Below are 118,487 nucleotides of genomic sequence, written 5' to 3'. Positions count from 1 at the left end.
GCTTTTGGGTGGAAATGTTGCAGGGTTCAAATTAAAGCCTTTCCTAATGTACCAATTAGAGAATCCTAGAGCATTCAAGAATGTGAGGAAGCATACACTTCCCATTTGTTATTACCATAATAAGAAAGCCTGGAAACAGTAGCATTGTTTGGAGACCTTTAACTGTCACAGGCAAGAGAATATTGTAGGCAAAACAACATCCCATTCCAGCTGATCTTGGACAAAGCTCCAGGGCATCCACAGCATGTCTGTGACATGCATCCTGATGTAAAGGTTGTGTATTCGCTTCCAAACACAACCATGCTCTAAATGTGAACCATCACTGCAGCATGGGAAGAAGTCACACAGCAATGCATGAATGGCATTTGGAAGAAAGTTCTGAAGACCTACATGGACGCACTGAACGGCTTTTAACAAAGATTCTACTGTTGCCGAAATAGTAAAGGAACAAGATGCTAGTGCTTGGGAAGCAGCTAGAATTGGACGTTGATAAAGAGGATGTTCATGAGCTTCTCGGCATCGAGGCTGAAGAGCCTTCCAATGAAGAGCTGATTGAACTGGAGGAAGAAAGAAGTAAAGAAGTTGAGGCAGAGGAAGAAGAAGTTATACCCGAGGCACCAAGAAAGTTCACAGCAAAGAAACTGGCAGAGGCGTTTGCTGCTATCACCAGTGGTGTATGGAAGTTAGAAGACATGGATGTTAATTACAAGAGATTGGCAAGACCTGGCAGGCAGATACAGGAAGCTCTTGCTTACCATAGAGAAGAAAAACTGTGCACTCAAAACTGGTTATCTTCCTGAAGAACAAACACTATGCCTGCTAAACCAAGTGTCAGTGCCCCAGGTCTTTCTACCGGCTGTTCTCAAGCCTCATCAGAAGAGAGACTGACGACCCTGCGGCTGTAGCATCCCCATCATCCAGCAGTTAACTGCAGTTCAGTCCTTCAAAATTCTTCAAATCCAGTGTGCTTTCAGCTGGGTACAGTAATGGTGAGTACCCATACAGCCATTCTGTTTTTCACTTTCAAGCACAGTATTCAATAAATTACATGAGATATTCAACACTTTATTATAAAATAGGCTTGTGTTAGATGATTTTGCCCAACTATGGGCTAATGTAAGTGTTCTGAGCACATTTAAGGTAGGCTAGGCTAAACTAGTAGGTTAAGTGTATTAAATAAAAAAATTTTTTTAACATCTTTATTGGAGTATAATTGCTTTACAATGGTGTGTTGGTTTCTGCTTTATAACAAAGTGAGTCAGCTATACATACACATATGTCCCCATATCTCCTCCCTCTTGTATCTCCCTCCCGCACTCCCTATCCCACCCCTCCAGGTGGTCACAAAGCACCGAGCTGATCTCCCTGTGCTATGCGGCTGCTTCCCACTAGCTACCTATTTTGGTAGTATATATAAGTCCATGCCACTCTCACTTCGTCCCAGCTTACCCTTCCCCCTCCCTGTGTCCTCAAATCCATTCTCTACATCTGCATCTTTATTCCTGTCCTGCCCCTAGGTTCTTCAGAACCATTTTTTTTCTTTAGAGTCCACATATATGTGTTACCATATGGTATTTGTTTTTCTCTGACTTACTTCACTCTGTATGACACAGTCTAGGTCCATCCACCTCACTACAAATAACTCAATTTCGTTTCTTTTTATGGCTAATATTCCATTGTATATATGTGCCACATCTTCTTTATCCATTCATCTGTCAATGGACACTTAGTTTGCTTCCATGTCCTGGCTATTGTAAATAGAGCTGCAGTGAACATTGTGGTACATGACTCTTTTTGAATTACGGTTTTCTCAGGGTATATGCCCAGTAGTGGGATTGCTGGGTTGTATGGTAGTTCTAGTTTTAGTTTTTTAAGGAACCTCCATACTGTTCTCCACAGTGGCTGTATCAGTTTACATTCCCACCAACAGCGCAAGAGGGTTCCCTTTTCTCCACACCCTCTCCAGCATTTATTGTTTGTAGATTTTTTGATGATGGCCATTCTGACCGGTGTGAGGTGATACCTCATTGTAGTTTTTTTTTTTTTTTTTTTTTTTAAATTATTAGCACCTTTAATAATTATTTATTTATTTATTTGGCTGTGTTGGGTCTTCGTTTCTGCGCGAGGGCTTCCTCTAGTTGCGGCAAGCGGGGGCCACTCTTCATCGCGGTGCGCCGGCCTCTCACTATCGTGGCCTCTCTTGTTGCGGAGCACAGGCTCCAGACGCGCAGGCTCAGTAGTTGTGGCTCACGGGCCTAGTTGCTCCGCAGCATGTGGGATCTTCCCAGACCAGGGCTCGAACCCATGTCCCCTGCATTAGCAGGCAGACTCTCAACCACTGCGCCACCAGGGAAGCCCCTCATTGTAGTTTTGATTTGCATTTCTCTAATGATTAGTGATGTTGAGCATCCTTTCATGTGTTTGTTGGCCATCTGTATGTCTTCTTTGGAGAAATGTCTATTTAGGTCTTCTGTCCATTTTTTGATTGGGTTGCTTTTTTGATTTTGAGCTGCATGACCTGTTTGTGTATTTTGGAGATTAATCCCTTGTCAGTTTCTTCATTTGCAAATATTTTCTCCCATTCTGAGGGTTGTCTTTTCGTCTTGTTTATGGTTTCCTTTGCTGTGTAAAAGCTTTTAAGTTTAATTGGGTCCCATTTGTTTATTATTTTGTTTTTTCATTACTCTAGGAGGTGGGTCAAAAAAGATCTTGCTGCGATTTATGTCAGAGTGTTCTGCCTATGTTTTCTCTAGTTGCATCGAGCAGGGGCTACTCTTCGTTGTGGTGCTCGTGCTTCTCATTGTGGTGGCTTCTCTTGTTGCAGAGCACAGGCTCTAGGCATGTGGGCTGCAGTAGTTGCGGCTCACGGGCTCTAGAGCGCAGGCTCAGTAGTTGTGGCGCTCAGGCTTAGTTGCTCCATGGCATCTGGGATCCTCCTGGACCAGGGATCGAACCTGTGTCCCCTGCATTGGCAGGTGGATTCTTAACCACTGCACCACCAGGGAAGTCCCTCTCCTTCATTCTTGAAGGATAGTTTTGCTGGATGTAGAATTCTTCATTGAAAGTTTTTTCTTTCAGCACCTTAAATACGTCACCCCACTGCCTCTGGCTTCTATGGTTTCCGATGAGAAATTAGATGTTAATCTTATTGAGGATCCCTTGTACATGAGGAGTTGCTTCTCTTTTGCTGCTTTCAAGAGTCTGTCTCTTTTCAACAATTGGACTATAATGTGTCTTAGCGTGGATTGCTTTGATTTTATCTTGCTTGGAATTTGTTGAGCTATTTGCATGTATAGGTTAGTATCTTTCAGATATGGGAGGTTTTCAGTCATTATTTCTTCAAATATTCTTTTTGCTCCTTTTTCTCTCTCTCTTATCCTTCTGGTCCTCCCATAATGCACATGTTGGTGAGCTTGATGGTCTCCCACAAGTCCCTTGGGCAGTGTTCATTTTTCTTTCTGCTTCTCAGACTGGATCATTTCAGTTGTTCTGTCTTCAAGTTTACCTATTTTTTTCTTCTTCCTCCTCAAATATGCTGTTGAATCCCTTTAGTGTATTTTTTTTTCATTTCAGTTATTGTACTTTCCAGCTCCAGAATTTCTATGTGGTTCCTTTTTATTATTTCTCTTTATTGATATTCTCATTTTGTTCATATATTATTTTCCTGGTTTTCTTTACCTCTTAAGCATATCTGAGACAGCTGGCTTAAAGTCTTTGTCTAGCAAGTGTGGTATCTGGGCTTCCTCAGGGATGGTTTCTGTAAATTTAATTTTTTTCCTTTGAATGGGCTGTACTTTCCGTTTTCTTTGTATGCTTTGTGATTTTGTTGTTGTTGAAAACTGGACATTCCAATATTCCAGAATAATTCTGGAAATCAGAATCTCCCCCTTCCCAGGGATTTTTCTGTTCTGAATTATTGAAGGCTTAGCTGTGTTCAGCCAGTGTTTTGACAGAGATTTCCTTGAATTTCAGAACCTTAAAAAACAAACAAAAACACCTCTCCCAGTCTTCTATGGATTGGCTCTGTGCTGGGACACTCTTAACACTTAGCCAGACCATTTATGATTCTGCCTCAGCCTTCACTTTCTGAATGCACCAAGCCTATAGGTCAAGCAGTGGTGAAAACTGAGGTCTTCTCAGGTCTTCTCTGAGCATAATTCCTGTCCTGCTTTTCTAAATTCCCCAGTATACACAATTGCTTTTGAATGCACTAATATCCCAAAGAAATCCTTTCCCTGGCTTTTCCTCCCAGGTTTTGAGCAGTCTCTTGTAATCTTTTGCCCCAGGTGGCTCTGCACATTAAAAAAAAAAAAAAAAAAAAATCCTTAACATGTTTTCAAGCAAAACTTGCTGCTTTTCCACCCTGAATAAATTCCAAGATAGGCAAACCAGAGATGAGCACCTTGTGTTAGTCTTTCAGGATGGCCCTTAGATTGGGACAAACATGACAATTTAGGAATAAGGTCTTCTCTCTTTCCCTGGGACTAGGGACCAGGGTCTCACATTTGAGAATGTGGGCTGCCGTCTTCAAGATCGCTGCAAGCTGGGAGAGAGGTTTGTCCAGGGCAAGTAAAAATGCCACAAAGCTTTCTTTCTGTTTTTAAGTTTCTTTTTTCTTAATACAGCATCTTCTTGGTTGCTGTAAACCTTTGTTTTCCAGAGTTCTGACAAAGTTGGTTCTGACAGTTTCTGGTACTTTTTTCACTGTTTCTTTGGAAGGATGGGTGTTTGGAGCTGTCTACTCCTCCATTTTGCTGACAACTCTATAAATATATTACAAAACTATAATTAGTAACTGACTGTACTGCTGAACTGAATGAATAAACATTTTCAGAACTCTAATGAAAAACTGATGAACTCATAGAAGTGCTAACAAAAGATCAAGATGAAAAAAAAATTAATTACATGGGACTGAGTGAACTGATGAGGAAGATTATAATTTTTGTGACTTTGTTTGAATTAAAAAAAAAAAATCCCACAAGGACTCAGAGGCAAAGAATATACATATCAATTTTCACTGCAAAGTAAAGGAGCTGTTACAGTGGAGGATTACTGGACTGAATGTCAATATTGTGAGTGTATTTCATGTTTGGTAATTGCAATCATTGTTGCTTTTGTTGTGGTCATCCATTTACAATGATTGGTGTCAGTCTATTTATCTCTTGTAAAAATAAAATACAGTGTGTGTGTGTGAAAAAAAAAAACCAAAAAACCCAAAAAACTATAATTAATTATATGTAAATGAGAACTTCCTTAAGAAAAAGTATTTCCCTACTGTGGTTTAGACTTGGATTTCTGAAATGGCTCAGTGGCTAGGGAATGTTCATTCTGGTATCTCAAAAGGAAACTGCTTGGTTAAATAAATTGGTAAAAGCATATGAAAGGCTGTGAAAAGTTTAAAAAAACCTGCTTTATGTTTATTTCAACCAAACATTTCCCAAGTTTATTTTCACTTATGAGCCTTTCTTATTGGTAATACAGAATACCATTTGAAGAGCATCTGTCACTAGGGTAGGACAAGGAAAACTGTCCAGTTTTTCAAAGCTTTGATTTTTCACAGTTGTTTCCATAAATACAGTTATGGGGTTGGATTTTAGGGAGAGGTGCAGAGGCAGGCATGACTAGTACTATTTTGGAACAAATATGAGTCACAACCCCTTCTCTCCAGGAGTTCTGAGACACACCTTTAAGTATATGACACGCAAAAGGGCCTAAGGCCAGGTGAGCTGTACAATTGGCAAGGGCTCAGGAAGGTGTCTTTGATAGACAACATGGGGAGAATGGGGAGGGACAGAGAAAGTGAAGTTATCATCTGCCTAGAACGAACTGCTGGGTGATCAACACAAGCTGCACAGTGATTTTTAAAGAGTACGCTGTGTCTGAAGACAAAACAAATGAGTTGGCAGTGTGGAATGCTATTCTGGAATGCAACCCTTTAAATTGGGTTTTTTTGGGCACCAAGTAGATTCATCTGTGGATGGGGTGGGGAGAGTGGGAGCTGGTGTTGCTAGTGCTGGACCTAAATCAAGGGCCTGAGGTTTAGAGGAAAACTTTTATTGCAGGCGTTGACACCATGGTTTCCCTTTCCGGATTGCAGACCTTTCCAGGGCCAGAAGAGTATCTGACTCACCTTGTTTCCAATGATACCCAACAGAGTATTGAGGAAAAATGGAATATGCGGCCTGATAACGAGCCAAGAATGCTCTTTCCTTAGCCTGAAAACAGGAATGGAAAAATCAGGACCAATTCAAACGATTAAAACAAACCAACCCTACATTTACATCATTTTATTTGAATGGTGGAAAGAGTGCTTGTCATTATTCTGTCCATCCATGCACCTGGATAAACTTTGATTATCCACATAAGGACAAAAACGCTCAGGGATTTATGAGCATTCCTTAATTCCAAAATCATTCTGTGAATACATTAGCCAGATAAATGGGATCATAAAACTATGTCCTGTCAATACGTCAGTTCCTCTCAACTTGACTTACAGATTCAAAGCAGTCCCAATCAAAATCCCAGCAAGTTTTGTGGATATTGGCAGATGAATTCTGAAGTTTATATAGAGAGGCAAGAGACGCAGAGTAGACAACACTATTGAAGAAGAACAAAGTTGGAGGACTGATGCTACCTGACTTCAAGACTTACTATTAAGCTACAGTAATCAAGACAATTTGGTATTGGCAAAAAAATAAGCAAATACATCAATGGAACAGAATAGAGAGCCCCAAAATAGGCCCACATAAATATAGTCAACTGATCTTTGATGAAGCAGCAAGGGCAGTATACTGCAGCAAAGATAGTCTTTTCAACAAATGGTGCTCGAATAACTGGACATCCACATGCAAAGAAATAAATCTAGACACAGACGTTACATGCTTTACAAGAATTAATACAGATCACAGACCTAAATGTAAAATGCAAAACTATAAGACTACTAACAAAATAACATAGAAACTCTAGGTGACCTTGGGTATGGCAATGACTTTTAAATTTTTTTTTTATTTATTTATTTTACTTTATTAATTATTATTATTATTATTTTTTGGTTGTGTTGGGTCTTCGTTTCTGTGCGAGGGCTTTCTCTAGTTGCGGCAAGCGGGGGCCACTCTTCATCGCGGTGCGCGGGCCTCTCACTATCGCGGCCTCTCTTGTTGCGGAGCACAGGCTCCAGACGCGCAGGCTCAGTAGTTGTGGCTCACGGGCCCAGTTGCTCCGCGGCATGTGGGATCTTCCCAGACCAGGGCTCGAACCCGTGTCCCCTGCATTGGCAGGCAGATTCTCAACCACTGCACCACCAGGGAAGCCCGGCAATGACTTTTAAGATCCAATATCAAAGGCACTATCATGAAATAAATAATTGGTAAGATGGACTTCATTAATATTAAAAACTGCTCTGTGAAAAACAATGTGAAGAGAGTAAGAAAACAAGCCACAGATTGGGAGAAAATGTTTGCAAAATGTATTTCTGATAAAGCACTATTATCCACAGTATACAAAGAAGTCTTAAAACTCAGCAATAAGAAACAACCCAATTAAAAACGGGCAAAAGTTCTAAACAGATACCTCACCAAAGAATATATACATATGGCAAAAAAGCACATAAAGAGATGTTCAACATCATATATCATCAGGGAAATGCAAATTAAGACGAGATACCGTTACACACTTATTAGGATAGTCAAAATCCAAAACACACCACCAAATGCTGGTGAGGATGTGGAGCAATAGGAACTCGCGTCATTGCTGGCGGGAATGCAAAACGATACAGCCACTTGGAAGACTGTCAGTTTTTTACAAAACTAGACATACTCTTACCATAAGATCCAGCAACTGTGCTCCTTGGTATTCACCTAAATAGTTGAAATGAATGTCTACACAAAGACCTGCACACAGACATTTATGGCTTTATTCATAATTGCCAAAACTTTGAAGCAACCAAGATGTCCTTCCGTAGGTGAATGGATAGTGTGGTGCATGCGGACAATGTAATATTATTTAGCACTAAAAAGAAATGGCCTGTCAAGCCATGAAAAGACATGGAGGAAACTTATATGCATATTACTAAGTGTAAGAAGCCAATGTGAAAGGGCTACGTACTGTATGATTCCAGGAGTAAGTGTACTTGTGGGGTGCGAGATGTCAGTACATACAAGGGGGAGACGGTGCCTGTGTCAGGGCCAGAGGTGTACATGAGAACTCTATTTTCTGCTCAACTGTGCTCTGACCCTAAAACTTCTCTGAAAAATAATGTTTACTTAAACAACAAACTGTATCCTAAAGATGAGATCAAGAGCAATAGGACGGCCCCCTGGATTGAAGATTCCCATTTTGCAGGATGAGACTCAAAGGCCCTCGCTGCGGCACATCTGATACACTTGGATTTCTCCATACAATCTACAAAGCCAACCTGGGAGACAGTGGTTGGGTTTTTTTTCCTACCTGTTTAGGGCACACAAGACTTGGACCAGAGAGACCTGGGTTGAGCCCCAGTTCTGCCACTTCGTGACTGTGATTTAGCATACGTCACTTCAGCAAGCTGAGCTGTTTTCCTAACTTGTGAAGACTGAATGATTACATATGTTAAACAGCTTTGTAAACTGTCAAGCCCACACAAATATAAATTGCTACTGCTGAATTATTTCAAAATACAGCTTAGAAATGTGTGAGTTGTTTATAATGCATGACCACACCATGCCTCTATCACCGGTCGGCTCCTGGCTTTGAGAAAGCACTGATATGTACGCCCATATCCCATGCGTCCAAGACAACCAGCTTAACGCACGGAAAGGCAATCAGAGGGTGAAAGAGTCCTAATCTCACAGCTGTCTGCAACTTGCAATGGGAAGGAAAGGGAGGAAAGCTACAGACACACACACACACCCCTCAGGACACACGTAATATAGTTACCCAGCCAACAAGACAAGGGGTCACAATTCCCAAGCATCCTTTTGCTTACACAGATGACAAAAAGCAGAAGAGTAGCTCACACAGCACATCTGTGAAGGCTGGGGAGCAGGGGCCACAGGGTAGAAGCCCTTTCAGCTGAGCTTCCGAATCCCATGTGCCCTGCTATAGCACCTCCTCTTTCCAAGGCCAACATATAAAATAATTTGGGACAGCAAACACCTTGAAAGTTCACTGCACCCAACAATCTACAATGAGACCAAGTGTTAAAGCAGAAATTTATTAAAATCCATTTATATAGTGTTTTACAGACAAAAAAAAATATAGAGTCCTCAACATTCAGGCAATTGACTCTATTCTCAGAAGTGCTTCATGAGAAGACAGACTTCTTTGCCCTCATCCCCCAAAAGATACTTCTGTTTATTCTCCTGAAATGATGCATTTATTACACCACCTCTTAAAACAATTCCATTGAGATCCCCAAACCTCTGCAGAGAGTGAAGAGAGATTAGCAGAGAACGTTCTCCAGAACGCAGTGCCTCACCCAGAGGTGTAGTGCAAGAGATACAGAAAACGGCGGAGGCTTCAAGGAGTGCGTGCCCGGTGGCAGGGCTGGAGGAGAGCCTGCGGGCCTGGCTGGGCAGCCCTAGCTGCGGAGTGTGGCCAGACGGGACTGCATGGCCTCCAGGGCCTCTTCCTCCTCCTCATCTTCTGATGCAGCCATCGCTCCTGGAAGTTCAGGCTCTGGGAGGGCGTCGGTCACCTTACTAGGTGCTTTGCCCAAGGCCCCTGTAAAGAAACAGCATGCAGGTCAACAAAACATCAGCTTAAGCAAGTGGTCCCTCATTTTCTCTGTCCTTCATACCTGGTTCAGTTTGACAAGAAACAGAAGAGGGGCAATAAAACAGCTGTTTTGGTGGGGTTTTGCTCACTATGACAAATGTGTGCAAACACCAACTTCTAATGATGTCAAAGTCATAATCACTAAGGATTTTGATTGTTAGAATTTTGGTTCTAATCTAAAATAAGAAATGTAGAAGGGAGTTATAATCTAAAGAAAAAGCTACTAGTTAATCTTGCGAATGCAAGAAGAATGGCCATAAAAGGAGAGGGGAAAGAGGAAGGATCTTGGGTCATACCTGTGGTGATTTCAAACAGAATTTTGTCAATTTCCATTTCTGCTGCTTCTTCCATTTCTTCTTGATCATCCATGCTTTCAAAAGTGTCCTCTAACATCTCTTCTATGATCCCAGCCTAAACACAGAATAAACCATGTCACTTCCTGCAACTGTTTTTTTTTTTTATAAATTTATTTATTTTTTGTTTATTTATTTTTGGCTGCGTTGGGTCTTCATTGCTGCACGTGGGCTTTCTCTAGTTGCAGCGAGTGGGGGCTACTCTTTGTTGCGGTGCGTGGGCTTCTCATGGCGGTGGCTTCTCTTGTTGCAGAGCACGGGCTCTAGGCATGCAGGCTCAGTAGTTGTGGCACACGGGCTCAGTAGTTGTGGCTCGTGGGCTCTAGAGCGCAGGCTCAGAAGTTGTGGTGCATGGGCTTAGTTGCTCCGTGGCATGTGGGATCTTCCCGGACCAGGGCTCGAACTCATGTCCCCTGCATTGGCAGGCGGATTCTTAACCACTGCGCCACCAGGGAAGCCCCCGCAACTGTTAAATCCACTCCCAGCAGGCGCCCTTATGGGCCCAGCATCAACCAAGCTCTGGTGTCTCCAAGTCCTGTCCACACTTTCAAGGGCTAAGCCACAGACAGCTGGCTGCAGGCAACACTGCATGCTGTCTGCCCTCTCTGGAGGAAGCAAAAAGCCAAAGGGAAATTGCTCTCCAAATTTAGTACCCAGGTTGGAGGAGGGGGCCTCTATCAGCAGAGCTTCACAAAGTAACTCAGACGATAACGCAGCACGTGGGGAACAACGTGCTGAGATGAGAGGGTGCTGTCTCGGGAAGCATTTGCCCTGACATCGCAAATCTATGCATGCAGGAGTTGAAACACAATATGAAAACTGGCTGGAGTCACAGCAGACACTATGATAACAAATACCAAGAGCGGGGTGGGGCCCCACGGAACCCCGAAAAGGCCTGTACTTCAGCACATCCAAGTTACAGCTGCTGGCCCAGGGTCTGCAGGGTCCTGGCAAGGATCAGTCAATTCACCAAAGCCTGAGAGAACTGATAAGACAGCATTTCGGGGCCCAAGAAGGCAGTGCCTTCCACAGTCCCTCCTGGAAGCCCCGTGCCTGGTAGCCTGAAGCTGGCCAGTCAGCCTCCTTCGCTCTCAAGAGCACAGCGCCACTGCGGGCACGAGAAAACTGCTCTCTAACACCAGCCAACACGAGCAGACCCTGCAGCCTTCCTGGCTGAGCAATGTCATGCGAGCGCAAGGTCACATGTGGCAGCTCCAGCCCTGGCTCCCCTGCACTCAGCCAGGGCACGACTCTCACCGACCGTGCTGATGGTATCAGATTTAGAGCAAGCCCTCTCTCCTGCCTGTCCTGCTGTCAGAGCACTCAGGTGACTCTTAATGGCACGAATCTAGCTAGTTCCATATTCTGCCCATTCTCAGACCTTTTGCTCCCAACCAAAAGGAACAAATTCACATTCAAGGATACAAGTGGAGCCCTGTGGCCTGGGTGAATGGATCGTAGTGCTGGAGGCTAGTGTAAAAGAGGCTCAATACATACTCACCATCCCAGTTAAAAGAGCCTAGGGCAGCCTGACTAACAGCCCTCCGCATCCTGGAGGGACAAGTGGCCACTCACTTCTACATTCATCCAACCAGCAAACATTTGTCAAATGTATGCTCTGTGCCACACGCCAGGCCAGGGTCTGGGGACAAATGGAACGACTGAGATCATGTCATCGCCCTCGACACGCTGGGACCCCGCCAGAGGCTTCAGTGTGCACCTGGAGATGCACCCTTGGATGAATTCAGGAAATATTTACCGTCTACTACATGCAGGCCCTCCTCCAAATCTATACTATGCTCAGTATTCAGAAACTTTTGTGGAAAAGATCCCAGATTCTAAAAAAAGACTCCGCCCCTCAGATCCTGGTGGCTACATAAGTCAGAGAGAGCAGGCGTGAAGTCAGTTCAGAATTACCTTGTCACCCAGTCCCACGTGGGACAGGCATCACAACTTGGGGGATGAGACATCCACGCACCACTTGTAAAGGACAGACCCCGCTGACCTGGTGCCCTCCTCATGACTGCCCAAGGATTTCTCACGCCAAAGACCTGGGCGCTGGGCTTTTTATGTTGCCTTTCTTTTCTATCAATTTTCTTCTCCAGTTCCTCTCTCCCATGCCCTAGAGCCCTGTTTATAACTCAAGTTCATACATGAAATTCCCGAGGAGGAAGGGAGGCAGCTTCTATGCACAAGCTGCAAACAAGAGTTTGAGGTGTACCGTCTGGGCTCAGGCCACAGGTTCAAAGTGTGAAACAGCACCTGATGAGGCACCTCTTATCACCATGTCCTCTGAGGCAGCTCAGGCATCTGTGCTCCAACCCCAGATCTGTCACCTCCTACCAAGGCCACTCAGATAAGTTACCTGGCAACTTGAAGACTCAGTTTCCTACTCCTGTAAAAAATGGGGAAAGAAATACCTACCTCCCAAGGTGGCTGGGAGGACTTTCTAGGACAGCGTGCGTGCTGCACCACTGGCAGGCGGGGGCTCAGTAACTACGCCCTCCTGGGCCCTGTCCCCCATCTGAAGGCCACCAGGACAGGTCCCTGCCAGGCCCTGATCCCGGGGCAGTAGGTGTTTACTGCTTTCTATTTGGTTCTCAGTTTCCTTTTCTAGTCTAAGGGGTCGGCCAACGACAGCCTGCAGGCCAAACCCAATCCACTGCCTACTTTCATAAATAAAGTTTTATAAGAACACAGTCATGACCATTTGTTTACACATGATCTACGGCTGCTTTCATGCTACAAGTAGAGCTGAGTAGTTACAACAGAGACGTATGGCCCACAAAGTAGAAAATACATTTACTATCCAGCCCTTTACAAAAAAAGTTTGCCCATCCCTGGTCTTGAAACATCTCCCTTGCCAGCTTTGCTAACACTCCCCTGAGACAAACGGAGGAACCTGGGTTTTTTTCTGTTTCCTTGTTCATGTCAGAACCCTTAAATCCTAGGTCCCCGAATCCCACGCAGTTGCTTCCTGGGTCTCCCACCTCCCCTAGAGCTCTGGGTATCCTATCGCTTCTTCTAAGGAACACCCTGGCAATCTGACCCAGCCTCTGCCACGCTCAGCTCAGACGGTTTCAACCAGTGTTAACAGCTGCTCCTCTGTCCTCAAAATCATTTCTGTCTGGCAACAGTGGCCTGTCTACTCCTGCCCAGCCCCAACCCTAGCCCCTGCCGCTTGCTGACTCTTAGTGCTTTGGAACAGGACATAGGGTGACCCCAGGGCACCTTCATCATCTCCTTGGACAGGTCCCGCATGGTGGCCTGGATTTCTGGGATCTTCACAAGACTCTGCATGGCCTTCATCACTTCTGTGCTCTTCTGCAGGGAACCAGCCACTCGCAAAACCGCTGAAAGGGAAAGATAACAGTCAGGATTGCTCAACAGAATGTGACGCAGGATGGAATAAAGAAAGACAGTCAAATCACAAGCTATTCTAATAAAAGTCAGCAATAGTGGGTGGACTTCCAAAGCTATTTATGTACCTGTAGACTACATTACTGTCCTGGGACCAAGACTGACTTTCCTAAATTGTGTGCTACTTTGGCTACAATAGGTACAAATTCTCCGAGCACCCACACCAACCAGCTGATCTGGAGAATGGCCTGAAAGCCTGCATCTGACCTTTAGGGAAGGAAGCCAGCTAGGAATGATGTCACCCCCAGGACAAGTCACACACAGGAGGAATGGCTCTAGGTAGGCCTTGCTGGGGCCACACTGGAAAAGAGGCTTTAAGCAACCCAAGCAGTGCTTCCCACACACCAGCCTACGTAGGGGGGCTGCCCGGGAGGGGCCTGTTGCTGGTCCACAGGAAAATGAGAGTCAGTATGTGTCAGTGTAAGACGGCTACAGTTCCTTGTTACAAAAAATGTTCTGTTGTCTGAGATCATACACATACTATATGTTCTGTATAAGAAATCGTGGTAGTAACAAATGATCATTTCTCCCCCCTAAAGTCTGTAGCATGTCAAAATAAAGAGCTGGCAACCCTTCAAATCAGTTTTGAAATTTCATGAGACTTAAAAGTTCTGAGAAATGCCTCATGTCCAGCTGTTCACCAAAACCGGTGCACAGGGCCCCCCAGCTACCCCAGGAATCACCACCAATCCACCTCTGTATGAATCCAGACTCCAGGAAGCTGTCACAGCTAAGGAAAACAAGGGGCAAGGAAAAAGAGGAACCAGAGAAATGCCTGTCTGACATACATAGCATTTCGTGATTTTTCTAAAGGAGTAAGGAAGTTTGCTAGTTGCAGAGAATACTTCATTTCCCTTGACATTGAAAAGGGAAAGTAAAATATTTATCTATTTATTAAGATTAGTCTAATTATAGAGAAGAAGTGTTAAGAATCTGTATGGCTGAAATAAGCAATAAATTATATATGCCATTATAATGATATAAGAAAGATAGAAATTCTACAATGTTAAAGTTACTATTGATCATTGTAAAAAGGTAAGTGATTGGAGGAAGAGAAGAAGGGTAAAAATAAAGCAAATTCCATATATTTCTGCTTGAATGATACAAGTTTGATGTCTACACAGGTATATATTTTATCCTAATTTGCATCCTGAGTCTGTATCCCAGAGAGAGTGGCTGAATATGACATGTGTTCAATAAACTTTTTTGAATTAGTAAAAATAAAAAGACAAAAAAAATGGCATGACGAGTGTTAAGTTAAATACTGAAACATTTGTATTTTGAAAACGGTATAAACTTCTGATTGTTAAAAGAAACAAGAAAAGGAAGAGTCAATATAGTGGGGAAAAGATGAAGCAAAAATGAACTTAGAAATATTAACTAATTCCAACAATATTAAATTTGATAACCAGTCAAAAAGGATTGGGGAGGTGGATTTTTAAAAGGACACAATAAATGTACATGTACCCTGGAAACTCAAAACCAAGAAGATACATATTGATACATGAGAAAAATAAAATACTGGACCAAAATGTATTTTCTATGTTCCACAAGGAAAAAAAGCACACGTGGCAGAAAAAATTATTTTATAAATAAAAATAGTGACCCCCACAAGAGAATGAGAAGACAAGCCAAAAGCTGGAAGAAAATATTTTCATTAGACATTTCTGATAAAGGACTGTTATCTAACGTATACAAAGAACTCTTAAAGCTCATCAATAAGAAAACGAACAACTCAATCAAAAACAGGCAGAAGACCTAAACAGACAGAAGACCTAAACAGACAATTCACCAAAGAAGATATACAGATGGCAAAAAAGCACATAAAAAGATGTTCAACATCCTATCTCATTAGGGAAATGAAAATTAAAACAATAAGATACTAGTATACACCTATTAGAATGGTCAAAATCCAAAACACTGACAACACCAAATGCTGGTGAGGATGTGGAGCAACAGGAACGCTCAATCATTGCTGATGGGAATGAAAAATGGTACAGCCACTTTGGAAGACAGTTTGTCAGTTCCTTACAAAACTTACTTTTTTTTTAACATCTTTATTGGAGTATAATTGCTTTACAATGGTGTGTTAGTTTCTGCTGTATAACAAAGTGAATCAGCTATACGTATACATATATCCCCATATCTCCTCCCTCTTGCATCTCCCTCCCACCCTCCCTATCCCACCCCTCTAGGTGGACACAAAGCACCAAGCTGATCTCCCTGTGCTATGCGGCTGCTTCCCACTAGGTATCTATTTTACATTTGGTGGTGTATATATGTCCATGACACTCCCTCACTTCGTCCCAGCTTACCCTTCCCCCTCCCCGTGTCCTCAAGTCCATTCTCTATGTCTGCGTCTTTATTCCTGTCCTGTCCCTAGGTTCTTCAGAACTTTTTTTTTTTTTAGATTCCATAAACATGTGTTAGCATACGGTATTTGTTTTTCTCTTTCTGACTTCACTCTGTATGACAGTCTCTAGGTCCATCCACCTCACTACAAATAACTCAATTTCATTTCTTTTTATGGCTGAGTAATATTCCATTGTATATATGTGCCACATCTTCTTCATCCATTCATCTGTCGATGGACACTTAGGTTGCTTCCATGTCCTGGCTACATACTCTTACCGTATGATCCAGCAATAGCCCTCCTCGGTATTTATTCAAAGGAGTTAAAAACTTATGTCCACACAAAAACTTGCACACGGACGTTTATGGCAGCTTTATTCGTAATTGCCAAAACTCGGAAGCAACCAAGATGTTGCTGTAAGTGAACAATAATAATGGATAAATGAAGTGTGGTACATCCACACAATGAATATTATTCAGCACTAAGAAGAAATGAGCTATCAAGCCATGAAAAGACCTGCAGAAATCTTACATGCATATTACTAAGTGAAAGAAGTCAATCTAAAAGGCAACATACTGCATGATTCCAACGACATGACATTCTGGAAAAGGGAAAATTATGGAGACAGTAAAAAGGTTGCCAGGGGTTAAGGGTGGGAGGGATGAATCGGCAGATCACAGAAAAATTTTAGCTGTATATATTTCACAATAAAATAAGAATCTCCAAAATAAAAAGGTTAAAATTCTACAGAAAACATTAATAAGTTAGCATTATAAAAACTAGCTGACATTTAAACTTAGAAAGACCAAAGTCGCACAGAGGGGGTTGTGAAACACAATGAGTAGCGCTTCATGGTTACGGCTCTTTGTGCTGAGCTCCTCCCCAGCAGCCCCGCCCGGGCCTCCTGCAGGCCCTCCAGTGTCCGAGGCTCCCTCCACCTTCAGGGCCTCCCTCTGCACAGTGCCGGGGCCCCCTGACATCTCTAGAGAGTGGGGACTTGGTGGGTGGATTTCTTTTTTGTTTGTTCTTCAAATACGGTACCCTTCATGAATTTGCACGTCATCCGTGTGCAGAGGCCATGTTGACCTTCTCAGTAAGGTTCCCATTTTGGTACATGTGCTGCCCAAGACAGCACTAGGTTTCTTTTTTATTTGGAGGTGGACTCACGATTTTATTCCCAGTGCCTAGCATTGTGCCCTCACACAGCTGACACTCAAATATTTGTTGAATAAACCAATGAATGGTTGAAAACAACAGAGAACTATAATATTCAAACTGGATAAAAAAAATTAAACATATTAGTGTCTTAATAGTAAACAGCACTGAGGTGGTTTTATAAAGACTCAAGTGCTCCTACATAAAATGACATATTTAGTATTAGGTCAGAAATTGGCTTTTCCTTTTTTGTACTGACCACAAAAATTCCAGAACATTTTTTTATAGAAATAAGTAAAACAGTAACCAATTTCAGATGGCAAAAGGAGGGTGAGAGATTTCACCCTAGCTCTCAAGTTTTCAATTACAGACACAGTATGACTGCATACTTGTGACAAAAACATCAGTAGATGTAGTAAAAGAAACTAAAACCAAAAACAACATAAACGGATTTAAAGAGATTAATCTTTTAGCATTTCATTGTGAAGAATTTCAAACATACACAAAAGTAGGCAAGTGTCATTTCACCAAAAGAGACACGATAGCAAATAAGCATATGAAAAAATGTTCCTAATCATCAACCATTAGGGAAATACAAATTAAAACAACAATCAGAGAGCTCTACACACCCATCAGAATGGCTAAAAGAAAATAGTGACACCACCCAATTTTTTTGTTTTGTTTTCAAATTTTTATTGCCAGAGATTTAGTCTGTTAGGCATGGTGTCCTTGACTTTCTTTTTTTTTTTTTAAACATCTTTATTGGAGTATAATTGCTTTACAATGGTGTGTTAGTTTCTGCTGTATAACAAAGTGGTTCAGCTATATGTATACATGTATCCCCCTATCCCCTCCTTCTTGCATCTGCCTCCCACCCTCCCTAGCCCACCCCTCTAGGTGGTCACAAAGCACCAAGCTGATCTCCCTGTGCTATGCGGCTGCTTCCCACTAGCTATTTTACATTTGGTAGTGTATACGTGTCCATGCCACTCTCCACTTCGTCCCAGCTTACCCTTCCCCCTCCCCGTGTCCTCAAGTCCATTCTCTACGTCTGCGTCTTTATTCCTGTCCTGCCCCTAGGTTCTTCAGAGCCACTTTTTATTTTTAGATTCCATATATATGTATTAGCACGTGGTATTTGTTTTTCTCTTACTGACTTATTTCACTCTGTATGACAGACTCTAGGTCCATCCACCTTACTACAAATAACTCAATTTCGTTTCTTTGTATGGCTGAGTAGTACTCCATTGCATATATGTGCTATATCTTCTTTATCCATTCATCTGTTGATGGACACTTAGGTTGCTTCCATGCCCTGGCTATTGTAAATAGTGCTGTAATGAACATTGTGGTACATGACCCTTTTTGAATTACGGTTTTCTCTGGGTATATGCCCAGTAGTGGGATTGCTGGGTCGTATGGTAGTTCTATTTTTAGTTTTTTAAGGAATCTCCATACTGTTCTCCATAGTGGTTGTATCAATTTACATTGCCACCAACAGTGCAAGAGGGTTTCCTTTTCTCCACACCCTCTACAGCATTTACTGTTTGTAGATTTTTTGATGATGGGCATTCTGACCAGTGTGAGGTGATACCTCATTGTAGTTTTGATTTGCATTTCTCTAATGATTAATGATGTTGAGCATCCTTTCATGTGTTTGTTGGCAATCTGTATGTCTTCTTTGGAGAAATGTCTATTTAGGTCTTTTGCCCATTTCTGGATTGTACTGTTTGTTTTTTTGATATTGAGCTGCTTGTATATTTTGGAGATTAATCCTTTGTCAGTTGCTTCATTTGCAAATATTTTCTCCCATTCTGAAGGTTGTCTTTTCGTCTTGTTTATGGTTTCCTTTGCTGTGCAAAAGCTTCTAAGTTTCATTAGGTCCCATTTGTTTATTTTTGTTTTTATTTCCATTTCGCTAGGAGGTGGGTCAAAAAGGATCTTGCTGTGATTTATGTCATAGAGTGTTCTGCCCATGTTTTCCTCTAAGAGTTTTATAGTGCCTGGCCTTACACTTAGGTCTTTAATCCATTTTGAGTTTATTTTTGCATATGGTGTTCGGGAGTGTTCTAATTCCATTCTTTTACATGTAGCTGTCCAGTTTTCCCAGCACCACTTAATGAAGAGGCTGTCTTTTCTCCACTGTATATTCTTGCCTCCTTTATCAAATATAAGGTGACCATAAGTGCGTGGGTTTATCTCTGGGCTTTCTATCCTGTTCCATTGATCTACATTTCTGTTTTTGTTGCCAGTACCATACTGTCTTGATTACTGTAGCTTTGTAGTACAGTCTGAAGTCAGCAAGCCTGATTCCTCCAGCTCCGTTTTTCTTTCTCAAGATTGCTTTGGCTATTCGGGGTCTTTTGTGTTTCCATACAAATTGTGCAATTTTTTGTTCTAGTTCTGTGAAAAATACCATTGGTAGTTTGATAGGGATTGCACTGAATCTGTAGATTGCTTTGGGTAGTATAGTCATTTTCCCAATGTTGGTTTTTCCAATCCAAGAACATAGTATATCTCTCCATCTGTTTGTGTCATCTTTGATTTCTTTCATCAGTGTCTTATAGTTTTCTGAGTACAGGTCTTGTGTCTCCTTAGGTAGGTTTATTCCTAAGTATTTTATTATTTTTGTTGCAGTGGTAAATGGGAGTGTTTCCTTAATTTCTCTTTCAGATTTTTCATCTTTAGTGTATAGGAATGAAAGAGATATCTGTGCATTAATTCTGTATCCTGCTACTTTACCAAATTCATTGATTAGCTCTAGCAGTTTTCTGGTAGCATCTTTAGAATACTCTATGTATAGTAGCATGTCATCTGCAAACAGTGACAGCTTTACTTCTTCTTTTCCAATTTGGATTCCATTTATTTCTTTTTCTTCTCTGACTGCTATGGCTAAAACTTCCAAAACTATGTTGGATACTAGTGGTGAGAGTGGGCAACCTTGTCTTGTTCCTGATCTTAGCGGGAATGGTTTCAGTTTTTCACCATTGAGAACAATGTTGGCTGAGGGTTTGTCATATATGGCCTTTATTATGTTGAGGTAAGTTCCCTTTATGCTTACTTTCTGGAGGGTTTTTATCATAAATGGGTGTTGAATTTTGTTGAAAGCTTTTTTTGCATCTATTGAGATTGTCATATGGTTTTTATCCTTCAATTTGTTAATATGGTGTATCACATGGATTGATTTGCGTATATTGAAGAATCTGTGCATTCCTGGGATAAAACCCACTTGATCACGGTGTATGATCCTTTTAATATGCTCTTGGATTCTGTTTGCTAGTATTTTGTTGAGGATTTTTGCATCTATGTTCTTCAGAGATACTGGTCTGTAGTTTTCTTTTTTTGTGACATCTTTGTCTGGTTTTGGTATCAGCGTGATGGTGGCCTCGTAGAATGAGTTTGGGAGTGTTCCTCCCTCTGCTATATTTTGGAAGAGTTTGAGAAGGATAGGTGTTAGCTCTTCTCTAAATGTTTAATAGAAATCGCCAGTGAAGCCATCCGATCCTGGGCTTTTGTTTGTTGGAAGATTTTTAATCACAGTTTCAATTTCAGTGCTTGTGATTGGTCTGTTTATATTTTCCATTTCTTCCTGGTTCAGTCTCAGAAGGTTGTGCTTTTCTAAGAATTTGTCCACTTCTTCCACGTTGTCCATTTTATTGGCATACAGTTGCTTGTAGTAATCTCTCATGATCCTTTGTATTTCTGCAGTGTCAGTTGTTACTTCTTTTTCATTTCTAATTTTATTGATTTGAGACTTCTCCCTCTTTTTCTTGATGAGTCTAGCTAATGGTTTATCAATTTTGTTTATCTCTCAAAGAACCAGGTTTTAGTTTTATTGATCTTTGCTATCATTTCCTTCATTCCTTTTTCATATAGTTCTGATCTGATCTTTATGATTTCTTTCCTTCTGCTAACTTTGGGGGTTTTTTCGTTCTTCTTTCTCTAATTGCTGTAGGTTTAAGGTTAGGTTGTTTATTTGAGATTTTTCTTGTTTCTTGAGGTAGGATTGTACTGCTATAAACTTCCCTCCTAGAACTGCTTTTACTACATCCCATAGGTTTTGGGTCACACTGTTTTCATTGTCATTTGTTTCTAGGTATTTTTTCACTTCTTCAGTGATCTCTTGGTTATTTAGTAGCGTACTGTTTAGCCTCCATGTGTTTGTATTTTTCACAGTTTTTTTCGTCTAATTGATATCTAGTCTCAAGAGCGCTGTGGTCGGAAAATATACTTGATACGATTTCAATTTTCTTAAATTTACCAAGGCTTGATTTGTGACCCAAGATATGATTTATCCTGGAGAATGTCCCATGAGCACTTGAGAAGAAAGTGTATTCTGTTGTTTTTGGATAGAATGTCCTATAAATATCAATTAAGTCCATCTTGTTTCATGTGTCATTTAAAAGCTTGTGTTTCCTTATTTATTTTCATTTTGGATGATCTGTGCATTGGTGAAAGTGGGGTGTTAAAATCCTCTACTATTACTGTGTTACTGTCGATTTCCCCTTTTATGGCTGTTAGCATTTGCCTTATGTATTGAGGTGCTCCTATGCTGGGTGCATAAATATTCACAGTTGTTATATCTCCTTCTTGGATTGATCCCTTGATCATTATGTAGTGTCTTTCTTTTTTTCTTGTAATAGTCTTTATTTTAAAGTCTATTTTGTCTGATATGAGAATTGCTACTCCAGCTTTCTTCTGATTTCCATTTGCATGAAATACCTTCTTCCATCCCCTCACTTTCAGTCTGTATGTGTCCCTAGGTCTGAAGTGAGTCTTTGTAGACAGCATATATACAGGTCTTGTTTTTGTATCCATTCAGCCAGTCTGTCTTTTGGTTAGAGCATTTAATCCATTTACATTTAAGGCAATTATCGTTATGTATGTTCCTATTACCATTTTCTGAATTGTTTTGGGGTTTTTTTTGTAGGTCTTTTCCTTCTCTTGTGTTTCCTGCCTAGAGAAGTTCCTTTAGCATTTGCTGTAAAGCTGGTTTGGTGGTGCTGAATTCTCTTAGCTTTTGCTTGTCTGTAAAGGTTTTAATTTCTCTGTCGAATATGAATGAGATCCTTGCTGGGTAGAGTAATCTCGGGTGTAGGTTTTTCCCGTTCATCACTTTAAATATGTCCTGCCACTCCCTTCTGGCTTGCAGAGTTTCTGCTGAAAGATCAGCTGTTAACCTTATGGGGAGTCCCTTGTATGTTATTTGTTGCTTTTCCCTTACTGCTTTTAATATTTTTTCTTTGTATTTAGTTTTTGATAGTTTGATTAATATGTGTCTTGGTGTGTTTCTCCTTGGATTTATCCTGTATGGGACTCTCTGCACTTCCTGGACTTGATTGACTATTTCCTGTTACATGTTAGGGAACTGTTTGACTATTATCTCTTCAAATATTTTCTCAGTCCCTTTCTTTTTCTCTTCTTCTTCTGGGACCCCTATAATTCAAATGTTGATGCAGTTAATGTTGTCCCAGAGGTCTCTGAGACTGTCCTCAATTCTTCTCATTCTTTTTTCTTTATTCTGCTCTGTGGTAGTTATTTCCACTATTTCATCTTCCAGGTCACTTATCCGTTCTTCTGCCTCAGTTATTCTTCTATTGATTCCTTCTAGAGAATTTTTAATTTCATTTATTGTGTTGTTCGTTTGTTTGCTCTTTAGTTCTTCTAGGTCCTTGTTAAACATTTCTTGTATTTTCTCCATTCTATTTCCAAGATTTTGGATCCTGTTCACTATCGTTACTCTGAATTCTTTTTCAGGTAGAATGCCTATTTCCTCTTCATTTGTTTGGTCTGGTGGTTTTTACTTTGCTCCTTCATCTGCTGCCTATTTCTCTGTCTTATCATTTTGCTTAACTTATTGTGTTTGGGGTCTCCTTTTCGCAGGCTGCAGGTTTGCAGTTCCCGCTGTTTTTGGTGTCTGCCCCAGTGGCTAAGGTTGGCTCAGTGGGTTCTGTAGGCTTCCTGGTGGAGGGAACTGGTGCCTGTATTCTGGTGGATGAGGCTGGATCTTGCCTTTCTGGTGGGCAGGACTGAGTCCGGTGGTGTGTTTTGGGGTGTCTGTGAAGTTATGATTTTAGGCAGCGTCTCTGCTAATGGGTGGAGTTGTGTTCCTGTCTTGCTAGTTGTTTGGCATGGGGTGTCCAGCACTGGAGCTGCTGGTCGTTGAGTGGAGCTGGGTCTTGGTGTTGAGTCGGAGATCTCTGGGAGAGCTCTCGCTGATTGCTATTACATGGTTTCAGGAGGTCTCTGGTGGTCCAATGTCCTGAACTCGGCTCTCTCACCTCAGAGGCTCAGGCCTGACACCCACCGGAGCACCAAGACCCTGTCTGCCACATGGCTCCAATCTGCGGAAACTGGAACCTGGTGCACAGGTGATGGGAATACAAAATGGTGCAGCTGCTGTAGAAAACAGTCTGGCAGTTCCCACCGCTCCTTGGGAGATGGGAGACCAGCCCGGGGCCCAAGTCCTGGGAGCAGCAGGCTCACCTCTCTCCTCGTCCGGCTCCAGCCCACCTCAGCCCACCCAATTTTGCGGATGCAGAAAAACTGCATCACTCATACACTGGCAGGTGGGAATTTTAAATGGTACCACCACTCTGGACAACAGCTTGACAGTTTCTGATATGCAGCCACAAAACCCAGCAATTGTTCTACTGGCCATTTATCCCAGAGAAGTGAAGACTTATGTTCAAGCAAAAATCTACACACATTTATAGCAGCTTTATTCATAGTAGCTGATAACTGGAAACAACCCAAATATCCTTCAGGTGAATGGTTAATCAAACTGTGGTACATCCGTACCATGGAATACTACTCAGCAAGAAAAAAAAAGGAATGAACTACTGATACATGCAAAAACCTGGGTTAACTGCCAGAGAATTACACTGAGTGAAAAAAAGTCAATCTAAGGGGGTGTTGGGCAAAATAGGTGAAGGTGATTAAGAGGTACAAACTTCCAGTTATAAAATAAATAAGTCATGGGGATATAATGTACAGCACAGGGAATTATAGTCAAAAATATTGCAACAACTTTGTAGGGTGACAGACAGTTACTAGATTTATCGAGGTGATCAAGTTGTAAAGTATATAAATGTCAAATCACTATGCTGTACATCTGAAACTAGTGTAATATTATATGCCGATTATACTTCAATTAAAAAAAAAGAAGAAAAAGAGGAAAAAAAGCCAATCCCAAGAGGTTACATCCAGTCTGATTCCTATATAACATTCTTAAAATTATAAAATGAAGAACAGATTAGTGATTGCCAGATATAAGGAGGGGGTGGGGATGGGAGGGAAGTGGGTTTGGTTACAGAAGCGCAGCATGAGAGATCCCTGTAGTGATGGAAACTGGAAGCATTCTAAAGCTTGACTATATCAGTGCTGACTGCCTGGTTGTGATACCTACTTTAACTCTGCAAGATGTTACCACTGGGGAAAATGGGTAAAGGGTATACACAGAATCTTTCTATTGTTTCTTACAACTGCATATATGTGAATCTATAACTCTCTAAAAACTTAATTTAAAAAAACCTCAGAAGAGTATATAAAAACAAACAACATTATGTTTCCATGCCTGCTAGAGATACAAATGAAAAAAAAATACACATAAAAATACAAGTTCTAAAACAAACAGCCCAAACAAAAAATGGGTGGAAGATCTAAATAGACATTTCTCCAAAGGAGACAGACGGCCAAAAAGCACATGAAAAGATGCTCAACATCACTAATTATTAGAGAAATGCAAATCAAAACTACAATGAGGTATCACCTCACACCAGTCAGAATGGCCATCATCAAAAAAATCTACAAACAATAAATGCTGGAGAGGGTGTGGAGAAAGGGGAACCCTCCTACACCATTGGTGGGAATGTAAATTGGTACAGCCACTATGGAGAACAGTATGGAGGTTCCGTAAGAAAACTAAAAACAGAGCTAACATATGATCCAGCAATCCCACTCCTGGGCATATGTCTGGAGAAAAGCATAATTTGAAAAGATACATGCACCCGTATGTTCCTAGCAGCACTTTCACAATAGCCAAGACATGGGAACAACCTACATGTCCATCAACAGATGCATGGATAAAGAAGATGTGGCACATATATACAATGGAATATTACTCAGCCATAAAAAGGAACGAAATTGTTATTTGTAATGAGGTAGATGGACCTAGAGTCTGTCATACAAAGTGAAGTAAGTCAGAAAGGGAAAAATAAATACTGTATGCTAATGCACGTATATGGAATCTAAAAAAACGGTACTGGAGCCTAGTGGCAGGGCAAGAATAAAGATGCAGATGTAGAGAATGGACTTGAGGACACAGTGGGGGAAGGGTAAGCTGGGACGAAGTGAGAGAGCAACACTGACATATATACACTACCAAATGTAAAATGGACGGGAAGCTGCTGCATAGTGCAGGGAGATCAGCTCGGTGCTTTGTGATGCCCTAGAGGGGTGGGATAGGAAGGATGGGAGGGAGGCTCAAGAGGGAGCGGATATGGGGATATATGTACACATATAGCTGATTCACTTTGGTGTACAACAGAAACTAACACAACATTGTAAAGCAATTATACTCCAATAAAGATATTAAAAAAAAAAGAACCAAAAACAAATTGTAAAAAAAAAGAAAAGAAACATGTATCCCATTGTTCATTACAGCACTATGTACAATAGCGAAGACATAGAAGCAACCTAAATGTCCATCGACAGAGGAATGGACAAAGAAGATGTGGTACATATATACAGTGGAATATTACTCAGCCATAAAAAAGAACAAAATAATGCAATTTGCAGCAACATGGATGGACCTAGAGATTGTCATACTGAGTGAAGTAAGTCAGAAAGAGAAAAACAAATACCGTATGCTAACACATATATATGGAATCTAAAAAAAAAAAAAAGTCATGAAGAACCTAGGGGCAAGATGGGAATAAAGATGCAGACCTACTAGAGAATGGACTTGAGGATACGGGGAGGGGGAAGGGTAAGCTGGGACAAAGTGAGAGAGTGGCATGGACCTATATACACTACCAAATGTAAAACAGATAGCTAGTGGGAAGCAGCCGCATAGCACAGGGAGATCAGCTCGGTGCTTTGTGACCACCTAGAGGGGTGGGATAGGGAGGGTGGGAGGGAGGGAGACACAAGAGGGAAGAGATATGGGGACATATGTATATGTATAACTGATTCACTTTGTTATAAAGCAGAAACTAACACACCATTGTAAAGCAATTATACTCCAATAAAGATGTTAAAAATAAATAAATAAATAAAATAGCAAAGGAAAAAAAAGATTATCAAGGGGATGCGGGAGAAATGCACTGGGAGTTCGGGGTTCTTAGATGCAAACTACTACGTAGAGAATGGATGGACAACAAGGTCCTACTGTAGAGCACAGGGAGCTATATTCAATGTCCCAAGATAAACCATAACGGAAAGAAATATAAATAAGAATGTATATTAAAAAAAAGACTATCGGGCTTCCCTGGTGGCGCAGCGGTTGAGAATCTGCCTGCCAATGCAGGGGACACGGGTTTGAGCCCTGGTCTGGGAAGATCCCACATGCCGCAGAGCAACTAGGCCCGTGAGCCACAATTACTGAGCCTGCGCGTCTGGAGCTTGTGCTCCGCAACAAGAGAGGCCACGACAGTGAGAGGCCCGCGCACCGCGATGAAGAGTGGCCCCCGCTTGCCGCAACTAGAGAAAGCCCTCGCACAGAAACAAAGACCCAACACAGCCAAAAATAAATATAAATAAATAAAAATTTAAAAAAAAAAAAGACTATCAATAATAAAGAACAAACTATATTCATGAAATAAGAACAAGATGATTTTTTTAAAAAAAGATCAGAGAACTCTTTCCTGAAAATTAAAATTAAGACAGCTAAAATAAAGAATTCAAGAGAAGAAACAGAAAATAAAGTTGAGCAAATTTCTCAGAAAGTAGAACACAAAGAGAAATTGATGATGATAATGACAATAACATTTAGAACCTACATATACAGCAGTTACCATGTGCCAGGCACTGAATTAAGTCTCACAACTATCCTATGAGGCAGGTACTATGATTATTTCCAAAGTGAAAACAGGAAAGATAAAAAAATTAAAGGATCAGTCTGGGAAATCTAACAACTGACTAAAATCTTTTCTAACAACTCACTAAAATCTTTTCCTTTCAGAAAGAAATAGAAAATATAGTGGAAACGAAATGAACACATCAACATACCCAAGAACTGAAGGACCAAGGAACAGAAGGAATAGAACCGTTGCTTTTTAGAAACCCATATCGAAATATCTGCAGATGAAATTATATGATGTCTTGGATTTCCAGGGGAAAATATAGGGAGAAGGCGGGGATACAGATGAAGTAAGACCAGCCAAGATTCTTGGATAGGCGTATTAATTTTGACGTATCCGTTAAGATATGAGTGGAAATGCCAACTATACACTGATAAAGTCAGGCCTGAAGATAAAGATTTGGAAATCAATGGCATTTAAAGGCACGAGGTTAGATGAGATCACCTATAGGGAGAGAGGAAAGATGGAAAAGAGCAGAGGATCTAGAACAGAGCCCTAGAGTATTTTAACATACAAGTATCAAATAGCAGATATTTTACTTTTCAGGTGTGATAAAGCCACAATATAATATATATTTGAAACAACATAATATATTATTATGGATGTATATTTAAAGGATAACAGGCTCTTGACATATGTTGTTTATGTTTACAGTTATGTTCATTACTGAAAGTACATGCTGTAGGAGAAGAGATATTTTTCATGTAGATTAATGAATATTTGTGAGCTATAACTCCTTGAAAAGATATTTTGGAATCAGTACACAGGAAGAAAAGGTGAACAGAAGAGACTGGTCAAGCCCAATAGTTCCCAGGGAAATGTTATAACATTTCTCAAAAATTAAAAAGTCTGACAAAGGTTGGTGGAAAGGTATGGAAAAAAGAACTCTTATCCGCTGCTGGTGGGAATACAAATTTGTCTCTTTGGAGAACAATTTTGCAATTCTAGCAAAATTTAAACACAGCTATTTTTAACCCAGCAGTTCTACTTCTGAGTATATAACTGTCCTAAAGAAACACATGTGTAAAAGTGAAAAGACATTCACAGCAGCACTGTTAGTAATAGCAAAAATTGAAAACAGCCTAAATGTCCATCAACAGGGAAGAGAAAAATAAAATGTGATACATTCACAGGATGGAATACCACCCAGGAGTTAAAAACATATTTATTTATCATATCAAACTATATTTATCATTATATCAATATATTTATCAAAATATATTTATCATCTTATCAAAATATATTTATCATTATATTTATGGGTATATTTCAACAGGACAATGATAAATGGGAAAAAACATGCAGAATGGTACACATAGTATAATACCATTTATACAGATTTTAATATTCATGATAGTGGTTACCTCTGAGGAGGCTGAAAGAGAAGGGAATGGAACTGCGAAGGTGTATTAAAGAAGCTTCAACTTTAGTAATACTGCTTTCTTTTACAATATAAAAACTGAGGCGGGGGGGAAGGGGGGGTGGGATGAATTGGGAGATTGGGATTGACATATATACAATCTTGATACTATGTATAAAATAGATAACTAATGTGAATCTACTGTATAGCACAGGGGACTCTACTCAATGCTGTGGTGTGGTGACCTAAATGGGAAGGCAATCTAAAAAACAGTGGATATATATATAGGTATGACTGATTCACTTTGCTGTACAGCAAGAAACTAACACAACATTGTAAAGCAATTATACTCTAATAAAAATTAATTTTAAAAAAACTGAGGCAAATATAACAAAAATGTCAAATTGTATTGGTTCTCAGCAACAGTGACGTGACTGGACAGTTATTTGCTGGTTTGGGCCTCTCCACATGATCTTTCATCCCAGGCCTCTTCATTTTAGTGTAAGGATCTAGAAATATTCAAAGACGATGAGACGTATCTTTATAGAATATTTATTTTCTCTGAAGCAAGGAGAAGTTAGAAAGGACTCCCCGCCTTGGGTCCCCAGTGAAGTCCTGGGTCCTAACTGAGGCTCTGTTAAGCTGTGTCTGGTCAACTCATTGATCCACCTTGGACTTCCCTTGATATAAATGTGTTTCAACTTTTCTGCCCCAGCCTACCTGACGGATAAGATAAATTCTCATTAGCAAATAAATCCAATTGATTAATTTAGTTTGTTTTTTAAGGTATTAAAAACTATATTATGAAAATAGCAGATGTTCATAGTAGAACAATGCAAGGGCAGGTTAAATGAAAAGTTAGTGTTCTTTCTCTACTCTCACTTCTTTGTTCTAGCTCCACAGATGTAACCACTATTAGCTTTTTGTATAGCCTTCTAGCAACTTTCTTAAAATATATCATTTAAAAATAAAAAAAATTAAATTGATAGTTCACATGTATGCTGAATACCCAATACAGGGCCTGCAGGTTCCTAAGATGTAAGAAAGCATTAGGTTGAGAGTCAGAGATGAGGCAGAAAAGGAGGTGAGTGAAAGCCAAAGACAAACTTAGACTATTTAAAATCCTGCCTGTGGCAACTCTGGGCCTAGGGCAGAAGAAACTCTTTCCTTCATCCTCCCTCTAAGGTGTGGGTGCACTTCTTATGCCTATGACTCAACCCTCAGGTCACTTTACAACACTTTTCACATGAGGAAATACAGTCTAAATTCTAAACAAGTACATTTAGATGGAGATTTTCCCGTTATTTCAACAACACTGGCAAAAGAAAATGAGTAACAATAAAATAAAAATCAGAGTAGTAAGTATATTTTGCTTTTGTACAACACCCCAATTAAGACAATGTAAAGAATAAAAGCCAATGCTAAGACTGTCCTTCCTATTCAAGGAAACCAGTGTTATAATAACGGCAAGAGCATCAGCTAATGATGTGGCTGTAAGGTACTGCTGTCTTACCCAGCTGGTTCTTCATCCCCATGAGCACGGAGTTCATGTGTGCTTTGGATGCATAGAGCTTGCTCACGGTCTTCCTTGACCTGATCATCTCCTTGGCCAGAACCACACAGACATCCTTCTGACCCTTCTTGGCAGCATCTTTCACAGATCGTTTCACTTTTTCTTCTTCTCTTTGGATATCTAAATTTAGAACATAAGACAGAACATCAAAAAATTAAGGGTAAACCAGGAGAGTTATTGGCAATGAAATCTGTACTTACTGTGATATAAATGTATCTATTAAACAGGAAAACAGATAGGAGGATATAAACTAAATAAGAATAATTAATGTGGTTGGTATACACTACTTCTGGAAACAACATTAAAGTAATGTAAGAGTAAACAGAAAAGTAAATCCTATTATACTAGACAAAATTTCAAAACTGCTTTTGCAAGCCCATTCTAACACCTGTTGGTACTGGTACTAAGGAACTTTAAAAATACTGTAAATGCGGGGAATTCCCTGGTGGTCCAGTGGTTGGACTCAGTGCTTCACTGCCATGGCCCTGGGTTCAATCCCTGGTTGGGGAACTCACATCCTGCAAGCCGCATGGCGTGGCCAAAAAAAAAAAAAAGAATACTGTAAATGAATTCCAGAGTTTGCTCTCATAATCAATAAGTAGTATTCCCACAATTACAGGAGTACAATCTCAGTACATTTATTAATGATTTATAAAAACCTACAACTAAAGGAAAGCCTGAACATACTAAAAGTATCACATCAGTATCAACTAGAGGTAAGATATGTCTATGTTACGTGCTTTATGATTAGTAGAGATTTTTTCCAATTCTGGTAAAATATACATAACATCAAATTTACCATCCTAACCATTTTTAAGTACACAGTTCAGTGGTATTAAGTACATTCATATTGTTGTGAACCATCACCACCACCCGTCTCCAGAACTCTTTACGGCTTTCAACACTGAAACTCAAAGCCTTTAAATAATAACTCCCTATTCCCTCCTCCCACCAGCCCCTGGCAAATACCATTCCATTTCCTGTCTTTATGAATCTGACTACTCTAGGTACCTTATGTAAGAGGAATCCTACAGTATTTTTTTTGTGTGTGTGTGACTGGCTTATTTAACTTAGCATAAAGTCTTCAAGGTTCAGCCATGTTGGAGCATGTATCAGACACCCTGCTTTTTAAAGGCCGAATATTCCATTGCATATATATACCAAATTTTGTTTATCCATTCAGCTATCGACAGACACTTGGGTTGCTTTCACAACCTTTAGCTATCATGAGTAATGCTGCTATGAACATGAGTGTACAAGTATCTTTTTGAGACCCTGCTTTCAAATCATTTGTGTATATACTTATATTACCATAGACCACGTGGCTTAAAAAATATGAATTTATTTCTCATAGTTCTGGAAGCTGCGAAGTCCAAGATCAGGGTTCCTAGTGAGAACCTACTTCCTGGTTTGCAGGTGAATGCCTTCTCGCTGTATCTTCACAGGGCAGAGTTCACCTCTTGTCTCTCCTCTTATAAGGGCACTAATACCATTCATAAGGGCTACACCCTCATGACCTAATTACCTCCCAAAGGCCCCACCTCCAAATACCATCACATTGGGATTAGGGCTTCGATGTATGAAATTTAGGGGCACACAAACATTCAGTCTATAGCATTCTGCCTCTGCCTACCCCCACCACAATTTATGTCCTTCTCATATGCAAAATGCGTTCATTCCATCCCAACAGCCTCAAAAGTCTTAACTCATTCCAGCATCAACTTTAATGTTTAAGTCCAAAGTCTCATCTAAATATTCTCTAAATCAGATATGGTTGGGACCTGAGGTATGATTCAACCTGAGGCAAAATTCTTCTCCAGCTATGAATCTATGACAGGCATAGAATAGTCATTCTTACTCCAAAAGAAAAAAACAGGAAAGAAGGAAGGGGTGACAGGTCCCAAGCAAGTCCAAAACCTAGCAAGGCAAACTCCATGAGCTCTTAAGACTCAAGAATAATCCACTGTGAGTAGAGTCACAGAGGTAGAAAACAAACTTATGGTTACCAGGGGATGGCGGGGCGGGGTGGGGAAGGGAGGATAAATTGGGAGATTGGGATGGACACACTACTATATATAAAGTAGATAACTAATAAGAACCTGCTGTATAGCACAGGTAACTCTACTCAATACTCTGTAATGGACTATATGGGAAAAGAATCTATAAAAAAAAGAGTGTACATATGTATATGTATAACTGATTCACTTTGCTGTACAGCAGAAACTAACACAACACTGTAAATCAACTATACTCCAATAAAAAACAAGCAAACAAACAAGAAAAATAAGAATAAACCTCTCTGGTTTGATATTCTGACTTTCAGACCCACAAGGGTGGCAATGTCACCACCATGGCTGGTGGGGTACCACCATGCTGCAGCTTTCTGTGGGGGCCCCACCCAAGCTGAGGCTCTGTCAGGTAAGGGGTCTTTGCTTGGAGGCAGCCTAGCATATATAGGAACTGAGGTAGTGGCCCTGATGACGTCTGAATCAGATTTGGGGACATTCTTTCCTTTCCCTGAAGAAAAGTGCAAGTTAAAAGCCTAAGTTTTACTGTCTTGTCCTGTAAAATCTAAGTCAGACAGCCTTCCTTTATTCTGACCTGGATCCATCTCCATCAGTTCAGACTGGCAGTGATCTCTCTGGAGTAGCTGATAAAATCCATAGGTCACACCCATACTAATCTTCTTATCAAATGGTCAGTCAGATAGGTCAGCCATACACTTGGTGTCTTCTGAACCAGCTTTCTCAGTTTTGCAATATGGACAAACAGAGATGATTCCAAATTTCTAAGTTCTGGTTCCACTTTGCTTAACAATTCCTTCTTCATTTCTCTCTCCTCACATTTTACTATAAGTAGTCAGGAAGAACCATGCCACTCCTCCTATATTTTGCTTAGAAATCTCCTCAGCTAAACACACAATTTCATTGTTTGCAAGTTCTAATTTCCACAAAACAGTAGACCCTGAACACACTTCAGCCAAGTTCTTTGCCACTTTATCAAGAATTGCCTTTTCGCCACTGTCCAATAACATGTTTCTCATTTCCGTTTGAGATCTCATCAGAACGGCCTTTACCATCCGTACTTCTGCTAACATTATGTACATGGTTATTTATGTGTTCTCTAAGAAGATGGAGGCTTTCTCTCCAGCTCTCTGTTTTTTTCCCTTAAGCCCTCACCAGAATCACCTTTAAAGGTCCACTCCTGGCAAACTAGGGTTTTGCTAGTATGCAACTCGAAATTCTTCTAGCCTCCACCTATTAACCTAGTTCCAAAGCTACTTCCACATTTTATGTGTTTGTTACAGTTTCTTGGTACCAATATCTGTATTAGATTAGTCAGGCTGTTGTAATAAAAATACCATAGATTAGGTGGCTTAAACAACAGAAATTTATTTCACAGTTCTGGAAGCTGGGAAGTCCAATATCAAGGTGCTGGCAAATTCAGTTGCTGATGGAAGCCCCCTTTTCCTGGTTTGCAGATGGATGCCTTTTTGCTGTGTCCTCTCACATGGAGGGCAAATATTATTTGTCTTGTGTCTCTTCTGGTAACAGCACTAATCTCGTTCATGAGGGCTCCACCTTCATGGCCTAATTACTTGCTAAAAGCACCCCCTGCCCCCCACCAAATGCTATCACATTGGAGATTAGGGCTTCAACACATGAACTTGGGAAGGACACAAATCTTCGGCCCACAGCAATACTCGAAACTGGAATTTCTGGATCACATGGTAATTCTATTTTTAACCTTTTGAGGAACAGCTATCTGTTTTCCACAGCTGCTGCACCATTTTACATTCCTGCCAGCAGTGATCAATGGTTCTAACTTCTCCACATCCTTTGCCAACATTTGTTACTTTATGTTTTGATTGATAGCAGCCATCCTAATGGGTATAAGGTGGTAGCACATCCTGATTTTGATTTATATTTCCCTAATGATTAGTGATGTTGAGTATCTTTTCATGTGCTTACTGACCACTGGTATGTTTTCTTCAAAAAATATTCTATAGACTTCAAAGTCTGTTCAAGTCCTTTGTCCATTTTTGAATAGGGCTTTTTTTTTTTTTTAATATTTATTTGGATGCACCAGGTCTTAGTTGTGGCACACGGGATCTTCATTGTGGTGTGCAGGATCTTTAGTTGCAGCACGTGGGGTCTTTAGTTGCAGCGTGTGGCATCTTTTAGTTGTGGCATGCAGGATCTTTTAGTTGCGGCATGTGGGATCTAGTTCCCTGACCAGGGATCGAACCCGGGCCCCCATTATTGGGAGTGTGCAATCTTAACCACTGGACCACCAGGAAAGTGCCTGAAGAGGGCTTTTTTAAGTTGAGTTTTACGAGGTCAGTTCTATGTATATTCTGCAAATATTTTCTCCCAATCTATGGGTTGCCCTTTTATTGTTTTCTCTTTTTACTGTGTCTTTTGATTCACAAACTTTTAAATTTTCATGAAGTCTATGTGGTCTGTTATACTTTTTTGTTGCCTGTGGCTTTCGGGTCATATCCAAGAAATCATTGCCAAACCCAATGTCATGAAGCTATGGCCCTAGTTTCTTCTAGGAGTTTTCTAGTTTTAGCTTTTACATTTAGGTCTCTGATCCATTTTTAATTAATTTCCATATATGGTTTTAGGTAAGGGTCCAAACTCATTCTTTTGCATGTGGAAATCCGGTTTACATAGCACCATTTGTCGAGAAGGCTGTCTTTTCCTCACTGAATGGTCCTCACATATATTTGACCATATACGTGAGGGTTGATTTCTGGGCTCTCTATTCTATTTCACTGGTCTTTATGACTGTCTTCATGCCAGTAGCATACTGGTTTTATTTAGACAGTTTTGTAGAAAGTTTTTTTCCTTACAGTTTTATTGAGATATAACTGACATACAGCACTGTATAAGTTTAAGGTACACAGCATGATGACTTACTGACATACATCATGAAATGATGATCACAGTAAGTTAACATCCATCATCATATAGATAGAAAATAAAACACAGAAAAAATATTTCTTCCTTGTGATGAGAACTCAGGATTTACTCTCTTAACAGCTTTCAAATATAACCTACAGCAGTGTTCATTATATTCATCCTGTCATACATTACATCCCTAGTACTTATCTATCTTATACTGCAAGTTTGTACCTTTTGACCACCTTCATCCAATTCTCACTCTCCCCAAACCCCAACTCTGGTGACCACAAATCTGATCTCTTTTTCTATGAGTTTGTTTGTGTTTTTTTGAACTATAATTGACCTACATGACTATGATAGTTCCTGGTGTACAGCACAGTGATTTGGTATTTTTGTATATTACAAAATGATCACCACAATAAGTCTAGTTACCATCCATCATCATATAATGATACTATATTATTATTGACTATATTCCCCACTCTGTACATTTCACCTCTGTGACTCATTTATTTTGTAACTGGAAGTCTGTACCTCTCAATCCCCCTCACCTATTTCACTCATTTACCTGCGCCCCTCCCCTCTGGCAACCACCCGTTTGTTCTCTGTATCAATAAAGGTTTCTGTTTTGCTATGTTTGTTCATTTGTTTTGTTTTTTAGATTCCAAGTACAAGTGAAATCATATGGTATTTTCTTTCTGTCTTAATTTCCCTTAGCATAATACCCTCTAGGTCCATCCAGGTTGTCACAAACAAGATTTCATTCCTTTTTATGGTTGAGTAGTATTCTAGCTAATATATGTATATACACACACATCTTTATCCATTCATCTATCAGGGGCACTTAGGTTGCTTCCATATCTTGGCTACTGTGAGTAATGCTGCAATAATCATAGGAGTGAATATATCTTTTCAAATTAGTGTTTTTGTTTTCTTTGGAAAAATACCTAGAAGTATAACTGCTGGATCATATGGTAGTTCTAATTTTTTGAAGAACCTCCATGCTGTTTTCTGCAGTTGTTGCACCAATTTACATTCCCACCAATGCTGCACAAGGGCTCCCTATTCTCCACATCCTAATCCAACACTTGTTTGTTGTCTTTTTAATAATAGCCATTCTCACAGGTGTGAGATGGTATCTCACTCTGGTTTTGATTTGCATTTCCCTGATGATTAGTGATGCTGAGCATCTTTTCTTGTGTCTGTTGGCCATCTGTATGTCTTCTTTGGAAAAATGCCTATTCAGGTTCTCTGCCCATTTTTAAATCAGTTTTATTGCCTATTTGAGGTCTTCTGTGTTTCCATATAAATTTTAGAATTATTTGTTCAGTGAAAAATGCCACTGGAATTCTGCTACGTACTGAAATGAATCTATAGATGGCTTTGAGTAGTATGGCTATTTTAATAACATTAATTCTTCAAATCCATGAGCATGGTATATCTTTCCATTTGTTTCTGTCATCTTCAGTTTATTTCATCAGTGTCTTATAGTTTTCTGAGTACAAGTTTTTTACCTCCTTGGTTAGATTTACTCCTAGGTATTTTATTCTTTCTGATGCAATTGTAAATGGAACTGTTTTCTTAATTTCTCTTTCTGACAGTTTGTTGTTAGTGTAAGAAACACAACAGATTTCTCTGCATTAATTTTGTATCCTACAACTTTACTGAATTCATTTATTATTTCTAATAGTTATTTGGTGGCATCTTCAGGATTTTCTACACATAGTATCATGTCATCTTCAAATAGTAACAGTTTTACTTCTTCGTTTCTAATTTGGATTCCTTTTATTTCTTTTTCTGGTCTGACTGCATGGCTAGGACTTCCAATGCTATGTTAAATAAACAGGGCAAGAGTGGGCATCTTTGTCTTGTTCCTGATCTTAGAGGAAATGCTTTCAGCTTTTCAACCTTGAGTATGATGTTGGCTATAGGTTTGTCATACATGGCCTTTATTATGTTGAGTGATGCTCCCTCTTTTCTCACTTTGTTGAGAGTTTTAATCATAAACAGATGTTGAATTTTGTCAGAAGCTTTTTCTGTATCTATTGAGATGGTTGTATGATTTTTATTCTTCAGTTTATTAATGTGGTATATCACAATGTCTAATTTGCATAAACGGAACCATCCTTCCATCCTTGGATAAATGCCACTTGATCATGGAGTATGATCCTTTTAAATGTACTGTTGAATTTGTTTGCTAATATTTTGTTGAGAATTTTTGCATCTATGTTCATCAGTGATATTGGCCTGTACTTTTCTATTTTGTGTGTGATATCTTTGTCTGGTTTTGATATCAGGGTGATGCTGGCCTCTTAGAATGAGTATGGAAGTGTTCCTTCCTATTCACATTTTTGGAATAGTTTGGTTTTTTTTATTTTGTTGATGTGGTGTATTACATTGATTGATTTTCATAGGTGAACCATCCTTGCATTCCAGGAATAAATCCCAGTTGGTCATGGTGTATAATCCTTTTTTTTTTTTAGACATCTTTATTGTAGTATAATTGCTTTACAATGTATAATCCTTTTGAATCCTGTTTGCTTGTATTTTGTTGAGGACTTTTGCATCAGTGTTCATAAGGAGTATTGGTCTGTAGTTTTCTCTTCCCATAGTGTCTTTGTCTGGCTTTGCTATGGGAAATGCTGTCCTTAGAGAACAAGTTAGATAGTGTTCCCTTTTCTTCAATTTTCTGAAGAAGTATGAGAAAGACTGGTGTTAGTTCTTTAGATGTTTAGTAGAAATCACCAGTGAATACATCAGGTCTAGGACTTTTCTTTGTTGGGAGAGATTTTTGATTACTAATTTAATCCCAAGAGTTATAAGTCTATTCAGATTTTCTATTGGTGTTTCAGTATTGGTAGATTTTGTAATTCTATGAATTTGTCCATTTCATCTAAATTATCCAATTTTTTTAGTGTACAATTGTTCATAGTACTCTCTTACATTTTTTATTTCTGTAGAATCATAGTAGTGCTCCAACTGTCATTTCTGATTTTAGGAATTTGATTCCCTCTCCCTCTCCCTCCTCCTCCCTTCTTCCCTCCCTGCCACCATCAATCTAGCTAAAGTTTTATCAGTTTTGTTGCTTTTTTGAAGAACTCACTTTAGGTTTCTTTGATTTTTCTCTCCTGCTTTTCTAGTCTTTATTTCTTTTTCTCTGATCTAATCTTTCTTATTTCCTTCTTTTTGTTAGCTTTAGGTTGAGTTTTTTCTTTTTTCTAATTCTGTAAGTTGTAAAGTTAGGTTGTTGATTGATATCTTTCTTCTTTTTTAATGTAAAGCATCTTTATAGCTATAATTTCCCTATGAGCTTTTGCTGCATCCCTAAAGTTTTGATATATAGTGCTGTGGTTTTCACTCATCTCTAAGTATTTTCTCATTTTCCTTCTTATTTTTTAAAAACTGATTGAGACTTGGTTTTTGGCCCAACATGTGGTCTATCCTGGAGAATGTACCATGTGCACTTAAGAATGTGTATTCTGTTGCTGTTGCATTGAGTATTCTGCATATGTCTATTCTGTATATGTCTATTAGTATTCTGTATATGTCTATTAGTTCATTATAGTGTTGTTCAAGTCCTCTTATCTTTATTTATTTTCTGTCTGGTTGTTATATCCAATTTTGGGAATGGGTTATTAAAATCTTCAACTATTGTTATAGATCTACTTCCCTTCATATATTTTGACCATCTATTATTAGATGCATAGATTACATCTTACTGTATTAAAACTTGTATTAACATATAATGTCCTTCTTTGACTCTTGGAATCTTTTCTAATTTTAAGTTTATTTTGTGTTATATCAATACAGCAATCTCCACTCTTTTGGTTACTATTTCCATGGAATATCTTTTTCCTTCCTTTCACTTTCAACCTATTTGTATCTTAGTATACATTAGGGTCATTTTGCCCCCATTCTGCCAAACTCTGTCTTTCAATTGGAGAGTTTAATTCATTTACATTTAAAGTAATTACTGATGAGGAGGAGCTTAATTCTGCCATGTTGCAATTTTTTTCTGTAGGTCTTACAGCTTTTTTGTCCTTCATTTCCTGCATTAATGTCTTCTTTTGTGTTTATCTGTTTCTTTTCTTTTCTTTTTTTTTTTTAAAGGGAACGCTATTTATTTATTTATTTATTTTGGCTGTGTTAGGTCTTCATTTCTGTGCAAGGGCTTTCTCTAGTTGTGGCGAGCAGGGGCCACTCTTCATCGCAGTGCACGGGCCTCTCACTGTCACGGCCTCTCTTGTTGCGAAGCACAAGCTCCAGACGCACAGGCTCAGCAGTTGTGGCTCACGGGCCTAATTGCTCTGCGGCATGTGGGATCTTTCCAGATCAGGGCTCGAACCCGTGTCCCCTGCGTTGGCAGGCAGATTCTCAACCACTGTGCCACCAGGGAAGCCCTGTTTCTTTTCTTATGGTGAAACTTCAAGTCCCTTTTCATTTGCTTTAGTGTATAATTTATATCTACCTTCTTTGTGATTACCATGGTGAATGCACTTAATATCCTAAAGTTATAACACTAATTTGAATTTATATGAGCTTACCTTTAATAGTATGCAAAAACTTTACTTCTATACAGCTCTGTCCCCATCCCCATACAGCTTCTGATGTCACAAAAGCACATCTTTCTGCACTAATGTGTTCAAAAATATAGCTTAATTTTTAAAAAATGCACATGCCTCCTAAATCATGTGAAAACAAAAAATGAAGTTACAAGAATATTACCTTTTATAATTGCCCATGTATTTACCTTTAATGGAGGTATTTATTTTTTCATATGGTTTCCAGTTACTGTCTACAGTCCTTTAATTTCAACCTTAAGTACAGACACCCTTTAGCATTTCTTCCCAGGCAGGTCTAGTGGTAACAAACTCCCATAGCTTTTGTTTAAGTGGGAATGTCAAAATTTTGCCTTTGTTTTGCTGGGTATAGGATTCTTGGTGTATAGGTATCTTCTTTCAGCATTTGAATATATCAACCCACTGTCTTCTGGCCCTCAACATTTCTGATGAGAAATCTGCTGAAAATCTTATTCAGGATCCCTTGTATGTGGCAGGTCATTTCTTCCTGCTTTAAACATTCTCTCTTTGTCCTTCTATAGTTCGATTATAATGTGCCTTGGCACGGGTCTCTGAGTTTATTCTACGTTAGAGTGTGTGGACTTTCTTGGATGATTATATTCATGTTTTTTATGAAATTTGTTAAGTTTTTGTCTTTATTTCTTCAAATAATCTCTCTTCCCCCTTTTCTCTTTCCTTTCCTTCTGGGACTCCCACAATGTGTATGTTGCTCCAATTGATGCTGTCCAACAGGTCCCTTAGGCTCTGTTTGCTTCAAAGTTTTTTCCTTCTGTTCCTCAGACTTGAACATTTCAACTGTATTATTTTCAAGTTCACTAATTCTTCTGCCTGCTCAAATCGGCTTCTGAATAACTTTAGCAATTTTTAAAATTTCAGTTATACCTTTCAGCTGTAGAATTTCTTTTTGGCTTTTTTTCATGTTTTCTATCTCTTTACTGATACTTCCATTTTGTTTATACATCATTTTCTTGACTTTGTCCACATCTTTCTTTAGTTCTTTGCATATTTTTAAGATCACTGTTTTAAAGTCTTTATTTAGTAAATCTGTCACCTAGTCTTTTTCAGGGACATTTTCTATTCATTTCTTTTCCTTTCAATGGGCCATACTTTCCTGTTTCTTTGTATGCCTTGTGATCTTGTTGTTGTTACTGCTGAAAACTGGACATTTAAACTTTTTAAGATGATAACTTTGGAAACCAGATTCTCCCACTTCCCCAGGGTTTGATATGGTTGTTTTGTTTTGCTTTATTGCTGGATGGTGTCTCTGTACTGGAGATCATCCTGAGGTGTAAAGTTAGCCTTCTCAGGTCTTTTCAGAGCCTGTGTATTTCCCTGGGCATGCACAGTGACCACCTATATTCCCCTGTAAGTGTGGTTGCTTTTGAATGTCTTCGTCCTTGATGTTAGGAATGTAAAACAGTGCAGTGCTGTGACAAACACTATGGTGGCTCCTCAAAAATTAAATAAAGAATTATCACCTGACCTAGCAATTCCACTTTTGGGTATATACACAGAAGGACTGAAAGGAGGGGCTTGAACAGATATTTGTATACTCATGTTCATAACATCATTATTCACAATAGCAAAAGGTAGAAATAACCCAAATTTCTAGTGATAGATGAATAGATAAACAAAATGATATATATACATACAATGGAATGTTATTCAGTCTTATAAAAAGAAGGAAATTCTGATACATGCTATAATATGAATGAGTCATGAAAACATTATGGTAAGTAAAATAAGCCAGACACAATGGGACAAATACTCTGTGATTACACTTATACGAGGTACCTGGAACAGTCTAATTATACATAGAGACAGAAAGCAGAATGGTGGTTACCAGGGGATGTGGAGAAGCAAAAATGGAGAGTTACTGTTTAATGGGTACAGAGTTTCAAAATGAGATGAAGGAAAAATTCAGGAGATGGATAGTGGTGATGGCTGCACAGCAATGTAAATGTACTTAATGTCAATGAACTGTGTATTTTAAAATGGTTTAAATGATCAATTTATGTACATGTGATATCACTTATATGTAGAATGTGAAATATGACACAAATGAACATATCTACGAAACAGAAACAGACTCACAGACATAGAGAACACACCTGTGGTTGCCAGGAGGGTGGGGGGAGGGAAGGATTGGGAGTTTGGGATTAGCAAATGCAAACCATTATATAAAGAATGGATAAACAACAAGGTTCTACTGTATAGCACAGAAGACTATATTCAATATCCTGTGATAAACCATAATGAAAAGGAATATGAAAAAGAATATCTACATAACTGAATCACTTTGCTGTACAGCAGAAATTAACATAACATTGTATATCAACTATACTTCAATAAAATTTTTCTTAAATGGTCAACTTCTGTTATGTATATTTTAATGTAATAAATAAAATGGTGGCAAGAATACTATGATTCATTTATAAACAAGTATTTATATGTAAGTACAAATACAGACAGAAATGTATCTGAAAGGATGATCACCAAAATGTTTGTGGCTGTTATCTCTGGGTGGTAGGATTTCAGAATGAATTTAACTTTCTTATTTATACTTTTCTGCAACAGTGTGTGTATTATTACCTTTATAGTCATGGGGGTAAAAACGTAAGCTAACTATGTTCATTTGAGGAGAGGGGCAAAATGAATGTTCTAAATTCACTCCAGTATTGCCTATCATGAGTGCTTTAAATGTGTCACATTTGGCTGAAAGCTAAAAATGTGGACTACCTTGAGTCCTCCATAAGAAGATAAGAACTACTTGTAGTTATAATTTGCTTTAAGTTACTATTGTTTTTCTTTAAATGTTTTACTGAAGTATATCATACGTACATACATATATCACACACATAACCATAAAGCCACATAAACTGTCACAAATTAAACACACCCATGTAACTAGGGACCACATGAAGAAACAAAATATTACCAACATAACATGAAGTCCTTTTATGTCCCTACTAATTCACCATGCCCCCAACAAGGGAAACCAATATCCTGACTTCTAAGAGCATAGAACAGTCTTGCAGGTACTCTTTTTTTTCAGTAATATATTCTTTAATATAGCAGTCACCTTGACTGCTAATATAAAACCAAATGAGGATTAGTTCAAGATGGCGGAGTACGCTCTGGAGACGACATGCCACGGCTGCTGAAGCCCGCGTGCCACATCTGCTGAGGCCCGTGCAACTGGGGCTGGTGCTCCACAGCGGGGGAGGCCACCACAATGAGAAGCCCGTGCACAGCAGTGAAAACCAACGCAGTCTAAATAAATAAATAAATAAAAAAGATGGCGGAGTAGAAGGACATGTGCTCACTCCCTCTTGTGAGAGCACCAGAATCACAACTAACTGCTGAACAATCATAAACAGGAAGACACTGGAACTCACCAAAAAAAAAAACCCCACATCCAAAGATAAAGGAGAAGCTGCAATGAGATGGTAGGCGGGGCACAATCACAAAAAAATCAAATCCCATAACCGCTGGGTGGGTGACTCACAAACTGGAGAACACTTATACCACAGAAGTCCACCCACTGGAGTGAAGGTTCTGAGCCCCACGTCAGACATCCCAACCTGGGTGTCCGGCAATGGGAGGAGGAATTCCCAGAGAATCAGACTTTGAAGGCTAGAGGGATTTGACTGCATGACTTTGACAGGACTGGGGGAAACAGAGACTCCACTGTTGGAGGGCACACACAAAGTAGTGTGCACACCAGGACCCAGGGGGAAGGAGCAGTGACCCCATAGGAGACTGAACCAGACCTACCTGCTAGTGTCAGAGGGTCTCCTGCAGAGGCGGGGGGCAGCTGTGGCTCACCACGGGGACAAGGACACTGGCAGCAGAAGTTCTGGGAAGTACTCCTTTGCGTAAGCCCTCACGGAGTCTGCCATTAGCCTTACCAAAGAGCTGTAGGCTCCAGTGTTGGGCTGCCTCAGGCCAAACAACCAACAGGGAGGGAACTCAGCCCCACTCAACAGCAGACAAGCAGATTAAAGTTTTACTGAGCTCTGCCCACCAGAGAAACACCCAGCTCTACCCACCACCAGTCCCTCCCATCAGGAAGCTTGCACAAGCCTCTTAGAAAGCCTCATCCACCAGACAGCAGACAGCAGAAGAAAGAAGAGCTACAATCCTGCAGCCCGCAGAACAAAAACCACAATCACAGAAAGACACACAAAATGAAAACACAGAGGACTATATCTAAGATGGAAGAACAAGATAAAACCATAGAAAAACAACTAAATGAAGTAGAGATAGGCAACCTCCCAGAAAAAGAATTAAGAATAATGATAGTGAAGATGACCCAGCACCTCGCAAAAAGAATGGAGGCAAGGACTGAGAAGATGCAAGAAATGTTTAACAAAGACCTACAAGAATTAAAGAACAAACAGAGATGAACAATACAATAACTGAAATGAAAAGTACACTAGAAGGAATCAATAGCAGAATAACTGAGGCAGAAGAACAGATAAATGACCTGGAAGACAGAATGGTGGAAATCACTGCCACGGAACAGAATAAAGAAACAAGAATGAAAAGAAGTGAAGACAGCCTAAGAGACCTCTGGTACAACATCAAATGCATGAACATTCGCATTATAGGGGTCCCAGAAGGAGAAGAGAGAGAAAGCACCCAAGAAAATATCTGGAGATTATAGTCGAAAACTTCCCTAATATGGGAAAGGAAATAACCACCCAAGTCCAGGAAGTGCAGAGAGTCCCAGGCAGGATAAACCCAGGGAGAAACATGCCAAGACACATGGTAGTCAAACTGACAAAAATTAAAGACAAAGGAAAATTATTGAAAGCAACAAGGGAAAAATGACAAATAACATACAAGGGAACTCCCATAAGGTTAACGGCTGATTTCTCAGCAGAAACGCTACAAGCCAAAAGGGAGTGGCATGATATATTTAAAGTGATCAAAGGGAAGAACCTACAACCAACATTACTCTACCCGGCAAGAATCTCATTCAGATTTGATGGAGAAATCAAAAGCTTTACAGACAAGCAAAAGTTAAGAGAATTCAGCACCACCAAACCAGCTCTACAACAAATGCTAAAGGAAATTCTCTAAGTAGGAAACACAAGAGGAGAGCACCTACAGAAACAAACCCAAAACAATTAAGAATATGGTAACAATTAAGAATATGGTAATAATGGATCTCATTCAGATTTGACGGAGAAATCAAAAGCTTTACAGACAAGCAAAAGTTAAGAGAATTCAGCACCACCAAACCAGCTCTACAACAAATGCTAAAGGAACTTCTCTAAGTAGGAAACTCAAGAGAAGAAAAGCACCTCCAGAAACAAACCCAAAACAATTAAGAATATGGTAACAGGAACATACATATCAATAATTACCTTAAATGTGAATGGATTAAACGCTCCAACCAAAAGACACAGGCTCACTGAATGGATACAAAAACAAGACCCATATATATGCTGTCTACAAGAGACCCACTTCAGAACTAGGGGAACATATAGACTGAAAGTGATGGAAAAAGATATCCATGCAAATGGGATGGAAAAAGATATTCCATGCAAATGGAAATCAAAAGAAAGCTGCAATAGCAATACTCATATCAGATAAGACAGAATTTAAAACAAAGAATGTTACAGGACACAAGGAAGGACACTACATAATGATCAAGGGATCAATCCAAGAAGAAGATACAACAATCATAAATATATATGCACCCAACATAGGAGCACCTCAATACACAAGGCAAATGCTAACAGCTATAAGAGGGAATCAAAAGTAACACAATAATAGTGGGGGACTTTAACACCTCACTTACACCAATGGACAGATCATCCAGACAGAAAAATAAGGAAACAAAAGCTTTAAATGACGTAACAGACCAAATAGATTTAATTGATATTTATAGGACATTCCATCCGAAAACAGCATGTGTTTCTGACCACAACGCTATGAGATTAGAAGTAAATTGCAGGGAAAAAAACGTAAAACACACAAACACATGGAGGCTAAACAATACGTTACTAAATAACCAAGAGATCACTGAAGAAATCAAAGAGGAAATCAAAAAATACCTAAAGACAAATGACAATGAACACACGACGATCCAAAACCTATGGGATGCAGCAAAAGCAGCTCTAAGAGGGAAGTTTATAGCTATACAAGCCTACCTAAACAAACAAGAAAAATCTCAAGTAAACAATCTAACCTTACACCTAAAGGAACTAGAAAAAGATGAACAAACAAAACCCAAAGTTAGCACAAGGAAAGAAATCATAAAGATCAGAGCAGAAATAAATGAAATACAAACAAAGAAAACAATAGCAAAGATCAATAAAACTAAAAGCTGGTTCTGTGAAAAGATAAAACTGATAAGCCATTAGCCAGACTCATCAAGAAAAAGAGGGAGAGGACTCAAATCAATAAAATCAGAAATGAAAAAGGAGAAGTTACAACAAACACTGCAGAAATACAAAGCATCCTAAGAGACTACTACAAGCAACTCTATGCCAATAAAATGGACAACCTGGAAGAAATGGACAAATCCTTAGGAAGGTATAACCTTCCAAGACTGAACCAGGAAGAAACAGAAAATATGAACAGACCAATCACAAGTAATGAAATTGAAGCTGTGATTAAAAATCTTCCAACAAACAAAGGCCAGGACCAGATGGCTTCACAGGTGAATTCTATCAAACATTTAGAGAAGAGCTAACACTCAACCTTCTCAAACTCTTCCAAAAAATTGCAGAGGAAGGAACACTCCCAAACTCATTCTATGAGGCCACCATCACCCTGATCCCAAAACCAGACAAATATACTACAAAAAAAGAAAATTACAGACCAATATCACTGATGAACATATATGCAAAAATCCTCAACAAAATACTAGCAAACAGAATCCAACAACACATTAAAAGGATCATACACCACAATCAAGTGGGATTTATCCCAGGGATGCAAGGATTCTTCAATATACGCAAATCAATCAATGTGATACACCATATTAACAAACTGAAGAATAAAAACCGTATGATCATCTCAATAGATGCAGAGAAAGCTTTTGACAAAATTCAACACCCATTTATGATAAAAACTCTCCAGAAAGTGGGCATAGAGGGAACCTACCTCAACATAATAAAGGCCATATATGACAAACCCACAGCAAACATCATTCTCAACGGTGAAAAACTGGAAGCATTTCCTCTAAGATCAGGAACGAGACAAGGATGTCCACTCTCGTCACTATTATTCAACATAGTTCTGGAAGTCCTAGCCACGGCAATCAGAGAAGAAAAAGAAATAAAAGGAATACAAATTGGAAAAGAAGAAGTAAAACCGTCACTGTTTGCGGATGACATGATACTATACATAGAGAATCCTAAAACTGCCACCAGAAAACTGCTAAAGCTAATTAATGAATATGGTAAAGTTGCAGGATACAAAATTAATGCACAGAAATCTCTTGCATTCCTATACACTAATGATGAAAAATCTGAAAGAGAAATTATGGAAACACTCCCATTTACTACTGCAACAAAAAGAATAAAATACCTAGGAATAAACCTACCTACGGAAACAAAAGACCTGTATGCAGAAAACTATACGACACTGATGAAAGAAATTAAAGATGATACCAACAGATGGAGAGATATACCATGTTCTTGGATTGGAAGAATCAATATTGTGAAAATGACTATATTACTCAAAGCAATCTACAGATTCAATGCAATCCATAACAAATTACCAATGTCATTTTTTACGGAACTAGAACAAATCATCTTAAAATTTGTATGGAGACACAAAAGACCCCCAATAGCCAAAGCAATCTTGAGGGAAAAAAACAGACCTGGAGGAATCAGACTCCCTGACTTCAGACTATACTACAAAGCTACAGTAATCAAGACAATATGGTACTGGCACAAAAACAGAAACATACATCAGTGGAACAAGATAGAAAGCCCAGAGATAAACCCACGCAGCTATGGTCAACTAATCTATGACAAAGGAGGCAAAGATATACAATGGAGAAAAGACAGTCTCTTCAATAAGTGGTGCTGGGAAAACTGGACAGCTACATGTAAAAGAATAAAATTAGAACATTCCGTAACACCACACACAAAAATAAACTCAAAATGGATTAGAGACCTAAATGTTAAGACCGGACACTATAAAACTCTTAGAGGAAAACATAGGAAGAACACTCTTTGACATAAATCACAGCAAGATCCTTCTTGATCCACCTCCTAGAGTAATAGAAATAAAAACAAAAATAAACAAATGGGACCTAATGAAACTTCAAAGCTTTTGCACAGCAAAGGAAACCATAAACAAGACGAAAAGACAACCCTCAGAATGGGAGAAAATATTTGCAAATGAATCAACGGACAAATGATTAATCTCCAAAATATATAAACAGCTCACTCAGCTCAATATTAAAGAAACAAACAACCCAATCCAAAAATGGGCAGAAGACCTAAATAGACATTTCTCCAAAGAAGACATACAGATGGCCAAGAAGCACATGAAGAGATGCTCAACATCACTAATTATTAGAGAAATGCAAATCAAAACTACAATGAGGTATCACCTCAAACCAGTTAGAATGGGCATCATAAGAACATCTACAGGGCTTCCCTGGTGGCGCAGTGGTTGAGAATCTGCCTGCCAATGCAGGGGACACGGGTTCGAGCCCTGGTCTGGGAAGATCCTGCATGCCGCAGAGCAACTGGGCCCGTGAGCCACAAATTACTGAGCCTGTGCGTCTGGAGCCTGTGCTCCGCAACGAGAGAGGCCGCGATAGTGAGAGGCCCGCGCAACGCGATGAAGAGTGGTCCCCACTTGCCACAACTAGAGAAAGCCCTTGCACAGAAACGAAGACCCAACACAGCAATCAATCAATCAATCAATAAATAAGAACGTGAATTTCTAAAAAAAAAAAGAACATCTACAAACAACAAATGCTGGAGAGGGTGTGGAGAAAAGGAAACCCTCTTGCACTGTTGGTGGGAATGTAAATTGATACAGCCACTATGGAGAACAGTATGGAGGTTCCTTAAAAAACTAAAAATAGATTTACCATATGATCCAGCAATCCCACTACTGGGCGTATACCCAGAGAAAACGATAATTCAAAAAGACACATGCACCTCAATGTTCATTGCAGCACTATTTACAATAGCCAGGTCATGGAAGCAACCTAAATGCCCATCGACCGATGAATGGATAAAGAAGTTGTGGTACATATATACAATGGAATATTACTCCGCCATAAAAAGGAACGAAATTGAGTCATTTGTTGAGACGTGGATGGATCTAGAGACTGTCATACAGAGTGAAGTAAGTCAGAAAGAGAAAAACAAATATCGTATATTAACGCATGTATGTGGAATCTAGAAAAATGGTACAGATGAGCCAGTTTGCAGGGCAGAAGTTGAGACACAGATGTAGAGAACAGACATATGGACACCAAGGGGGGAAAACTGTGGTGGGGTGGGGATGGTGGTGTGCTGAATTGGGCAATTGGGATTGACATGTATACACTGATGTGTATAAAATTGATGACTGTAAGAACCTGCAGTATAAAAAAACAAACAAAACAACTAATACTAAACTTTCATTGGGTTATTTGTATGGAAATATGTTAATATAAATGTTTCAGACATTACATGAAATTTCTAAAAAAAGAAACAAGAAAAATCTCAAATAAACAATCCAACCTTACACCTAAAGGAACTAGAGAAAGAAGAACAAAAAATCCCCAAAGTTAGCAGAAGGAAAGAAATCGAGATCAGAGCAGAAATAAATGGAATAGAAACAAAGAAAACAATAGCAAAGATCAATAAAACTAAAAGCTGGTTCTTTGAAAAGATAAACAAAATTGATAAACCTTTAGCCACACTCATCAAGAAAAAGAGGGAGAGGACTCAAATCAATAAAATTAGAAATGAAAAAGGAGAAGTTACAACGGACACTGCAGAAATACAAAGCCTAAGAGTCTACTACAAGCAACTCTTGCCAATAAAATGGACAACCTGGAAGAAATGGACAAATTCTTAGAAATGTATAACCTTCCAAGACTGAACCATGAAGAAATAGAAAATATGAACTGACTAATCACAAGTAATGAAATTGAAACTGTGACTTAAAATCTTCCAACAAAGAAAATTCCAGGACCAGATGGCTTCCCAGGTAAATGCTATCAAACATTTAGAGAAGAGCTAACACCCATCCTTCTCAAACTCTTCTAAAAACACTGCAGAGGAAGAAACACTCCCAAACTCATTCTACGAGGCTACCATCACCCTGATACCAAAACCAGACAAAGACACTACAAAAAGAGGAAATTACAGACCAATATCACTGATGAACATATATGCAAAAATCCTCAACAAAATACTAGCAAACAGAATCCAACAACACATTAAAAGGATCATACACCATGATCAAGTGGGATTTATCCCAGGGATGCAAGGATTCTTCAGTATACACAAATCAATCAATGTGATACACCATATTAACAAACTGAAGAATAAAAACCATATGGTCATCTCAATAGATGCAGGAAAAGCTTTTGACAAAATTCAACCCCCATTTACGAAAAAAACTCTCCAGAGAGTGGGCATAGAGGGAACCTACCTCAACATAACAAAGGCCATATATGACAAACCCACAGCAACATCATTCTCAATGGTGAAAAACTAAGAGTATTTCCTCTAAGATCAGGAACAAGACAAGGATGTCCACTCTCATCACTATTATTCAACATAGCTTTGGAGGTCCTAGCCATGGCAATCAGAGAAGAAAAAGAAATAAAAGGAATACAAATTGAAAAAGAAGAAGTAAAACTGTCACTGCCTGCAGATGACATGACACTATACATAGAGCATCGTAAAGATGCCACCAGAAAACTACTAGAGCTAATCAATAAATTTGGTAAAGCTGCAGGATACAAAATTAACGCACAGAAATCTCTTGCATTCCTATACACTAACAACGAAAGATCCGAAAGAGAAATTAAGGAAACACTCCCATTTACTACTGCAACAAAAAGAATAAAATACCTAGGAATAAACCTACCTACGGAAACAAAAGACCTGTATGCAGAAAACTATAAGACACTGATGAAAGAAATTAAAGATGATACCAACAGATGGAGAGATATACCATGTTCTTGGATTGGAAGAATCAATATTGTGAAAATGACTATATTACTCAAAGCAATCTACAGATTCAATGCAATCCGTATCAAATTACCAATGTCATTTTTTACGGAACTAGAACAAATCATCTTAAAATTTGTATGGAGACACAAAAGACCCCTAATAGCCAAAGCAATCTTGAGGGAAAAAAACAGACCTGGAGGAATCAGACTCCCTGACTTCAGACTACACTACAAAGCTACAGTAATCAAGACAATATGGTACTGGCACAAAAACAGAAATATAGATCAATGGAACAGGATAGAAAGTCCAGAGATAAACCCACGCACCTATGGTCAACTAATCTATGACAAAGGAGGCAAGGATATACAATGGAGAAAAGACAGTCTCTTCAATAAGTGGGGCTGTGAATACTGGACAGCTCCATGTAAAAGAATGAAATTAGAACATTCCCTAACACCACACAGAAAAATAAACTCAAAATGGATTAAAGACCTAAATGTAAAACCGGACAGTATAAAACTCTTAGCGGAAAACAAAGGAAGAACACTCTTTGACATAAATCACAGCAAGATCTTTTTCGACCCACCTCCCAGAGTAATGGAAATAAAAACAAAAATAAACAAATGGGACCTAATGAAACTTCAAAGCTTTTGCACAGCAAGGGAAACCATATAAAAGATGAAAAGGCAACCCTCAGAATGGGAGAAAATATTTGCAAATGAATCAACGGACAAAGGATCAATCTCCAAAATATATAAACAGCTCATGCAGCTCAATATGAGAAAAACAAACAACCCAATTCTAAAATAGGTAGAAGACCTAAAGACATTTCTCCAAAGAAGACACACAGATGGTCAAGAGGCACATGAAAAGATGCTCAACATCACTAATTACTAGAGAAATGCAAATCAAAACTACAATGAGGTATCACATCACACCAGTTAGAATGGGCATCATCAGAAAATCTACAAACAACAAATGCTGGAGAGGGTGTGGAGAAAAGGAAACCCTCTTGCACTGTTGGTGGGAATGTAAATTGATACAGCCACTATGGAGAACAGTATGGAGGTTCCTTAAAAACCTTAAAATAGATTTACCATATGACCCAGCAATCCCACTACTGGGCATATACCCACAGAAAACTGTAACTCAAAAAGACACATGCACCCCAATATTCATTGCAGCACTATTTACAATAGCCAGGTCATGGAAGCAACCTAAATGTCCATTGACAGATGAATGGATAAAGAAGATGTGGTACATATATACAATGGAATATGACTCAGCCATAACAAGGAATGAAACTGGGTCATTTCTAGAGATGTGGATGGACCTAGAGACTGTCATAGAGTGAAGTAAGTAAGAAAGAGAAAAACAAATATTGTATATTAACACACATATGTGGAATCTAGAAAAATGGTACTGATGAACCGGTTTGTAAGGCAGAAATAGAGACACAGATGTAGAGAACAAACGTATGGACACCAAGAGGGGAAAGCGGTGGGTGGGGTGGTGGTGTGATGAATTGGGAGATTGGGATTGACATATACACTAATATGTATAAAATAGGTAACTAATAAGAACGTGCTGTATAAAAATAAAGAAATAAAATAAAATTCAAATAAAAGAGTAAATAAAGCTGTGTAATCTAAAGAAAACAAACAAACAAAAACCAAATGAAAGACTTTGAAAGTGTTTCAGTGGTAAACCTTCACATGCAAGTAACATTTAAAGCAATCACATTATTTCAAAGTTATACTTTGTCTAAAGTAACCCCCACCCTCCTTTTTTGGTAACACCATCAACGTAGTAAATTGTCTACTATATGCCAAGTACTGTCCTAAACATTTTACATACATTCACAGATTTAATTGTCAGTACAGTTCTGTTAGATTCAAAGAATTTTAATAGGGACAGGTGGCTAATTGATAGCAGTGATGGTTTAAATCTGGTAGTGTAAGGACTCCAAAACCAACTATTATTTTTCTGATATCATGTTAGTTAGTTAGTTAACTAATAAATTGCTATGAATGAGAAATAACAGGAAACATGAGGAGAAAGACAGAGCTTGAAGATCATTTAACCAGATAAGTGAGCTATGGATGTAAGAAGGTATACAATAAGCAAAGCACAAAACAGGAATAAACAAGGTTTGTGAGACACTAACTGAATTTATGTGGTTTCTAAAGATGACATTAATCAACTGTTTGTGCTATTATTGTCATACTGCTTAGTTCTACCTATGTTTTATGCCCCTCATTATTATTTTTACTTTAAACAGTCAATAATTATTAAAAAGAAACTTTTAAAAGAGAAAAACATTATATTTATTTACATACTTATAATTTCCAGCATGCTTCATTCCTCTGGGTAAATCCAAATTTGTATCTGGTATGATTTTCCTTCAGCTTACAACTTCCTTTAACATTTCTCGTACTGTACACCTACTGGCAACAAATTCTCTTGGCTTTTGTATACAAGTATCTTTACTTCGCCTTTGAATGCTGTTTTCATTGGGCACAGAATTCTAGAATAATGTGGGGATTTTTCTTTTATCATATCAAAGATCTTTTGGTTCGTATTGTTTCTGATAATAAAATTTTAATCATTACCCTTTCCTCAGACTGTTTTATCTCTTTATTGTTACCTTTCAGTAATTTGATTATGATACATCCTGGCAAGGTTTTCTTTGTGTTTATCCTGTTTGAAATTGGAGTTCCTTGGATTTGTGGGTTTACAGTTTTCATCAGCTATTATATCATGTGATCCTTTCTGGACTCTCTTCCTTCTGAGACTCAAATTACATGTTGGATCATTTGACTTTTTTTTTTTTTTTTTTTCTTTTTTCTCTCAGTACTGCAGTTTGGATAGTTTGTATTACTATCTTTGATTTCACTGATCTTGTTTTCTGTAGTGTATAATCTGCTTGTTCAACCTATTCAGTGAAGCTTACATTTTACTTCACTTCATTCTAGATCTTTCATCTAAGTTCTACTTTGTTTTCAATATCTTCTATTTACCTCTTCATTATGTTCATGTTTTCCTTTGAAACATATGTTCATTATGTTTTCCTCTAAATCCCTCAACATATTTATAATAGCTGTTTAAAATCCCTGTCTGCTTATTCATTTGATCATCTATTTTTTTTCTGGGTCTATTTATATTTCCTGATTTTTCTCTTGATTTTGGGTCACACTTTCCTAGTAACTTTTCATTGGATGTTGAACACTCTAAATGTTTCATTTTTGGGTATCTGCAATTTTGGTAGTTCAGCTTTAAAGAGCTTTAAAGAATGTTCAGCTTTATTTTGGTTGTTCAGCTTTCAAGACTTATTTTAATTTTTATTTTATTTTTTTAAATTAATTTTTATTGGAGTATAGTTGCTTTACAATGTTGTGTTAGTTTCTACTGTACAACAAAGTGAATCAGCTCTCTCTCTCCCTCTCTCTCTCTCTCTCTCTATATATATATATATCCCCTCTTTTTTTGGATTTCCTTCCCATTTAGGTCACCACAGAGCATTGAGCAGAGTTCCTGTGCTATACAGTAGCAGATTTGTTTTTAAGCTTTGTTGGTGTGGGCTTATGGTAGCCTTTAAGCTAGGGCTACTTTCACCTTAATACTAAGGCATGACCCTTCTGCAGTCTCTATTGAGTGCCCCAGATATTCAACAAAGTCTCTTTACTGTGTCTGGTCAGAACTCTACCATCTCTCAATCCTCTGTTAACTCTGGGAATTGTTTAGCTTATAGCCTCCTCCTGGTAGTTGTTATGTCCCCAGTAACTGTTCTTTGCCTAGCCTCCTAAAATCTCATTCTAAGTATGCACAACTTAATAGTCAGCTAAAGACTCAATGGGACCCTGTGCGGATATTTACAGCTTTTTCTTTGGATATTGCTCTTGTTCTGATACTCTGCCCCACAAGTTCCAGCCACTGCAGCCTCCCTGAACCCTAGTCTCTTTCTCCTCAACTCAGTGAGAACACCACACTCTGCTTGGAATCTGCTTCCACATGCTATGACCCAGAAAGTCTCCCTAGGCAGAAAATGAGGACCATATTAGGGCTCTCTCCTTTTGTTTCCCTTTTCTCACTGATCAAAATCCTGCACTGACAGTTATCCAATGTTTGAAAACAGATGTTTCACAGCTTTTGTCCAGTTTTTTCTTTATTTACAATGGAGTGCAAGTTCAAATCCATAACCATTACTCCATCATGGCTATGAATGTAATTCCCCTCTGTAATTATTTTTTATTTATTTACTTTTGGAATATCTTATTTACAAGTATTTTTTCCATTTTTATTTTTTAATTGAAGTATAGTTGCTGTACAATATTATATAAGTTACAGATGTACAACATAGTGATTCACAATTTGTAAAGGCTTTACTCCATTTAGTTATTATAAAATATTGGCTATATTCCCCATGTTGTACAATATATCCTTGTAGCTTATTTTATACCTAATAGTTTGTACCTTTTACTTCCCTACCCCTATATTGCTACTCTAATTCTTTTTTAAAAGGAGTGATATTGTGATACCTCTGTTATTAATTTTTCTCCAATCATGAAAGTGTTAAAAATCATAAAAGTTTTAAATGTTATTTTGCAAGTCACCTTAGTTTTAAGTAGTACTCAACAATAATCAGCTTTATTTAGAAACATATTTTGCTCAATTTACAGCCATGCTAAGATAAAACCGTAGTGAAAATGGAGCTGCATTCCTTACATACAATTTATTTAATTTGAATTCCACAAAACCATTTCTTTGTAAGTAGGAAGAGATTTTACTTTTTTTTTTAAATGGCTTAAAACAAAAATTTATTCTTTAATTGTGGTGATCAGAAGTCTAAAATCAGGACTTCCCTGGTGGTCCAGCGGTTGGGACTCCACGCTCCCAAAGCAGGGGGCCCAGATTCGATCCCTGGTCGGGGAACTAGATCCCATATGCCGCAAACTAAGAGCCCGCATGCCGCGACTAAAAGATCCTGCATGCGGCAACGAAGATCCTGTGTGCCGCAACTAAGACCCAGCACAGCCCAATAAATATTAAAAAACAAAAACAAAAAAGTCTAAAATCCAGGTGTTGGAAGGGCTGCGTTTCTTCTGGAAGCTTCAGGGAAGAATCCATTTCCTTGTCTTTTCTAGTTTCTAGAGGTCAACTGCATTCCTTAGCTTGTGTCTTCTTCCTCCATCTTCAAAGCATAGCACTGTAACATCTGGTTCTGTGGTCACATCTCCTTTTCTCTCACTTTTTCTCAACATACTGCCTCCCTCTTATAAGGACTCTTATAAGCCCACCCAGATAGCCCGGGATTAACCTCCCCACCTCAAGATCCTTAATTTAATCAAATCTGCAAGTTCCCTTTTGCTATGTAAGGTAACATAGTCACAGGTTCTGGGAATTAGGACGTGGACATCTTTGGGAGGCCATTATTCTGTCTACCACAGAATGTGAGCGCCTGCTTTGTTTCCAACAGTAACCTGGACTCTAGGAAATCAGAGATGAATGAATATGGCCTTTCCCCCTTGAATAGCTCAATTCCAGGCTGGAGCAAAGATTTTAGTTCTTATCAAATGTGAAGATTTTTGAGTTGATTATATCTTGTTTTTCTTACTATAATTAGAAAGCAAATAATTAGGGCAGCCATAAATAATTAATATAAACTATGTTTTATAGATGTAGATACAGTTTACTTTTATGAACTAATGCAAAATACACCAAGATAAAGAATAGGAGATGTAAAATAATAATTTACCTCTTATTTGCCTGTCAACAACTCTCATTTCCTTTCTTATCTTCAATGACCATTCATTGACCTGGGAAAAATTTTACAAAAGGAATTATAAGTCAATACCCCCAATTCACCACATTTTAAAGAATTTTATATTAATTCTACATTTATTCCTGACACAAGCTAGAAATAATATAAACCTATTTTGAAAGAAACAGCCTTAGGGCCAAATTCTTTTTTTTAGTTTCTTCTCTGGACAAATTCTGTTTTTTTTTCCATCTTTTTATTCACAGTACATAGAAGTCTCAAACTATTCAAAGATTCCTATCTGAAGGCAGTATGAAGCACTTTATACAAGCTCTCCAAGAAAGTTCAGTACCCTGCAGGTATATAAAAATTTTTCATGAGGTACCATGGGCATAGAAAGGTTTTATGGGCATCAGAAGATTTTCAATTTCTATACATAATTATTTTAAAAAAACTGCTCTGCCTGTGTGATAAGAATTCACCTTTTCCTTCTCACCTTTAACAAGTACACTTTTTCATTTTACAAAAGAAATATATTCCTCTAACCTATGTGTCTCTTCTTACCATGACAGGTTTCCCTGAGAGGCAAAAACCTCTGAAGCACTAAACATAGGGCCAACTAGAAATACTGCTATAGGTGTTGAAAAAGTAGTGAATGACTCTAATGATTACCAAATTCTTATGCATTTCTTTCTAATTCTTCAGTTTCAAAAATGAAGGAAAATCTGAGTTATCAGCTGATAAATCATTAAAACTAAATTTTACATTTAATCAATTATTGCTTTTTGGCATATGACACAGAAGTTCAAAAAACTAAGTGACACTGACACAGAAAAATCCTTTCCACTACCATCTACTTATTTATATTAACAATGTTTCTCATCATTTGAGTCTAATAAAACATAAAATAGGGCTTTCTCCTAGTTGAGGTGCCTCATGATGAGGCTGTCTTCTCTACATCACAGCCATGCCATCCAAGGACCCTCTGCAGTTGGCGCAGGCTTTCAGACACAAGAAGATGACCACAGCCATGGCACACTGGCTCCTTAGGTGAATGGGTTACCCCCAGAGATGATCCAACCATGCACAGCTACAATACAGCTACAATACAAGTTACTGCTACCAGTTCTGCTTCTGGACAAGGAGCAATTTGCTGGCATGGACCTCGGTGTCTGTGTGAAGGGTGGTGGTCACGCAGCCCAGCTTTTGCAATCCACCAGTCCACCTCCAAAGACCTGGTGATCTTACTATCAGAAATATGTGGATAGGCTTCCAAAAAGATCAAAGACATCCTCATCCTGTATGACTGGACATTGCTAGTAGCTGCAAATTCAAACATTTGGAGACCCTGGTGTCTGCAATTACTACCAGAAATCCTACCAATAAGCCCATCATGAGGATCAGGGTTCACCTTTATAATAAACAATGGTTGTGGGATTTAAGGTAAAAAGTAATAAAACAGGAATGGAATTGATGCTAACCCTTTAGCATTCATCCATGAATACATGAACTAAATGGCATTAAAATATTCATATCCTTAAGATGTATTTAATGACTTTAAAATCATTATTTAACAAAATCTGTAAAATATTTATTGTTCATCAACTCTAATAACTCCACCCAGATGAAATATTAAAGCACTTAAAACTGTATGGTTATACAATTTTAAAAGTTAATGTTAGGTTTAAATATATATACTTTAAGTGAAATTCACATAACTATACTTAGCCATTTTAAAAATAAATTTTATTAATTTATTTATTTTATTTTAAAATTTTGGTTGCTTTGGGTCTTCATTGCTGTGTGCAGGTTTTCTCTAGTTGTGGCGAGCGGGGGCTACTCTTTGTTGCGGTGTGCGGGCTTCTCATTGTGGTGGCTTCTCTTGTTGCAGAGCATGGGCTCTAGGCACAAGGGCTTCAGTAGCTGTGGCATGCAGGCTCAGCAGTTGTGGCACATGGGCTCTAGAGCGCAGGCTCAGTAGTTGTGGCACATGGGCTTAGTTGCTCCGCAGCATGTGGCATCTTCCTGGACCAGGGCTTGAATCCGTGTCCCCTGCATTGGCAGGCGGATTCTTAACCACTGCACCACCAGGGAAGCCCTACTTAGCCATTTTAAAATGTACAATTCAGTGGCATTTAGTGCCTTTACAATGTTGTACAATCACCAACTCCCTATAGTCTCAGAAATTTTTCAATATGTCAGAAGAACACACTATAACCTATAAATAATCTTCCCCTATGACCATCCTCCCTCCCACTCCCTGGCAACAACTAATTTGCTTTTATGTCTTTTGATATGCTTATTTTAGATATTTAATAGAAAAGCAATCATATAATATATGGCCTTTTGTGTCTGGCTTCTTTCATTTAGTATAGTGGTTTTGAGGTTCATCTATGTTGTACCATGTATCAACATTTTTTATGGCTGAATAATATTACATTGAGTGTACATACAACACAAATTGTTTATCCATTCACCCAGTGATGGACATTTGGGTTGCTTCCATGTTTTGGTTACTGTGAATAGTGCTGCTATGAACATCTGTATACAAGTATTTGTTTGAGTACCTATTTTCAATTCTTTTGGGTATAAACCTAGGAGTGGAATTGCTGGGTCATATGACAGTTCTATTTTATATTTTTGAGGAACTCCAAAACTTTTTTTCAAAGGGGCTTCACCATTTTACATTCCCACAAGCAATGTACAAGTGTTCCTATTTCTCCACATCCTTATCAACACTTGTTATCTTCCAATTTTTTGATTATAGCCAATCTGTTGGACCTGTTGAAAGAGCAACTCATTATGATTTTGATTTGCATTTCCTTAATGACCAATGAAGTTGAATATCTTTTCATGTGTTTTTTGGCCATTTGTATATCTCCTTTGGAGAAATGTCTATTGATGTCTTCTATCCATTCAGCTGTCTTTTTATTGTTAAGTTATATGAATACTTTATATATTCTGATAGTAAACCCTTATCAGATATATAATTTGCAAATATTTTCTCCCATTCCATAGGTTATCTTTTCACTTTCTTGATAATATCCTTTGATACACAAAAGCTTTTAATTTTAATGAATTCCAATTTGTCTTTTCTTTTCTTCTGTTGCTTGTGCTTTCGGTGTTATAGCAAAAGAATCCATTTCTAGATATGAGGTCATGAAGACTTACCTTTATGTATTTTCTGAGTTTTATAGTTTTAGGTCAAAGACTTTAATTTCGGTCTTTGATCCAAGTTAATTTCTGTATATGGAGTGAGGCAGGGGCCCAGCTTCGTTCCTTTACATGTGGATATCCACTTGTCACAGACCTTGTTGAAGAGACTATCTTTCTCTCACTGAATGATCTTGGCACCCTTATAGAAAATCAACTGGCCACAGATGTATGGGTTTACTTCTGGGATCTCAATCCTATTCCATTGACTGATCTATACATCTATCCTTATGCTAATACCACAGTTTTAGTTACTATAGCTTTACGGTAAGTCTCGGAATCATGAACTGTGGGTCCTCCAAATTTGTTTTTCTTTCTCAGTATGGTTTTGGCTATTTGGAACCTGTTGTATTCCATATGAATTTGAGGCTCAACTTTTCCATTTCTGCAAGAAAGGCATTTGGAGTTTTGACAGGCACTGCACTGAATCTGCAGATCACTTTGGTGGTACGGCCATCTTAACATTAAGTCTTGCAATCCATAAACTTGGAATTTCTTCCTGTAATTTTTTGTAGTTTTCAGTGTACAAATGTACTGTTTCCTTGGTTAAATTTATCCCTCAGTATTTTATCGTTTTGGATGCTACTGTAAATGAAATTTTAAAATTTCCCTTTTAGATTTTTCATTGCTAGTGTAAAAAACACAACTGATTTTTTAAATATTTACCTTGAAATCTGCAACTCTGTTGAATTCACTTATAACTAATTTTCTGGTGCATGAGGAATCTTTAGCATATTCTATCTGTGGAATCATGTTATCTGCAAATTAATACGTTTACTTCTTATCAGTGTGGGTGTTTTTTATTTCTTTCTCTTGCTCAATTGCTCTGGCTAGGACTTCTAATGCAATATTGATTAGTAGCAGCAAAATCTGGTGTCTTTGTCTTGTTCCTGATCTTAGGGAAAAAGCTTTCAGTCTTTCACAATTTATAATGTATAATGAAGTATAAGGTTAGCTGTAGATTTTCATAAATGTCCTTCATCATGTTAGGGAAGTTCCCTTCTATTTCTAGTTTGCTGAGTGTTTTTATCATAAAAAGTATTTACATATTTTTGTTCCAAGTATAATTATTTCAAGCATAGAAGTATTACATTAGGAGAAATCTATGGGAGAAAGTGGAATAGAAAAAAAATAGAGATTCTCATTCAAAGAGAAAAAAATAATGAAAAATGTCTGACTGTAAATAAGAACTTGTGCATGTATGTTTTAAATGAACATTGATAGGTATCGAATCACTGTGATACTTTTAGAAGTGTCATAACAATTCTATTCAAACACAACAACATTTACTATATACAAAAAATCATGCCATTTGCAACTGTTTAAACTCATGATAAAAATATAAAATACTGATTTACAAATGTCCAAGGGGAACACAGGTACTCAAAATTATTGTAGGTGATACATCCAGAAATATGAAGACACTGTTATAATCTAACCAGAACTTTCAGAAAGAGCAGGAAAGAAAATTCAACATTCAAACAGTCAAATGTTTACTGAGCACCCACTACCACCTGTTCAATGTGCTAGGCACCACTCAATGTGCTAGTGATACAGCAGGAGACAAAATAAAGACTTATGAACTTACATTCTAATGAGGAAAAACAGACAATAAGCAAATAAACATGTAAATGTATACTAGGTCAGAAAATTAGTGCTAGGGAGAAAAATAAATCAAGGAAGTAGGACAAGGGGAGTTGGGAAAGGATTACTTTATACATGGAGATGAAAGAAAGTTCAATGGCTGAGATGACTTTTGAGCAGAGACCTGAAGACGCCTGCAAAGGAACAATGTGACTATCCACTATCCAGATAGGGGGAGGGGCTATGGCATTCTACTCTGTGTAAGAACAAAAGCCACTAAGAGACCTAGGCAAAAGAGTGTCCTTCAATACAGACTAAGGAATGGGGGTACAAGACCAGGTTTGATTAAATAATTTTTTTAAATTAATTAATTAATTTATCTTTGGCTGCACTGGGTCTTCGCTGCTGAGCACGGACTTTCTCTAGTTGAGGTGAGCGGGGGCTACTCTTCGTTGTGGTGCGCAGGTTTCTCATTGTGGTGGCTTCTCTTGTTGCGGATCATGGGCTCTAGGTGTGCGGGCTTCAGTAGTTGTGGCACATGGGCTCTAGAGCACAGGCTCAGTAGTTGTGGTACACGGGCTTAGCTGCTCCACGGCATGTGGAATCTTCCCGGACCAGGGCTCGAATCCATGTCCCCCGCATTGGCAGGCGGATTCTTAACCACTGAGCCACCAGGGAAGTCCCTGATTAAATAATTTTTGTTTGAACTAGCAACTTTGATAAGTAAAACTATTTCAGTTCAGGTTTATAGAAAAAATATTTATCATCTATTACACATAAAGAATCATATAAGGCAGTGAATTACTCCTAATCCTGTATATGATACAGCTAAATCTGTTTAATTTTTTTTTTCATGGATCAAAATACTGATTAGCTCCCATTATTTCTGCTTTCAGTTGGTCATCTTTGATGATAGCCAATCTACTGGAAGCAATTCAAACTTCAGCAGTTACTGGAATTCCAGGAACAATGCCTAGTATAAATTTCACAGTGCAAATTTAAACCTGAAAATGAGGCAGAATGAACAACTGCAGTGGTTTTTAAGCTTGTTTTTAGTAGCAGAATCCTTCAAATAAATGTAACATGGAACTCCACAGATACAAAAAAGATTATGATAATATACATTTATCACGTAGGTTCAGGTTCAAAACTTTTACTAATATAAAGCAAATAAATGAGAATACTCTGTCCCGATTAAAGATAAAACTTTAAATTAGTTCTTACGATGTTATACCAACTTCAGCATCCAGTGTCTTCCGTATTGTTTTACATGTCTAGTATTGAAAAATTCTAATTCAAAGAGATTAAGAAACTATTTTATTACATCTGTTTACCATTACAGTTACTTAACAATTTGCCTTTTAATTTAAGGCTGTCCATTGTTTAAACGAATCTAGAAACTTAAAAGCAAAGTCATTTAAAAATGGTTGTTTCAAAATTTATTATTACATTATATAACTGCTCATGTTCATTAAGGGGTGAACATTCAATTTAAGACAATAAATGGCAACAGTGAAATGACTTTTGTAAAAACGCACTGCTGCACTGTTTGCAGTAGCAAAAGTCTAGAAATTACCTAAATGTATATCAAGAGAAGACCAGTTAAACACATTAGAGAATTTCCATAAGTGAACAGTATATTCTAATTAAAGAGAGAAAGGCAATGCACTGAGGACTACCCATGGAATTAATTCTCAAAATATAAATGAAAATAGCAAGATAAAGAATGTGTACAGTATAATATTACATATGTTAAAGGGAGAGAATGAGGGAAGAGAGGGAGAGGCTAAAGGAGAGAAGGAAGGAGCAGGAAAGGGGAGGAAGAGAGGGAGGTGAAAAAAAGGGAGATATATAAACATGTCTCTATATATTCATATATTACAGAATATCGACAGAAAAATCCACAGGAAATTAGGCTGCCTTCAAAGATAGAAACTGAATTAATTTGTGAACAGGAGTGAAAGGGAGATTTACTTTTTCCTGTAATTTAGGATACACTTTGCTGCCTTTTGAATTTTATAATATGTGCAAATATAACCTATTTCAAGAAATACTTTTTAAAAAGATAACATAAAAAAGTATTATGAAAAAAATCCAGGTTCAGAAGCTGCTTTAAATCATCCCAGTTTGGAATAAATACTTTAAAATTCTACCTTGTAATATTAGAATATTCATTAAGGCTATTTTTAAAAAATTGTTTTAGATGCCACACAGCCTTCTCTGTTAGACAATTACCCAAAACTTTAAAATAGTTCAATGTGAACCCAAATTTTGTTTCACTTTCATAAGTGACAACCAGCAGTTTCTAAAATTAAAAAGTTTAAAAAAGTAAAATGTATGACAAATGATGATAATTGAAGACTAAAGTCAACCTGTCTTCATTATAGAAAAAAATAGTAATTAATTTACCTACTTTTATTTCCAAACCAGAATAACAAGTTTTCTGACTTAGTGCAAAATGTATTTTCATCTCTGTAAAAAGACTTCAATGTTACAAGTAATACACTTCATTGTGAAGGATCACTGTATATCATATATGGGGTAGCAGCTCAGGAAAATGAGAGCAAGAAAGAGAAATGTGCAAATGATACGACACAGAAAAGAATATAATACGCACTTAGTGAGAAAATAAAGATTCAAACAAAGACATTAAAGAAAGGTTTAATCTAAGGGGGGATAATTTCAAAAAGATTTGGAGAGTTCCATCTCTGCCTAGATATAGAAAGCTGAGAAGACTCTCAAGATGGTAAGACAAAGCTGAATGAACTACAAAATAACTTTTCCTGAACCTGTTGAAAAGGTCACAAGGCAACAGTGCAGCATGAAATCTAAACAAAGGCACTTCTAAGAAAAGAGGGAACACCAGCACTGAATCATCTGTGGCATAGCCTGGGATGGCAGGCACCTTACAAACAACTGAAGAAAATTCAGTTAAATTTCTAAATAAATTGATAAAGTCCAAGTGTGGGTTAGTGGACAGCAAAGAACCTCAGGAGCCACAAGTACAATGGGAGTTCACATCAACTTTCAGGTTCTTCAAATGGAAATGGCATAAAAATGCTGAAACGTACACAAAGAACGCCTTCATTGGCTCACAAAACTTGACACAGCTGAAGAAAGAATCAACAAACTTGAAGAAAAGTCAATAGAAGTTACCCAAACTAAAAAATAAAGAATAAAATAAAGCAAAGTATCCAAGAGCTATGAGATAATAACAAATGGTCTAATACATGTGTAAGTGGTATCCCAGCAGGAAATGAGAGAAGAGAGCATAAGTATTTGAGGAAATTATAGCTGAAAATTTTCCAAAAATAATGAAAAATATCAAACCACAGATGCAGGAAGCTCAGAGAATCCCAAACAAGGTAAATATCAAAAACAAAACAAAACAAAAATACAATGTAACACCACACAACACACCTAAACACATTATATTCAAGATGCTGAAAATCAGAGATAAAATCTTAAACCCAGCTAGAGAGGAAAAAAGTATGCATTAATGACAAAGGAATGAAGATAAGAAGTACATCAAACTTCTCAAAAGAAACTATGATCAGGAGACAATGGAGAGACATCTTTAAAGTGCTGAGAGAATTTAAAAAATCCTCTCAATCCAAAATTCTATATTGGTGAAAATATCATTCAAAGTGAAGACAACTTCCAGATTCAGCTCTGATATATAGAGATTGGAAGTCATAACTCCCATTCATAAAACAAGGAAAAAAACCAACAACTTTTCTTTGATTCAACAGAAAACCAAGGTTATAGGGCAAACTGCCATCCTGCAATGTGGAGAGACAGGTGAATACAGAGAGTAACAGTTGAGATATGCTTACCTGGACCACTGGAAGGAACATTTAAATGGTAATTTTGACTAATTGCTGGTAGATGACTGTAGACTACCATGAGAATGAAACTCCTAGGGCCCCCAAAACTTTCATGGGCTTTACCTCCAAGAACCGTAGAAGTTTCTCATGGTGAAAAAGCAAGAAAGATACCCTTGTTTCTCTGGCAGGGAGAAAAGAAAAGTAACCATTCTGAATATTCACACAGTGTTGTTCTTTGTAACAAAGGCCTATTCTCCAGTAAAACAATCCTTACTAGAGCCTTATCTCACCCTGGAGAAGGGCGTTTATCTGACATTATCTGCTTTCTCCTAGTCTTCCTATGTCACTGGGAGTGGGCAGGAAGCTAAGAAACACTTGTGAACGCCAAGTCCAGGGACACAGGCCACTAAAACACTGAGCTTTAATAAGATTATAGAATGCTTCCAGTCGCCCACACCTTACCACCACACCAACAGGGCTCCAGTATAACAATGCATTAGAGATAAAAGAGATGCAAGATGCATGCCCTATCTAAAGAGGAGTTTTTGTGGATGCCCAAGATAACAAGAGAAATAAAAACAAGGACAGCAGAGGAACTTTAAGCCTCTGGCACCTATAGCCACAGCAAACATTAACATAGCCAAACCCCTAGCCTGATCACCACAAAACCTCATACTGAAGACCTATTTACCTCATTTCCTATTACCCCACACATCATGTCCAATTTTCAACAAAAAATTACAAAGCATTCTAAAAGACAAAAAAAAGCATAGTCTGAAAAGACAAAGTAAGCATCAGAACCAGACTTAAATATGACATAGATATTGACATTTTCTGGCTCTTGTGGGAAAAGTAAACATTACCCAAGAAGAGACAGGTAATGTAAGCACAAAGATGGAACCATTAAGGATCAAAAAGAAATGCTAGAAATATAAGACACGTTAATATTATAACAGAAATGAAGACTGCATTTGACGAGTTCATCAGTACATAAGACAAAGCCAAGGAATAGATCAGTGAATCTGAACCAGTGAATAGAAACTTGCAAAACTGAAATGCAATAGGAAAAAGAATGAAAACAGAGACCTGCCTCCGGGGCTTGGGTCAAAGGAGATCCTGGAAGAGGCACTGCTGATAACTTCTTGTCGCCGGCTCCTGACCCCTCCCAGGACCCGTGATGCCAAGGCAGCTGCAAGGGGCAACGAACAGTCGGGGTTGAGCCCCGAGTGAGCTGAGGGCTCGCGCTCTTCTAGTCTCCCGGGCCTGCCCCACCTGAAGAAATGAGTGGTGGATTGGCCCCAAGTAAAAGCACAGTGTATGTATCCAACCTGCCCTTTTCCCTGACCAACAATGACTTATACCGGATATTTTCCAAGTATGGCAAAGTTGTAAAGGTTACTATAATGAAAGATAAAGATACCAGGAAGAGTAAAGGGGTTGCATTTATTTTATTTTTGGATAAAGACTCTGCACAAAACTGTACCAGGGCAATAAACAACAAACAGTTATTCGGTAGAGTGATAAAAGCAAGCATTGCTATTGACAAGGGAAGAGCAGCTGAGTTCATCCGAAGACGAAACTACTTTGATAAATCTAAGTGTTATGAATGTGGGGAAAGTGGACACTTAAGTTATGCCTGTCCTAAAAATATGCTTGGAGAACGTGAACCACCAAAGAAGAAAGAGAAAAAGAAAAAAAAGAAAATTCCTGAACCAGAAGAAGAAATTGAAGAAGTAGAAGAAAGTGATGATGAAGGGGAAGATCCTGCTCTTGACAGCCTCAGTCAGGCCATAGCTTTCCAGCAAGCCAAAATTGAAGAAGAACAAAAAAAATGGAAACCCAGTTCAGGGGGTCCCTCAACATCAGATGATTCAAGACGCCCAAGGATAAAGAAAAGCACATATTTCAGTGATGAGGAGGAACTTAGTGATTAAAATTATATATATTATGTCAATATCATTAAAAAATTTTTTAAATCTTGGAGTACCAAGTTCCATTGGGACTAAAGATTACTTTTAGAATTTGAACATAAGAACACTTAGTACCAAATAGTTTTTTTACTTTAAAATAATTCATAGGAAATTGAAAAGTAATTTTAAAGTATCATGTTTATCTTGCATCAAGATTTGCTAATAATCATTAATCTTGAAAACAGTTCATCTGAATAAAAAAGAGAACTTAATACTATTATAATAATGCTATTGTCATCCCAAGAAAAAAGGTAGATAAGTAAAAAGATTTGTTTGAGAAGTTCATTATAAAAGTTTATTCATGATTGGCTTATTTGAGGACTTTTGAAATAAATTTCATCTTTAAAACAAAAACCTCTTAAAGACTGAAAAGGTTGAATGATTTATTGTTATTAATGTTAATAAAATTTTCTCAAGAGAATTTAAAAAAAAAAAAAAAAAGAATGAAAACAAACAGAAGAGGACATCCAAGAACAGTGGACAATTTCAAAAGATGTAACATACACATAATTGAATACCAGAAGGAGAAAAAAAGAGAAAACAGTACAGAAAAAATATGAAATAATAATGGCTGAGAACTTTCCAAAATTAATGACAGACCCCAAACCATGGATAAAGGAAGCAAAGAGAAGACAAAGTAGGATAAGAAGCCAAAAAATGACAACTAGTTATCTCATTTCAAAATGGGGAACACAAGAGCAAAGAGAAAATTTTGAAAGACAGAGAAAAAACATACCTCACCTACAGGGGAACAAAGATAAGAATTACAAAAGACTCCTTGTTAGAAACTATGGAAACAAGAAGAGAGTGGAGTGAGATAAAGTGTTGGAGAAAAAATCATCAACCTAGAATTCTACATCCAGCAAAATTATCTTTCAAAAGAGGAGAAGTAAAGACTTTATCAGACAAACAAAAATTGAGGGAATTCATCACAGCAAACCTAGATTACCAGAAATGTGTTTTAAAAGTTCTTCAGGGAGAAGCAAAATTACACAGGTCAGAAACTGGGACATATATAAAGAAAGAATATTAGGGAAAGGATAAATGAAGACAAAATCTTTTTTCTTATTCTTAACTTTTTTTTTTTTTTTTTGGCTGTGTGGCGTAGCTTGCGGGCTATTAGTTCCCCAGCCAGGTATTGAACCCATGCCCCAGCAGTGAAAGCACTGAGTCCTAACCACTGGACCGCCAGGGAATTTCCTGTTCTTAAAGTAATAATGGTAACAGTATATTGGGTGAAAATAGAATATGGATAACTGAAATGAATGAGAGCAATGTCATAATGGACAGAATACACTGTTAAAAGGTATCTGGTGTTATAAAGCAGAAGCTAACACACCATTGTAAGGCAATTATACTTCAATAAAGATTAAAAAAAAAAAAAAGTATCTGGGGCTTCCCTGGTGGCGCAGTGGTTGAGAATCTGCCTGCCAATGCAGGGGACATGGGTTCGAGCCCTGGTCTGGGAAGATTCCACATGCCGCGGAGCGGCTAGGCCCGTGAGCCACAACTACCGAGCCTGCGCATCTGGAGCCTGTGCTCCGCAGCCAGAGAGGCCACGATAGTGAGAGGCCCGCGCACCGCGATGAAGAGTGGCCCCCACTTGCCGCAACTAGAGAAAGCCCTCGCACAGCAACGAAGACCCAACACAGCAAAAATAAATAAATTAATTAATTAAAAAAAAAAAAAAGTAAAAGGAAGGGGAAATATACCATGCAAACACTAATCAAAACCAAGCTCTCTCCTATCTCACACACTATATAGAAATTAACTCTACATTAGTCAAAGACCTAGATATAGGAGCTAAAACTATAAAACTCAGAAGAAAATACAGGGATAAATCATCATAACTTTGGATTTATATTAGAAACATCCCAAAAGCATGAGCAAAAAAAAAAAAAAAGAAAATACATATATTGAACTTCATCAAAATTTAAAAGTGTGCATCAAAGAATATTATCAGAAAAATAATAAGATCACCTATAGAATGGTAGAAAACATTTGCAAATTATATACCTGATAAGGGTCTTCTAACATAATATATAAAGAATTCGTACAACTCAATAACAAAAAGACAACCTAATTAAAAAACAGGCAAAGGGCATAAACAGACATTTCTCTGAAGGAGATATACAAATGGCCAAAAAGCACATGAAAAGATATTCAACTTCATCTGTCATTAAGGGAATGTAAATAAAAACCACAATATACCACTTCACATAGAGCATATTGACTATAATAACAGAATTGGCTAAAATCAAAAATATAAATGTTAGCAAGGAGAGAAATAGGAACACTTGTACATTGCTGGTGGGAAGGTAAAATGGTGAAGCCACCGTGAAAAACAGTTATGGAGTTCCTCAAAAAGGTAAATAAATTCTACTCCTAGGTATATACCCAAAAGAATTGAAAACAGGTACTCAAAAAATATGCATATGAGAATGTTCATAACAGCACTATTCACAACAGTCAAAAGGTTGAAACAACTCAAATGTCTATCACTGGATGAATGCATGAGTTGTGAGATATGCATGCAATGAAATATCATTCAGCCATAAAAAGGAAGTACTAGCTACATCATGGATGAACCTGGAAAACACTGTAGGAAATGAAAGAAGCCAGACATAAAAGGCCCATATATTGTATGATTCCACTTATAAGAAATTAGAATAGAAAAGCAGATTGGTAGTCACCAGATGCTGGAGGGAGATTAGAATGGGCAGTAACTGCTTAGAGGGTACGGGGTTTTATTTTAGAGTGATGAAAATGTTTTGGAACTAGATAGAGATGATGGTTGCAATGTTATGAATGTACCAAATGCCACTGAATTGTTCAGGGTAAAATGGTTCATTTTATGTTATGTAAATTTCACATCAATGAAAATAAAGAAGTAAAGAAAGAAAAAAGAAAGAGAGGGAGTGTGGGAGAAAGATAGGAAGGAAGAAAGGGAGGGTAGCTGTATTAAGACAAAGCAGACTTCAGAACAAAAAAACTTATCAGAGCAACAGAGGCATTAAGTAAGGATTCAATAAGAAAACAAAACAATCCTTAGTGTGCATGCACCTAAAAACAGAGCATCAAAATATATGAGGCAAAAATTGATAGACTTGAAAGGGGAAATGGACAAATCCATGTTATAGCTGGAGAATTCAAAACCTCCCTTGAGATAATCGACAAATGGAACAGAGAGGAAATCAGTAAGGATATAGCTGACCTGAACAGAACTATCAGTCAACTTGATCTAATTAACATTTACAGAATACTCTGTCCAACAACAGAATACATAGATTTCTCAAGCTCACATGGAAACACTCCTCAAGACAGACCACTTTCTGGGCCATGACACACACAGTCTAACAAATTTTTAAAAAATAGAAATCATACAAAGTGTGTTCTGAGACCACAATGGAATGAAGCTAGAAATCAGTAACAGAAAAATAGCTAGAAAATCCCCAAATTTTGGAGATTAAACAACACACATCTAAGTAACACATGGGTCAAAGAAAAAGTCTCAAGATAAATCTAAAATCATTTTGAATTAAATTAAAGTGGAAATAAATACAACTTATGAAAATGTGTAGGGTGCAGCAAAAGCATTGGGAAGTTAATTTATAGCATTAAATGCATATATTAGGAGAGAGCTAAACATCAATAATCTAAGATTCCACCTTAGGAAACTAAAGAAAGAAGACAAATTTAAGCATCAAGCAAGCAGAAGAAAAGAAATAATAAAAATTACAGAATCAATGAAATTGAAAAGAGGAAAGTACAATAATAGAAAATCAATGAAACCAAAATCTGGCTCTTTAAACAGATCAATAAAATAGATAAGCCTTTAGCCAGGCTAACAGAGAAAAAAAGAGAGAAGACAAGTTTACCAGTATCAGAAATGCAAAAGGGGTCATCACTATTGATTCCATGGAGAATAAAAAGACAATAAAGGAATATTATGAACAATTCTATGCTCACAAACTTGGTAAATTAGATGAAAGGGACCGATTACTTGAAAGTCTACTAAAACTCACACAAGGAGTAGATTATCTGAATAGGTCTATTATTATTAAAGCAATTGAATCGGTAGTTAATAACTTCCCAACAAAGGAAGTATCAGGCCCAGATGGTTTCACTGGTGAATTCTACCAAAGATTTAAGGAAGAAATGATAACAATTCTCTACAAAATCTTCAAGGAAATATAAGAGTGAATATTTCTTAACTCATTCTATGAGGCTAGCATTATCCTAATAACAAAACCAGATAAAGACATTACAAGAAAGGAAAACTACAGACCAGTATTTCTCATGAATGCAAAAATCCTCAAGAAAACGTTAGCAAATTGAATGTAAAATTACATAAAAAGAATTATAAACCACAACCAGGTGTGATTTATTCCAGGTATGCAAGGCTGGTTCAACATTCAAAAATCAGTCACTGTAATCCACCACACATCAATAGGCTAAATAAGAAAAATCATATGAATTGACACAGGAAAACCATTCTCCTATACTCACAATAAAAACTTTCCACAAACCTGAATAAAAGGAAAATTCCTCAATTTAATTAAAAAAAAAAATTGCAACCCCACCCTCACCCCAAACTATAGCTAACATCATAATTAATGGCAAGAAATTAGAAGCTTTCCTCCTAAGATAAGGAACAAGGCAAGGATATCATCTCTCTCTACTCCTATTCAACAGTGTAATGAAGCCCTAGCTAGTACAATAAGAAAAGAAAAGGTACACAAATTTGGGACAAAACAATTAAACTGATATATATATATTTATATATATATTTTTATATTTATATATATATTTGTTGTTGATTCTTTGGAATGGATATAAAAAAATCTCCAAGAACTCCAAGAATTAACAAGCAAATATAGCAAGGTCGTAGGACAGAAGATTAATATACAAAAGTTAACTGCTTTCCAATACACAAGTAACAAACAATTGGAATCCGAAATTTTAAAAACATTTACCATAGCACCAAACAAAACAATAAAACACTTGGGTAAAAATCTAACAATATGTATAGGATGTACATGTAAACTACAAAACATTAATGAAAGAAATCACAGACATATAAATAAATGGAGAGATATTCCATGTTCATGGATTGGAAGACTAAACACTAATATATCAGTTCTTTCCAACTTCATCTGTAGATTCAATGCAATCCCAATCAAAATCACCAGAACCTATTCTGTAGATATCAACAAACTGATTTTAAAGTTTATATAGAAAGGCAAAAATGCCCTGGAGTAGCCAAGACAACTGTGAAGAAAAACAATGCTGGAGGATTCCCCATTACCCAACTTTAAGATTTAATATAAAGCTACAGTATTCAAGAGAGAGTAGCTGGCCAAAGAATAGACACATAGATCAACAGACCAGAATAATTAGACCCACACAAATATGCTCAACTGATGATATAACAAATAGATATTTTTTCTCACAACTGAAAGAAACTAGTTTTTAAATGCCCTAAATTCAAATCTTCCCAATAATGCTGATTAAGCTCAATCTCCATTTTATTAACGTCCAAAATGCTAAATTCTACTTTCTGTTTATACTTGGTGAATTATATCTATGATTAGAACCCTGAGGCATGAATTGGAGCAATTTAATAACTACGTAAAAGGTGGCAACTAGCCGACAGAACAACTTCACACGACCACCAGAAAATCTTGCTTTCCCCAAATGTTAGCAAGAGTCAGAAAACTAAAGAACATATTTTCTGAACTTGGTCTTCATGTCTCAGCTTAAATGTTCCTTTGGGAGGCCTTCCGTGACCCCTGGGATAAGTTAAACCCACCTGCAGTATAATTAGGCAGAACCCTATACCTCCTTGCTTTTGTAAACATTACATTAATTATATTAAACTAACATAATTATATATAACTAATATACTGATATTAATGTGTATACACATTATAGAATGTATGGCTCCAGCAGGTCAAAGACCTTTTCTTATTCACTAACCCCTTGTGCCCCTGGCACAAAGCAAATGCTCAATAATTATCTGTTGAATTTAACTGCATAAAATATGTGTTGTGAAGAAGAAGCATAAAATTTCAGTTATTAGAAACACTTACCAAAAATCTATGTTTTTAAATGTCAAAGAGAAAAGCGTTCATAAAACTGGTCAAAATTTTTTCTTTAACTTACAAAATCGAAAGGGATTTTGTGAAAGAAAAAATTCCTAAGAGAAATGGGAATAACCAAAATTATCCAGCCATGACCCAGATCAGTAGTTCTCAACCTCACTCCACACAGAAGTTACCTGAGACATTTAAACAATACCAATTTAATTGGGCTAGTAATAGAGCCCAAATGATAGGTAGTACTTAAAATTTCTTCAGGTGAATCTAATGTTCTGTTAGGGTAAAATACAGTCCAGTACAAAGAGCTCAAGAAACTGTCTCAAACAAGTCTCACAACTGGAAAGATCACTACAATAAACAAGAAAATGAAAACTGATAAAATGGAAAATTAACAAACCTTTATTTAGTACCAATAGGGTTTTAGTAATAAACAAAAAGCATTTATAATTGATAAGTTAAGCAGAACATAAGCAAGGAGTACAGTATAAAGAAAAATCAAATTGTAAATCAGACAGTATGCTGTGAAGACCATAAGAACACTACAGAGAATTTCACACTATCAAGATATATACTTTATTCAAATTCATTCATAGCGTCTACTACATGTCAAGCCAACTAGGCACAGGAAAGTAAAACAAATAAGAGTGTGTTTTCTATAAACAGTGTGGAAACAAATGGTAAGCCAAATGGAAAACAAAACGATTGAATCCCTGTTCTCATCCTTCATTGAAATTAATTAAGTGGATTGAAGACTTAAATGCAGAATGCAAAACTATGTTACTATAAGAAGACAGTATAGGAGAATACCTTTATGATTTCAGATTAGGAAAGGATTTCTTCCTTTTTTTTTTTCTTTTTAGGAAAAGATTTCTTTAACAAGACACAAAAATCAATAAGCATAAAGGAACAGACTGATATTCTTATCTACACTGAAATTAAGAATTTTTACTCATCATAAGATACCATTTAAAGGAAGGAAAAAGTTCAGAAAATTGGAGAAGCTATTTGTAACCACATAAATGGGAACAAAAGCATTTATAAAGCCTTGGTATCCAGAATATATAAAGACCTGTATCCAGGATACATAAAGATTTCCTATGAATCAATGCCTTTTTTTTTGAATTCTGAACTTTGTATGTGAAAACCTACAGTACGAACGTGTCTCTGCATGATGTTATCTTCTTCCACAGAAGACCTAATTTGCTTCAGGCAAACATCTAGCTTAAGAACACTGACAACTGGTTATTAATTAAGCTTAATAAATCCAATCAGGGATAGGGATGATTTGACACTGGACTTCAGTCTTTGTAAAGGCTGGTTTATTTCCAGCTCACTGTTACCACTAAGGTGTATCCTTTCAGAGTTCTAACCAAAAGTCTTGGGGACTTAACTGAGTCTCTCATCCTTGGTGTGCCCTGAACTCCAATTTTTGAACCCCCTAACCAAAGGATGTCAAAATCTCTCCTCAAATTCTCAGTTTCTCAACACTGCATGAGGAATTAGAGGATGTCTTTAGGGGGAAAAACTGGTCCCAAATGATTGGGCTCATGTAACTGAGCTTCCCACTTCTCTCAGATCTTGATTTTGCAATTCTTCACTACCTTGGTAGTTTTCAGTAATTTCAAATAGTTATACTTTTAATCTAGCTCTTCTAGTTATTTTCAGCAGGAGGGTTGGCTCAAAAAACCTAGTCTCTAATCACCTTCATGATTTTTTTTTAATTTTTATTTATGGCTGTGTTGGGTCTTCGTTTCTGTGCGAGGGCTTTCTCCAGTTACGGCAAGTGGGGGCCACTCTTCATCACGGTGCGTGGGCCTCTCACTATCGCAGCCTCTCTTGTTGCGGAGCACAAGCTCCAGACGCACAGGCTCAGTAACTGTGGCTCACAGGCCTAGTTGCTCCGTGGCATGTGGGATCTTCCCAGACCAGGGCTCGAACCCGTGTCCCCTGCATCGGCAGGCAGACTCTCAACCACCGCGCCACCAGGGAAGCCCCCATGATTTTTTAAAGAATATATTTCTTTCTTCTAATTAAAAGGCCTAGAAGCAAGAACACTCCAGTAGTAATAAGCACCACGAGCACCTAAATTTTGGTTTCTAAATACCATTCCCACTAAAAGAAACTTGTACTCCTTGGAGAAATGGTTGATTCCACGTATCAGGGTGGGATATACAAATCACACTGCTATAGACAGAATGTTTGTATCCTCCCAATTCCGATGTTGAAATAGTCGTCAATGTGATGGTATCTGGAGGTGGGGCCTTTGGGAAGTGATTAGGTCATGATGGCAAAGCCCTCATGAAATGAGTTTAGTGCCTTATAATAGAGACTCCAGAAAGCTTGATCCCCCTTTCTGCCCATGTGAGGGCACAGTGAAAAAATGGTCATCTATGAACTAGGAATCAGGTCATCATCAGACACTGAATCTGAGGGTTCCTTGATCTTGGACTTCTCAGCCTCCAGTGCTGTGAGAAATAAATTTCTACTGTGTATAAGCTACCCAGTCTGTGGCATTTTGTTATAACAGCCCAAATGGACTAAAACAGATATATAGTTAAAAGTAAGTTCCCCTCCCACTTTTGACTCTCAGCTACCTAGCTCCTCTCCCTGAAGGTGATGTCTGTAAACTAGGACTTTGGGTATCCTTCAAGATTTAAAACATACATAAAACTAGAAATTAGCCAAAAGCAACAAATCTAAGTGAACTCAGGTCAAAAATTGCCTACCCTGATCACTGTCAGATGGATATAGAGAAGATGGTCAATTAGAGTATCTTCAAATGTGCAAGCATTTTCTCTCACCATCTCTACTTCTATTCATGAAGCAAATATTTGATAGACACCTTACTCTTATTAAGGGAGTTCAACACTATGCTGCAAAGTAGATAAGAAAAACGCGATCCTTGCTCTTAAGAAGCTTACAATTTTGCTGAGGACACGAAGTAAAAAAGAAAGTATTCTTCCAGGATAACACTTTTTCTAATGTCTTCCCTGATCCCCTGAATTCTGCACGCTCTGTGGTTCCTTCCTCTCCATCACCATCCTGTCAAAAATCTGCTCTTTTCCTGAATTCTCTCAATTTCAGTTCATGACACCAACACTGAGTGGGATGATGGATTTGATGGCGGTGAGGTTAAACAGAAACCTAAGAATCATCTTTGCACTTTCATCCCACATCCAGCAGATAAGCAAATTCTGACTATATATCCTAAATATTTCTAAAACTCCTCCTATCCTTTCTATCCCCATTTTTGCTCTCAGTTAAGACCAGCATCATCTCTCATCTGGGCCACTTAATTGCTCCATACCTAAGTCTCTTCCCTCCAATTCTTGCTCCAAACCACTATTCTGAATGCTCCCCATCCTTAGTAGGCATGACACATAGGCCTTCATTAATCTGCCCTCTACCTACCTCTCCAATTTAACATCTTACCACTGCCATCACTCCTCCTGCGTCCCACTCAGATATAACCTTATTTCATCCTTCAACCATTCTAAACTTTTTTCTGGTTCCTCCAACCTACATTCCACACTTCTATACATTGCATCTGCAGTTTATTTTGCTTGGAATGCCTCTTCTTTCCCAGTCTGGGTCCCAAGACCCAGATAACCTCCATGACCAGGTCCTCTTCCCTACTCTGAACAGTAAGTTACTCCCCCCACACACTGTGACATCATAGATCTTGTACATACTTATATTATTGCTCTTATTTACCCTAAAATATAAGCATTTGTTCACATGTCAGCCTCCCCCAAAACTTGGTATTCTTTGAAGTTGTCCTCCAGTGTCTTATTTTTGCAAACCTGATGTCAACCCAATACACACTAAAATATCTCAATAAACGTTTGTTGTATGAACTAAGTGAATGAAGCCTTCTCTTTTCCCCCATCTCCCTTTCTCATTTTCATCCCCCTTCGGATAGCAACCCACAACCATGTGTCATGACTCAGTCTATGGATATAACTTACTTACATGATTTCAGAATTCTGATGCCATAAAAGGTGACTACATGTTCTACCCAAAGGCTAAATTAGCAAAGTCCCTAAGTAAGGACAGCACAATTTTCCAGCAGAACCTCAGGTCCAAGAGAAGAATCTCTTTCGAGCATAATCGCATGTCCTCTTGATTCCCATCCTAAGACAGTCTCAGTTTCTAAGTGGATTACAAGGCTCATCCTCAGCAGGCCCAATCCAGTCTTAAGTTGGACACTTTAAGATAGAACAAGTTTCACCACTAAGATGTCTCCATCAAAGTATCTGAGATAGCTGGGGGCAAAGACTTTAGTCTGTAAAGCCCCTTATACAGCTAATGTTTCCCTGGAATACCCCTTGAAACACTGCTCATCTTAATACTAGTTGACTTGAAACCTCACTTAATCTTATTCTGATACTCATTCATCACTCAATATTTATTTAGCACCTACTCTGTGCTGCATACTTTACCAAAGCTCTGGCGTCATCACCCATAACATAAATATGTATATGTGATGTGACCTGACTTGCCGACCTGACTTGTCACCACGGCCTAAATGACAATGATGATGGTGTGGCATGGCTGCACCTGGCCCCTGCTTGTTCTGTGCTGGGACCTCATCTTCCACTCCCCAGTGGAAGGCATACTGTAAATTGATCCTAATTCAAGAGTTGCCCAGCTGACTCTACAGCATTTAGTCGGTTCTCTTTTTCCTCTAACTCTTCTCTCTCTGCCAACATTATCTTGGATTTTGGCTTGTTTTTTAAGTTTCCATTACTTAGCTTCTTTTATAAAGTTGAATTTTTAATTTTTCTCCTTCTCCCTCTCAAAAAAATGCCAAACTAAAACTAAAATGTCAGACATTACTTGTCTTCTTATTCATATACTGGTTCTCAATACTTTACCTGTGCTTCCACAGCTCTACGGAGAAAAAAGTATTTCTCATTCCTGCTTTATTGGCACTTTCTGGAATTACAAATTCAATGCTAAATAATTGTGGCAGGTGACAAAACAATTTCCTCATAAATCACAAGGTATAAAGAGCTTGGTAGAAACTGAATGTAAAGAAAACAGAGACACTCTTCTGACAAATTAGAACAAGGTATAATTAGAACTCAAAGGATAGCTTGGAGTGCTGTGAAGAGGAACTTGAAGAAAATCTTGGGCAGGGTATCTCCAGTACCAGTTAAAGTAAATAATCTAACACTAAAATTCCTACTAAAGAGTCAAGAACATGGACTTCCCAGGTGGTCCAGTGGCTAAGACTCCATGCTCCCAATGCAGGGGGCCTGGGTTTGATCCTTGGTCAGGGAACTAGATCCCACATGCATGCCCCAACTAAGATCCCTTGTGCTGCAACCAGGACCCAGCGCAACCAAATAAATAAATAAATATTTTTTAAAAAAAGGAGAGAGAGTCAAGAACCAATTCACAGGCAGGAGGTGTGTGGAAAATATGATAGTGGAGGGCTAAATCATTTCTTTTTTTTTTTTAAATGTACAGCTTCACTCTAACATATTTTTTAAATTATTCATTTATTTATTTACTTTTGGTTGCGTTGGGTCTTCGTTGCTGCTCACAGGCTTTCTCTAGTTGCATCAAGCAGGGGCTACTCTTCATTGTGGTGCACGGGTTTCTCACTGTGGTGGCTTCTCCTGTTGTGGAACATGGGCTCTAGGCACACAGGCTTCAGTAGTTGTGGCACGTGGGCTCAGTAGTTGTAGCTTGCAGGCTCTAGAGCGCAGGCTCAGCAGTTGTGGTGCACGGGCTTAGCTGCTCTGCGGCACAGGGGATCTTCCTGGACCAGGATCGAACCCGTGTCCCCTGCATTGGCAGGCGGATTCTTTTTATTTTTTAAAAATTTATTTATTTTATTTAGTTTTGGCTGCATTGGGTCTTCGTTGCTGCACGTGGGCTTTCTCTAGTTGCGGCGAGTGGGGGCTGCTCTTCGTTGCGGTGCGCGGGCTTCTCATTGCAGTGGCTTCTCTTGTTGCAGAACATAGGCTCTAGGTGCACGGGCTTCAGTAGTTGTGGCACGTGGGCTCAGTAGTTGTGGCTCGCAGTTCTAAACCACAGGCTCAGTAGTTGTGGTGCACAGGTTTAGTTGCTCCACAGCATGTGGGATCTTCCAGGACCAGGGCTCGAACCTGTGTCCCCTGCATTGGCAGGCGGATTCTTAACCACTGCACCACCAGGGAAGTCCCCCACATCATTTCTAATCACACAACTCTGGGGGTGATCACTCCAACCTCTGAATTCCTGTAACTATATATGTGATACCCAATCCAGACTTGTTCTTGAAATGCATATCTTACTTGCTAGACGATACGTTCTTTGGCTGTTTATTTCATCTTTAAAATATCCCTCTGGCAGGCATATTTAAAAAAACAATCTTGTGCATCAACCCTGTGATTTTCAGGTTTTAATTTACTTTCACAGGTAGGCTACCCTATTGGAAGAGTATACAATCTTCGAGCTCTTAGCAATTACATTTATCATTTAAAAGCAGTCTAAGTGCTATTCAAGTAATACATATACTAGAGATCAAATAGTAATGAGACTGTTTTCCCAGAATCTTCTCATTTTATGAATGGCAAACCTAAGACCAAACACTGAAGGTAATAATCCTTCCTAAGGAGATTAACCAAGATGGCGGAGTAGAAGGACGTGCTCTCACTCCCTCTTGCGAGAGCACCAGAATCACCACTGGCTGCTGGACAATCATTGACAGGAAGACCCTGGACTTCACCAAGGAGGATACCCCGCGTCCAAGGACAGAGGAGAAGCCACAGTGAGACGGTAGGAGGGGCGCAATCAGAGTAAAATCAAATCCCATAACTGCTGGGTGGGTGACTCACAGACTGGCGAACACTTATACCACAGAATTCCACCCACTGGAGTGAAGGTTCTGAGCCCCACGTCAGGCTTCCCAACCTGGGGGTCCGGCAACGGGAGGAGGAATTCCTAGAGAATCAGACTTTGAAGCCTAGAGGGAATTGATTGCAGGACTTTGACAGGACTGGGGGAAACAGAGACCCCACTCTTGGAGGGCACACACAAAGTAATGTGTGCATCGGGACCCAGGGGAAGGAGCAGTGACCCTGGGGGAGACTGAACCGGACCTACCTGCTGGTGTTGGGGGGTCTCCTGCAGAGGCGAGTGGTGGCTCTGTTTCACCGTGGGGATAAGGACACTGGCAGCAGAGGCTCTGGGAAGTTCTCCTTGGCGTGAGCCCTCCCAGAGTCTGCCATTGACCCCACCAAAGAGCACCGGTAGGCTCCAGTGTTGGGTTGCCTCAGGCAAAACAACCAACAGGGAGGGAACCCAGCCCCACCCATCAACAGTCAAGTGGATTAAGGTTTTACTGAGCTCTGACCGCCACAGCAACAGGGAGGGAACCCAGCCCCACCCATCAACAGTCAAGTGGATTAAGGTTTTACTGAGCTCTGACCGCCACAGCAACAGTCAGCTCTACCCACCACCAGAGCCTCCCATCAAGCCTCTTAGATAGCCTCAACCACCAGAGGGCAGACAACAGAAGCAAGAAAAACTACGATCCTGCAGCCTGTGGACCAAAAACCACAGTTACAGAAAGATAGAGAAGATGAAAAGGCAGAGGGCTATGCACCAGATGAAGGAACAAGAAAAAACCCCAGAAAAACAACTAAATGAAGTGGAGATAGGCAACCTTCCAGAAAAAGAATTCAGAATAATGATAGTGAAGATGATCCAGGACCTCGGAATAAGAATGGAGGCAAAGATTGAGAAGATGCAAGAAATGATTAACAAAGACCTAGAAGAATTAAAGAACAAACAAACAGAGATCACCAATACAATAACTGAAATGAAAACTACACTAGAAGGAATCAATAGCAGAATAACTGAGGCAGAAGAACGGATAAGTGACCTGGAAGACAGAATGGTGGAATTCACTGCTGCAGAACAGACTAAAGAAAAAAGAATGAAAAGAAATGAAGACAGCCTAAGAGACCTCTGGGACAACATTAAACGCAACAACATTCGCATTATAGGGGTCCCAGAAGGAGAAGAGAGAGAGAAAGGACCAGAGAAAATATTTGAAGAGATTATAGTCGAAAACTTCCCTAACATGGGAAAGGAAATAGCCACCCAAGTCCAGGAAGCGCAGAGAGTCCCATACAGAATAAACCCAAGGAGAAACACGCCGAGACACATAGTAATCAAAGTGGCAAAAATTAAAGACAAAGAAAAATTATTGAAAGCAGCAAGGGAAAAAACGACAAATAACATACAAGGGAACTCCCATAAGGTTAACAGCTGATTTCTCAGCAGAAACTCTGCAAGCCAGAAGGGAGTGGCATGATATACTTAAAGTGATGAAAGGGAAGAACCTACAACCAAGATTACTCTACCCGGCAAGGATCTCATTTAGATTTGATGGAGAAATCAAAAGCTTTGCAGACAAGCAAAAGCTAAGAGAATTCAGCACCACCAAACCAGCTCTACAACAAATGCTAAAGGAACTTCTCTAAGTGGGAAACACAAGAGAAGAAAAGGACCTACAAAGACAAACCCAAAACAATTAAGAAAATGGTCATAGGAACATACATATCGATAATTACCTTAAACGTGAATGGATTAAATGCCCCAACCAAAAGACATAGACTGGCTGAATGGATACAAAAACAAGACCCATATATATGCTGTCTACAAGAGACCCACTTTAGACCTAGGGACACATACAGACTGAAAGTGAGGGGATGGAAAAAGATATTCCATGCAAATGGAAATCAAAAGAAAGCTGGAGTAGCTATACTCATATCAGATAAAATAGACTTTAAAATAAAGAATGTTACAAGAGACAAGGAAGGACACTACATAATGATCCAGGGATCAATCCAAGAAGAAGATATAACAATTATAAATATATATGCACCCAACATAGGAGCACCTCAATACATAAGGCAACTGCTAACAGCTATAAAAGAGGAAATCGACAGTAACACAATAATAGTGGGGGACTTTAACACCTCACTTACACCAATGGACAGATCATCCAAAATGAAAATAAATAAGGAAACAGAAGCTTTAAATGACACAATAGACCAGATAGATTTAATTGATATATATAGGACATTCCATCCAAAAACAGCAGATTACACGTTCTTCTCAAGTGCGCACGGAACATTCTCCAGGATAGATCACATCTTGGGTCACAAATCAAGCCTCAGTAAATTTAAGAAAATTGAAATCATATCAAGCATCTTTTCTGACCACAACGCTATGAGATTAGAAATGAATTACAGGGAAAAAAACGTAAAAAGGACAAACACATGGAGGCTAAACAATACGTTACTAAATAACCAAGAGATCACTGAAGAAATCAAAGAGGAAATCAAAAAATACCTAGAGACAAATGACAATGAAAACACGACGACCCAAAACCTATGGGATGCAGCAAAAGCGGTTCTAAGAGGGAAGTTTATAGCTATACAAGCCTACCTAAAGAAACAAGAAAAATCTCAAGTAAACAATCTAACCTTACACCTAAAGAAACTAGAGAAAGAAGAACAAACAAAACCCAAAGTTAGCAGAAGGAAAGAAATCATAAAGATCAGAGCAGAAATAAATGAAATAGAAACAAAGAAAACAATAGCAAAGATCAATAAAACTAAAAGTTGGTTCTTTGAGAAGATAAACAAAATTGATAAGCCATTAGCCAGACTCATCAAGAAAAAGAGGGAGAGGACTCAAATCAATAAAATCAGAAATGAAAAAGGAGAAGTTACAACAGACACCACAGAAATACAAAGCATCCTAAGAGACTACTACAAGCAACTTTATGCCAATAAAATGGACAACCTGGAAGAAATGGACAAATTCTTAGAAAGGTATAACCTTCCCAGACTGAATCAGGAAGAAACAGAAAATATGAACAGACCAATCACAAGTAATGAAATTGAAACTGTGATTAAAAATCTTCCAACAAACAAAAGTCCAGGACCAGATGGCTTCACAGGTGAATTCTATCAAACATTTAGAGAAGAGCTAACACCCATCCTTCTCAAACTCTTCCAAAAAATTGCAGAGGAAGGAACACTCCCAAACTCATTCTATGAGGCCACCATCACCCTGATACCAAAACCAGACAAAGACACTACAAAAAAAGAAAATTACAGACCAATATCACTGATGAATATAGATGCAAAAATCCTCAACAAAATTCTAGCAAACAGAATCCAGCAACACATTAAAAGGATCATACACCACGATCAAGTGGGATTTATCCCAGGGATGCAAGGATTCTTCAATATACGCAAATCAATCAATGTGATACACCATATTAACAAATTGAAGAATAAAAACCATATGATCATCTCAATAGATGCAGAAAAAGCTTTTGACAAAATTCAACACCCATTTCTGATAAAAACTCTCCAGAAAGTGGGCATAGAGGGAACCTACCTCAACATAATAAAGGCCATATATGACAAACCCACAGCAAACATCATTCTCAATGGTGAAAAACTGAAAGCATTTCCTCTAAGATCAGGAACGAGACAAGGATGTCCACTCTCACCACTATTATTCAACATAGTTCTGGAAGTCCTAGCCACGGCAATCAGAGAAGAAAAAGAAATAAAAGGAATACAAATTGGAAAAGAAGAAGTAAAACTGTCACTGTTTGCGGATGACATGATACTATACATAGAGAATCCTAAAACTGCCACCAGAAAACTGCTAGAGCTGATTAATGAATATGGTAAAGTTGCAGGATACAAAATTAATGCACAGAAATCTCTTGCATTCCTATACACTAATGATGAAAAATCTGAAAGAGAAATTATGGAAACACTCCCATTTACCATTGCAACAAAAAGAATAAAATACCTAGGAATAAACCTACCTAGGGAGACGAAAGACCTGTATGCAGAAAACTATAAGACACTGATGAAAGAAATTAAAGATGATACCAACAGATGGAGAGATATACCATGTTCTTGGATTGGAAGAATCAACATTGTGAAAATGACTATACTACCCAAAGCAATCTACAGATTCAATGCAATCCCTATCAAATTACCAATGGCATTTTTTACGGAGCTAGAACAAATCATCTTAAAATTTGTATGGAGACACAAAAGACCCCGAATAGCCAAAGCAGTCTTGAGGGAAAAAAATGGAGCTGGAGGAATCAGACTCCCAGACTTCAGACTATACTACAAAGCTACAGTAATCAAGACAGTATGGTACTGGCACAAAAACAGAAACATAGATCAATGGAACAAGATAGAAAGCCCAGAGATTAACCCACGCACCTATGGTCAACTAATCTATGACAAAGGAGGCAAAGATATACAATGGAGAAAAGACAGTCTCTTCAATAAGTGGTGCTGGGAAAACTGGACAGCTACATGTAAAAGAATGAAATTAGAATACTCCCTAACACCATACACAAAAATAAACTCAAAATGGATTAGAGACCTAAATATAAGACTGGACACTATAAAACTCTTAGAGGAAAACATAGGAAGAACACTCTTTGACATAAATCACAGCAAGATCTTTTTTGATCCACCTCCTAGAGTAATGGAAATAAAAACAAAAATAAACAAATGGGACCTAATGAAACTTCAAAGCTTTTGCACAGCAAAGGAAACCATAAACAAGACGAAAAGACAACCCTCAGAATGGGAGAAAATATTTGCAAATGAATCAACGGACAAAGGATTAATCTCCAAAATATATAAACAGCTCATTCAGCTCAATATCAAAGAAACAAACACCCCAATCCAAAAATGGGCAGAAGACCTAAATAGACATTTCTCCAAAGAAGACATACAGATGGCCACAAAGCACATGAAAAGATGCTCAACATCACTAATTATTAGAGAAATGCAAATCAAAACTACAATGAGGTATCACCTCACTCCTGTTAGAATGGGCATCATCAGAAAATCTACAAACAACAAATGCTGGAGAGGGTGTGGAGAAAAGGGAACCCTCTTGCACTGTTGGTGGGAATGTAAATTGATACAGCCACTATGGAGAACAGTATGGAGGTTCCTTAAAAAACTAAAAATAGAATTACCATATGACCCAGCAATCCCACTACTGGGCATATACCCAGAGAAAACCGTAATTCAAAAAGACACATGCACCCGAATGTTCATTGCAGCACTATTTACAATAGCCAGGTCATGGAAGCAACCTAAATGCCCATCAACAGACGAATGGATAAAGAAGTTGTGGTACATATATACAATGGAATATTACTCAGCCATAAAAAGGAACGAAATTGAGTCATTTGTTGAGACATGGATGGATCTAGAGACTGTCATACAGAGTGAAGTAAGTCAGAAAGAGGAAAACAAATATCGTATATTAATGCATGTATGCGGAACCTAGAAAAATGGTACAGATGAGCCAGTTTGCAGGGCAGAAGTTGAGACACAAATGTAGAGAATGGTCATATGGACACCAAGGGGGGAAAACTGCGGTGAGGTGGGGATGGTGGTGTGCTGGATTGGGCAATTGGGATTGACATGTATACACTGATGTGTATGAAACTGATGCCTAATAAGAACCTGCAGTATAAAAAAACAAACAAAACAACTAATACTAAACTTTCATTGGGTTATTTGTATGGAAATATGTTAATATAAATGTTTCAGACATTACATGAAATTTCTAAAAATCTTATATTTGTATTTGTATGGAAATATGTATGGAAATATGTTAATATAAATGTTTCAGACATTACATGAAATTTCTAAAAATCTTATATTTGTATTTGTATGGAAATATGTATGGAAATATGTTAATATAAATGTTTCAGACATTACATGAAATTTCTAAAAATCTTATATTTGTATTTGTAGGGAAATATGTATGGAAATATGTTAATATAAATGTTTCAGACATTACATGAAATTTCTAAAAATCTTATATGTTCTGGTATAATGTTATAAGTAATAATCCTAGTTATTACTTTAAAATGTATATCTCAGAAATAACTAATTTTCTTGTCAACTGCATTATTATGAACTTTCATCAAATCTTTAACCGTGGTCATTTTTAAGTCTTTTGTCATTTACAGACAGTTCTGGGTGTACTCTGATGATTTTGCAAATATGTTCCTATAAAAGGGTTTCATCTTCAAGAAATTCATGGAAAAGACTCTGACAAGTACAGGTTTCTGGTAACTGACTGTACTGCTGAACTGAATGAATAAGCATTTTCAGAACTCTAATGAAAAACTGATGAACTCATAAAAGTGCTAACAAAAGATCAAGATGAAAAAAAAATTAATTACATGGGACTGAGTGAACTGATGAGGATGAGTATAATTTTTGTGACTTTCTGTCTGAATTTAAAAAAAAAAAAAAAAATCCCACAAGGACTCAGAGGCAAAGAATATACAAATCAATTTTCACTGCAAAGTAAAGGAGCTGTTACAGTGGAGGATTACTGGACTGAATGTCAATATTATGACATAGTATGAGTGTGTTTCATGTTTGGTAATTGCAATCATTGTTGCTTTTGTTGTGGTCATCCATGTACAATGCTTGGTGTCAGTCTATTTATGTCTTGTAAAAATAAAATACAGTGTGTGTGTGTGTGAATAAAAAAAAAAAAAAAAAAAAATAATCCTTCCTAATGTCAAAAATGCACTTCTACAATAAGCATCTCAGAATACATACATGCCACAAAATGTGCATCTATATAATGCTCTACAGTTTGAAAAGTAATGTCACATATTCTTACCTCATTTAAGCTCCGCAATTTTTATTTTACCAGGGAGTGAAATTGCATAAGTTGCCTGAGGGAACTAATAATTATTGAGTGCCTACTGTTCTAGTACATTAACAAATACGATCAACATCAACACACATTTTATGTGCCAACAACCTCATGATGCATGACATTGGTTTTTAAAACAGGCCTACTAGAGCTGAACATGTGAGACCATTTATTAAATGAAAGATTTTAGGTTTGTTTCCCATTATGTGTAAGTCTGTACTGGGTGCTGTAATTCTTCTCAAACCTTAATGTGCATATTTATCACTGGAGATCTTGTCAGAGTTCAAATTATGATTCAGTAGGTCTCGGGTAGGGCTCAAAATTTCTAACAAGGTGCCAGGTGATGCTGATGTTGTTGGTCTGCATTTTGAAAGCAAGGTTGGACTTCTCTGGTTGCACAGTGGTTAAGAATCTGCCTGCCAATGAGAGCAAGGTTGTAGAATATATAATTTACCCTGGGAGTTCCCTGATAGCCTAGTGGTTAGGATTCCGGGCTTTCACTGCCGTGGCCAGGGTTTGATCCCTGGTCGGGAACTAAGATCCCACGAGCAGCCTGGGGCGGCCCAAAACAAAAACACAAATTTACCCTAACTAGCACTACTAGCTAAAGCTTAACGTCCTTTCATCTTCAATGACTCTTAAGTGACACTATTATCATTCCTACTTGACGCCCAAGACTAAGGCTCGGAGAAATTAACTTTGCCTAGATCACAAAGCTGATGTGTGCGGAACCAGATTACAAATTTAGGCACACGGACTCTGCAGGGCACTGAACCGCTCCACAGTATCCCGACGTAATCGCAGTTGACAGGCAGATTTCAGAAGTCTAAGCCAGATGCAGAGTTATCTCCTGTACCACTCTTCCGAGTGGGGTCCCTGCTATCATTGCGCGTCTGGTGTCAACAGAACGTTGGAGGGCAGGGGAAAGAGATCCAGAGCCTCCCTCTCAATACGGCGCAGTTGGTGGGGAACGGGCGGCGGGCGCCCGGACCGTCCCGCCGCGGGGACGGGGTCCTCCGGGTACCACGCTCGGAACCAGGGGAGGTCCGCCAACTGTCCGCGGGCGGGAGTGAGGGGGCGGGGCCTGCGCCAGGGAAAGGTTCCGGGCGGGACGTACCAACGCGCGCCGGGGAAGGGGTTCCAGAGGCGAGGCCGGCGCTGCTGCCTCCGCGCCCGGAGCCGAGGCCGAGGAAGTCTTAACCCGGCCCTCGGCTCCCTTGTGGCGTGGAATACCAGGGTTCTCTTTCGCTACAGCCGTCTCCTAAGAGACTTCCTCCGGCCCCTCAGTCGAGTGGGAGGCCCCGGAAATGGGGGCCGAGCGGCACCTGGCCAGCCGCTGGGGGGAGACTGTCCAGTCGTTTACCAACTCTATCGCGCCCCACACAAACCCACCCACTCCGGTGCGGCCGCCGTAGCCCTTACCAGCTCTTTCGGCGGCTTCTCTGGGGTTTTTCCAAACAGTCCCATGGCGAACTGAACTCGTCTCACCCCTCCCAGCTTTCCGTTCCCTGCGCCCAGGCAGGTCACGGGCAGCCGCCTGGGCGGGGCCGCTGAGAGGCTAGGAGTCGGGGCGCCAGGAGCAGGGAGCGGCCGCGGGGAGCCTTGGTGCGCATGCGCCCAACTCATGCGCAGACTCGGGTCGGCGGAGTTTTGTCAGAAACCTTGACGCGATTGCGCACTTTCTGGGAGGGGACTTGTGGACCCAGGTGTGTTCTCCCGAGGCGTAGAGGCGGTTGCTCTGAAAGATGCGAGTTTATTGACTACACCTGGTGATTACAGCTGTGCCTGCTCACCTAAACCTGTATGTTGTGGCACCGGAAATCTGTATCTCTACCCAAACGAGGTACAATACTTTTACAAGCACTTTCCTAACATCTTTATCCTTCTGTCCCGTAGGCACCTCACATGCAGCGAGCCAGAAATGACCTCTTCCTCCCGGCAGACCTACTCCTCCCCTCTGTTGTCACTACCGTGACCTAGTCACTAAAACCTGGACATCATCTTTCCTGTCCCTCTTACCAAGTCCCAACAATTGTAACTTTCCTTTTTTTTTTAAAACTCCAGCCCTCCCCTTTCATCCCAAGTGTCACAGCTTCTGTTCGGGCCTTCGCCATTTCCAGCGTGAATAATTCCTACCTGCCATGTGTGTGTGTGTGTGTGTGTGTGTGGTCCTGCAGTCCACATAGACCATAACCTTAATCAAATTCTCAGAGGACTCTGGGACTAAGAAGGACTAGTCGCATTTTAGCTGCGCAATCTCTGAACCTACAATGGTGATCCGATAGCTGCTCTCATTACCTCCTCTCACGATGGGAAGAGTCATTTAGTGCCTCAACCCCGTACTCCCATCTCTGGTGGGAATGTAAAATGGTACTACCACTCTGAAAATATTTTGGCAAATTCTTTAAATGATAAACGTACATCTATCTCATGCCGTTCCACTGCCAGCTATTTATCCAAGAGGGGGAGAAGCGTATGTTCTTACAAAGACTTGTACAGGCCTCCTTATTTGTAATTACCAAGAACTGGCAATAATCCAAATGTCTATCAACAGGTGAGTAGATAAACCAATTGTGGTAGATAATAAAAAAGAACAAACTTGATACGTGCAACAACATGGATGAATCTCAATTATGCCGAGTGAAAGAAGCCAGAAAAAAAAAAAGAGTACATTTTGTATGATTTCATTTCTATAACACTCTAGAAGATGCAAACTATAGTGACAGAAAGTAGATCAGTGGTTGCTAGGGCACAGGGCTTGGTGTTGAAAGAGGCTGGAAGGAGGGACTGCCAAGGGACATAAGGAATATTTGGGGGGGTGATGGATATTGTTTCTGGTGATGATTTCACAGATACCTACAGTGTTAAAAATTGGACACTTTAACATGGAAGCAACCTGAATGTCCATCAGCAGATGAGTGGATAAAGAAGATGCAGTGTACACACACACACACAATGGAATATTACTCAGCCATAAAAAAAGAATGAAATAATGCCATTTGTAGCAACATGGATGGACCTAGAGATTATCATACTAAGTGAAGTAAGTCAGACAGAGAAAGACAAATTATCATATGATATCATTTATATGTTGACTCTAAAAAATGATCAAATGAAATTATTTACAAAACAAAAACAGACGCACAGACAATAGAAAACAAACTCTTGGTTCCCAAAGGGGAAAGGAGGAGGAGGGATAAATTAGGAGTTTGGGATTAACAGAAACACACTACTAAATATAAAATAGATAAACAACAAGGACCTACTGTATAGCACAGGGAACTGTATTCAATATATTGTAATAACCAGTAATGGAAAAGAATCTGAAAAAGATTACATATATATATATATATATATATATATATATATATATATATAATTGAATCACTTTGCTGTACACCTGAAACTAACACATTCTAAATCAACTATACTTCAGTAAAAATGGACACTTTGAATATGTACACTTTATGTCAACATACTTCAATAAAGTTCTTTTTAAAAAAATAGCAGTATATGTTCACTGTAAAAAGTAAAACCTCCAAGTCACTTCCTCAGGGAAAAAGGTCTCAAACTACCTATAGTTATAATATTAAATAGTTGGTGTGAATTCTTTGTGATCTTTCCTTTGGAGAATTTTTTAAATATATTTTTACTTATTTGGGAGCATATTCTACATATTGTTTTGCAATCTTCTTTTTAAAAATTTTTTACATAGATTTTCATTGATATTAATATCTAGAGCTAAGGGATTCCAAAGCAGGAATGTACTAACATTTATTTAACCATTTCCTTATCGTATGACATTAAGTGGTTTCCAGTTTTCCCCTTTAGCAATAAATATAGGCACAGTTTAAATTTTTCAAGTACTACCAATATCCTCCATACAGGTTGCACAGTTTGAACTACCAACAGTGTGTGAGAGCACCCTATTCCCTAAATCCTTGCTAACAATGAATTTAATCAATATTTTACATTTTTGCCAACTCGAGGGTATAAAATATTGTTTTAAATTTTCATTTCTCTGATTACTAGTCTAGGTGAGCATCTTTTGGTATATTTGTTGGCTATTTGAATTTCTTCTGTGAATTGCCTCTTCGTATCTTTGCCCGTTTTCCACTGAATTGTCTCCCTTTCTTCCTTCCTCCCTTTCTTTTTTTTCTTTAGTGTGATGGAGCTCTCTGGAGATGAGAGATCTGTAGAAATATTTTTAAGTCTCCTTCACCATATCCCTCTTCTTTTTTTTGAGAATGAACTATAAGGCAGCAATTTTTCAGGTGGGAGGTAACTGGACTTCCAATTAGTCAACAATATTTATTAAATGCTTACTATGTGTCAGACATTCTATAGGCTGTAAGAAAACCACGATGAACAAGAAAGAACCTCATACAATCTGATGAGAAGGACAGATACTAAACAATGGCGATAAATAAAATTGAGTGAATTACCACAAGTGTATAAAATTCTGACTATAGGAAGAACATGGTGTTCAGTGACTCTTCCCTGAGCATATTTTGCTTTATTGTGCTTCACAGATACTGCATTTTTTTTTTGCAAATTGTAGGTTTGTGGCAACCTTGCATCAAGCAAGTGTATCGGCACCATTTTTCCGATGACATTTGCTCGCTTTATGTTTCTGCGTCACATTTTGGTAATTCTAGCAATATTTCAAACTTCTTCATTATTAGTATATTTGTTATGGTGATCTGTGATCAGTGATCTTTGATGTTACTATTGCAAAAATAATACAACTTGCTGAAGGCTCAGATGATGATTAGCATTTTTTAGCAATAAAGTATTTTCGTATGTACATTTGTTTAGACATAATGCTATTGCACACTTAACAGACTACAGTATAGTGTAAACATAACTTTTATATGCACTGGAAAACCAAAAAACTCGTGTGACAAGCTTTCTTGCATTATTTGCTTTATTGTGGCAGTCTGGAACCGAACCCACAATAACTCTGAGGTATGCCTGTATAAGCTGAGGCCTGAAGGATGAGCTAGCAGAGGGGTGAAGAGTTTCCAGTGCAAAAGAAACCGCATGTGCCTAAGACCCTTCCCAGTTACTAGGGGCTGGGGGTTTGGGGCCACAGGCATTTCATTTCCTAAAGGTGCATTTGTTCTAAAGTTGGTCATCGAGGACAAAGAGGCCAAACAGAGTGTGGAGTACAGTTTGATTTGGTACGTGGCATCTCACAGAAATACAGAGCCCAAAGCTACCGACAGAGCCTTAAAAACACATCAGTGGGGCTTCCCTGGTGGCGCAGTGGTTGAGAATCTGCCTGCCAATGCAGGGGACACGGGTTCGAGCCCTGGTCTGGGAAGATCCCACATGCCGCGGAGCAGCTGGGCCCGTAAGCCACAATTACTGAGCCTGCGCGTCTGGAGCCTGTGCTCCGCAACAGGAGAGGCCGCGATAGTGAGAGGCCTGCGCACCGTGATGAAGAGTGGCCCCCACTTGCCACAACTAGAGAAAGCCCTCGCGCAGAAACGAAGACCCAACACAGCCATAAATAAACAAACAAACAAACAAACAAACACATCAATGCATTTGCTCCTCAGCGACTGGAAGGGCACTACGCATCTTCCACGCATTTTCCAGGCTCCACACTTAGAGCAACATATACTTTCTATTCGTGTCCTGATATTGCCTTGGCATTGGACAAAGCTGTGGCTGCGGCTGAAATTTGTCCTTCCTACACAGACCTCAGGAAGCATGCATCGGATCCTCCCACCTGCTGAGACTCACATCTGAGGGGGTGGGAAGAACTAAGTGAGCAGGCATTCTAGCTCTTTGCTCCTGCCAAACACAGCAAGTATTTAACAGGATCACACTCCCTTGCCATATGTTCACACAGACATTTATGCACACACATTTTAAAAGGTTTTATATGCATTCTCCTCCAGATCCCTGAAAAATATGATATATAGATGCATATCCTTGACTTGAAAGTTGCCTCAGTGCCTGATGCTTTAAATATTTCCCTAAATTTGAAATGACAAATAGAAAGGACTGTTTTTCCTTCATTCCCCAGATTGTCCTTGCTCATTTCAGTAAGATTTCCTACCTTAGTGAGCTTCCTGGCTCACAACTGTTCCCCATTCACCAGGTAGACTGTTAAATGAAATGCTTTGGGCAAGAAAGTCACAATCCAATTCCTGGCAGGAATTTTGACCTAATAAAAACAAGATGCACCTTGTTTGATACAACAGATGGACTCTGAAAATGTTAGATATAAACTGACCTTTGGGAAATTGAATTCCCTCCCTTGCCTTATATAATAATTTTGGAGTGGATTTCTTAATTTCTGACCAACCTTCAGGTATGAGGGACTCCTAATCACAGTTTATGACTTGAGATAAGGCAAAGAAAGACCTTGAGTCATCTCCTCCCCACTTGCAACCTTCTTCCACCAACCTTACTATGACTCTTGTATTAGATTCCTAGGGATGCTATAACAAAGTATGACAAATTAGATGGTTTAAAACAATTTTATTCTCTTGCAGTTCTGGAGACTAGAAATCCAAAATCAAGGTGTCAGCAGGGCAATGCTCCCTCTGAGACTCTGGATAGAATTGCTCCTTGCCCTTTCCTAGGTTCTGGTGATGGCCATCCATCACTGGCTTTCCTTGACTTGCCACTGCATCACTCTAATCCCTGCCCCTGTTGTTATGTGGTGTTTGTATTAGTCAGCTTGGGGTGCCAAAACAAAGTACCATAGACTGGGTGGCTTAAACAACAGAAATTAATTTTCTTGCAGTTCTGGTGGCTGAAAGTCCAAGATAAGTGCCCGCCTGGTGACAGCTCTCTTCCTGGCTTGGCCTTCTTGCTGTGTCCTCACATGGTAGAGAGAGAGAACTCTAATGTTGCTTCTTCTTATGAGTACTAATCCCGTCATGAGGTCCTCACCTCATGACCTCATCTAAACCTAACCATCTCCCAAAGGACCCATCTCCAAATACCATCACATTGGGGGTTAGGGCTCCAACATATAATGAATTTGGGGAGGACACAATTCAGCCCATAGCAATGTTCTCCCCTCTGTGTCTCTTCTTCTTATAAGCACACCAGTCATATTGTATTGAGGGCTCACCCTAAGCCAGCATGACCTCATCTTAACCAATTACATCTGCAATGACCCTATTTCCAAATAAGATCACATTCTGAGGTACCTGGGGTTAGAACTTCAACATATCTTTTGAAGGGGTACATTTCAACCTATAACAATCCTCATTTATACACATGGGTCCCCCACTTTAAAGAAGAAGGTGATAGAGGGTGGAGGCAGACTGGTTAGCTGAATCCTTTAAAAAACAACAACAACGAACTTCTATCCTCCATGAGTGGGCCCAAAGTAGGGACAGTTTCCACTTGGGAGGGGTAAGTAGATATCTGAGGACTGACTCTAGCTTGGAGGATGTACCTTTCCCGGGAAATCACAGTAATCACTGCAACCATCCCACACTGCCATCTAGAGCACTATTTCCACCACCAAAGCACCTCTCATGGGAGGTTACATGCCTTTTCTTATTTCTCCACAGCACAGCAGAGACAAAGCCTGAACTTAGAAAAAAAAAAAAATCGAGCTGAATTTTTAAGGAATACTTTATTAAAGTCTCCAAAAGTCAGTATCACAGTATCAGAAATGGAAGAGTAGCATCCAACTCACACATTCAACATTACGGTGGACTGGATATTCTGAAAAACTCACTGCAAACACAGAGAGATTCTTGATAACAAACAGCCAGCACTATTTTATGTGCATGGTTAAGAGAAATCAGTAATATCTGCCAATAACAGAAGCCAAGAACCCTGTTTGTGTACTGTAAAAAGAATATGATATAGCTTGTAGATAGTAAAGTGCACAAGTAAGTGTATGACCTGATGCATTTCTACATATGTATAAACCTATAAAACCACTATGCAGATCAATATTTAAAACATTTCCAAAACCTTAGAAGGCTCCATCATGCCTGTTTCTAGTCAATACCCCCAAAAGATAACCATCATTCTGATTTCTATCTCTATAGATTAGTTTTGCCTTTCTTGAACTTCACGTAAATGGAATCAAATAGTATGCTTGGTCTTAATATTGGTTAGAGGAACAGGAGGCAAGGCTTTTGGCAGGGTAAAATGGTGAAGCAAAATTGAGACCCCCTGAAGATAGGAGCCATTAAGACCTCATCCTTGGTGAAAGAGCAGGCTAGAAAAAAAGTCTATCTGCCAGCAAAGGGGACCAAGAAGAAGATGTTTGTTTTAGGTCACAGCTCTGATGAAAAAAGTAGAAGACTTCTTTAAGAAATCATAATTATGGAATTCCCTGGCAGTCCAGTGGTTAGTACTTAGTGCTTCCACTGCAGGGGGCATGGGTTTGATCCCTGCTCAGGGAACTAAGATCCCATATGCTGTGTGGTGCAGCTAAATAAATAAATAAATAATTTTTAATAAGAAAAAAAGCCAGTAAAAAAAAAATCATAATTATAAATCTGCCCTCATGTGGGTTTAAATGTATACTAGTCACATACTGTTGGAAATCCCAAGCCTAGATATTAATTTAAACTGTTTCTTGGTTGATAATATCACGAGTACCTGGCAGAAGCATAGTAAGCTCATTTTGAAGGAACATACCCCAAATCCAGGCACTGTAGTATTCCTACAGATTAAGATAAACAAGAATTACCAAATGCACAAGGAAACAAACATCTAAGGCCAAGAGTAAATTTAAAAGGAATCATAATTATAGTCCAAAGCACATCAGATATTAGAATTCTTAAATGCAGAATAAAAATGTTACACTTAAAATGTTCACAGAAATAAAAGAGGGACTTAAAGGGAACAAGAGACCATAAAAATGAAAAAGAACAAAGAATTTCTAGATGTAAAAAAAATAACAGAAGTAAAAACCTTAGTCACTGAATAAACCTCAGTGAATGAATTAAGCAACAGATCACACATTACTAAAGAAAGAATAAGTGAGTAGGAAGATAGATCTGAATTATCCAAAATGCCTTGGAAATAAACTAAGACATGAGTATACAGGAAAGAAGATGAAACATGGATGTTAGAACATGGATATCCATTATATGTTTAATTGAAGTTTCAGAAAGATTGAAATAAAATTATTGGAGAGAAAAGATTTTGAAAGGATAATAGCTGAGAATTTCCCCAATTTATCAAAGATATTAATCTTAAGACTCAAGAAGTACATAAATTGCAGGCAAGGTAAATTTTTAAAACTATGCATTAAAGTGGCAGTACAAAATATCAAAGACACAGAGAATACTGTAAACATAACCAGAGAGAAAAAATAGGTTACATATAAGAAGACAACAGTCAGACTGACAGTACCCTTCTCAATAGCCACAATGGAAGATGAAAGAAAGTGAAAGAACATCTGCAGAGTGGTTAGAAAAGAAAACAAACAAAAAACTATTAACTTGTAACTGTATACCTTGCTAAATTATCATCCCCAAATGAGGCAAAATAAAGACATCTTCAGGGGAAAACTAACTAACAACCGACAAAAAAAATCCCCAAACAAATCAACACTAAACAATTTTTAAGAATGTGTTTTAGAAATAATAACAATGATCTTTGAAGGAAGGCCTTAGATACAAGTAGAAATCATGACAAATAATTTAGTGAACATATGGTTAATCTAAAAGCTTATTGAATAAACAATAATAGTGAATTTGGAGAGTTAAAAAGATAACTGAGCAAGAAGTCATTGGACTTAAAATGATCAAAGGGGATTCACACGCCTTCCCTTATTTCCCATCAGCAATGAGATACTGAAAACAAGACATACTTGATCTAACTTTTTTTTTTTAATTTTTATTTATTTATTTATTTACTTATTTATTTTTGGCTGTGTTGGGTCTTCGTTTCTGTGCGAGGGCTTTCTCCAGTTGCGGCAAGCGGAGGCCACTCTTCATCACGGTGCACGGGCCTCTCACTATTGCGGCCTCTCTTGTTGTGGAGCACAGGCTCCAGACGCGCAGGCTCAGTAGTTGTGGCTCATGGGCCTAGTTGCTCCGCGGCATGTGGGAACTTCCCAGACCAGGGCTCAAACCCGTGTCCCCTGCATCGGCAGGCAGATTCTCAACCACTGTGCCACCAGGGAAGCCCTGATCTAACATTCTTTGGGAAGGAGTAAAGATATTGAATAATTTTATGTTTTGTTTTTGTTTTTGTTGTTTTTTGGCCACACCATGCAGCATGTGGGATCTTAGTTCCCCGACCAGAGATGGAACAAATGCCCCCTGCAGTGGAAGCGCAGAGTCTTAACCACTGGACCGCCAGGGAAGTCCCAATAATTTTAGATTTTTAAATAAATTTGTTAGACCTGTAAGGATAAGCAGTGAAATAAAAGCAAGCTTCCAAAATAGTAAAGGAAAAAATGGAATTAAAAATACTAATCTAAATAAGATAGGAAAGAAGACACAGAAAAGTCAGGAAAAGTATAGAAGTCACAAAAGACAATGGTATAAATGTCATAGCTATAATATTATCAGACAAAATAGATTTTATGGCAAAATAACTTTTTTGGGATAAAGAAGTTACATAATGATAAAAATTTCAATTTACCAGGAGGCAAATCATAGTAAGAAGGAGGAGGAGGAGGGAGAGGGGAGGAAGAGGAGAGGAGGAGAATTTGTCACCAGAAAACTACCCTAAAAGAAAGGGATGTCTCTAAACAGAAAGTTCTCTAAACAAAAAGGTAACAATAAAAGAAGGAATCTAGGAACATTAGGAAGAAAGAAATATCAGAGTAGGCAAAAATAAGGAAAAATACAGTAGGCTTTTGCTCCCCTTTTATCTTTCAAAATGTGTTTGATGGTTGAAGCAAAAATTACAACCCTGTCTAATGTGGTTCTAAATAGAGGTAATACTTAAAATAATTATATTATAAATAGGTGAGGGAAAAAGGACCTAAAGGGAGGTAAGATTTCTATACTTGAATTGGTAAAATGATGACATCAGTTGACTGTGATGAATTTTATATATATATATGGTAATACCTAGAGCAACCACTAAAAACTATACAAATACATTTAATTAAGAGTACAAATTATCTATAAAATAAGCTACAAGGATATATTGTACAACACAGGGAATATAGCCAATATTTAATAATAACTATAAATGGAGTATAACCTTTAAAAATTGTAAATCACTATATTGTACACCTGTAACTTATATAATATTGTACATCAACTATACTTCAGTTAAAAAAATAATAAGTTATTGTTTTAAGCCACACAAACATACAAGAAAAAACCCCATAGATTAGCCATCAGGGAAATGAAAATCAAAAACACAATGAGGAATCAGCCAAGATGGCAGAGTAGAAGACCCTGAGCTCACCTCCTCTAGAACAATCATCCATGAAAAAGATCGGAACCTACTGGAAAAGATGCTCTACAACTAAAGACATACAGAAGAAACCACAACAAGATGGGTAGGGGGGCAGACTCGTGATATAATCAAGCCCCATACCCCTGGGTGGGTGACCCACAAACTGGAGAATAGTCACAGTGCAGAGGTTCTCCCACAGAAGTGAGAGTTCTGAGCCCCACATCAGGCTCCCCAGCCCGGGGGTCCTGCACTGGGAAGATGAGCCCCCAGAAAATTTGGCTTTGAAGGCCATTGGGGCTTAATTTCAGGAGTCCTGGGAAATAGAGACTTCACCCTTAAAGGGCACACACAAAATCTCACATGCACTGGGACCCAGGGCAAAAGCAGTAATTTGATAGGCGCCTGAGCCAGACCTATCTGCTGATCTTGGAGAGTCTCTTGGAGAAGCAGGGGGCAGCTGTGGATCACCCTGGGGACATAAACACTGGTGGCAGCCATATATGGGAGCTTTCTACTGTATGGACACTGCTGCTGGAGGCCATCATTGTGGGATCCTCCCTCTAGCTCATCAGTGCCAAGACCTGGCCTCACCCAACAGCCTGTAGGTGCCAGTGCTGAGATGCCTCAGGCCAAGCAACTAACTGCACAGGGACACAGCCCCAGCCATTAGCAGACAGGCTGCCTAAAGACATCCTGGGCCCACAGCTGCCTCTAGACCTGCTCCTAAACATGGCCCTGCCAACCAGAGGGCCAGGTCCTAGCTCCACCCATCAGTGGGCAGGCACTGGCCCAGCCCTCCAGGAAGTCTACTTTAGCCCCTGGACCAGCCTTACCCACCAGGGGGCAGACACCAGACACAAGAAAACCGCAGTCCTGCAGCCTGTGGATCCAGCCTGCCCACAGCAAGCCAGACCCTGCCCTGGGACCAGCTGGGCCTCAGACCTGCCCACGATTAGGTCAACACAAGCTTCAGGACACCCTGGATCCTGTACCCAATAGTGTCAGGAACCAGCCTCCTCCTCACCCCCCCACCCCCCACCGCCCCAGTGATCTGACACCAGCTCTGGGATCCCTGGGCCCTGCAGCCAGACTCCAGGACCTGACTCTGCCTGCCATTCATTTGGCACTAACCCCGGGACCTGGCTTCACCCACCAGTGTCTTCACGCACCCAGAGTCTTCTGGGCCGTGACTCTGTCCACCAGTGAGTCAGCACTAGCCCTGGGGCCCCCTGGGGTTCTACAGTCAGTCATTTCGTGACTAAGCCTCCCCAGCCAGCAGTCACACAAGGCAGGGTCTGGCAACCAATCAGACTAGGGGCCAAGCAAACCTACCGGACTGCCCACATAGTCAGCCCACCACAACAGAAGAACCCATGCAGCCCTCACAGGGGGAACCCCTAGAGCATATAGCTAGGGTGATGAGAGGGGAGTGTGCTGCTGAGACACATAGGACGTCTCCTACAGAAGGCCACTTCTCCAAGGTTGGGAAATGTAACTAACCTACCAGATACATAAAAATACAAATAACAATGTAGGCAAAATGAGGCAGCAGAGGAACATGTTCCAGACAAAGGAACAAGATAAAACCCCAGAAGAAGAACTAGGTGAAATGGAGATAGTCAATCCAGCTGAGAAAGAGCTCAGGGTAATGATCCTAAGTGTGATCAAAGAACTCAGGAGAAGAATGGATGCACAGAGCAAGAAGTTAGAAGTTTTTCACAAAGAGTTAGAAAACATAAAGAACAACCAGAGATGAAAAATACAATAACTGAAGTGAAAAATATACTAGAAGGAATCAACAGTAGACTAAATGATACAAAGGAATGGATCAGCTGAAAGCATTTCCTCTAAGATCATGAATAAGACAAGGACGCCCACTCTCACCACTTTTATTCAACATAGTATTGGAAGTCCTAGCCACAGCAATCGGACAAGAGAAGGAAATAAAAGGAATCCAGTTTGGAAAGGAAGAAGTAAAACTGTCACTGTTTGCAGATGATATAATACTATACATAGAAAATCCTAAAGACACCATCAGAAAACTACCAGAGCTCATCAATGAATTCAGTAAAGTTGCAGGAAACAAAATTAATATACAGAAATCTGTTGCATTTCTATACACTAACAATGAAATATCAGAAAGAGAAATTAAGGAAACAATTCCATATACCATCTCATCAAACAGAAAAAAATACCTAGGAATAAACCTACCTAAGGAGGTAAAAGACCTGTACTCAGAAAACTATAAGATACTGATGAAAGAAATTGAAGATGACACAAACAGATGGAAAGATATACTGTGTCCTTGGGTTGGAAGAATTAATATTGTTAAAATGTCCATACTACCCAAGGCAATCTAAAGATTCAATGCAATCCCTATCAAAATACCAATGGTCAGGATTAACCAAGATGGCGGAGTAGAAGGACGTGCTCTCACTCCCTCTTGCGAGAGCACCAGAATCACAACTGGCTGCTGGACAATCATTGACAGGAAGACCCTGGACTTCACCTAGGAGGATACCCCACGTCCAAGGACAGAGGAGAAGCCACAGTGAGACGGTAGGAGGGGCGCAATCAGAGTAAAATCAAATCCCATAACTGCTGGGTGGGTGGCTCACAGACTGGCGAACACTTATACCACAGAAGTCCACCCACTGGAGTGAAGGTTCTGAGCCCCACGTCAGGCTTCCCAACCTGGGGGTCTGGCTACGGGAGGAGGAATTCCTAGAGAATCAGACTTTGAAGCCTAGTGGGAATTGATTGCAGGACTTTGACAGGACTGGGGGAAACAGAGACCCCACTCTTGGAGGGCACACACAAAGTAATGTGTGCATCGGGACCCAGGGGAAGGAGCAGTGACCCTGGGGGAGACTGAACCAGACCTACCTGCTGGTGTTGGGGGGTCCCCTGCAGAGGCGAGTGGTGGCTCTGTTTCACCGTGGGGATAAGGACACTGGCAGCAGAGGTTCTGGGAAGTTCTCCTTGGCGTGAGCCCTCCCAGAGTCTGCCATTAACCCCACCAAAGAGCACGGGTAGGCTCCAGTGTTGGGTTGCCTCAGGCAAAACAACCAACAGGGAGGGAACCCAGCCCCACCCATCAACAGTCAAGTGGATTAAGGTTTTACTGAGCTCTGACCGCCACAGCAACAGGGAGGGAACCCAGCCCCACCCATCAACAGTCAAGTGGATTAAGGTTTTACTGAGCTCTGACCGCCACAGCAACAGTCAGCTCTACCCACCATCAGAGCCTCCCATCAAGCCTCTTAGATAGCCTCAACCACCAGAGGGCAGACAACAGAAGCAAGAAAAACTATAATCCTGCAGCCTGTGGACCAAAAACCACAGTTACAGAAAGATAGAGAAGATGAAAAGGCAGAGGGCTATGTACCAGATGAAGGAACAAGAAAAAACCCCAGAAAAACAACTAAATGAAGTGGAGATAGGCAACCTTCCAGAAAAAGAATTCAGAATAATGATAGTGAAGATGATCCAGGACCTCGGAATAAGAATGGAGGCAAAGATTGAGAAGATGCAAGAAATGATTAACAAAGACCTAGAAGAATTAAAGAACAAACAAACAGAGATGACCAATACAATAACTGAAATGAAAACTACACTAGAAGGAATCAATAGCAGAATAACTGAGGCAGAAGAACGGATAAGTGACCTGGAAGACAGAATGGTGGAATTCACTGCTGCGGAACAGACTAAAGAAAAAAGAATGAAAAGAAATGAAGACAGCCTAAGAGGCCTCTGGGACAACATTAAACGCAACAACATTCGCATTATAGGGGTCCCAGAAGGAGAAGAGAGAGAGAAAGGACCAGAGAAAATATTTGAAGAGATTATAGTCGAAAACTTCCCTAACATGGGAAAGGAAATAGCCACCCAAGTCCAGGAAGCGCAGAGAGTCCCATACAGAATAAACCCAAGGAGAAACACGCCGAGACACATAGTAATCAAAGTGGCAAAAATTAAAGACAAAGAAAAATTATTGAAAGCAGCAAGGAAAAGACGACAAATAACATACAAGGGAACTCCCATAAGGTTAACAGCTGATTTCTCAGCAGAAACTCTGCAAGCCAGAAGGGAGTGGCATGATATACTTAAAGTGATGAAAGGGAAGAACCTACAACCAAGATTACTCTACCCGGCAAGGATCTCATTTAGATTTGATGGAGAAATCAAAAGCTTTGCAGACAAGCAAAAGCTAAGAGAATTCAGCACCACCAAACCAGCTCTACAACAAATGCTAAAGGAACTTCTCTAAGTGGGAAACACAAGAGAAGAAAAGGACCTACAAAAACAAACCCAAAACAATTAAGAAAATGGTCATAGGAACATACATATCGATAATTACCTTAAACGTGAATGGATTAAATGCCCCAACCAAAAGACATAGACTGGCTGAATGGATACAAAAACAAGACCCATATATATGCTGTCTACAAGAGACCCACTTTAGACCTAGGGACACATACAGACTGAAAGTGAGGGGATGGAAAAAGATATTCCATGCAAATGGAAATCAAAAGAAAGCTGGAGTAGCTATACTCATATCAGATAAAATAGACTTTAAAATAAAGAATGTTACAAGAGACAAGGAAGGACACTACATAATGATCCAGGGATCAATCCAAGAAGAAGATATAACAATTATAAATATATATGCACCCAACATAGGAGCACCTCAATACATAAGGCAACTGCTAACAGCTATAAAAGAGGAAATCGACAGTAACACAATAATAGTGGGGGACTTTAACACCTCACTTACACCAATGGACAGATCATCCAAAATGAAAATAAATAAGGAAACAGAAGCTTTAAATGACACAATAGACCAGATAGATTTAATTGATATATATAGGACATTCCATCCAAAAACAGCAGATTACACGTTCTTCTCAAGTGCGCACGGAACATTCTCCAGGATAGATCACATCTTGGGTCACAAATCAAGCCTCAGTAAATTTAAGAAAATTGAAATCATATCAAGCATCTTTTCTGACCACAACGCTATGAGATTAGAAATGAATTACAGGGAAAAAAACATAAAAAGGACAAACACATGGAGGCTAAACAATACGTTACTAAATAACCAAGAGATCACTGAAGAAATCAAAGAGGAAATCAAAAAATACCTAGAGACTAATGACAATGAAAACACGACGACCCAAAACCTATGGGATGCAGCAAAAGCGGTTCTAAGAGGGAAGTTTATAGCTATACAAGCCTACCTCAAGAAACAAGAAAAATCTCAAGTAAACAATCTAACCTTACACCTAAAGAAACTAGAGAAAGAAGAACAAACAAAACCCAAAGTTAGCAGAAGGAAAGAAATCATAAAGATCAGAGCAGAAATAAATGAAATAGAAACAAAGAAAACAATAGCAAAGATCAATAAAACTAAAAGTTGGTTCTTTGAGAAGATAAACAAAATTGATAAGCCATTAGCCAGACTCATCAAGAAAAAGAGGGAGAGGACTCAAATCAATAAAATCAGAAATGAAAAAGGAGAAGTTACAACAGACACCGCAGAAATACAAAGCATCCTAAGAGACTACTACAAGCAACTTTATGCCAATAAAATGGACAACCTGGAAGAAATGGACAAATTCTTAGAAAGGTATAACCTTCCCAGACTGAATCAGGAAGAAACAGAAAATATGAACAGACCAATCACAAGTAATGAAATTGAAACTGTGATTAAAAATCTTCCAACAAACAAAAGTCCAGGACCAGATGGCTTCACAGGTGAATTCTATCAAACATTTAGAGAAGAGCTAACACCCATCCTTCTCAAACTCTTCCAAAAAATTGCAGAGGAAGGAACACTCCCAAACTCATTCTATGAGGCCACCATCACCCTGATACCAAAACCAGACAAAGACACTACAAAAAAAGAAAATTACAGACCAATATCACTGATGAATATAGATGCAAAAATCCTCAACAAAATACTAGCAAACAGAATCCAGCAACACATTAAAAGGATCATACACCACGATCAAGTGGGATTTATCCCAGGGATGCAAGGATTCTTCAATATACGCAAATCAATCAATGTGATACACCATATTAACAAATTGAAGAATAAAAAACCATATGATCATCTCAATAGATGCAGAAAAAGCTTTTGACAAAATTCAACACCCATTTCTGATAAAAACTCTCCAGAAAGTGGGCATAGAGGGAACCTACCTCAACATAATAAAGGCCATATATGACAAACCCACAGCAAACATCATTCGCAATGGTGAAAAACTGAAAGCATTTCCTCTAAGATCAGGAACGAGACAAGGATGTCCACTCTCACCACTATTATTCAACATAGTTCTGGAAGTCCTAGCCACGGCAATCAGAGAAGAAAAAGAAATAAAAGGAATACAAATTGGAAAAGAAGAAGTAAAACTGTCACTGTTTGCGGATGACATGATACTATACATAGAGAATCCTAAAACTGCCACCAGAAAACTGCTAGAGCTAATTAATGAATATGGTAAAGTTGCAGGATACAAAATTAATGCACAGAAATCTCTTGCATTCCTATACACTAATGATGAAAAATCTGAAAGAGAAATTATGGAAACACTCCCATTTACCATTGCAACAAAAAGAATAAAATACCTAGGAATAAACCTACCTAGGGAGACAAAAGACCTGTATGCAGAAAACTATAAGACACTGATGAAAGAAATTAAAGATGATACCAACAGATGGAGAGATATACCATGTTCTTGGATTGGAAGAATCAACATTGTGAAAATGAGTATACTACCCAAAGCAATCTACAGATTCAATGCAATCCCTATCAAATTACCAATGGCATTTTTTACGGAGCTAGAACAAATCATCTTAAAATTTGTATGGAGACACAAAAGACCCCGAATAGCCAAAGCAGTCTTGAGGGAAAAAAACGGAGCTGGAGGAATCAGACTCCCTGACTTCAGACTATACTACAAAGCTACAGTAATCAAGACAATATGGTACTGGCACAAAAACAGAAACATAGATCAATGGAACAAGATAGAAAGCCCAGAGATTAACCCACGCACCTATGGTCAACTAATCTATGACAAAGGAGGCAAAGATATACAATGGAGAAAAGACAGTCTCTTCAATAAGTGGTGCTGGGAAAACTGGACAGCTACATGTAAAAGAATGAAATTAGAATACTCCCTAACACCATACACAAAAATAAACTCAAAATGGATTAGAGACCTAAATATAAGACTGGACACTATAAAACTCTTAGAGGAAAACATAGGAAGAACACTCTTTGACATAAATCACAGCAAGATCTTTTTTGATCCACCTCCTAGAGTAATGGAAATAAAAACAAAAATAAACAAGTGGGACCTAATGAAACTTCAAAGCTTTTGCACAGCAAAGGAAACCATAAACAAGACGAAAAGACAACCCTCAGAATGGGAGAAAATATTTGCAACTGAATCAACGGACAAAGGATTAATCTCCAAAATATATAAACAGCTCATTCAGCTCAATATCAAAGAAACAAACACCCCAATCCAAAAATGGGCAGAAGACCTAAATAGACATTTCTCCAAAGAAGACATACAGATGGCCGCGAAGCACATGAAAAGATGCTCAACATCACTAATTATTAGAGAAATGCAAATCAAAACTACAATGAGGTATCACCTCACTCCTGTTAGAATGGGCATCATTAGAAAATCTATAAACAACAAATGCTGGAGAGGGTGTGGAGAAAAGGGAACCCTCTTGCACTGTTGGTGGGAATGTAAATTGATACAGCCACTATGGAGAACAATATGGAGTTTCCTTAAAAAACTAAAAATAGAATTACCATATGACCCAGCAATCCCACTACTGGGCATATACCCAGAGAAAACCGTAATTCAAAAAGACACATGCACCCGAATGTTCATTGCAGCACTATTTACAATAGCCAGGTCATGGAAGCAACCTAAATGCCCATCAACAGACGAATGGATAAAGAAGTTGTGGTACATATATACAATGGAATATTACTCAGCCATAAAAAGGAACGAAATTGAGTCATTTGTTGAGACATGGATGGATCTAGAGACTGTCATACAGAGTGAAGTAAGTCAGAAAGAGAAAAACAAATATCGTATATTAATGCATGTATGTGGAACCTAGAAAAATGGTACAGATGAGCCAGTTTGCAGGGCAGAAGTTGAGACACAGATGTAGAGAATGGACATATGGACACCAAGGGGGGAAAACTGCGGTGAGGTTGGGATGGTGGTGTGCTGAATTGGGCGATTGGGATTGACATGTATACACTGATGTGTATAAAATTGATGCCTAATAAGAACCTGCAGTATAAAAAAACAAACAAAACAACTAATACTAAACTTTCATTGGGTTATTTATATGGAAATATGTTAATATAAATGTTTCAGACATTACATGAAATTTCTAAAAATCTTATATTTGTATTTGTATGGAAATATGTATGGAAATATGTTAATATAAATGTTTCAGACATTACATGAAATTTCTAAAAATCTTATATTTGTATTTGTATGGAAATATGTATGGAAATATGTTAATATAAATGTTTCAGACATTACATGAAATTTCTAAAAATCTTATATGTTCTGGTATAATGTTATAAGTAATAATCCTAGTTATTACTTTAAAATGTATATCTCAGAAATAACTAATTTTCTTGTCAACTGCATTATTATGAACTCACATCAAATCTTTAACCGTGGTCATTTTTAAGTCTTTTGTCATTTACAGACAGTTCTGGGTGTACTCTGATGATTTTGCAAATATGTTCCTATAAAAGGGTTTCATCTTCAAGAAATTCATGGAAAAGACTCTGACAAGTACAGGTTTCTGGTAACTGACTGTACTGCTGAACTGAATGAATAAGCATTTTCAGAACTCTAATGAAAAACTGATGAACTCATAAAAGTGCTAACAAAATATCAAGATGAAAAAAAAAATGAATTACATGGGACTGAGTGAACTGATGAGGATGAGTATAATTTTTGTGACTTTCTGTCTGAATTAAAAAAAAAAAAAAAAATCCCACAAGGACTCAGAGGCAAAGAATATACAAATCAATTTTCACTGCAAAGTAAAGGAGCTGTTACAGTGGAGGATTACTGGACTGAATGTCAATATTATGACATAGTATGAGTGTGTTTCATGTTTGGTAATTGCAATCATTGTTGCTTTTGTTGTGGTCATCCATGTACAATGCTTGGTGTCAGTCTATTTATCTCTTATAAAAATAAAATACAGTGTGTGTGTGTGAAAAAAAAAAATACCAATGGTATTTTTCACAGAACAAGAGCAAATAATTTTTAAAAGACCCTCAATAGCCAAAACAATCTTGAGAAAGAACAGAGCTGGAGGAATCATGCTCCCTGACTTCACACTATTCCACAAAGCTACTGTAATCAAAACAGTATGATACTGTCACAAAACCAGACACACAGATCAATGGAAAAGAATAGGGAGCCCAGAAATGAACCACATGCTTATGGTCAATTAGTCTATGACAAAGGAGGCAAGAATATACAATGGAGAAAAGACAGCTTCTTTAGTAAGTGGTGCTGAGAAAACTGGACGGCTACAAGTAAAAGAATGAAATTACAACATTCTCTAACACCATATACAAAAATAAACTCAAAATGGATTAAAGACCTAAATGTAAGAGCAGATACCATAAAACTCCTAGAGGAAAACATAGGCAGAACACTCTTTGACATAAATGGTAATAATATTTTTGGGGGGATTCGTCTCCTAAAGCAAAGGAAATAAAAGCAAAAATAAACAAATGGGACCTAATTAAACTTAAAAGCTTTTGCACAGCAAAGGAAACCACTGACAAAATGAAAAGACAACCTACTGAATGGGGGAAAATATTTGCAAATGATATGTCCTATAAGGGGTTAATATCCAAAATATATAAACAGCTCATACAACTCAAGATCAAAAATCAACTCGATTAAAAAATTGGCAGAAGACCTGAACAGACATTTTTCCAAAGAGGAAATGAACATGGCCACAGGCACATGAAAATATGCTCAATATCACTAATCATCAGGGAATGCAAATAAGAACCATAATGAGATATCACCTTACACCTATCAGAAAGTCTATCATCAAAAAGAAAAAAATAACAAATGTTGGTGAAGATGTGGAGAAAAGGGAACCCCCTACACTGTTGGTGGGAATGTAAATTGGTGCAGCCACTATGGAAAACAGTATGGAGGTTCTCAAAAAACTAAAAGTAGAACTACCATAGAATTCAGCAATTCCACTCCTGGGTATATATCCAAAAAAACCAAAAACACTAATTCAAAAAGATATAGGCACCCCGATGTTTATAATAGCATTATTTACAATTGCCCAGATATGGAAGCAACCTAAGAGTCCATCAAAAGATGAATGGATAAAGAGGATTTGGTATATATTTACAACAGAATACTACTCAGCCATAAAAAAGAATGAAATTTTGCCATTTGCAACAACATGGATGGACTTGGAGGGTATTATGCTAAGTGAAATAAGTCAGAGAAAGACAAACACTGTATGATATCACTTACATGTGGAATCCAAAAAATACAACAAACTAGTGAATATAGCAAAAAAGAAGCAGACTCAGAGATATAGAGAACTAGTGGTTACCAGTGTGGAGAGGGAAGCGGGGAGGGGCATTATAAGGGCAGAGGATTAAGAAGTACAAACTATTATGTATAAAATAAGGTACAAGGATATATTGTATAACACAAGGAATATAGCCAATATTTTATAATAACTATTAATGGAGTATAAAATTGTGAATCATTATATTGTACACCTGTAACTTATATAATATTGTACATCAACTATACTTCAATTTTTTAAAATTTGCAAAGAAAAATCAAATCACTATGTTGTACACCATGAATTCTCATAGTGTTGTAGGATAGTTATACTTCAAAAACAAACAAACAAAGAAGCTCATAGAAAAAGAGATCCAGAGGCAGGATGTGGGGGGAAGAGGAAATTGGATGTAGGTACTCAAAAGGTACAAACTTCCAGTTAAAAATAAATACTAGGGATGTAATGTACAACATGATAAATACAATTGACACTGTTCTATGTTATATATGAAAGTAGTTAAGAGAGTAAATGTTAAGAGTTCTTATCACAAGGAAAAACATTTTTCTCTATTTCTTTAATTTTGTATCTCTATGTGATGTTGGATGTTCACTAAATTCACTGTGGCAATCATTCCATGACGTATAAATGTCAAATCATTATGCTGTACACCTTAGACTTCTATAATTATATCTCAATTGAAGTGGAAGAAAAAAGAATGGTTAATATTAAAAACACTGACAATATCAAGTGTTGGAAAATAATATGGAGCAATGAGGATTCTTATACACTGCTGATTAGAGTGTACAACTAGTTTGGAAAATTCTTTACCAGGATCTACTAAAGCTAAACATATATAAACCTTACGTTATAGCAATTCCTTCCCTTGTTATATACTCAACGTAAGTGTTCATGTCCATCAAAAGACATGTATAATAATATTCAAAGCAGATTTATTCATAACAGCAAAAACTGGAAACAAATGTCCGTCAGCAAATGAATACATAAATTATGGTATATTTATACAATAGCATACTAATTAGCAATACAAAAAATGAACTATAGGGGCTTCCCTGGTGGCGCAGTGGTTCAGAATCTGCTTGCCAATGCAGGGGACACGGGTTCGAGCCCTGGTCTGGGAAGATCCCACATGCCGCGGAGCAACTAGGCCCGTGAGCCACAACTACTGAGCCTACGCGTCTGGAGCCTGCGCGACTGGAGGCCGCGATAGTGAGAGGCCCGCGCACCGCGATGAAGAGTGGCCCCCGCTTGCCGCAACTAGAGAAAGCCCTCGCACAGAAACGAAGACCCAACACAGCCATAAATAAATAAATAAATAAATAAAATTTTAAAAAAGAAAAAAAAATGAACTCTATATACATGCAACATCATGGTTAAATCTCACTGTGCTTTGCTGGGATCAAGCTCTCTTCATTGCAGTCAGGAAACTGCTCTCTGCAGTGAGCTGGGTAATTGTGGGGTGTACCCTGTTAGTTGCCCTTCTCTCAGTGATCTCAGTCTTGTGCTGCCTACCTTCCACTGCCTGAAAGCAACTGCTCATATATTTTTTTCTGGTTTTACAGTTATGGCAAGAAGACCAGTCTAGTACCAGTTACTCCAACATGGCCAGAAGTAGAAGTCCTGAGTCATTATTAAGCAATAGTATCAGGACTTCCCTAGTGGTCCAGTAAATAAAACTCCGTACTCCCAATGCAGGGGGCCCGGGTTCAATCCCTGGTCAGGGAACTAGATCCCACAGGCATGCCACAACTAAGAGTCCGCATGCCACAACTAAAGATCCCACATGCCACAACAAAGATCCAGCATGCCACAACTAAGACCCACCACAGCCTAAATAAATAAATTAAAAAAAATTAAACTGTTTAAAAAAAAAGGAGCAGTATGAACTGCACTCAGGAAAATTGGATGTAGGGATGGAGGAAAAATGACTAGGTAACCGCAGGAGACTTTACTCACACTGGAACCATAGACACAGGATATTTAGGTGAAAGGATGATTAGTAAATTTTTGATATGGTATGATTGAGATGCTGTAATAGTTAAAGGCTAATCTGCTATAACAGAGAGACCCCAAAATGCAATGATTTAAATATTAAGTGTATTTGTTTGTGGAATAGTCTAGTACTCTCCATAGTCAGGTAGCTCTGCTCTGTGAGGTCATGCAGGGACCCAGGCTGGTGAGGCAGCTCTGTGCACTGGTCACACCTAACTTTCAAGGCTGCATTAGTCATCACCATATCTGGCAAGCTGGATGCAGAAGAGATAGTGATAATACACATACCCAGTGTTTTAAGTCAAGATCCAGAAGTGACATGCATCACTTTGTTTACATTGTATTGACAAGAATTAGTCACACTGGTCACACCTAACCACAATGTGAGCTGAGAAATATAGTTGATAGCTGGATATTTGTTCAGCTAAAATTCTAGTATAATGGAAGAATGGGAGAATAGGTTGGTGACAGGGTGTGAGGCGGCCACAATCAGCAAGTGTGCCATGGATGTTGTGGACCCTCCAAGTGAAATGCTCAGAAGATAGCTCTATATAGGTCTGGTATTGGACAGTGTTCTCAACTGGAAATGGACTCAGAAGCCATCAGCACATAAGTGGGAGTCAAGGACATGAATATTGATGAAATCACCCAAATGACTTGAGAACTGGAACAGAACTCTGAAGGAGGAAGGGAGGAAGGAGATCCCAGGAAGGAAATTATGAAGGAAGGATTGGAGAAGTAGGAGGAAAACTAGGTAGTTTCAGAGAAGCCTAAGGGAAAGGAATTTCAAGAAGGGAGTGGTCAATAGAGTCACCATATGCAGAGAACGCAGATAATATAAGTACAAAAATACATTCATTGGATTTTATTATTAATTCAACTGGAATTAATCCAATCAATATATGAAGAATAAACAAATGAATGTTGAATGAGGTAATAAAGGCCCAAAGGATTAATAATGGAAACAAAAGGACAGATTAGGGCACTAGAAAAGGGTGATTTTCAGAAGGGATATAGTTGAAACATGATTGATTGTGAGGTGACAATTGTTGAAGTTGGGTATATGGGAATTTATTATATTAACCTCTTTACTTTTGTGTATGGTTAAAATTTTCCAAGGGAAAAAAAATGGTTTTAAAAAATCCCTCCTTTCCCCTAAAGGGAAAGCTACAGACAGGGAGAAAATATCTGCAATATATACGTATTTGACAAAGGACTTATATATAGAATATGGAAAGAACTCCTATAATTCAACAAGAAAAGACAGCAACCCAATAGAGAAATAGGCAAAAGGTTTGAAAAAGGACTTCACAAAAGAGGTAATACAAATGGCCAATAAACATATGGCAAGGGTCTCAGTCTCATTTGTCATTGGAGAAATGTAAACTAAAACCACAGAGATATCTCTACATGCCCAGCAGAATTACAAGAATGAAAAAAAAAAATTATACCATCGAATTTTAGCAAGAATGTGGAACAGCTGTGAGTCTCATATAGTGCTGAGCAGGGTGTAAATTGGTATAACCACTTTAGAAAATGGTCAGTGTTTACCCAAACCGAACATAGGCATACTCAATAACCCAGAAATTTCACCCTCAACAGAAATGTGACCCAAAGTCATATACAAGAATGTTCATAGCAGCACTATTTGTAATTGCCAAAGACTGGAAATAAGCTAAATGTCCACCATAATAGAATGGATAAATTGTGGTATGTTCATACAATACTATGCAGTAATGAATATGAACAAACGACTGCTCCATACAATAGAGATGAACCTCACGAACATAATTTTAAATGAGAGAAACTATACACAAAATACTACATACTGTATGGTTCCACTTATATAACATTCAAAAAGAAGCAAAACTAATCTATGATTTTAGAAGTTATCATAGAGATTACATTTGGGGAGGATGGTGGAAGTAGTGACTAAGAAGGAACCAGGGGAGGTTTCTGGGATGTGGCAATTGCTCTGTTTCTTGATCTGGGTGATAGGTTACAAGCATGTGTTGAGTTTGTGATAAATTAATAATCTTCACATTTAATATTTATATACTTTTATGGAGATATATTGCCCTTCAGTAAAAACTTTAATTAAAGGGGAAAAAAGAATGTATTTTCCCTAGATGGCTGAAAATGGTTAAGGAAGGAACAGATGGGGAAGGTACTGTCCATTTGTTCCATCCTTTTCTTGTCCTACTCCTCTCCTTTTTAGCTGATTAATAGATGTTACGAGGCATCAAAAGCCTTTCCCAATTCCCACCTATGGTCCACCCTATAGGAATATTATTTCAGAAAACACTAGTACTGCACTCAGGCTATGGAATAATTCTCAGATAAATAAGCAACTTGTAGTTAACACCACATATTCCTAGACTAAAAACTCTAAGCTGCTTGAAGAAACTCGAGGTCTCTGATTACCAGATTCTAAATAAAACACATATATTGTCCCAGAATGGGTTAATTAGATACATTCCTCCTTAGAGTTAAAGGAATGCAACTGAATGAATTATTGTAGTTTTTTTTGTTAGCCCTTAGAAAACTTTTGAAATTGTAAAGGAGCCTTTCTCCAATCTCTGTATAACCCAGTCTGGTGCACATTATACCATAAACTGTCTTTTGCTTTGGTTATGTTACCTCTCATCCTCTCCATAGCCATGAAAATATAGCCGAGTCTGTAAGTCTGCCTTATAGGTCACAGGTTTCTCTCCGAATAAAAATCCTGGTTAAATATATGCCATTTTGCTGAATAAATGTAAATAGCATGACATATTTCAGAGCAAGTAGGTTATATCAGGACTAGTTTTTTCAACAGATGAACTCCTGATTCATTTTCCTTCCCAAAGATGGTGACGTGGGAAGTGTCCAACCACCTGTCCAAATCTGGGCTTTCAGCACCTGCTGTCACTCTATTGCCAGTTAACTGCATGCTCTTCTGTGGATCCTGGCAGGTAGACTGTTTACAGATTCTTGCAAATGTAGCGTGTCTTTTGTTAAATGATGAGTGTGCCAATTCATTCACAACAGGGACATCAACAATCTAAATTAAGGCAGAAGATTGGACCAAAGGGCCTTCACATTTGCTTCTGACACTCAGATTCTATTATTTTAAACAATAAAACTATAAGAACCCTCTCTCATCAAAGAAAAACCACTAAGTGCTATTAAAGCAAAGCATTATACATTAAGATTGGTCACAATCCACCATGTTCAATACTAACAAGTAACTTGAATAATACTGTCTTAAAAGCCCAAGATATTGCTGTGTTCGGCATTTTAAGTGATGTCTCCTATCCAAGCCTCTGGCAACGAAGCTGGGAGTCAGCTTGAGGCATTTTGTTCCAGAAACCTATTGTTTTAGCCACATGGCTCAGGAAATTAGTAAAACTAAATGGAGAGCATTTAAACAATAAAACAAAAGGGGCCCTGAAAATATCAGAGTTCTAACTTCCCTTTTGCCGTGTCTGAAACCCTACTACTTTGTCTTTGTGAAAGGACCTCCTAAAACTCCAAATTAGTTACCCTTACGGAAACACGTCACCAGATGCTTTATCAACAAACAGATGATGTTCTCAAAGTACATTCCCCAATGAAAAAAGCTTGTAGAATTTTACTAACAGTAGCAGCACTGACTAAATATACACTGTATATGAAAGTCATTTTTCTATTATACAACTGATTGCATGGTTTATGGAAAAACTGGTTAAGACTGTTAGTCATTAAGCTTTTATAAGGGAGCCAAGGAATGAGATTTCTGTCTTTCCTACCCCATCCCCCTAAATGAGTTTTCCAGGAAATGGAAACTTTTCCCTTTGTTGAAACATTCTAAAGTTAACTATTTCGAGTATCATAAAATGAATTTTCCTGACTTCTTGGGCAAATAGTACTGGTAAATGTTTTTCTTGATGACATAGTCACTGTCGGCAAGAGAGTGATATCCTCTCAGGAAATTACCTGCCACTGTACCACAAGTGACTGTTTTTTGTTTTGGTGTTTTATTTCTTTTTTTCTTAATATATTCTACCCCTTACTATAATACTATTGTAACTATGACTTGCCAGGCCTGCCTCTAGCAGGCTCCACTCCTACCCCTACTCCATAGTCTCTCTACATGTAGCCTCTATTCTATTGACTGGGAAGCTAGATCACCGAGCTCATTCAAATTCTATGTAAAGAAGAAATTCTCTCTGAGTAAGCATCTGCACGGCTCTTCATTCATTCAGTAGATGCTTATAAGAAAACGCTAAGTGTTCATCAGTGGTTGAATGGATTAAGATGCGGTGTATATTGAATATATATATACACACACACGTATACACACACCTACACACACACACACACACACACACACACACAATGGAACATTATTTAGCCATGAGAAAAAATGAAATCCTGCCAATTGTGAAAACATGGATCTTGAGGGCATTATGCTAAGCAAAATAAGTCAGATAGAGAAATACGTGTTATCACTTACATGTTGAATCCAAAAAAGCCAAACTCACAGAAACAGGGAATAGAATGGTGGTTACCAAGGGCTGGGGGTGGGAGAAATGGGGAGACGTTGGTCAAAGAGTACAAACTTCCAGTTAGAAAATGAATAAGTTTGGGGGCTCTTATGCACAGCATTGTGATTATAGTTAACAATATTGTATTACATATTTGAAAGTTGCTAAGAGAGTAGATCTCAAATGTTCTCACCACAAGAAAAAAAGTCATGTAATTGTATGACATGATGGTGTTCGCTAATGCTACTGTGGTAACTGGCGATATATAAATGTATCGAGTCAACACATCCTACACCTTAAACTTACATAATGTTATATGTCAATTATCTCTCAATAAAGTTGAAAATAAATAAACAAAACAAAAAGGAAACACATAGTGCACCCATCTTTTTGGGTGCCTCTGTATTTTTAAGCTCTTTTCTTATTAGATAAATATGCTACAAATACAGTTAGATATCCTCTATGTCAATACTAAGAATGAGTTTTAAAACAGACTGTGAATAAATACTCAAGCACCATTTGTTTAACATACGATGTGAAGAGCCTATTATCCCATCATGAGCATAAACCAAGAGAATGTGAAAAACAAGTAAGCAACTTAGCACCAGAGTAAAGGTGAATATAATTTTGACAAAAGTCAGTTTCCTATAGTTATACTTTCTACAAATGCACTTAGTTTTAAATGAAAATATAGTAGAAAGAATCCTGAACAAGATAGGTAGATAGACTCTTATCCACAGGTTACAAAGAGGGCACCACCACCGGCTTTGACTGCTTGACACATTGTTTTAAAAAAATATCCGAATACCGTTAGGTGGAGTATATACACTGTTGCCCCACCGCTCCCTACTCAAAGTCTGTTTCAATGGGCCCTGACATAGTCATATCTTTAACTACAGTGGTTGTCCTGAGTTCTGATCATTTATTAAGTGGGAATTCCTTCTGTTCTACCTGTTGCATAGGGATATTACAGAGTATTAGAAAGTAAAGTGATCTACTGTGTACAAAACAATGAAAACCTTTGGTGAGAAGATGGTACAAAAAATTAAACAGAGATTGCCTAAATTGATCATAAATCAATGTACTCATATTACTGACAACAAAGAACAAGAACAGAATGATTAAAACACAGATGATTCAAAAATAACATTTAAACAATTAAATCCGTTTTTTCTTCTCTAAATTTTTAATGAGATCCATTAGCAAAAAGGACTCAACACTTCTCTCTGTACCTTTTGTCCCTTTGGTAGAGTTTTAAGGAATAATAAAATGGCCAAGGGGGAAAATGAGGGAGCATGGAGAAAGATTACATGAATATTCTTCCAGGCTCCCACATAATCTAAAGAAGATATTATTTTAAAAAGTATGTGACTGCAGGAAAAAAATTAAGATTTTTTTCTTGGAGTAGGCCATAAATATCGATATCTTCATCACTATTAATGGGTACTAAAAATATAATCTCTTCTGTTTTATCTTTTCCACCTATACTAGATGGGGAGTAAAATGTTTGGTAAAGAGTAAAATTAGAAAATATTTTTAAAATTCAAGCAAACAATTATTTATTATCTACTCTGGGTCTAATGTGTTAAAGACATAACAGTAGATTATAACATTACTCCTGCCCTCAGGGAGCTTATCATCCTTAAAGAAAGAAAAGACTTACATAAGAAATAATTAGAGAAGACAGAAGAAAAAACTCTTGAGCAGAACACAATTATGCGTTCCACCATTACAGTTAACCAGAATTCAGTAACTAGAAAGCCCACATACTTGGAATCTTTAGTTAATTAAATTCACTAGGTTGCTCTAAGAATTCAAACGTTCTTTTTAAACACAGTTAAAGTTTAGAGTCTGTCAACCTTGAATATTTCCTTCAATTCTCTGCCTCCAGGAAAATATGACAAAAGCATTGTTTGCTATGCTTAACAATTAAGGGATGAGTCAAGCTTCCCTGGAGACCTCAACCTCTAGCAATTATTTCCTCCCTGACCTCACTGTAATATTTTTATTGCATGTCTAACATTCAAAAGGTATTATCTCTATTTTATGCCATGCATGTTGATATATTTAATGAATAAAGCACAGTTCCTACCTTAAAGGAATTCACCTGAAAAAGACACATGCATAGTTTTAATACAATGCAGCTATGTAGGACAGGCATGTACAAGGTATCACTGGGATATAAGAAGGACACATATCAAGAAAGGTCAAGGAGCAATGGGGTTGCTCCATTATTGGTGATGCTAAGTTTGATCACTTGAGTAGGGCGACTACCACCTAAGCTTTCACTGTAAAGATATCTGTGTCTCTTTATAAGCTTGGTGGGGAAAGAAAAGATGGGTAGGAGGTGTAGAATTTCTGGAGAAAGTGGGATCTAGCCAGACAAAGTGGAGAAGAGGGGTGAAAACACTAGGCAGATGGGACAGCAAAGCAGCAAGCTGAGAAAAACCAGAGCATGGGCCTGAAGAGACAGGCAGTACAGAGTGTCACGATGGGTCCAAGAGGTGGGCCAGGAACAGATTATGAAGGGCCTTGTAATCCAGTGTTAAGGAGACTGGTTTATCTTCAGGGCTAGTACTATATTGCAAAAAAGATTACAACTTGCTGAAGGTTGTGATGATAACATTTTTTTTCAGCAATAAAGTATTATTTAAATTAAGGTATGTACATTGTTTTCTTAGACATGCTATTGCATACTTAGTAGACTACAGTACAGTGTAAACATAACTTTTATGTGTACTGGGAAAACAATTCCTGTGACTGGCTTCATTGCGCTATTTGCTTTATTGTGGTGGATTGGTACCAAACCTGCAGTATTTCCAAGGTATGCCTGTAGTCTCCAAAGTGCGGTGTGCCCCGGGACACTGGAGGAGAAATTTTAATTACCTTTTAAAAGATCTAGACTTGGTGTACATTTCATAATGGACAATATTATATGTATGAATTGAAATCAGGACCATAAGAGGAGGACTGGGGGTCAGGAAGAGAGAAGGAAAAGCTGCTTTGAGACTTACTAGTTACTTAAGAGCATCTAGGAAGAGTTGTTCAACAGACAGCTGTACATGAAACTGAGGATCTGGGGAGG

The 118,487-nt window shown here is 38.5% G+C and overlaps 2 protein-coding genes and 1 non-coding gene across 3 annotated transcripts; 1 reads left to right on the top strand and 2 right to left on the bottom strand.

The window, feature by feature from the left end:
- Positions 1–9,169: 9,169 nt before the first annotated feature.
- CHMP3 (charged multivesicular body protein 3) lies at positions 9,170–88,547 on the bottom strand. Its single transcript, XM_036872867.1, has 6 exons — positions 88,329–88,547; positions 56,454–56,514; positions 29,990–30,169; positions 13,338–13,459; positions 10,050–10,164; positions 9,170–9,699 (listed from the first exon to the last, which is right to left on the bottom strand). Exons 1-6 carry the CDS (start codon positions 88,530–88,532, stop codon positions 9,557–9,559), a joined length of 825 nt encoding a protein of 274 aa, XP_036728762.1. The 5' UTR covers positions 88,533–88,547; the 3' UTR covers positions 9,170–9,556.
- Positions 16,908–17,014, bottom strand: LOC118906559. The gene has a single exon (XR_005022539.1). It is a non-coding gene; the product is annotated as a U6 spliceosomal RNA (small nuclear RNA).
- Positions 66,213–67,210, top strand: LOC118905894 (zinc finger CCHC-type and RNA-binding motif-containing protein 1-like). Its single transcript, XM_036872869.1, has one exon. It carries the CDS (start codon positions 66,361–66,363, stop codon positions 67,012–67,014), a length of 654 nt encoding a protein of 217 aa, XP_036728764.1. The 5' UTR covers positions 66,213–66,360; the 3' UTR covers positions 67,015–67,210.
- Positions 88,548–118,487: the final 29,940 nt, after the last annotated feature.

Source organism: Balaenoptera musculus, chromosome 13 (assembly GCF_009873245.2).
Source record: "Balaenoptera musculus isolate JJ_BM4_2016_0621 chromosome 13, mBalMus1.pri.v3, whole genome shotgun sequence".
In the NCBI taxonomy this organism is placed as follows: Eukaryota; Metazoa; Chordata; class Mammalia; order Artiodactyla; family Balaenopteridae; genus Balaenoptera; species Balaenoptera musculus.
The sequence above is the reverse complement of the archived record's forward strand: the minus strand, read 5'-3'. Positions and strand labels throughout refer to the sequence as shown.

What these genes read in the sequence shown, in the direction of transcription:
- CHMP3 (XM_036872867.1), bottom strand. Translation starts at nt 88,532, where the DNA reads ATGAGTTGGGCGCATGCGCACCAAGGCTCCCCGCGGCCGCTCCCTGCT. An exon ending in AGAAGCCGCCGAAAGAGCTG is followed by an intron (nt 56,515 to 88,328) that starts GTAAGGGCTACG and finishes AATTTTTCCCAG; the next exon opens with GTCAATGAATGGTCATTGAA. An exon ending in TGTTGACAGGCAAATAAGAG is followed by an intron (nt 30,170 to 56,453) that starts GTAAATTATTAT and finishes TTCTAAATTTAG; the next exon opens with ATATCCAAAGAGAAGAAGAA.
- LOC118905894 (XM_036872869.1), top strand. Translation starts at nt 66,361, where the DNA reads ATGAGTGGTGGATTGGCCCCAAGTAAAAGCACAGTGTATGTATCCAAC.